Source organism: Caloenas nicobarica, chromosome 2 (genome assembly GCF_036013445.1).
Source record: "Caloenas nicobarica isolate bCalNic1 chromosome 2, bCalNic1.hap1, whole genome shotgun sequence".
In the NCBI taxonomy this organism is placed as follows: Eukaryota; Metazoa; Chordata; class Aves; order Columbiformes; family Columbidae; genus Caloenas; species Caloenas nicobarica.
The window spans coordinates 139,914,699-140,058,877 of NC_088246.1; the positions used below are offsets into that span (position 1 = coordinate 139,914,699).

The following is a 144,179-nucleotide window of genomic DNA, read 5'->3' on the forward strand; positions in this document are numbered from 1 at the left end:
AAACACCCTGTATTTAGGCAGGGTCTCATAATAATACTGTTGCTTTGAAATGCTAGGTATATCTCAGCTCAGCAGTGCAAAATATTTTAAAGAAACCTTATTACACACATACTGATACAATCTTTTAACAGTATTTTGTTCAATCGACAAGAAAAAAATCTAATATCCCAATATTATTAGAAGCATAGATCTGCACCAGCCATGCTCCAAGCTCCAGCTCAGTATGCAGAATTCTGCACAATCAGGATTTTCTAAGATCTGAAAACAGAATTTTCTCTCTTCAAATTTTGATATCATAAGGAAGGCAAGAGATTTTAAAAATGTACTAGATTTTGCTCTTCCTTGCACAAGTGAAAATCTAGAGTAACTTGAACTGAACTTCATCATCCAGGACTTTCAGAGCAGCTGGGAGCAGAATGTACCTAGTTCTGCATGTTGCTTTGTATCATCATGTAAGAGTCGGTCTGAAGAACAGTATTTGCCTGAACATTGCCATCAGGGACTTGGAGAACAGATGGCCTGATAGAAAGAATTGGACAATGACTTGGAGAGAGGCCTGAAGAAAGGAATTGTGTTGTGCAGGTCTCTCCAACCCGGGGGCTACAGGTGACAATGGCTGCTGTATGGATTCCACCTGCTGCCTGAGCCAAACTTGCCCCCACGTCCTAAAAGGAATTGTGCTACGAAGGCCTCTCCGACCTGGGGACAATAACTGCTGTCCAGAAGATGGATTTTCACCTGTTGTCTGAGCCAGACTTGCCCCCCACCTCCTCCCTGTAAGAAAGGCCAACGAAGAAGAGCATGCGCAGAGGCTCGCCGAGGGTCTTGAGGTCACCCAAGGGACTGGTAAGAGACCCCTGAACCGAGGCGACGCAGGCGCAGACGGGCCCTGGCAAGCGAAGCGAGGACTCTTTGGGCCTGCGCAGTTAAGCCCGGATTGTGCAACAAAGGCGGAGATTGGCCTCAATCTATGGGAGCGAGGAGGGATGAAGAAGCATAAAAGACGATTTCCGACGGGACACCGTTGAGATCTCCCCACCAAAGGATCCCAGATCATGACGGAGGACCGGCAGGACTTTTCTCACGGGACCTTAGACCAGAGGGACGCCTTTGAGACTCGTTCGGTGGTAATCAGCCCTCTTTCCTCCTTTTTCCTTTTGCCTTTCCTTTTCTCTCCATCTCTATCGCGTGCCGCTTTATGGGAAAATTAATAAAGTAACACTGATTGAATTATAACCCCTTGGCATTTTTGGTTGCCTTAATTTTGCGCTTCGAGATCAAGGTAAACAAACCATCACGAGTCCATCACCGAATGGATCATGACACACCACTGAAGAACTTTCAGCAATTTTGCACTTGTCTGTTTTGCAAAAATGTATTTTTCTCTTCTTGTTTACAAAAGAAATTTAAATAACACCATTGTTGAAGTTTCTTTGCCCATTTAGATGCAAGCATTATCACTGATGGTATCCACACTCCACCAGAAGTAAGATGTTTGGTCAAGAATAGAGGAACAAAAAGAAGATTGCTGGGAACTAAAAACTCAGCTTCTTCCCCTGGTGTGAGAACTACAAAGCTCTCCAACTGTGATTAATGAGAGGTCTGGGCTGGAGCCTGTAGTGATGACAACAGGTTAGTGAATAACGAGGGAATGAGCTTATGAAGTAGAAAAGTAATTCTTCCAGTGCATTTCTCAAACTGCACACACCACACCTAATAAACAGCTAATCTATTTTAAGTGAGAATACTTCAGGAGGTACTGCCTTTCTAATCACAAGGATGCCAAGTATCTTCACAATATCTTAGGATCCTGAGTTGCTCACCATCATTACACTTTCATTATGAGATTTAACTTTCCTCTGTCACACCAAGCAGTCTTCTGAATTTATTTACATTTTTCACTTTGCATCACTTGCCATTCTCAATAATTCAGTCCTCAAAGTCCAACTAGCAGGCTGTGGCTCAGGTCTACTCCATGGGTTTTTTCCATCCAACCTGCTATATCTTTCCTTAGACAAGATAGGGATGGAGGTTCAGGCAGCAAATACAGTTCAAACAGCCAGAAATCTCACCCTGCAACTGCCGGAAAATGATAGAGAGTGTTAGAGTGTAAAAGTATTTACCTTTTCCATCTCTGTGTTTCCTACTGGGTCATGTAAGGTTTGGGAGGCAGAAGATTTCTGTGGTGTCTAGACTGTGCTAAAGCATGGTGATAGCCAAAGAGAGAGATTTGTGTACAGAAACAGATCCATAACCTCCTATTTCCCTTAGTGGCTTTCGATAGTGACATCTTATCATACACTTATTTGTAGCAAAGAAATAAATATAAATTATTTCCCTTTTTGGCTGCATTCGCATTAGCCATTGCAGTTGCTTTCTACTTTGGACAAGCGAGTCACTAACTTGAATTGTTTGGTCTGCTTGCCTATGGACTTCGATTGAAAAATGGTAGCTCAAAGAGGAGACTAAGTTCTGATTTTCGGAACAGAATTCTGAAATAAACCAAGATTTGAATGTGACCTGTGGGTTGTTTTTTATTTTATTGTATTTAAATAACACCCTATTGCAATACCATTCAATCATATTGACTCAGAATTGCCACCTTTCCTTCCCTTTGTCTTTTCCTAACCCTCAGCCACAATGACCCCACATTCCACCTGATGTCCTAATAAAATACAACTCTGTCATTCCAAATGTATTTCCCATTCCAAGCAGATGCTTCTAGTTTCAGTGATCTTACTAATAAAGAGTCTGGCATCTGCATAAAACTGGCTATAAAACATTTTCCTCCTTGTTTTCCTTTTAGTCACAGGTAGCATTTGGAAAAGCTGGACAATCCTAACAGATTTTGATAGTCAAATACCCCTCCCATGTCGCTGCTTGAATACTGATCTCTTTAAATTCTTACATACATCTTCTCTATCTATTCTGCACTTAAGCAAAGTCAGCAGTGCTTCCCAACAATCACACCATAATGCATCCCATTACCTTCATCAAAACCTTGCCTTTCTGTAAATTTTGGAAGTCTCTGAAGCCCTTCAAAAAGCCATATTGACATTTCATTTGGTTCATTTTGCAGGAAAAATGCTAGACCCACATCTTGGATTGTTCATGCTCCTTTCCCTTTAATTTTTTTTTTCTTCCTGTTTTAATTTCTGCCTCCTTTTCTGCTCTCTAAGTCAAATCATACAACGAGATTCAGATTATGTAAGCAGTCAAATAGATCACACCCATATCACCTTTATTTTGTGAGGCAAAATGTTTATTTGTATAAAAGTACCCAGCCACTTGCTCCCATCACGCGTCTGTTACATGACTTTTATCAGCACTCATCAAGTGCACCAGAACCACCGTCTAAACCCTGTACCGACTGCAACAGCTAATAAAAAAAATCACTGCGGTCACCCGTTTGATGTTTGGGCTCAGGCAACAAAAAAGGGTAAATTTTACACTGCATTTGTGGAAGGCAGGATCTGTTAATTTGCACTTGTTCTGATCTACGATGCTGAAATCTCCCACTCCTAGAGCTGGATTGGTGACACTGCAGGTTTGGTTTTTTGGGGGTTTTTTGGGATGTTTTTTTTTTGTTTGGTTGGTTGGGGTTTTTCTTTAAAGTTATGCAGTGTTTAGCTTCATTCTTTTAACTGTTGGTCACTGACACCCTTCCAATTATTAGCCTCTCCTGCAACACTGTGCCACTCAGTAAGCTGTCTCTCCTCCCAGTTTTATACTTACCAACACAATTTTCAGCCCATCCTCATCATACATTTATCTCTCCAAGATAATCTGCTTCTCTCTCCAATCCAGCTGTGAAATTTAATTTTCTAACAGTACTCACAGAAAAAAAAAATAGCAGCAACCTTTATAATCTTAAATATTTTTCAATATGTACAATAGCTTGTGGCACATCAGTTCCAGCTGCAGCGTGCAGATGCCTAGACCACTCACTTTCCAGTTAAACGATACACTTTTTCATCCCTGGCTTGCTTATTTTCTTTCTCACTTTTGTGATGCCTCACTTCTGGTATAGAGGCGTCTTATGTATTTTTATAACTCTTACAGAAATAACCTTTGTGCAGTTGCCAAGCCTGTTTTTCAAAATCATCCTAATCTGCAATTGATATATGTTCGTTTTCACAGCAAATCTTAGTCGCTCAAAAATGGTTTCAAGTACCCAGCTTCAGAATTACAATTTAAAAAAAAACCCTATCATGTGTCTTTTTTTCCACACCATTACCTGAAACTCTGCGAGTTTAAAATTACATTGAATCTACTCATACTCAATATCATACAAGTACCTTTATGCTTTTCCTGGGTTCCTATTTGAAGAAAAAAATCTACAGTGGCACAATTTATTAACCTCAGTTTACTGATTCAGCAATAGCAGTGAGGGTTCAGATTCTTACTTACTGCTTTAAAATAAATTAATAGATTTACTCTCAGTTACACCACTTTAACACAAATCACAAAGCCTGACCTGATGTAGCATCTCAGGAGAATCTATAACACAAAAAAATCAAAATATGAGCTGGCTTTCCTCCAAGAAGGAAGCTAAATGCCAAAAGAATAGGCAAAATTACCAGCATTAACATGTTTATAGCTTTTTATACTCTCAGCTGTGCCCAGGATCTGCTGGGTGTAGCTAAGGAAAAGCTGCAGCACAGAAATCAGCTTTGACCCCCTGACTCTGGATCTATTTCTACCTCGCTCTCAGTTCCATTTCTATTAAAAAACCCTTGGTACCACTCCGATTTTACATTCGCTGGCCTAAGACCTAAGGGAACATCTGCTAATCAAGGGCAACCCCAGCAGAGCAGAGCCTCCCCATTCACGGAGCCCCTGTGATCCTGGGCGAAGGGGAAGGTTGGCCTGAAATCAAATATGCTGATCCTGCTCCTCTAACATTAACGCCATCCCAGGTGAGGGCCACTTTCTGTGCTGCAAGGTGTTTAACTCAGGCAGATGCTGGAAGCGAAGAACTCAGGGTAGAAGCTCGACTGTTCCAGATCCTCAGCAGAGGAGGCTGCATGTCTCTACAGCACAGCCACTGCTGGCCATCACAGCAAGCCACACTACACTTACTTAAAATTATGTAAGTAAAACCATTTATTCTTTTGTTTTAGTTAGTTCTTTATCATGATGGAAAAAATGACTATTGTACTTACATTCTCTTTTACTCAAAAACTGTGTTCACAATTTCCGAAAACATGTTTTTACTTCATCCTCACACAGAAAGTTTACTCATAATGTAATAAAGCAAGCAGACACTTTTGAAGACTCTGTAAGGGTTTGAAAAATGAAACATTAAAACCATCTCAAGTTTGAACAGGGATAATCTCTGAATTTAAAATTCCTAGTTATACCATTAGATAACTTAAGACCATTCAAGACCTATTATCACCTACTGTGAAGGCAACAGAAAAACTGGCTTTCAGGTTTAAAGCAAAACCATCAAATTCAGATAGAAAAGCACTGCCCAGTGAGAGGGGCACAGCCTTCCTCTACAGTGTGGGCAAAGGCAGAGAAGAGTTCCCCACAGTAGTCTGTAAATATACCTTTAATCACAGACATCATGATGGCAATAAGGCTCGAGAAGTTAAACCAGTCTGTCTGCCAGCCAGTCCTTCCTTGCTCCTGGACATGCCAGCAGGAGTCCTAATGAGACAATTCTGGTTAGCATAAACCTGTGCAGGAAATTACATAAGGTGATCTAATGTTTCATGGCTGGGTGACTATAATAACTTTCCGTCATCCAGAATCTGGATTTGAACAGACCTCCAAAGTTTTCTTTACTCCTTAATTCTCTAAGTCACCTACTCCCCTAGCCGATTTTAACACGGTGTGTACTTTCACCACCTAAATTCAGGTTAAATCCTATTATATTCAGTGGAAATAAATACGGTCTTCAAGAGAGTGATTTCTGAGCAATAAGGTTTGATTTATATCAGTTTACAGAAATAAGCATTTAGGCTTTGAATGCTATATTCCAAGCCTAAATTGTAAGTATTCAACAAAAGCTCTAACAAAAGGTAGACTACCTTGGTACGCTGTGTTGTTACAGAGTGAAGTAGGTGGGGAAATTCTGTGTCAATTAAAGGCAATAAACTCCCCCTGCAGTGCACACAGCCTTTCACTCAGTGAGCTTAGAAACAGTCCATGGTTAGAAAGTTGTCCAGCCCCAAAATCTGAAAACCAGGGTTTGGGACAGGCACAGAAGCCACATACCTGTTATGACTGCATGCAGTTCAATAAAATTGCAGGAGAACACAGCTTTGTAAAAATTTTTCCAGAGAATAACAGAAAATTCTTACAAGTGATTCAAAGTGTTTTCATGCTTGGATGGTATAAATTTAAAGTAATTCCACTGGAATTCATGGAGCTCCGGGGCTGTAAAATCTGTATCAGTGATCCAATTTGTTCATTTTTTTGGCATATCTACCAAGTTTACTTTACATATCTGACTAGACTTCTAGGTGTAATTTAACCAAGAGAATAAGCATTATTTGAATTTGTAGGCATTTTGTAGGCATTTGTAGGCAATTTGAATTATTGCATGTCCTGGGAAATACTTCTGGCAGGTGCACTTTCATCTGAAGCAGATTTAGCTGTGGCATCATTGCTATGATTGTTGGCACCTGGCTCTTTGTTGTATAACAATCTAGTAAGAGTTATGGCAAAAGAGAGAAACGGTTTTGGAGCAGATAACATGCATTAGACTCTGGGTATGTGTAAACCAAACATATCCAGCTGCATTCTAGGTGTTATAGAGTTATATATACCCACTGGAAATGTACCACAGTTCTGGAAGAAGTTCAAGAATCTCTGAACTTATATAAACCACAGAAGCCTTGTTTAATAACCAAAGTGGGGAAAAAAAGGGTTAGGATATCAGTAATTTTTTGTTGTTGTTCTTATATAACAAGGCCTTTTTTAAGCAATGAAACTGAACTTTCACTATGAAAGCTCTAAATTACCTTTCAAAGACGAAACTTGCAGAAAATCCATGCTGGAACAATCCTGGGAAAAAATTGGTCTAAAAGGCAAAACAGAGAGTTAATGAGTTAAAGAAAGAGAAAAATACATATTAATGGATATATCAAATATATTTGAGAAGGGACATAACCCCAAGAGTAAATCAGAGTCCGTGATAGCAGACAGAAAACAATTAAATACAAGAGAGAGTAATAATTCATTTGTGCATCCAATAAGTAAACAAGCACTTTATTGGTGTAAACTGTCCATTCCCAGCACATCAATTGAAACGAATGCATTCTATGCTGAAAACTTGCGCCACTTTCAACATCCTCTTCATTTCACAAAAGTTAGTAGAGCTGATGCAGCTCAGATTCTGATATGACTTACTCTGGTTTGACTTTGTATTTTTCCACAAACTCAGGTGGTTTTGAGAGCAGAATCAGCCCTTGTTGCTAAAGCGGTAAATCACACCTGACATAGAGACAGACTAATTTCACAAAAGACAGATTAATTTCACAAGATACATCCACAACTATGCAAAGCCAAGTACTGTTTTGTAGCAGATCTCACCAATCTCTTACCCAAACATCTTGGGAGTCTTGGGGGCCTGGCAACAGTCACCTGCAAGGTCCCATGGGGATTCAGCTCCTTTAATTTCAAAGTTCACTGCTTTTTCCTTCTGGACACCTTTCAGCTTTCTTCCCAGTCCTTTCTTGGAGGCTGACTTCAGCAGTTGCTTTTACTTTCTCAGCTGTTACATTAGTTTCTATATCTTTCTAAGGACATTTTCACCAGATTTCCTGTTTTGTTCTCTGTGTCACATAACAGCACATGCCACTACCTATGCTTGACTTTGCAAGAAAAAATTGCTCAAGAAAAGGTTATTATCCTAACTATAGCCCATGATAACTACCGCCTGTTTGTCATACCTTATTTGAAGGCCCTCTTGTAATAAATGAGACCATTATCGATGTCAAGGCCTGGCATCGCACATGTCTGTACCATTTAAGGCTTACTGGGTGGTGGCCAGTAATGGAGCCAATACTTCTTGGTGGCCAAGAGAGAGGCTTTGTCTTTGACTAAGACAGGAGGCACCTATCCAGTCTTGGTCCACGTAACAGGCTGTCACTCTGGTGCTTTGCTTGCTTCAACCAGTAACGAGTCATTTTTATATCAGTAGACACGTTATTAGCATTATTAGCACTATTAGTACTGTTAGAAGGACCACAATGAGATCCTACAATTATACATTTGACATTCCAGCAGCTGTGGGTGACCACCCAAATAAAACCCCACTGGTGACACTCTTCCTTCTTTCAATTCATCCTAGTATCTGCCACTGTGATATACAAATATCAAGGCCATTCTGGCTACTTCCATAGCATTTCTAATAGTTATTGAAAATTTTCATGTTCTAATATTTCTTTTACGTGAGATAATTTTGTATCAGTTGCATTTGGGGTTATATTTTGATACTGGGTACAGTATTTAATGAGTAATCAACTAGAAAACACAGGTGGTTTATAGAAAAAATTATGACATCCAATAACAGCTACACTGGAGTCGGTAAACATAGTTTGATTGGAAATGTCATTAATTAAATCATATTCACACATTATTCTGAAACACACATATCCTTTTCATACATAAGCTAATGCTGTTTTCTTATACTTTTGCAGAGCGATCTCAAAATGACATACCAGGCAATCACTTAACTGAGGACTTGATCCTGGATAAAAGTGGATAGTTTCCACCAGTCTGTACTTGCCAGTCTTTATCCACAACTAAATCCAACACAGTCCTTCTGATCTCAGTGGGAAGGACTCTGTCTTCATCTCAGTGCATCTGCTGCAAGTGCCATATGCAACAAGGAACAAAGGAGATTAAAAAAAAAAAAAATTCTAATACTTTCAGTAACATTTGATCTTTTCACTTGTCTTGTTTTGTTTTGATTTCCAGACAGGCAACATATCTCCTACTAACCACAGTTCCAGTACTATAGCTTGGCCGTTGTTCAGCTAGGAGGCCTCAGAGGTCTTGTACAACACTGCAGCCTCCAGCTAATTGGCAAGGTCTCCAGCATTCATGCTCCTGGCTTGCCTCAGTTCCTCGGTTCCTGCTCTTCTCAGTGCCGTGGCCAGCAAGTAGGATCAGCCAGGCTTCATACATGAAGCAGGTGTGCAGCCAAGTCACCTATGCTGTGTCTAGGGTAGACAGAAAACATGTGTCATGTAGCCCGAGTGCTGTACGTTGGACAAGTTTAAGCTTTTTTAAAAATTTTACTTTCATATTTCCAATATTTTTTCATGCGGGTTTCATACCTTGGCCAATCTGTACCACTATTTATTTGTCTTTTATTTAAATATGTGCTGGACTCTGACTCCTTTGTCAGTGTCTTTTCAACTGGGAACTATTACCTTTTCCTCTAAACTTCTCACAGATGTGTAAGTTTAGTTGGGTGCATCCTATACTCAGTGCTATTCATCCACCAGCAATCAAAGGAAACCCTGAAACCACAAATTTGAAAGTACTTGTGCTCAAACGCTGCCAGAGATGTTGTGAGGTTTATAATTTTTTCAGTCCCAGTCAGGCTCCATTTTCATTTTTTTGCAAAATAAAAGTGTAATCCTCAGCTTCATTAAAATATTTTCCATGCATTTAAATTTGAAAAATGGAACACTTTTTTCCTAACCTTTCTGCCCCTTCTCACTTTTAGCTGGTAGGGCTGGCCTACTTGATATTTCTAAGTGGTCCCATCCTCTGAAATATCAGCATGTGTGTTTTTCCTTTGGCTCTCTGTTACTTAGTCTCCAACATTTCATTCTACCAGGTGCAACAAGCATGCTACTTTATCCATCTTTTGAACATTTGCTTCTAATGTATGCCTGGCTACCTGGTGGTGTCTAGCTGACACTGTCTCTAACATGCCTTGAATCCATCTGTCTGTTGGACCATATGGTTGTAATTCATTTGGCAGCCACGCTCCTAATCGCAAATGGAGCATCCTCAAGTCTCTTCTGTTCCAGAAGATGCAGCAGTTCCTCATTCCACCATTAGGATTATTGGGAGAATCATTTCTCAGGCTTTCCCTTGCTGCTTTACAGCCTCTCTCAGAGCTATCCTCAGCGTTCAGCAGTCCTCCCTTGGGGATGTCCAGCAATGTAAAGCCTTTGTGCAAACCCGAATGCCAGATGCAATCATTTATAATTTTTCCTGTGACATACAGAGCCAAGTCATAGCCAGTTTCTGTCTGAGAAACATCTGTCTTATCGGCACCTGAGCAGCTGTGCTGGCTCTCCTGCTGTAAGCTGGAAATACTTCTGTCAATTGGTGAAACTATCACAAGTTTGGAATAAGAAGGGTCCATTTCATAACCTGTCTCGTAGTTCAGAAATCCTCTTTTATTTTTTTTTATACAAGTTTATTACTTTTGTATGTGGACTGCTGGTCATGTAAGTTAATACTCTTTCTAACACACATCTCTACATCTTCTCTTAGACCATCATGCACCACTCTGTAATGTCTGGGCTTTGTTGATTCCTGAATTTCCCTGTGGATGAGCTTATGCTATCAACCTGATTTGTGTGTGTTCAGGCACTGTCCAGCTTTTATATGTCTATAGACTTGTAACACCCTATTACTTTCCACCTTAAATTTTCCCCTTCTTCCTAAATCAGAGAGGGCTATATCTTGTGCTTGCAATACTATCTTGTCTGTCCTTCTTACTTGAGATGAGGGATCAGGCTGTCTCTTAAAGACTTTTTGGCCTTGCATGCTGAAGCTAAAGGAGGTGTACTCTCTGCTGACTGCATGGCCTTTTCCAGCAGGCCAGGAGCCAGTTCCTCACTACACAATCTGAAACAGGATCGTCACCATGGCTGATCCACCAATGTGTCTTTTAATGCTGCCACTTGTCAGCCTGAGCACGAAGTGACAGCAACTCACCCTTAATCATTTTGCTGGTACTTACACTCACCATCATATGCCCCACCTGAGGTGTTCCCCCTCCATAGTGATCTGGCCCACCTATAAACCAACTAATGTACCCTCTGCTTTTTTTAGCTCTGTCACTTTAATGGTGCCATCCAAAAAGCATGGTTTCTGCAGTTTTGATTTGGGTAGGAAGCACTGACAGTCTTCCATTGCTTTTGCCTCATCCATTACCAAGTCAAAGACAGAAACAGATTCAGAGACAGATCCTGACCTCCTGTTACAACCTCTATGCTCAGTAGAGACAGAGACCACTTGGTTAGCCCAGGGTTTGATGCATGACCCTTTTAGCTTTTCCTGAAAACAGATGCATCACCAGGTATGCCACAGCTATGCCTCCTGATATGCCATAGGTCACCAGATGGGAGGGATACACATTCGAAGCATGAATTGCTAATTTCCAGTTATTTCCAATCTCTTTTATAGTAATGTATGAGATAACTGCTCCTATTTCAAAACAAACTTATCTTAGCACTTGCACCTTCCTTACATTCACAGAAGGAAATTGTGATCCTTCAAACCTCTAGTTCTGGAAGGTTATCTTGCACAGTTCACTCAAGCTTCAAGCCCACCCAGAAATGCCCAATCCATTGTCAAAGTGATAAATGTGGGTAGTGGGCAGTCAACAGCTGAGATTAAAATGTCCATCCTTTAACAGAGAAGCTTTACTGAAACATACACAACTATGCAGAGCCAAGCGGTAATACATACCTTCTGTTAATAAAATCTCACCAGTCTGTTGGCCAGATGTCCTGTGAGTCTTGAGAATCTAGAGATGGTCTACAGCAGAGATCATGCAGATTCAACTCCTTTAAGTTCAAAGCATTCACAAATTCTCTGTTCTGGTCACCTTTTCTATTTTTTTTTCCCAGTTCTTTGTTTAAAGCTGATAATGCCTCTGCTTACCTCAGTGTCACTTTTCCTCCCTCAGCTGTTGCATTCCTTTCTTTATCTTTCCAAAGAGGCTTTTTTTGGCTTTCCTTATCTCCTCTTTTGCTTAGGGAGTCTTAGATAATGCAATGGTAACAGCTACTCTTCTTCATTAGGAGAGAGGGAGGAAGGTTCAACCATAAATTATGTGAGCTGTTGCTTATGCCGGCTATAGGCTACTTGGCCTACAGCCTAATGACATAAAATGAATTCTAGACTAATTTAAGTTTAACTTTTAATTGTTTGAATCTAGTCACACTAACTCATCACTAATAATTCTTTGCTTCATCAGAATTTCGATAGACATCAATAGCTTTTAAAATCCAATCAAATTGTGACTATATATTCTGTTTATCTGTTTTTCTGTCAAAGTATTTAAAGGATTCCTACTCTACAGATGCAAGATTTTCCTTTACATAAGTGTCATTCATGTTCTGTCATATGATATCATCTGGATGCTCTATAACTATTTCTAGCTAGCATTTCATCCAGTTCATCTAATGCAAGTTTTATTGACTTTCCCAGGCTCATTCCAGCGCAGGGCCACAAAGATGATTAAGGGAGTGGAGCATCTCTCTTATGAGGAAAGGCTGAGGGAGCTGGGTCTCTTTAGCTTGGAGAAGAGGAGACTGAGGGGTGACCTCATCAATGTTTATAAATACATAAAGGGTGGGTGTCACGAGGATGGAGCCAGGCTCTTCTCGGTGACAACCAACAGTAAGACAAGGGGCAATGGGTTCAAGCTGGAACACAGGAGGTTCCACTTAAATTTGAGAAGAAACTTCTTCTCAGTGAGGGTGAGGGAACACTGGAACAGGCTGCACAGGGAGGTTGTGGAGTCTCCTTCTCTGGAGACATTCAAAACCCGCCTGGACGCCTCCTGTGTAACCTCATCTGGGTGTTCCTGCTCCAGCAGGGGGATTGGACTAGATGATCTTTTGAGGTCCCTTCCAATCCCTAACATTCTGTGATTCTGTGATTCTGTGATCCCCAAATTTGCTACTATGCTCTTCCTTTGTGTGGTGGTTCTAGTCAGTGACAGATTCGATGTGAGCCACGTGTCAGTGCTGGAAGCTTTAACCAATACCCTCATTACCGGGTGTCTTCACAAATCCTGGGTGTTCTCTCACACAGTCCTAAAGTTTTTTAACCTCTTCCTTTGAAATATTGTTCCCTGACAGTATTCCATCTTTATTTGACATGAGTAAGATGAATGCAGTGAACTAACTCCCTGACATCTTCTGAAGGGAGGATCTATACAAAAAATTATTCCATTTTTTGGCAGCCTGTTTATCTGTCATAACCATTTGTTTAACTCTTCAAAAGCTGGTAAAAAACATCACCTCCTTTATAGGTTTGTTGTTCCTCATATACTTAAAGGTTTCTCGTTGCTTGTGCTAATGCCTCGTTAGAGTGATTCACCATATATCATTTAAATAGGGGGGGAAAAGTAAGTCTTTAATTAGTATGTGATCTAGACAACACAAGGAAACAATTCAAATATGTAAACACATGTTCAAAAACATGGAGAACAAGAACATGACTAAGAACAGCAGGCACAGATTTACCACAGGCAAATTCTGCCTGACTAACCTGATAGCTTTGTATGATGAAATGACTGGTAGAGTGGGTAAGGAGAAAGCAGTAGAATATTAATAATTTATACACTGACTTTAGCAAGATCTTCATCATGGTTTTCTGTGGTCAAATTGGTGAGATATGGGCTGGATAAGTGGGTGACAAGGAGAACAGAAAATTGGCCTTACTGCCAGGTTCAATGGGCTGTGATCAGTGGCACAACACCCAACCAGCAGCTGCTTACTAGTGGCATCCCTCTGGGATTAATAGCGGAGCAAATACTGTTTGATGTGTTTATTAAAGACCTAGAAGACACTCTCAGTAACTTCACAGATGAGATCAAACTGAGTGGAGCGGCTGATGTGCTGCCGGTAGAGCTGCTATGCAAAGAGAATTGGACAGGTTTGAGAAAAGGGCTGGAAGGAATCTTAGGAAGTTCAAAGAAGCCAAATGCCAAGTCTTCCAATGGAGACGAAACAATCTCATGCAGCAGTACAAGCTAAGAAAAACTGGAAAAAAAGCAGCTTTGTCAAAAAGGACCTAGGTATCTTGATGGGCAGTATATTGAACACCATGAGCAGCACAGTCTTGCAGCAAAGACCGACACCTGCCACTCTGTTCTAACACGAGTGTATGCAGGAGGTTGAATCAAGTGATTTTTCCTCTCTTTGGCACTAGTGAGATCACATCTGAAGGACTAAGTTCCTTAGGGGTTCCCAATAAAAGAAAAAAATTGACATTCTGCAGGAAGACCAGTGAAGGGCCATTGATATAGTCACACCTGGAGCACAAGATTTAAACAGAGAGCATAAGAAACCTGGCTTTTTTCTACCTAGAGAAAAGAAGGCTCAGTGAGGCATCTTACTGCCATCTTCAGCTACCTAATGGGAGGGAACAGAGGTGAATGGTGATGCAACCAGAGGCAACAAACACAAGGTGGAACACACAAAACTCCCATTAAAGATTAAGAAAACCTTTTCCACTACAAGGGCAGGTAAATACTGGATCAGGTTATCCCAAGAAGTTGTGGATCCTCCAACTCTGGAGTTGTTCAAAACTTGACTTGATGTGATCCTGAGTAACTTGATCTATTTGGACCTCCTTCAAACTTTCAAGCCCACCTCCATCTGTAAGTATTATACATCCACCTTGGTAAGTCCCAGACTGTTTCCACTTTCTCTCAGATCTTCCTTTACAGTCCAAAACTCCCAAATGACTCCCATTCCCGTAACACGAAATCTTTTGCAATGGCAGCTGTATTAGAAAGGAACTGGAAGTCTGAGATGCTGCACCCCATTAATAAGATTCGACACCCCATTAATAAGATTCAAAAGCTTCTGAGAAGCAGGTGACTTCTCTGAGTCAGAAACTGAGTGCTTCTCAGCAGCTGTTTGTTATATATAGTCCCTATATATACTGTACCTAAGCTAAAAATGGCTCAGGTATGTCTTTCTCCAAAGCAATCTTATTTCCTAGCTGATATTTATGCCCAGCCTGCATCCTCTCCCATTGCCATTGATGGGTAGCATGAGGGTAGTGGGATAGTGACACAATTTTAGGAGTTCTCCTTCCCACAGTTCAGATCTCATTCAGATCTCCTCTGGTCTTTTGAAATTTTCCTCTCAGGCAACCCAGCATGATTTCCGAGTTACTCTGGATTTCCACTTTGGCAAATGAGAACAACACTGACTCTTGTATTACATCCATTCTCCCTCTGTTTTTACCGTCACTTTTGAAAGGAGAGAGAGAGATACCAGGTAGCTCAAATTGTTTACACAGTTGTTATTTTTCCTCCCAGAAAAAAGTTATATTAATACAAATCCTGTTAATCCAGATACAATTCTTAAAGGAAAAAAAAATATTTCCCATTTGTACTCACACTTACACATTGTCCATAAGGAAAAAAATAGCTTTCCACTTCCTCAATAGTCCCTTTAAAGTTGGCATTACAATTAGCAAATCAATTCTCTCCTGACATGAAGAATGGATAGAATCTATCCAAATAGAGTAAACAAGTAGCTTTCTCTGCAGTGAAGCTAATAACCTCCTACTGATGTATATATCTCAAGGGGGAAACCTTACATGGGGATTCTTCGATGTCTTTTAAGAACAGTAGCCTTCCCTTTGGTCAGGTCCCTAAAAGCACTTCTTTCCTCTACAAGGATTTCTATTTTTTTACAGAAGGTATAAGAACACAGTGACCATAAGGCTTCTATCCCTTTATTAAATTTGGTAGAAATTGGTCACTAGATTGAAAAATTAATTGGGCAGACAAGCATTGTGACACTAAGGCACATGTATTTATACACACACATGTATATGCCTGTTACCACGTCTCATTTTCTTAAGCAAGTAAAATAAAAATACCTTCACAGAAACATACACAAAAAAGTCCAGTGAATAATACTCATCCTCAGTGCTTTCATTAGAGAAGATTATTTTCAACAAAACAATAATTTAGATGTGATTATTAACATTTCATACAAGCAGACTACCCACCGCCTACTAACAGCAACAGCACACAACTATGTTATAAAACTCCAGGAAACAACAAGAAGAAAAGCAAGGTAAATCTCCACCTTTTATTTATGTTATTTGTACTCTTCCAATTATGAAAATCCATTTAAGGGATGACGATCCCTGCAGGATTACAAAGGGTCTGTGTCAGCACTTCCAGCTGCTCCTGCCCTTCCTAACAAACACACACAGTCATTCCTCTGAATTCTCAACTCAGCACTCATTGCAATCACCCCCCCTTCAGCTCCCCATCTAGCTGGAGAGGACTCCAGGCAGTAACATCCTCCTCTGACCCCATGACCTAGGACAATATGGGACAGGCCACGACACCACCTGTGCCTGCTATCAAACTCATCCTTCTAGCTGTACCTGTGAGGCAAGCATTAAAAATAGTTGGCAACAGTGACAGCTCTAAGTCAAAAATTCATGGGAGGCTCTTTAAATTTGCTCTGCTGTGTTTTCATTCAGTAATTTCCAACCTTTCCAGAGTCTGTGCAAATAAGCAGCCCATCAGCAAGTTTGCTGATCATACCAGGCTGGCAGGAAGGGTTGAGGCACCAAAAGGCTGTGCTGCCATTCAGTGACAGCTGGACAGGCTGGAGGACTGGGCAGAGAAGAACCTGATGAAATTGAACATGGGCAAGTGTATGGTCCTGCACCAGTACAGGTTAGGGGCAGACCTGCTGGAAAGCAGCACTGCAGAGAAGGACTTGAGAGTTCTGGTGGACAACAGGCTGACCATGAACCAGCACTGTGCCCGTGTGGCCAAGAAGGCCAATGGTACCTGGGGTGCATTAGAAAGTATGTGACCAGCAGGTTGAGGGAGGTTATCCTCCCCCTCTACTCTGCCCTGGTGAGGCCACCTCTGGAGTACTGCGTCCAGTTCTGGGCTCCCCAGTTTAAGGAGGACAAGGAATTACTGTAGGGAGTCCAGCAAAGGGCTATGAAGATGATTAGTAGTCTGAAGCATCTTTCTTATGAGGAAAAACTGAGAGAGCTGGGTCTGTTCAGCCTGGAGAAGAGAGGGCTGAGAGGGGATCTCATCAATGTTTATAAATATCTCAAGAGTGGGTGTGAAGAGGATGGGACCAGACTCTTTTCAGTGGTGCCTAACGACAAGATGAGGGCCAACAGGCACAGACTGAAACATAAGAGGTTTCATCTGAATATGAGGAGAAACTTCTTTACTTTGAGGGTGCCAGGGCACTGGGACAGGCTGCCCAAAGAGGTTGTGGAGTCTCCTCCGAAGACGTTCAAAACCCACCTGGATGCATTCCCATGCAATCTACTCTGGGTGAACCTGCTTTAGCAGGTGGGTTGGACTAGATGATCTCCAGAGGTCCCTTCCAACCCCAACCATTCTGTGATTTCTGTGATCATGTCCAGCCACTGCCACATCTTCCCCGCTGCCTGCTCACCAACCTGACCTTTTTGCTGCTCGTACCTTTGGACAATCCACATCAGTCAACGGAGACTGTGGGTGGTGACATCCATACAAACCAGACCTAGTGCTGGCACCGGGCTGAAAAGTTGCCCAATGTGTGTAAAATGAAAAAAGGTGAGGGTCTTGAGGCACATTTCAGCAGTAAAACTTAAACCGATGTAAAAATTGATACAGGGGAATCACTGCAAATGTGTGCTGCGAAAGCTGTCATATCCATTTAAACCTAGCTTGCATCTTCTTTGTTTGTACCGATATCTACAAATCCTACCCAAAATTTAGTCAATCTGAAAGTATATTTGCAAATAGATTTCCACAGATTATGTAACAATGTGATTTAAAACTGGCTTGGTTAAACTCATGTAGGTTTTGAGGCTAGAACAGGCATAAATTGCTAGTATGATCTTTCCAACTGCCAGGGTAGAAAAATTATATATTCTAAAGAATACTAATCATCTAAAAGAATTCTAAAATTATTCTAAGTGGAAATTATCATCTCTCTGGGAGATGAAAGTTATAGAGGAAAGCTTCATTAAAATGCATAATTAGGTACAGGAAATACAAAAGACTGATCATAAAGCAGCACAAACTAAAGCCCTGAACTACTGAAGGTATTCCTGAAGGATTATCCCAAAGTCTTAAAAAGGTGATTTGTATTTGATCAAGAGATTTTAAACCAGCAAAGAAAATGAGTCAAAATTTAGGCTGCCGTTATGCCAATGGGAGCTTGGTAATTTAAGTGTTATAAGAACTTTGTTCTACATTTATAATATACAGTGAAATTTGCACATTGGCACTCAGGCTGAAAGCAGTACATATGCAACTTGAACTTATATTTATCTGCTTTCCTATAATTTCATAGCATGAAGGGTGTTCTTCCTCCAGCCTTCCCTCAATCCAACAGCTCCCTCCTACTCTAGTCAACACTTAAAGATCAATTCCATTATTTTTCCTTTGAGAAGTCTAGGGCAAGAGAGGTAACGAAAAGACACTGCACTGCTGTATCTGTACCTCAGAGCATGCCCATGTTGCCATGTTACTGTCCTTCTCTCTCTTCTCGTGCATTCCCTGTTCTCTAGCATTCTAGCATTTAATGGGCATTTATGTCATTGTGAATGCAGCTCTTAGGACAAGGATATGTTCTTGTTCTGTAAGGTGCCTGCAATATCCTAGATACTTACGAAATATGAAAGATAATATTGTACAGCCATATCTGGCCACTTTATTTTAAATCCTTATCACCTGTGGCCAACAGTGTAAGTTTGGAAATTTAGCAGGGCACTTAGTGAGTAGAGGAATTGATTAGAAATTAATTAGACTGACACACAACATAACACTTTGTTTGTCGGCCAATTAAAGTAAGTCTAGTTATCAGTTAAGCTGTTTACAAATCTGTAACTTCACTCTGAGTTTAACTGAAAACATCTTTTACCATCAGGCTAAGACAAAGCCTGCTGAAGTTAATTTGGACAACAGCAATACAGAAGAGAGACTGCAATTAAAAGAGCAGATATCAGTTCCCAGGCTAAATGAAATACTGGAAAGATACTTGGGACAGGCTACTCATAACAGATTAGTATTTATTTCCATCTGCAGTTTTTTCCTACTAGAATAACAGTGGTGCAGTTAAACAGACCATGGTCTATAGACATTTCAGCCCATCTTGTAGATTTTTCCGCTGGTAATATCACTGTCTTTTGCATTTTGTGGGTTTTAGAAGAGTTTCTATAAAACATTTATTTGACTAGTTTGACCTTATTCATTTCAACTCTCAGATTAACTTCTCCACGACATTTCAGTAAGGAAAGGCTTATTTTTGAGCAGCTAAAGGTGAAGTTGTTGTTGTTGTCTGCATCACAGAAGTCATTGAGTATCTCCTAGAGTCCCCAGTACTGCGTGGAGAGCAATATGGTTCAGCTCCTACCCCAGGTGATCCATAAGGTACTCTTTCCTTGAGGTTGTGGAGCAGATGCCAGGAGCCAGGAGGCTCTGCACATATCCACAGGAAGCTTGCTGAAACAAGAAGGTGAGAACTGGGTGATTAAACCGTAGTTTTAAACACTTTTACAGGACTATCTGGCAAAGCCTCCACACTCCTACATCTCCATCAACCGAAAAGGAACTGATCTGAGCTTATCTTTCTTTCTCTGTAACACAGACCTCAAAAAACATTCAGAGTTCAGCAAGTGACATCGTTTTCTCTGTGCAACTTCGGTAACACAGCAGCTTTTTACTTCTCCTGGGCTACATCTACATATCCTACTCCAAAGCAGGCTTCTTTAAGTGGCATTTTGCCGTCAGCTTCTGACAGTCCCACTCACCCCAGCTGGGGCTGAGGTCACAACCAGGCAGGACCACAGCAGCATCAGGCAGGCAGGCGGTGGCCGCGGCACTGGAGCTATGCTCATAAAATGTTGCAGTGTCCCTGCCACAGCCTGCAAACCCTCACAAAGTGCACCCACATCTGCACCAAGGTCTGAAAGTACATGCTTGGATGTTACGGGACTGCCCCTTCGCAGTGCGTTACATTGGATAGAGAGACGCTGTATTTGATTTAAATATTGTTTCCTTGTCCTCAGCCTAGAAATGCTCACTATCTCTTTTGTTTAATATTCTGTCTTAATGAGACTATTTCTATTTTACACATTTCATCCTGCTGCAGAGTTGTCCTTTTCTTTTACATACACATATTAGGTCTAATTTGCAAGTATATATAAAAATTCCTTGGGGATGAAAATCAGTCTTATCTTAAACTACACAGTACACTCCACATATAACATTTTTCTAAGAATTGGTGTGTACTTCCCTACCTATCATTTATTAATAGGCTTATCATCTGTATTCATCTTTAAACTCCACCAATTAACAGAATCAAGCTTGGAAACATTGTGGGTACAGCTTTCATAATGTGCAAAATCTGATAAGCAATTCATTTTACACTGAGGAATTTAACCCAATACCAAAGAGATTGTAGGAACAGATTTGTTGCAAAGACTTAAAATAAATTGATTTGGTTGGATGAGACAACTTTCACAGGCATTCACTTAAACACTAAACTTCCCTAGCTGCACAGAGTTAACAAATGTGGCACAAAGCTCTTCAACTCCCACACAAGCTGACTCACACAAGATAACAAAACTATTAGTTCTTGAAAGAACTCTATATTTTTCTTTATTGTTCCAATGACTTCCCCAGTTCTGAGGGGCACAATTTCAGAAGTGTACACTATGGAGAAAGTGATGTTAGGAGATGGATGGGTGACCAGGTTATAAATCAAGGAAAAGAGTTGTGGTGACAAGTGGTTTATGTCACCACCCCAGCTGCAAAATTCATCTGAAACTCAGTAATTTATCCAGCTGTATCCATTATTTTTCCCACTAGCTAGCAGCCCATTCCAAAGCAAGCACAATCATTGCCGTTCAGCTCCTTCTTTTTGCTGCATCCCTCTCATCTCATCTTCCTTTTTTTGTTGCTGTCATTTCAAAACTTGTGCCACACATCCTCAGTTAATTTGCCCACACTAGTCATTCGTGGGTCCAAATGTTATTTTCTGTGACTCATGTGTTTTCTTTTAATACTTTTTATCTCAGTTGCTCCACAGTGAAAGACTTATTTTTTTCTGCTGGATCAGTATGGATCTGTCAAACACAAATCCTGAAGTTCATGATTTGTAAATGTCCAATTTAGATTAGATATGTCTTTGTCTTAATTTTTATTTGTTCCTCTTTTTATTGTTATTCTCAATGGGAGTGCCTACAGTTATTTCTAGGAACATTATTTCTTTGCTTTGTGAAATACATCTGAATGTACCGTTACTAAAAGCAGCAACTTGCAAAGCATGAATGCAGCCTTGTGTTTTCCTTCTGTATTGTCTGATGTGGGTTCAGAGATAAGTAACAAGACAAAACCAACAAAATCCCTGGGTGTTCTCATCTTTTAGGCTGTGCCAAGCTGGGGCACCTCGGAGCACTTCCACCCTCCTTGGGCTGGAATATGAACTCCGGAAATTTGGACTTGGGCAAAGAACAGGCACACACAGCAGCTCCTTCACCCTGACATCCCTTGTTTTCCCTGGGGTGAAAGCCAGAAGACATGAGTCAGATCTACCCATGACCTGAACCTCCAGGGGACTACGACTGCAGAGGTGCTGCTGTGCCACATGCACCAATTTGTTTACACACAGCATCAGAAAAATAAACCAAATTATTGAACTGTATGAGATGGATTAAGTCTTGTAGAGGTTGCTCAATGAGAAAGTCAGGAATGCCAAATAGCAGTCCAGAACAAAAATGCTTATAAGAGAAAACCTGCTCTTTTCATTTCATGAAAGGAAGGACAAAAAACTGCTCAAGTAGAGGTTTGTGGAAAATCAACAGAGAGAGGACTGGAAAGGGGGATCCACAAAAGAGCTGAGCAGAGCAACCCAGGTGGCACCTGATGAGAAAGAAGCAGGTGCAGAAATCCCCTCATGTGTGAGTCAGGTACAGAAAGAGTTGGTGCTATGTCTGAAAGGTGAAAAGAAGGAAAGGATGGAAGAAAGAGATGGAGTTTGTATTGAGATTACACTTGAACTGAGAACGTAATACGAATTACTCAAGGCTGGATGTGTTTATGGGGAAATTGCGGAAGGGGAGGGAGGGTATGCAGCAGGTTTTTGGATCCATCCTGTCATCAAAAATGGGAATTCTTGGATCAGCCTTGACGAGGCTGAAGAGCAACAAACAAAACTCTGTGCTGATCTGTACATTGATATGTAGAAATAAGATTAACTGCAACTACCACTTGATCTATTGATTAGATGCCACCAGATGATGAACTGCGAGTTAGTGGCAAGCTATTACCCAATTCAGTGTAGGAGCAGTGGAGTAAATCAATACATAGCAGATATGTGACTTCTTTTGCCGGTTTGGGGGGAAGGAAAACCTGCAAGTTGCTACATTCTTTTAGGTATGTACAATACAGACATGCACCTTAGGAACTGCATTTTGCTCTCAGATTTCAGAGGACAATGAAATGTTTTTTCTCTGCTGACTTCAGTGGGCTGACTGGACCATCATTATAACAGCCTTAATCCCAGAAGTATCAGCAGCTTCATTGTTCAAGCTACACAATGGATTTCTGCCTGAGAGGTAAAAAGCGGAAAGTCTGTACAGAAGATGCAGATAACACCTGGAACTTTTCCATTGCTGGAACAGCCATCTTAAGTCGACTGTGGAAGTCTCATTAAAATTCTGGAGCATGTGGCTCTCATCCTGTCCCTTATGCAGAGATTAGACCTTGCTGCCTTTTAACTTAATGAATTTTGACAATGTTTATGACAGTATTTCTATAAGATGGAATAAGATTACTTTTTTTTTCAATTGTCACTTTGAATATTTGGGGAGTTATAGCACTCTCATGTTGAAAACCCAGATTGAAGAATCAGCTATATCAGTGACCAGATGTCATATACTTCAGTGCTGGGAATAAGTATGACCTTATTGTCTCTCCAGATTTAAAAACTCATTGAGATGACAAATATGAAAAGGAAGACATCAGCTCAAAATACTATGGCTTCAAAATAACATATTTAATTGCAATAAACAATGGAAAAACATGCACGTAATGCAGCAAGGCCAGTGAAGGGCCATCAATATGGTCAGGGGCTGGAGAACAAGTTGTATGAGGAAAGGATGAGAAACCCGATTTTGTTCTACATGAAAAAGAGAACCTCAGTGGGGCATCTTACTGTTAATACTATCTTCAGCTGCCTGAAGGAGGAGCATAGAGAAGATGGAGCCATTCTCTTCTCAGAGGTGAATGGTGATACAACCGGAGGCAAGAAACACAAGCTGGAATACACAGTATTCCCATTAAAGATTAGGAAAACCTCTTCCACTACAAGGGCGGTCGAACACTGGACCAGGTTGCCCTGAGAGGTTATGGGTCCCCCATCTTTGGAGTTGTTCAAAATTTGACTGGATGTCACTGAGTAATCTGATCTAATTGGACCTGATGTTCACGAGTTTGTCTAATCTATTTTTAATCTGCTGATACTGTCTCCACAGACTTCTGTAGCAAGTAAATCCAGCAGTTTCCTGTCTTCGAAGTAAAAAAAAGTATAGTTTCTTCTGTTTTAAACCAGCCTCCTATTGGCCTCACCAAGCTCCCTGTATTTCTAATACTGAGGAATCTGCTAAAAAGCAGTTCTACATTCAGCTTATCCAACATCTCCAGTTTCCTAAAGCTTAATCATACTCCTGCAGCTTTCTTACCTCTGTCTGAAGAATCACAGAACATCAAGAATCTCAGTCTTCATAATTTCTCCTCATAAGGCAACTACTCCATCCTCTTAATCATCTTAGTTCTCATCTTTATACCTTCTCCATTCTGTCCTTGATATTCAGAGATCAGAATGGCATTCAGAACCCAAGATGTGGGATGCTACAAAGTATTATCTAGTGATAAAATAACATCCCTCGACTTATTCTGAAAACTCTTTCTGGTGATTTCCAATATTCTGTCAGCTATTTTTGCTGATGCACATCAATCCAATAAAAAAATAAAATTATTTAGTTTAGTCATTAAACAAAAAACTATTAATCCCATTGTGCTATGTATTAGTCTTCTGAGCTACACTGTGATCTTATTGATTTATGTCAGCCTCAGTCTTGATACCATCAAATAGTGTCATGTTTTGAATAATTTTACAAGTTCTTCATGACAATGAACACATCTTCCTTTATTGTGAAGTGTCCATGATAATCTTGAGCATCCTTCAGGTCTGATATAGCAGGAAGCAGAATAGCAGGTAAGTATGAAGTGTGAATTACTGCACTTTGGAGCTAATAATAAGAATTTTTGTTACCAGTTAGTTTACTAATAACAGAAGGAGAGAAAAAAAGGACTTTTTTTAAACTGATAATACGGTTGATACTAATCAAAGGTGCCAACCCTGGAGGTGATTTTGTTTTGACAAACTATGCTATTTAGGATTAATCGGATAATGCAAAAAGAGGATTGGCACTACTGACAATGGCAAACCCTGATTTGGAATGCTATGCATCAGCTCAGTATCTGTTTTCACAAAAACTGGAAAAGATGCTGGGATGGTCTAAAAGAACAATTGAGAAAGGAAAGAAAAGAGTCAAAGAGCTCAGATTATTAACCCAACAAAACAAAGTCTCAGCTGAAATATTATTACTCTCTAGGGATATAAAAGGGGCAACATCAGAGCTGGAAAGAGCTACATAAATCAAAGCAAAACATCAACACAAATGGCCACGAATAGATTTACATCAGAAACTGAAGACCAGAACCAGAAGAAAGGGGGCAGTGGGTTGCTACAAGAAGATTTAATGTGCAGTGACTTTTTAAAAATTTTCCTCTCTCTTCAAGATCGTGTAGATTTGCTTGAACAGTTCCTGGGAGGAACCACCTTCCCCAGCCAGAGACAGCCTGGCACCTTGACCCATTTCTCTGTCATAGGCAAGTTTAACAACCAAACAGAAGTTTCTGCTGGGCGTACTGGCCTCATGAAGAGGCCTCAGCAAACATTAGATGTCTAAAATTCCAGAAACTAGATAGTGTGGAAAAACGATAATCTCCCATGAAAGATTACAAGAAAGAACAAAAGGCTTGAAACAAGATAAATATGTTCAGTTTACGGACTATGGATTTGGTCAATCTGCCAGGCCACTGCTGTTTGTATCTGCCCTGAACTTGCTCCTCCCTCCCTCTCTAAAAGTGATGCTGTGGTAGAGGAATTCTGTTCAGCAACAGACCTGTTTTGTCTCAGCTAGAGAACTTTGTTTATCTGCCTTCAAATAGCTGTTGAGAGATTTCAGAGAGGAGGCATGCACACACATGTGCAGAGAACCAGTTTTGAGAAATATCCTCCTGTGAAAGGACAGGAGTGCTAAGCCTGCCCACCGTGGGGAGAGACTCTGACATCTGCTCACAGATACTGACAACCAGGACGTCATGAAAGAGAAGGACTCTCATTCAGTGGGATGACTTAAGTTCTTCCTTCCAAGCAGAAAATTAGATGGTGAACTGCAAAAAGTGATTTCTCAGGAAGATGAGAGGCCATTTATAGAGGAAGAATCAAGGATCTAGTTGTAGCAGTTATCAAACTAGAGACTCGATACATACCAAAAACAAAGGTGAAGTTCTGCTTTCACTTTAATTATTTTCATATTGTCTGCAAAGTTCATTTTTCACTCAAATATTTCACACGTCAAGTACGGAGAGGAGCACAAAGTTTGCACTATCCCTCTCCTCATGCCGCGGAGCTCATTCTGGAAAAAAAGGAGGGCCTTTAAACGTAAATTTTGTTCCTTACAGCTCCTGATGATTTTACAACTAGTAACACTCTGGAGCTTCTAAGAGAAACCAGTAGCTTGTTTGATTCATTTTGCTATTCTATTTCAGTAGCTCTCCTTTTTGTCAGAAGTTGTTGCAGCAAAATTATTCCCACTGCAAAACTGCGTCAAAACTTTTTCAGCCCTCTGTCTGTGCTTTTTAGTACCTACAGCAGTCCTAAGAAAAACATGGGGAGGCAAATATCCACCTAGCATATCAGTTAAAGCCTACAAAGTGGGGACATAACAAGATCAATCCACTTTGGATAGCCGCATCTTCAAATTTTTGTTTATTCAGTATTGCTCCATTCATCCACTTCGATAAAAGATTTCAGAGAATACAACAAATCATGATTATACATCAATTAAGTGCTTAAATTGACTCTTTCCTCATGGCCTGAGCAGGAAATTATGATCACTCTACTAAGAAATTTCAGAAAAATCCTGCTAATTGAGAAATAGAACCTTTTTGGTTTTTTTTTTTAAGAATGTGAAGAGTATCCTGTGAATCAGATAATTCTGCCTCTTGGCAACCTTTCAAAAGTTACCAAAATCAGGCAGAAAGTCAAAGTGTTATGAACTAGATGAGTGCAAGCCCTCCCAGGGAAGGAAGAAAAAAGCTTGAGGACACATGTACGTGCCCTACAGGGAAGCTTTCAGATCAAGACTCCTTCTGACTCATTTCTGGTGTCAGCTCGGTGTAAGTTAATGATCCCTTTGATTTTTCAATAGAAGCCAAAATTCCTCTCAACAGATTACTAAAGCTGTGCATAGCATAATATTAACCACATAATGGCCTGATTCTGCCACTAGTAGCAACCAGGCTTGCTGCTCTGCCTGCATCTCATAAAAGCCATGGAAGTTCCCTGCAAATGTAAAAGTCTGCTATGAAGACTGCATGCCATAGGATCTGGGTGCCTTAGTAGGATCACTGATCGCCGAGGCAGCCAAGCTCACCTGTGGGGTCTCTAGTCGTACCTTCCTGCTGCTGCAAAACTGTGACCGACACTAGTCATACACCAGAAACTCCATGAAGAACAAAACCTCACCTTTCAGTTTCAAAGTTCTCCTTCACTCCGTCGCCTTCAAAAGAATCCTCAGCAGTTGGATCTATTTTCCTGACTGCTTTCAGCTGTAGTTTCAGCCACCAGCCTCCTTTCGCTAGCCAGCACGCCTCCTCTGCACTGCACTCGGCCGATGCAAAGCTGGCCGGCTGCCCGCTAGGTCTTGCCTTCAATCTGTGCCAGCCCAGACAACTTGGAACTACTGAGGTTCAAATTCACAGGCAAGCCTCAGCTCTGACACGACACGTACGCACAAAGCCAGTGTTCAGCAGATGCAAAAATCTCAGGCCTAGCTGGGGACCTCAAAGGAGCCAAGAGGACCCCCCACAAGCTGCTGGAGACAGATCTCCTGCTGCACTCCCCGGCCAGCTGGGGCTGCAGCCCTGTGCCGTCAGCCTTGAAAAGCAAAGCCCACGGGAGGCATCTCAACGATCCTTCTCAGAAATTTGATGGCTGACTGGATCCAGAGCAGAAGAAAAAAGGGGTATCAGGTGACTCCTTGGCAGAAGGACAGCTGGTGGGACCCCATGAGAAGTTTCCCAGCCTTGCACAGAACGTGGCTGACCAAGAAGCAAGGTGCATTCTGGAGCCCTCCAGTGCCTCCAGACCTCTACACCCAACCAAGACCTTTCAACCTCTCTTGCCCGCCCAAGCTTCTTGCTCCTTTACAGCCAAACTCACCAGCACCTCATCGCGTTTTCTTGGTGGTCACTGAAGTTACTTTCCATCCACAAAGACAAACATAAGTAAGTGGCCACATAGCTGCAATTTGAAAATAAAATGTAACTCCCTCAAAACAAACTAAGTATACTGATGAAACAGGCAGTTAGTTTAATTCAAAACCTGAGTGAAAATACCAAGCTCCTACTCAAGAGAGCACCAGGTTGGCAGAAGAAAAAATCCTGTCTAGCTCCATTTTCTTTAGCAGACAAGTAGACCCCGTGCATCAAGTATCATTTATTATAATTTAATTATTCAAAGAAATGCCCTCTCTACTTTTATTTGGTGCTACCCCAATAAAAGTTATTGAATTCTTTAAAAAATGAAAATGAAGAAGTTGTGAGCTGAGATGGTCAAAAAAAGAAACAGTATTATCTCATTTAAAAAAATAAGAAACAACGCTTTATTTTAAATAACATTTTATAAAATTATTTTTTATTTTCAGCATATCATGCACTTTCCTGTAAAGTATGCATTCTTGTTACTATCAAATATGAAGTTAAATTAACACAAGCGTCAATTTATTATTTAAATGATACTCAACAGCTGTAATATAGTTCACTCTCTTTTGCTTTTCTGATCAATTCTTAGAACTCCTTACATATACAACCAAAATTAACTTAATTGAAGCTCAGCTTTAGCAGAATCATTCTTTAGCAGATTTATGTAAACTGTCCAATTATGTTTGCATTAGGAACAGATCCTCCTGCTGCCATTCTAGAGATAAGAAGGGACTTTGTGACTCCCAAAACAAGCACAAACACTCAGCTGAATCTCTCAGAACCCACCACATTTCCAACCATGCTCATAATTTACTAAAATATCAGCATTTTTTTCAAAATCGCTTTCCATTTTTTCCCTCTTTTTCCATAAAGTGTGGTTTGCATACAAATGCCTATGGCAAAAATTGTCACACTTTTTGCTGTAATTCACATTGAATTAACAAATTATGTCTTAAGCTTCAGCATACACAAAACCAAACTGTTTTAATTTTAAAAGTGTATCCATAGAAATATTTTGGAATATTTTGAAAGAAATATAAGTAATAAAATGTCACTGGAAATACCTCTGTGTTTTCCTTATTTTCATTTTCCTGGAAGAATATAAAATTGCAGTTGTACAGTTCGTACCTAACAGCAATTTATATGAGATAAAAAACATTTTAAGTTTCTTTCAACTGCGCAATATAGAATTAAGCACCTTGTGGGGACATGCTGCATTTTTTCTTCGTCTTTAAGGCTGACAAAATTAAAACCCCCTTGTAATTCTTAAACTCTTTGACAGATGCAATGTAGTATATCAAAACTTAAATTACACAAGCTCAAGAATAAATAATAATGTAGCTATCACATGTATTCATGTATTATGTAGTACAAGAACTAAACAATTAGTTGAAAACAAATAACTTTCCAATTTTCCATTAATCTGTACACACTTTACTTCAGCATTATCTGTTACAAATGATACACTATCACGATGACGCATTATCAAAGTTCAAAGTTTGGGTGTAAATCTCTTAGAGCTGGAGACACTACTAAGGGGGTATTATTAACATCTTGAAAATAATCATGCATATGGTGAATGATTCTGCTTTAAACTGTGTAGTTAAAAACAGTTATGGGGAACATTTTGGTATATCCATGATTTGAGTCTAAAATAAAAACACGCCCACTTCAAAAGTCTTTGTTTTCTCAATTGAAAAAAGGACCAAATATACTCTTAAAATACTAAATATCTGCTGTACCAAGATTTATCATTTTAGCTAAGATACTCTTATAAAACAACAAATTTGTCATCTATATCACACAAGCTCTGCAGGTGACTGTAAGGACTATTGTGCATTTTTTGTTGACTCTCAAGCAATAACCTTGCCATTTTATTTTTATAGCCCTTGAAAAACTTCCATGCAATTCATTTGAAGCCACGCTCAAACTTTTAAGACCAGTTTTTGCCTCACATCTGCCAGTCAGCCCGCTACGATTAACTGAGAAACTTCTGCAGAAGCTACAGCAGGCCTGCAGTGACACGCTCCATTTCCGTCTTCGCTGAACCAAGCGGCTCATTTCTCCTTTCCCGCTAGAAGGTGCCGAGGGTTGAGCATTCGGCACCAGGGCGAGAAGGGGACGCAACCAGTGCTCCCTGGCTGGTGGCTTTGCAGCCAGGGTGACAAATGCTCTGGGAAGAGCATGACCTCGAGAAGGCCAGGCCCAGCCAAAACAGCCCTTGGTACCACATTTTGAAGCCTCGGGGCAAGCACTAGCTGAACCTCTGCAGTAAACGCATCTTGTCTGTATTCATACAGCCATTAGCACAACTTTACAGGGGTATTCTTCTTGAGTGACAGTTCCCTACCTAAGTTTAAAAAAGCATAGAGGCCAGGGCTAATACCATTTTTTAAAGGGCAAAGATGAACAATCATTTGTCTTTTTTGTGTGAACTTTATTGCAAACTTAGCTAGAAACACAAGGAAAATTATTTTCAGGGTATGGCATTTTCTTCTTAGCTTTGAGTTCAGTTTTTGTCAAAAGATTTTGGTTCTTTGGACTGCCTTGATCACTGAAAACAAGGTTTAAGCAACAGTTCCAGTGTTTAGTGCTGCTTTTTAAAGGCTTGTTGAGTCAGATTCTACCTTGCTCATATAACAAACCAGAGTCTGTTAAAGTAAGGAACCTGTAGAAAAAGATAGTGTAGCATTACTTCTTCATTTGATAGTAGCACCTCTAGCAGAACTTGAAATGAAACCTTGTAGACTGTATAAAATAAAGTTATTTTTAATGTAATTAAGAAAAAATATCTATTTTAATAAGTTTCTTTTTGAATTGGGAGTTATTTTTTTTAAGTTTCATATGCGTGTGTGCATGAAACTCCAGCATGTACACATGGATAGTTTGTGCATCATGGACAAAGTGGAATGAGTTTATCACAGTTCATGTTATAGTACAGCAAGACTGCCTCCACATGTGCTCTGTGTGAGATATTGGATGATTTTTTTAGGAAACTCAAAGCAGTCGCAAAGGCTGATTTGACTTATTTCACTCCTGTCAATCTGAGGAGGGTTGGTTTGTTTTTTATTGGCTTGTGAAAATGACCAGTTTTATTAAAGTAGAAGAACCGACTTCCTGCTCGTTTTCAGTTTTATGCAATAAACTGGGAACCGATCATAACCATTTCTCTGTAGGAAACTGAAGCTATCTCCCATCCAAAGAAAGGAGCCTGTTGCAGGGACCTCCAAGCGAGCTGCCCTGCGCAGAAAGCGCATGTGTGCAGGGACACCAGGTCACATCCATCGGCCGCCACCGCCAGCGCACACCTCCCGGGCCGGCTCTCGGAGCCAGCGCGGAGCTCCGCACCGCCGGCTGCACTTGCAGCTCAAAGGCAGCACACGGCAAAGCTGTCGCTTGTGCCCACGGCACAGTTCTGCCCTGATATAGCCATAAACTGGGAAGGTATTGACAGCTCTGAACTTTTCCCTTGGTTATCTCAGTCCTTAACTTCCCAATTGCTTTGCATTTGAGCTCGTGCCTGTCAAGCTGGCTTAGTCATCATCTCCTGTATCAAAATGAAAGCATGGCTAGTTTAAAAAGGCTGACAACAAAATCCTGTAAACTGAATGAAAGAAAGCAAAACAAAACAAAACAAAACAAAACAACAACAACAAAAGAAAAAAAAAGGAAAAAAAAAACGCTCTACCTCAGCATGATCGTGTCTCTATAGCTTGAGAAAGAAAAAAGTTACAGCAACTCCCAGATTCTTAAAGTATCCTCATTGATTCATGTTGAAGTCATTGCTGAAATGTGAATAAAAGTTTGAGTCTGTTTACTGAGATCTATTCAAAACTTTACCGATAGCTTAACAAATAATCACTATGAAAAACTCAGCTGGGTGGCGGCAGACATCCTAAAAGGTATCTTCTTAATATGGGAAGAGTTCACAGAGCTGCCACAGGGCAGCATATTCACCCTTAAATACACCAAATGTGGTTCCTGCAGGGAGAACGATGAGAAAAGCACCAGCACAGGCACTGACTCTGCTGGTGCTGCCCCACTAAGAGAAGGGCAGATACAGAAATTTATTTTTGTTAGCAGTCCATTATGATTCGACTAGCACAAGGAACTTATTTGTTGAATTATCTTAAAATCAACACATTTCAAAGTAGAACCACACTTTAAACACGGGAAATGTTATTTGTTGTATATGTATTATGTTATTAAGCGTAATTATAGTTGAAAGCCACAGAACCACATTCAGTGCTACTGCAAGACTATAGAACATTTCTGTGGCCAACACAATAAAATACCATATGCTGAAGACATCAGCAGCCAAGAAGTAATACATTTAGTAGCCTACACTACAGCACGCTGTGGGCCAGTATCTGTGCAAGTATTTCAGAAAAAAGTAACAAATAATTATTCCTAGAAACAACTCCACCACTGCAAACATCATCATTTCTAGATATGCAGACCGCCAAAAACTAAACATAAAACTTGGAGAAGAACAAAAGCTCTCTTTCGACGAGCGCACATTTCTACAGTATTTCTCTGCTTAAGGCACCTCCAAGATATATCCAGCTAAAGTATTTCACTGCTCGACTTTTTCTAGAAGCCTTGCTGTGATTTTTTCAGGCACTAAGTCACACAGAATATTCTATGTTCCCTTTGTACACTTCAGAAGTAGACAACAAAAGCTTCCCTCCCTCCCCCTAACGTTATGTTTTATTCATAACTATTGAAAAGAAAAATTGAAACTATGGTGAGAATCACTCTTTAGACTTTACTTGAAAATTGAATCAGAACTGTAAATGGTTACAGACACAGACACCGAGTACCAGAACTGAAAACAGAGCAAGAACTGATGCGGACCTGGAAAAGGCAGTTCCAGCACAATTTTTAACAATGCAATTAAAATGAGATCTGGTTGGCAGCAGGGTTGCCACTGGAATTATTCACTGGTGAAAGGGGTAAGGGCTATCTCCGAACAAAGAAAATACCTGTAGGCTTCCTTAGACTCCAGAAGAGCCACGGTTTACAGCATGCATCCTTCTCCCAGCAGCTCAGGACCCCAAGCACTTTGAAAAGAACAAACTCCTCCAGGAAAGGCCACCATTGGCAAGGGTTCCATGAACGTGACCCATGGTGGCTCTCCCTCAACCAGAAGCATCCAACCTGGTGCTCTGGGATGCTCCTCAGCTAAAAGAGTTTCTCAGTCTGTTTTGGAACAATCCAATTCCTTGACCCACAGAGCACTGAAGTCATGACAGTCAGAGCCTGATTCTTTCATACTGACTGTTATTTCTTATACTCTGATAATTGGTAAAAATGCCCTCTAGGCCAGAGGATATACAAGCCGTGTTCCCAGACAACAATGCAGATTTGCATTATCAGAATGTACCAAACTGTGGCTGTTCTCAGTCTTCTACGTTCATAGGTAGCCATGAGGAATAAATCATACCTTATAGAAGCTGCACAGTCTCATCAGCTTGTATCTGCAGCCAGATTGTTCCCTGGGTATGTGCAGCACAAAACTTAAGTTCTTCCCAAACGAAGGGCCAAAGAGATAAAGAAGTTGCCATCTGACCAGCTCCCATTCCTCTAGCTCTGCACAAATTCAAATAATGTAATTTTGAGAAGAAATTGTGGGGGTTTTCTATGAGAAAAGGAAGTCTAACTGAAAGTATCACAGAGGCTACAAAGCCAAAACAACTTCTATAGAGACAGACCACTGACCAAGAAAAATATTAATGTAATGGCTATGAGATGTTTAGGCAATTTATCACCATTTTTGTTACACTACTGGTATAAGCTTACATGTGAATATAGCAGTGCTATGGTAAGGAGGGTTGTAGAAAAACCTATGCATAAATAAAAGTAAATTACATTTAAAATAAAACTTTTACTTACCATCTTTCTGTCTTTTGATTGCATTAAGCAACGCTTGTGAATTTTTCAGTAGGTTTTTTTTTTTCCAAAAAAGGGGGCACCCCCCACTATTCTCTATTGTGTGGGCAGAGAAAAAAAATCATTCACATTCCTTTAAATACCACAAAACAAAACAGATTAAAAAACCCTAATGAGCTAATATTTGGACAAATACTATTACAATTATGTCATGTATTTTTTAATATCAGATGAATCGCAGTCTCAGAATGTTAATAAAAACCATAACGTTTGCATTCATAGTTCACTCTGTTTAAAACAATGACTGATAACTGAAGTCCAATATATTTTACACACGCTACTGATCCACTAAAAAAGTGGGGGGTGGGAAGACAGCAAGGAAAGCAAAAGGGGCCTGATTCTATTCCCATCAAAGAAAACTGGAAGTTTGCCATTAACTACAAAATGCTGGATTGTGCCTTTGGTTTGCTGGCAGAACTGTATCTGAATTTCGTAATTTCTGTCATGGCTAAAACACAGTCACTTGCTGCCCTCTAGAAGCAGACTGATGCATATACTTTGGTCTTCCCCACTACAGGCTTGTTCTTAGCTGTAATTTTTTAAATGTATATAACAAAAATGCAGAGCAATATCAAAGGACTGGAGAGATGTGATGAACTACAAATTTTTAAGTGTTCTCTGAATTCACAGTCATTTGATAACATGCCTGATTATTCTGGTGGAAATGTGGAATGCTGTCCTGGGATTATCAGAGTTAACTTCCAAGAAGAAATACACTCAGATTATTTCTTTACTCTGTTTAATAAAACTGAGGATCATGACTGCATTTTTTAAAGCACAACCCTCACCACACTGATACAGGCCACAGTGAGGAATGAGAGATTTATCAGATTATGCTGAAAAATATCACAAAATAAGTCAGCAAGTTTCAATTATGTGCAATGTTTTAATAGTTAAATAAGTTTAAGAAGTGCTGGGAAGTGTCTGGTTTCCACCAAATCTCTGATGACCTGGAAATGGCTAATGAAATGTCCTTTAAATTTAAAAAAGACAACCTTTTAACCTTAGCTGCAAGCAGAAGTCAAAGAATCCAGGTGTGAAAGCAATGAATAAGATTCAAATTTCATCTATCGTTCAATTATCATTGCATAATCAATTAGATGAGTATACAGTTTTCTTTGGTAATTTCTTTTTCAATTTCACTACCATCACAAGTGGATTTTATGGGTGAAATATTCAAAAGTAGAAATATTATTCTAGTCCCATTCCAAAAACAGCCAAATGCCTTTTATTTAGATCTCACACCATGCTCATTACTACATTATGTCCCCCAAAGTGTCTCCCAGACCAAGGAGGATGGGCTTGCAACTTTAAACCTGAAGTTAGGCAGTCATGAGAATCAAATTGCACGAGATAGTTGTGCTATATATCATTTTAGAGACAGATAGAGACCTCCAAATTAAGATTTTGGTTGGTGAAATATATTGCTGATATCTCATTTAAATGTCAACATTAGGTAAAGAAGCTGTTTACATCTCTCAATAAACATTAAATTATTAGTAATGCTAAGAACTCAAGAACTCATTTCAAGTACACCCTCCTCCTAACCAGATCAATGCTACTTTTGCTTCTAATTAACTCATCAAAAATCAAAGCTTGTTTTAAACTGAGGTATAAAGCAAGGTCAAGACCAAGGGTCCAACAGTTTAAACAAGATTTCAGTGAATAAAACATAGTTACTCAGTCTTCCAAATAACAGGACAAATATAGAGCTTAATCACTTTACTTTGATTATTTGAGTCAACTGCAAGGTCAGTAAATGTGTATACTCCCACACTAAAATACAAGCAGAAGGTGGGTCATGCACATGTCAAGCCCTGAGCATACCAATCAAGACTAGCATAAGGTTAACTATTCTAAATACCCTTAAAGAATGCCAGGCCAGGAACTCAGAAAGTTTTCCCAGCTTGCTGGCTGTGGAGCTTCAGCTAAATAAAGCAAGGAGTGGATGCCACCAAGTGGTAGCTGTTGTCATTTACCAGTATCTTCAGCATGACCTCACTTCAGGCTGCCACTTCAGCTGCAGAAAATATTGCTGGTACAGCAGTTTGTTGGGAACAGAATATTATTATACTATTATGAAAAGTGGAAAGCAATTCGCTAGAGATAAAATTTGATTCCTACTGCTAATGACAGAACTGTCACGGACTTAAACAAAACCAATATCAACTTCCTTTTGAAGCCTTACAAAATACCTACAATTGTCTGAGAGCAAATCCAAGGTTGCCTGAAAGACCAGATCTGCAGTTTATGTGGACAGCAAACCTTCAAGAGGGCTCCTGGTGCACCTGGAGGTTGCAGACCTCTAACCGATTATTTGAGTGTATCTACACTGCTAAATGTTACAGGGCCATGAGACAAAACCAAGTATTGCTTAATTGTTTTATCATTCCCCTGCTCTTGGTGCTTCCAAATTGTTCTCTCTCAGACAAAGTACAGGCACGGTGCTGGGAACAATTTACTCCACAGAATGATCACAAAAGTCAGTTGGTTGAAACTGCACCAGGTTTGCCATGTCCGCTTTGTGATTGACTCCCTCCATTCTCTACCATCCTCCAGCATTATTGCAGCAAATTTTGACCCTCAAATCTCTCATGAACCACATCCCAGGACATATATAGACTCAGTTCCATGCTATAAGATCACTCAGGAGGGCTATCTCATGCCTTTGCGCAATTTCAGCCACAGTAGCACCGCAAGAGACCCAGAGGAAACACCCAGGCACACAGTATGGACGCAGCCAGCCTACTCCACTACCAGTACTGAGCTGGTAATTACAAGTGCATAAGACAACATCTGCCACTTGGTGTTGGGGTCTCTGGGAAGCAGCTGCTTATAGGAAAAGCAATTTAGAAACATGTCCTGTCTACAATCACATTCTTGAAGAGCAGCGTAGAATCCTGCCATGACCACCAGTATGAATCTGGCATCAAAGACATGAAAAAACTTCCACTGAAGATACCGCACCTGGTAAATGTTGCAGACACCTGGTCAAAACACATGAGGACCATCCATCTCACCACTCTTCCAATCTCACTTCAGTTGTGAAGGATCTAGGAGAAATTCCCTGTCTGATGAATGAGGCAACAAAGAACTCTCTGCTCTCTGATTTGCTTCTCAAGTACCAAAGTGACTTGCCACTAGTTTTGTATTTTAATAAATATTAAATTGAAAATGTTTCATTCTGACTTGTTTGTTCTTGTTGACTCACACTCATTTCAATAATAAAATGTCCAGAAAACAACAATTTACTAATTGAAATTATGTGCTATGTTAATAATACAAGTGTCTATTTAATTAATGTGTGTATTATCACAGTTATCTGAAAGCAAAAGGCAGATTAGACTGCTTCTGGCACTAGCCTGAGGGGAATGGCAAAACAGCCTGGCTTCACTGCCTACCTTCGTCAATGACAGCCCCAGAAAGCCGAGCGGGCTGCTTCAGCGCTACTGCCACTGAAGGAACAAGGAACGGTGCTGCAGAACAAGTAGCAGGTCCACTCTCCAAGGCTTCTTTTGCTCACCGTCTATACCCTAATTCCAAATAAATCTTTTGCTTCTTACTAAACATCCCCATGGAGGGGTGCAATAACAGTCTTCTTCCAAGAGTCCCCTCTGCCCTGTGCCTACCCAGCTCAGGAACCTTGAGCAGCCTTCAGTAAAGCACTCTGACAGCCTCATTTAGGATTTCTACAGTGCTACCAACAATAACTGGAGCACCATTTGTTTACACTAATGAATCTGAACATTCGGAATCATCTAGACCGCAGATCCAGAACACAGATGTTTTCCAACATCTGCCCTGGGATATGAATTAGTACTCACTACACGTAACTGAGATCATGGTCTGCATCACAACAAATGTGATTACCTTAAACAGAGTATTAAACATCATAAAACAGTGTCGAGACAGAACATCTTCATCTGTCAATATCTGAGCAGTAGGTCGTAATGATAAACCAGAAACAATGTGGACTGGGGAAACTCAAGCATATAGGGTCCTACTACATAAATGAGAATCTTGGAAAAATAAGTCTGAAAGTGTACATCCTATGAAAAAGTGACAGTAAGAATGAGACAAAACCTTTATTTCTGACAGATCACTGAAAACAAGAGACATTTAAAACACTTGTATAGCAGCATGTTCCAGACATATTTTGCATTTCACCCTTGAACTCAGTTTGCATAAAGAGAAATGGAGGAGCAGAAACACCCAAAGGTTATCAAGGAAGCAAAGAAAAGAACTCCTCTTAGTTTATAAAAAATTTAACACCATAAAGGAGTGAGGGCCTGTACTGAACAAGATCAAAGATCCCGCTAGCCCAGCATCCTACCTCTGACAATGGCCAAAGTTCTTTCAAAGAAATGAGAACACAACAGGCAAATGCATAAATCATCAAGAGGCTTCTACGCTCTAAATAATATTGACAAAATGAATGACAGAAGGCTATATCAGCCTACGGGTATTAGCCTGAGGTAACGATGTTTTACTGTGTTTTCTAATTATGTTGTCAATTTTTTCTCTAACAAACTAACTGATTTTTAATTAAGATATCCAGAACTTGGTACTGGAGACTTGTGCATCAGGGAAGGACGGTTCCCGTAGCCTGCCTCTTGCTCTTGGGAAAGCACAGAGCCAGGAATAAGAGCCCGTCTAGTTCCTGCATTAAGTAAGGGAACTGCAGACCCAAAGAAGTGAAATAGCAGAAAGACGGGAACTGTCGCAGCAGACGAAAACGCTTTAAATTATTAAATCTCAAACAGCAATCCCCAATCCACTATGAGCTAAACTCATGTGCTAAAATTGATGTTGTTTAACATCCAAGGTCCACAGTGATCGCCTTTCTATACATATAATAGGATTTGATAGCATAGGTGGGCATGAAAATGCAAAATTATATTAAAAAAAAAGTTTAAATATTGTGAAAAATATTCTAAAGTTACAAAACACACTAGGAGAAAAGTCACACGAACATATAGGTAGCTCATAAATTACATACAGAGAGTTAATCACGTAAACTGTAGTGTACACATGAACCTCTAGAGCTGTATGGATCAGTTTCTAATTACTAAAGCATATAAGTTAACATCAGTTAAATTAAATGAAAGTGACTGAAATTCTGTTGGTATTTTACACATTGATCTAGGACAAACTCACTGACAAAATGTGAAATTCCAACCCAGAAAAATGGTTCTACCTTACCAATGACTCAAGTGTTCCCTAAATATTACAGAAGAAATTCTGTCCCCATTCATGTTCTTGAAGTTTCCACAGACATTCATACCCTCTTTTTGCTACCCAGCAATAAGAGGCGAGTTCATTTAAGTCAGGAGGACTTTGTTGCCTATGCTCTGGAAGAATATTGGAAAACACTGTCAATTGGATATTTCAGAGCTTTCTTATCTTCAGAATTTGTCATTTATAAGATGTCATCATCTTTAGTATGTTATTCGGGAAACTTACTTAGAGGTAATGAGCAGGAAATTTGGCATTACTTTCAACATCATTCTCCATAATTATTTCTAAATCATAGTACAAAAATATTTTTCCACTCCATGATTTATGCAGCTCGTGCTCTTGTGCACTCTCTGATGACTCAAAATTTCAACAGGCACTCATGACAATTTTTCAACTTTCTGTGCGCAGCTGGAGCTGGTGGGCCAGACATTCCAGGACTATCCGCAGCATCATGTTAAGAACTATTAAGTCATGTGGAAAATCAGCACATACAAATTAAGGTTTTTTAATGTCTATGCCAAGTCCTGTACTTCAGGACTGAAGGAGGTCTAGTTTGCAATAGCTGAAGATGAGCTGTAATTCCTTTTTTTGTGTCTTGTTCCAGTGACAACAACTTTGATTTTAATTACAAGTAAGTTTTCCTTATTTTTAAAGTCTTTTACTCTCTCATTAAGTGTCAGTCTCTGTTTCTCATTGGCCCATAATTTGAAGCAAATAACTTTGTACTTCTTCTTACAATGTTTATACAGCACCTCATTCTGCTGTTCATTAAGAATTTCTGGGTGTTCTGGTACTTGCTTTGCTTGAGCTTGCCTGGATGATCAAGTCTAAACATGCTCTAAGGAGCAGAATAGGTGTTTTCAACTTTCAGAGCTCTTAAGGCTACAGAAATAGGCTATAATTTGTGCGCCAGAGGTCCTGCTGGAGTATAGGGCCTCCTGAAGAGACACGACCACTGCAGGAGACCAGGAGATTATCCAAAGAACATGTCAAGGGCAATAATTTGTTATTAAGCACTTAAGAGCAGGATACTATGCAAGCACAAAAACAGTGAAAAAAACACATGGAGCAGGATAAGTCTTGCTCTGGTATGTAAATTGTTTGCATATAGGATAAAGCGCTTAGACTTAATTGGAGCTAGGTAGAGGAATCGGGACTAAAGTGGAATGGTACGTCTCAGAAAGTGTGCAAGGTAAACAATATGCAGACAGTATGAACCAGACAGTTGAAGGGGAACTTGGGAGATTTTTTGGAGGAAAAAAATTCAAAATAAAAAATCCATCCAGAGACGGATCGCATTGCACTCGATGACAAGCAGCGTGACATGGTAGAAAGACGGGTGGTAGAGCTGTAATTCAGTGGCAGTTGTGTGTAATGAATAAGATTTAAGATTGATAAATTCACATCTTGCTCCAGTGTGAGGAATTACAGAATTGCACATTAATGACAGTGGTGTCATTATTACTAGGTCATTTAACTGATTTATTAGATTATTAATTATGGGCTGATTTAACAATAAACATCACAGCCTCTCATCTCAAGCCTGCAGGCCAAAGAAGTTAAGGCCTTCAGGTAACTGTGGTCCTCTCACCCCTACAGCCTCTGTCTGAAGGACATTTTGGGATTAGATGTATTACTCTGCTGCGTTCTTAGGGGCTGCAAACCTCTGGCATGAGTTTTACCATTTCACAAACTTTCTTTCAGGAAAAAATGGCACCACTGCGTTTTAGCTTATTTGGTGCAAACCGCTAATCAGATCTAAATAGAACCTCATTATTGGAAGAGTAGTTGGCTTTACATGAATTAAAGCTTCAGCTTAAGCGATCTAAATAATCTACTTTTAACAGAAAAAAAAAAAATGAAAGGTTAACAACCACATCTTAACTAAATCAGTTTATACCCACATGTTCAGACAGGCCTATAAAATCTTCCCATGCATGCTGACACTTGTCTAAGTACTCAGCTTTTGTGCATTTTTTAGTATTTGAGTATTTTAGTATTTAGTTTGTACGGGGCGCGGCAGAGCTCTGCCCTCCCTCCTCCCGAGCCTCTTCTGTGTTCGCCCTGCACAACCCCTGCTGGGGCTGACCCCACAGCCTTGTTCTGGCGCTGAGGCAGGGTGATACCCACACGGTCCCAATGCATTGTCCTTACAGAGAGGGAATTTGGGATTTTTTAAAGTGTTTTTGTTTGTTTGTTTGTTTCCTGTTTTTCAAAGACCTTTCCTGGTGCCCCACGGGATTTTCCCCCACGGCTGCCCAACCCCAGCACTGTCCCTCAGCAGCCGCCGCCCGCTGGGCTGCTTCGCCTGGTACTTTCTCACTTGCCAAGCCCGGACGTGCAAGAAAACCAGTATTCATCAAAAAAAAATTCTGATTTTTTTTGTTTTGTTATGTTTTGTTTTGTTTTAATGAGACAGGCTTGACCCTTCCTGCCTTCTGTCCTGTCAGGAGGATGGAGCCAGGCTCTTCTCGGTGGCAACCAACGATAGGACAAGGGGCAATGGGTGCAAACTGGAACACAGGAGGTTCCACTTAAATTTGAGAAGAAACTTCTTCTCAGTGAGGGTGACAGAGCACTGGAACAGGCTGCCCAGGGAGGTTGTGGAGTCTCCTTCTCTGGAGACATTCAAAACCCGCCTGGACGCCTCCTGTGTAACCTCGTCTGGGTGTTCCTGCTCTGGCGGGGGGATTGGACTGGATGATCTTTGGAGGTCCCTTCCAACCCCTGACATTCTGTGACTCTGCTCCTGAGCCAGTGCGGGACTTCTCCTGAGGCAGCCAGCTCGGAAACAGGACGGCTCAGCCCCTGCCCTCCGGCGGGCTCGGGCCCTGACCACCCTCCGGCCGCCGAAGGGCACACGGGCGTCCCCAGGGGCCCGCCAGCCCCACAGCCCGTCACGAAGCCGCCCGCCCGCCCCCAGGTCTGCGGGGCGGGGCGCGGGGCGGGCGGTGTCCATGGAAACCGGGCGCACGCGGAGCACCGCCCTCCTTCCCGCCGGGCCGCCGCCGCCGCCGCCATGATGCTGCTGGGCCGCGGGCTGGACGCCAGGTAACGGGGCGGTGAAGGGCGGAGGAGGCGCCGGGCTGCCGCCGCTTCGTCGCTTGTTGCGGGTCCCTGCCCGTCCCCGAAGGGCTGCTCCGGGGGGCTGGCGGGGCGGGGGCTGGCTGCGTGGCCTGGCCTCGCCGGGCAGAGCCGGGAGGCCGTGTTCCAGTCAGGGTACCCGGGGAGTGGCGTGGGGGTCTGGGGCGGTGCGGGCCCGGTCCCCCGTATGGCAGCTGAGCGCCCTAGGGGTGCGGGATCCGCCTCTTTTCCTCCGGTAAAGGCCGCAAAACTTTTCTAGTTTAACGGGCTGTGCAGAGGCGAAGTAAAGACTTGGCGATTTAATTGGGCCTCTCAGTGATAATTTTGTGGCTGCCTCTAAGCGGTCACAAATAATTAGGAGAGGAGAAAATAAAACCTCTTCACACCCCCACCTAAGGAAATGTAGCGTTTCATGTCCCAAAATTAAATATTCATTGTATGGGAGTACTGTGAGATCAAAATTGTAAAGTGGGTGAGGAAACGTGCCTAAGGCTTCCCCCTGGGAGAGGAACACTTTCTGACATGAAGGCCTTACAACAAAATAGGAAAGATGTACCTTTTTTGGAGATTTTACCACATAGTATTAATTTTGAAAAACAACTGGGCTGCACCAAAAGAAGTGTGACCAGCGGGTCGAGGGAGGTGATTCTGCACCTCTGCTCTGCTCTTGTTCAGCTCCGGGGCCCCCAACATAAGAAAGATATGGACCTGTTGGAGAGGGGCCAGAGGAGGCCACCAAGGTGATCAGGGGGCTGGAACAGCTCTGCTGTGAGGACAGGCTGAGAGAGCTGGGGTTGTTCAGCCTGGAGAAGAGAAGGCTCCGGGAGCAGCCTTCCAGTACTTAAAGGGGATCTACAAGAAAGCTGGAGACTTTTGACAAAGGCATGTAGTGATAGGACAAGGGGTAATGGCTTTAAACCGAAAGAGGGTAGATTTAGATTAGATATAAGGAAGAAATTCTTCACCATGAGGGTGGCGAGACACTGGAACGGGCTGCCCAAAGAAGCTATGGATGCCCCATCCCTGGAAGTGTTCAAGGCCAGGCTGGACGGGGCTTTGAGCAACCTGGTCTAGTAGAAGGTGTCCCTGCCCATGGCAGGGGGGCTTGGGACTAGATGATCTTTAAGGTCCCTTCCAACCCAAACCATTCTATGATTCTGACACTTAATGAGACTCTTACTTTCCCACTCACTGAGTGAAACCTTTCCTATTCAAATGGTTTGATGCTCAAGCATGCCCTGGAAGACTGAACAACTTATTTGGAATGTTTTTTCTTTGAACAAAATCTCTTTTGAACAGTCTTCTAGACTGCTTGCCATGAAGCAACACAACTGGGATTTTGCCAGTAGAAGATCTTTGTCCTGAAATATTTTTCCTGAAGAGTTCTTGAAGAAAGGTGTTCTTCATTTGAATTGACTGCATTGTTGTTTAGTCTTAAAGTATTAAATTTCTTCTTTTTTTTTTCTGATTTTCATGTGTTACGATATTAAGTCAATATTTAAATATTGGTCAGCATTTGGAATTGGGATAGCTTAAGGATATGAAGGAAGTTTTCATTTCTGTCCCTCACCAAGACAGTGGTATGAGTGAGTTCTCTTGCTGAGAATTCCAGCACTTCGCATGAATCACCTCATGTAGACCATGGAGACTTCTTAGGACCCAGTATCTGGCAGTTACTATTAGTTAAATTATCCTGTAGTTGATTCAGTCAGATCAACAACAACTGACATGAATTCATTGACACTGATTTGGTTTCATAGTGTTAATATCACTGAAGCGTAACTAAAGCAAAACCATCAAATTATGCAGGAACAGGAAAGCAAAATATCAAGTGATATATATTAATTAAAATTCAGAATGACTTATCTAGATCATTAATAATGAAACATACAGGCATTTGGTTCAAATAAAAAATTAATTAAAGTAATATGATTTTTAAAAATAATTTCTTGCTGTGATGAATGTCCTTTCTTCATGTTTTAAGGTTTCACCTCTGTACTTGTGTCCATTCACTTTTCTTCTCTAATTCTCAGGGATATTTATCTTCTCTAGTGCTGACCAGGAGCAGTTTGGTATCTGTTCACAATTTAAAGAACATTTAATACCTTCACAGATTTGCCCTGCCTATTTTCTCCAACCGTTAACTTGTCCATTGAGATTGCAGAGTCCTGCAGGAAGCTCTATGACCCGGTCTTGTTTGAGACTGGCAGGTGTTACTATGTTAGTAATTAATACCAGCAGTAATAGTGAGCTTTTGCTTAACCACAGGAGGAAAACTTCCAAGCCAATTTTTGTGATTTGGGTTTTCCTCTACTGAATCTTTATTTTTAAGCATAAATCCTGCTCTTTTTTTTGTTTTTCATTAATAAATAAGCACGTTACCTCAGACTGTTAAAACATTATCTTTTTACAAATAGATGTCTGTTTTGCACTGAAGTGAGATGTCCAAGTAATGTATAAATTATTAATAGTAAAATTATATAGATTTTCTTCTGTATATGTTGTAAACACTTGTCCTGTTCTTATTTTCCACTTATTTGTCTTTGCTATCCAGGGACAATCAGACTAGACAAATACAAGATGCTGTTTCAAATGTGGAAAAACATTTTGGTGAATTGTGCCAAATATTTGCTGGATATGTACGTAAAACTGCCAGACTACGAGACAAAGCAGATCTTCTAGTGAATGAAATATATGCATATGCAGCCACAGAGACACCAAACTTAAAAGTTGGACTGAAAAACTTTGCAGATGAATTTTCCAGACTTCAGGATTATCGCCAGGCAGAGGTACAAAATTAAAGCTGTACATGTTGTGTTTGCCATCTGAACTTTTCAATTACTTCTCTGTGATTAAAAGGGAAAAGATACACTCAGCAATCACAAGAGCAACATAGGAGAAAACACTTTAAAATATATTAGTGGCAGAGCAGGGTAGGCTGTCAAAGCATTTGTCATTTACTCTGCTGTGGTAGCTTTAGTGAAAATTCTGATTAGTCCTGTTGAAGTCAGTGAAACTATCCATATCAGCACTCACAATTTGAGACAGCAAATCTTTTGTTGGCCTTAGAATTTAGATTATGATTTATGGTTAATAAAGTGGTTTTTTAGTTTTGTGACTTCAGTTGTCTAGCAGCAGCTGAGGTAAAATAATTTTCCTTTTGCCGAGTCTGTTACCAGAAGAAGTATGGAACAGAATACTAACTGGAATCTGTCACTGGGCACTGACAGCTTCTCTGAGTTGCTCTCAGGGACCAGTGTAGTTTTTGTGAGTCTGTAGTTCAATACTTGAAGTACAAACTTGATTTGGACCACATGTGTGAATTATAGTCACATTTCTGCTAGATCAGTGAGAGTGTAAAGAAAAGTGTTTATGCCACTTATGTGCAGGGGCAGTCAAACTGTAACTTATGATCCAGAATTACGAATGCTGAGATTTAAGAAAAAATAAATTCATTCACGTGTATTCAAACTAGTTTTTGGAGTACATATATTTCAGTATATGGAGCACATATCTTTCAGTAGGGCTCAGAATATTTCCATTTATAGTTTTGAAAAGCTAAGAACCATTGTAATTTTAAAAAGAGACTGAAGTAGTTGACATTCTTGATGTTTTCAGATAAGACTTTTTTTAAGAAAAAAACAGCATTGCAAGTCATCTTTCTATATTAACGAAGTAGAAAAAGAAAACCCTTTAATGAAGTTAATCTATGAGGTATCTAGTCCACTAAGAAGAAAGTTTGAAAAACAAGAAATACACATGGATCTTTAACAAAGTCTTTAGGGCCAGATTTTTAAGAAATAATAAGAAATCCAAGGGTGTGGATAGTGCGAATTTTTTATTTTATTTTTTTCCCATAAACTCTTAAGCACCTGGTTCCAGCTGAGCCACACATAGGTTCTTATGCTTCAATTGATGTAATAGCAATTTATCCCTCTGCTAATAGGGTAAGTTTATATTATGGTCAAAGGTGTATGTGAAGTGAGACTACATGATCTGTCAGTTTTCACCTTTAAACTATGAATCTGTAATATCAAGGTACCTATGTAACAACTTGAGTTTTGCTTCTTTCGATTTTTAAGTCTGACATTTGGCCTACATCCACCTACCGTGCCTGACTCCAAACCAGTGCTGTCCCACCACTGCCCTTTGAAGGAGAAAAGGTGGAAGAAGCAAAGGAAAAGAAAAGCTTTTAGCCTTTAAATCAAGTTCTTCTTTGCTCATTAAATCCAAATATATAATCTCAGCTTTATATCTTTTGGGCATCAGCTTATTTAATAGTTATATATATTGACAATGAGGGCAACAGAAAATTAGCTTATAAGGGTTATCAATTTCTGCTCTCCAGCTGGAGTGCTAAATACATAAACACTGAGGTGTGAGGTACTTTCACAACATGTGGAAGGGTAAGCAAGCAAGACGGGCAGGTTATTTGGTATGTCCTTAATCATATGCTTCATTTAGAGCCTTACTGCCCTGTTCTATCTATTCTATTGGTAGTATAAGTGAAATTGTTTGATGGTGCACTGTTAGAGTGTAGTAAAGGAGAAATATTTGCTCGGTTAGCATAGATTTTGCCTGACTGGTGACTGCCAGTTTAGAGGGGAGTGTATGCACCTGCAGTGTATGTAGAGGTGTGTACCTTGTCCTAATTTGGACATAACAGTGATGGGCCGGATGACTCACTGGCTTATGCTGTGGCCACTCAGGCAGCATTGTCAATTTTAACAAGCAGACAGGTTTTATCCTATTGCCTGTCTGACCATATGTAGCTGTTTTTCTAACTAGGAGAGCTGAAACAAAAATTTAGATGCACTCAATCTGTGAGAGCATTCATGCATTTTACACAACCTGTTGTTAGTATTTTTAATATTTTCAGTATTATGATGCTGTTTCCATTATTTTAAACAAGTGTTGCATTTCATACAGTATATTTGATAGCAAAGATGGCTTAGTCCGTAATCTATCAACAACTGTAAAGCAAATACATTGAGCTTTAGATAGAAGGCTACAGATCTCCAAGATGCAGTTTTTGATATGTTTAGTACTCAGTTGTTAGAATCTCCGTGTTTTATTTATCCTGATGTATTACCAATGAAGAAAAAGGAATTCCACTAGAAATCAGCTTGAGCTCTTCAAAACACGAGTGATTTTCTGGTTAATTTAATTGACTCTGTTTTTTGCAATGATTTTTAAACGTCCATCCCACTATATTTTCAGCATATATGGACTAAATTCCTAATAAGATAAGTCACTAGTAAATGAATTGTTGCCTATTTCTGCACACCATAGACGTGGATGATTTTAGTGACCTTATGATTTCTTTTGTAGGTTGACAGGCTTGAAGCTAAGGTTGTTGAACCTCTGAAAAGTTATGGGACCATAGTGAAACTTAAAAGGGTAGGTTGAACATCTGTTTTCTCACAAGGTACCATTTGGTGTTCTGGTCACACAGGGGAAAACTTCTGCTTTACAGGGGAGAGTGGTTTTGCTTAATCATATTGCAATAATCAGTCTAACTAAATTATATAGTAATGCATCTGAATTGAAGCTATATATATGTTGCAGGAAAAAGCTTTGATGTGAAGACAAGGATATTCAGACTCTTGGAGCACAAGCAAATGCTAAAAAAACACATTGTGGATAGCATTAAACTTCCTGAATAGTGCAAATTCATGAAGTTTTTCTTCATAAATAATGTCATTCTTGTTATTATTACTACTATTGTTATTGTTGTTGTTATTCAGAGTTTCAAAAGGTGAATTACATGTCATGCATTTGGCTCTTAAGTCATCTATATGCTGCCTTTAACAGCTTTTCTAACTTAGAATTGTGTTCTACATTGAAATTCGTAATGTAGAAGACATTTTTTGAAGCTGCTGAATAGGTAGTGGCCTGAATCCCTCTCCATTCTGCAGTCATCAGGATGACCTGAAGATACACAAAAAAATGAGGTCTCTTCGTTCACTATATTCTGGAAACAGTGTATATAGGTGTTTGAAATATTCCCACAAAGTATCTGTAAATTTATTTTCTCCAGGAGGGATAAGCTCGAGCAAGTAAATTTTAACAAGCAAATACTAGTTTGTAGGATGAAAGTAGTTCTTCATAATACTTGGATATTACATAGAAGATACCTGCATCCTGTAAATTCAATCTGTAATTTATCTATATATCTGCATCATAATCTCTATAAATCAAAAGGTAAAATGATGATATTTTACTTACAAAAATCTTACAGTGTATTCATTGTGGTTAATTTGAGCACATTGTGGCATTGCATCTCAAACTAGCATTTTTCATATGTTCTCCTATCTTTTCAATACGGTGAAGAATCGAGTACAGTGCTTGGAACTTACTGCACAGCTATCTCACTTGGTTGTTAGTGAAACAATTCAGAAGGAAATGCCTCCTGCAGTTCAGTGTGATAGTCCTTAGCAGAGTTGTAGACGACAGAGCCTGTATCCTGGAATTTGGTATCTTAACAGACTCTGAAACACAGTTCGTGAGACCTAGAACTGAGTATTGTATAGGTGGACTGAGTATTGAGAGTGGACGAAAAGTTTCATGTGGGCGTTGCAACAGCGTTGCTGAGACACAAAGCACTACAGCAGTGCTTGGGGCTTCAGAAGCATTGAATGTGCTGCTTTGAGGTGCATGGCCACTGACAGCGAGTAAATGCTGAGAACAGAAGCAACTGGAGCCAGGTCATCCCTTGCAACAGTGAATGGCATTTCCTGTTGTCTTTGCCTTTCAGAATGCCAGAAAGCATTACATGTTTATCTGAGCTACAGTGAGAGGTACAAGAGCATTGTTAAACTATAGACGTGATTAACTATTTTATCAACATGCCTTTGAACCAACAGAGACTTCCCTAAAGATGTAGGCCATTAAATTATTTCTTTCCCCCTGCCCATTCCCATAAACCTTGGTTAAAACTTCAACTGTCTGATCCTCAGTTATCATCTCTAAACACTGGGACATTTTTAGTGAAAAAGGAAATTTTGTCACTCCTGTAAAACCAGCACAGGGTGCTAGTTGTAGGAGCACCTTACCTGTAACTACATTAGCTGATTAAGTAAAACCAGGGTGAATATGTCATTATAGTACTTTTTATAATGGGGACATTCTCACTGGTACTTATTGGATCTGTTTCAGGGTGTACACAAACTAGTTAGTGTTGTATCTAAAAAGAACTGTTGCTATTTCTGTGGGGTAAGACATCAATGTCCTGTGATAGTAAATGTTTTAAAGAGACCCAGTTCCATCAGAATCGTGTTGTCCTTTAACTGCTAATGCAATACAATTTTTCATTCACATGTCCTGGTTTACTATGCTGAGTAGCTCTGTGGGCCAGGATTTGGCAGCTTCAGTAGATGCTACTATAGTATTCTTGTCCTGTAATTCAGCTTAAATATAGGATTTTAGGATTTCTTTCTGTTTCATTGTATAAATCTTCACTTTTCTGCTTTTTGGCAACTCTGTTCCTAGTTCCTTTTCTTCATATAAAACAGGACATCATAAAACCAAGGTGATCCACGTGCAGAAGAAAGGATTGGTTTGCTTTAATAACTTCAGTGACTAAAGAAGGTAACAGTACAGTGATGAGTATCTGCCAGCTCATTGTCTGGTAGATGGACTGTAGCTGTACTTCTGTATGGTTTGAAATTAGATGGCTGGCCAGGGTTCTTACATGTGACTTGAATTCATAGTTTAAAGCCAGTGGGACTATGAATAATGTTAGATTCTCTGTACCTGTCCTTTATCTCACTGGCTGTTACATTCCATTCCATTTCTTCTTGGGTGTAATTAAAGCGTATTTTCCAAAAACATATAAAATCTTGGTCTGAAGACACTGGAGGGGAATGTATGATTGCTTGTGGTAGTTAATGGTTAGTTGACGTTTGTGGTGGTTTGTTTTAAAGAAAGACTTTACCTAATCTTGTTGTATGTTCCACTGAGATTGAAGAGCTCTGTGATGCTCTGTTTTTTTCTGGATTAATGTATTTAGATGCTAGGAAAACCAATTTTTCATTCTTTTCATTTAGCTGATAATGTAGACCTTAATTCTTTCACCATAATGACATTTTCCCCAGCTTTTGAGTATTTTTAAATGTTTTTTCTGCACCCTTTTCAGTTTTTCAACATCCTAGACAAAATATGTATGTAACTGCGCCCTGTCATTGTACACCCAAAACTTGTCTATAACTTCACCGCTATAGCCACAGTAGCACCAAATCTTTGTCAGAGAAGTATGTTTGATGGCTGTTGTTGCTACAGGGAACAGAGGTAGAGGAGGGAACAGTGCAGTCCCTGTAGGTATTTCCATAGTCACTATGTGCTAGAAAGAAAATACTGAATTTTATAATGGTAATTCTAGTGGTTACCTTAGCATTCTCAAGTATACTTTGCATGAAAGTCAAAAACGTTCTAGCCACAGCGTTAAATCTGACTGACTGTTTTAAACAGGCCAAGAAAGTCAGTGCTGTTAACAGGGCCCAGTCATTAAATAACACTAAACATGCAGCTGTGACCATTAGATACAAAACTGCTTTGTTCTATGGCAAAAAGAAATGTTTTTCTTTTCTCTTTCTCTACCTTTAATTTAAAATTTAAAATGTAAATCAATATTTTTTTTCTATTATTGCTCTTCTTGCATCAGCATGGTTTTCATAAAGGAGATAGTCCCTTCCAGCAGTCTTTCAGATGGCCGTAAAGGTGGTGTAAATTCCCTTTTGAAAGAACAGCAGCAAATTAGTTCTGATGGGCTAAAGATGCATGAGTTTTTATTATCAGAAACCAGCTCTGTATCCCAAAAGATGAAGACAAATGACAGTCACATCCACAAGACATACAAACAGTCAGTAAGGATAGAAACAAGGAAGGAACTGTGTGTTTTGATCCTGACCTCATATACAGACTCATTATTGAAGAAACACAGCACTCTGAAACTTGGCACGCTTGTGCTTGTCAGTGACAAGTGGTCACAGGATCACAGAACTTTCTGGAAAAGACACATTCTTGGTTGCATGTCTTTCTGTGTGGATGTTACAATTCTGAAATCTGGGGAAGGAGCACAGACAGCGTCCTGAGATTATAGTTTTTAATAGCTGGTATTTTTAGGGGAAATGATGGTTTGAAATGCACGCCCTGCTCCCACCTCAGATTTTGTTAGACTGATTCCTTTGGGCTGCATTTCCACTTGTTCTGAGGTACTGCTTCTTTAAATTGGAGCCATCAAAATGAATGTCCTTTCCCATACCAGGGTCAATGGAGTGATAAATATCTGACTGACAATTTTAGATTCCATTTATGCCAAACTATTTGCAAAACACAGTTTTATAGCATGAACAAGAATTTCAGAGTGGTATGTTGTCCTGGTTTTGGCTGGGATAGAGTTAATTTTCTTCTTAGTAGCTGGTACAGTGCTGTGTTTTGGATTTTGTATGAAAATAATATTGATAACACGCTGATGTTTTAGTTGTTGTTAAGCAGTCAAGGACTTTCCAGCTTCTCACACAGTACCAGGTGCACAAGAAGCTGGGAGGGGGCACAGCTGGGGCAGCTGACCCAAACTGGCCAAAGGGATATTCCACACCACCTGATGTCATGCTCACTATATATTTTGGGGGAAGCTGGCCAGGGAAACAGCTACTCAAGAACTGGCCAGATACTGGCTGATGGGTGGTGAGCAATTGCATTGTGCATCACTTTTAAAATATATTCTTTTATTGTTATTTTTCCTGTTATTATTTTCCCTTTCTTTCCTATTAAACTGTCTTTATCTTAACACTCAAGGTTTACATTTTTTCTGGTTCTCTCCCCCATCCCACTGTGGGGGTGGAGTGAGTGAACAGCTGTGGGTGGTGTTTAGTTGCCAGTTGGGTTAAACCACAGCATATGTAAACATTCTTAAATTGTCTCAGATCTTCCTTGAAGTACATCCTACTTCTCCTTTGTAAATGAGGAGCAAAAACATTTATCAACAGTTTCTGCCTTTTCTAGATAAATAAGTTTCATCTTTGCCACCTACATCATTACTAGGATGTATTTTGTTCCAACACCTTACTAACTGCATATGTAAATATGCAGTTTAACCTTCTCAGCCACGGATTTTCTGTAACACCTTAAGCTCTGTGTAGCAGTTTCACATTCCTCATAACTTCTGATTGTTATTGACTGCTACCTGTTTTCGGTTTTTTCTTACTGATTTATTTCATGCCACTTTTTATTTCTAAATGCCACCTTTATTCCATTGCTGACCCTGGAATGGGCCTGTCTTTTACTGATTTAGGGATCTCAGGTTTTGACTGTCTACTGTACTTTTCATGAAAAGCTGTAAATACATTTTTCTGGTTTTCCCCACATTTTAAATTATAGTGTGTGCTACAGAAGGTTGTGCAGGGTGCTAAACTCTCTTGTTCCCATTTGACTTCTGTTTCAGGGGATCATTTAACAGGATAAGATCAGTAAAATCTGGTTTTGTTTAAAACAGAAGTTTTGTTCATGTTTTCTAGGCAATGCATGTATGAAAAGTTCATTTTGTGTTATCCTAGCTCTATTTCAAACATGTCTAAAACATTTTATTTCCAGGATGATCTTAAAGCTACTTTAACAGCAAAGAACCGAGAAGCCAAGCAATTATCTCAACTGGAAAAGACACGTCAGCGGAATCCATCAGATCGACACATTATTGTATCCTGTATTTCTAGTGGTTTTAAGAAATACTTAAAAAATGTCTCAGGAATTAAACTATTGTGTTTAGAAAGTAATAAGAGAAGACTGCTCTTTAGAGGGATTGTTTCCTGTGTTGATGTCGAATATTTCTTAAACTTTAGGATGAATTCCAGTTTAAAATAGCTGCTTTGTTACTCACTGTCTTTTTGATTGAAAGGAAATTATGAAGTATTTGATATGTTTATGCAAGAGAGATAGATTGCATGTAGGAATTTGGAGGTTTTCGAAAATAAGTGTGATCAGGCAACTCCTTTTTTACTTCCAGGAATTTTTTGGTTTATTGTTTTTCTCCCTGACATTTTGGTTGTTTTGCTTCCTTGTACCTTGATGGGGTATGAGTTTCCTCCAGCTGTGAGGTGAAGTGTGAAAGGAAGTGTTGTTATTCTGTTAGTAGAATATTCAACCAGACTCCTCTTCCTTTCAGAAGACCAGTGACCTTCCCTAGTATACTGTTCTGTATCACAGAGAGAAAAATTAAACCTCCACAGAATTTCGGTTAAAATCTCATTGAAGTTTCAAATTCAGAAGCAATCAGAATCTAGGAAATGCCGAATCAAAGGGGATCAAGGCAATCCTACTTCAGTCCCTTTATGCCTGTGTATTATGATACAGCATTTAAGTTCATGATGATGCGCTGGGTTTTTTTCCCTTGCACTCCAGCATTGGACTTGGGATGAAGCAGCCCTATTCTTCATGTGGATTACATCAACTTCATTTCAGATATTAGGATCTTTCTAGTGACTGGTGCATGGGACTGCAGAAAGCAAAAATTATTCTGACAGTCAAATGCCACCCAGGAGAATTACCTTTTACTTTTGTCTCTGCCAAAGAATTCCCATGTAAAACTAATCAAATCAGTTAAAGTGATGACTAATTAGAGTTCCTCATGTAATGAAGATACTCAGATGTCAGCCGTAGGGTTAGAACTTGAGCTGTAATGCAGAGTTCTCTTGCATTAGAATTAAGAGAGTAAATGAGAACAGTAAGGTATTCTCCCCAAAGGCAGGCTGGTGCCAGTTTTCTCCCTCTTGCGCTAATTCCCAGTTGATTTCATGGGTATATGGCTGGCATCTAGCTTGTTTCTTCTTGTCTCTTTGCTAAGCTATTCCCAAATATCCTTCTGTGGGTTTGCCTCTTGTAACACCTGTGTTTTCTGTACTTAAGACTTTGCTTGGAGAGTTACAATAAATCTCAGTACAGTCTGGTTTTGCATATGGCCAAAGGCAACAAATGCTACATATTTGCATTTTAACATGATCAACACAAAATACATAAAAAGTATTGGGAGATGGACTATGTTCATTTGCTTTTGAGAATGTATGCATGTCAGCTTTTAGGTCAGAGAGAGGCTTCACCAGGTTAGTTAGCGTAGCTGTTGGGCTCCAGCAGTGGTTCTCTTATTCGTGAGCAATGGTGATGTTTCAGCAGCTAACAGCTTTGGCCACAGACAGCAACAGACCTGTACTCACTCCCAGATTTTCAAGTCCATCTTATAAAATGTGGGAGTAGTACAGCTTTAAAAGAAAACCTTACCAGCTTTTTTTTTTTTTAAATATAAAAATGCCTTTTTTTTTCCTTTTTTTTTAAATTTTAATAAATAAATAACCAAACCCTCAGCCCAAGACAAACAGCTGTCCTGAAATTTTTTGGCCTGGATACTTGAATTCTAGCAAAACTATAACAAACTGTAAGTAATGTCTTACAGCAGGAAGCTTCAGACAACATAATAGCACCCTGCAAGCATACAGAAGTTTTGAAATATCTAAAGTAAATACTCCACAATGTATTAAAAGTAGAAGTGAAAACATTTATGAACATTGATTGTTATTTTGCCGTTTTTTTCCTTTACTAATATTTCCAGTCACAGGTGAGTGTTCCAGAAGAGAAAATACCAAACTGCTGTTGTGCAAACTATGCAGGTCCTGCAAGTGTAGACATTTCACTCTACAACAAACAACATTCCTTTCCCAAAGCATCTGCGCACAAAATCTGGCCAGTCTATTTAAGATGGATCGAGAAGATACATTTGATTATCATAGAAATAACATGCTGTATTTGTATGTGTAATGGCTGCTTATGTATAACAGTGGCCTTCATTTACAGAAAGTGACTGATTGTGATAATTGAGAATACACAAAATGTCTTTTCTTACTCTGTTTCTCTCTGTTTTGGGCAAAGTCAAGACAGGGAGGTGAACATGCGACCTTATGTACTGCTAAAGATCATGAGCAATTTTGTTTGCTCAGTAATGGCAGAATTATGTCTATGACTTCAAACCATTTTTGTAAGGAGATTGTTTGAAACTGATAATCCTGTAATATAAGGTTACCAGATTTTAATCAAAGAAAAAGAAGTAACAGAGCATGCCTTATGCCTTAGGGTTCCATATATGTAAAACACTAAAAACTAGATCATGGCAACTGGGCCTGTGGTGTTTATTTCCATTTTTGGAAAAAAAAAAAGTTCCTCTCATGTTGCAGTGTTGTAGAAATGGAAGAATCCTACGTCTTGATCGTAAGATAATATTACTTGTTCCATATACCATTTCCAAATCCCAGGACAGAATAGATTCCTGATGATACTCACTGACAAAGCCTGTAAGTAAATACTGGCCAAATATCATAGACTAGCCAAGACAGTAATGTATGGAAAATAAAATAAGTTTAGACACAAATTTTGCAGGCTTCAAGTGCAAGCTCTTACATCTTTACATCATTATTTTGTAATACTACACAGTTCTCAGACTTGACTTAACCAGAATTTCTTCAATATCTTTATTTAAATGGTAGTGTGCATTTTTATACAGTACATAGCTGTATCTAATTAAAATACATATCTAAAATGCTTTTTGTAGTAACAAAATAAGAAAACCTCTGTATTTATGCAGTAAAGATTGGTTGGTGTGTCCCCTTCCCTGTGCCCTGCTCAAGGTGTTTTTTATAAAGTATTTTAATAATATAAAAATATTTAAAATATTAAATACCTGAAATGCTTTTGGATCTAAAAATTATGTTAACTCTAGCCTGCTGATGAAGCTGCTGCTCTGTTGTCTATTTAAATAATTTATAAAAACTTACTAAGATGAGGTTCAGCATTTGACACTGGAAGAGATTCATTCTAGACCCAACACGTTGATCTGCACTTGACAGTAAAGGGTCGTTCTTTCCACTCATCCACAACTCTGGCCTGTGCACTCCAGCCCACCAGCTTAAAAAAACACTTAACTTTTATGAGGGGTAAACCCTTGTGCTGGGTTAATTCCCTGAACCTAGTCACTGTGTCATCAGCGGAGCATCAGGGCCAGCTCAGTGGAATAAGCAGATGATTATTACAGAAAATGGATTAGGGCAGCAGGACTTCCCTGACTGGCTGCAGGTAGTAGTTTTTCATGTTTCAGATCAAAGTCACAGTGGTATAGAAGGCATCTTTATTTGTTTATTAAGCTACAAACAAATTTACAAATACAGTAATACAGATGTGCAGTGTTTTGAAAACCCAGACTGAAATGTTTTCATGGCAATTACAGCAAATATCTTTGTATCAAATACGGGACTAATTTCACCTCTGTGTTACTTTACCAGGCTGAAAGTGAATTGCAGAGAGCTTCGCTGGATGCAACTCGAACAACTCGGCAATTGGAGGAAACCATTGATAATTTTGAGAAACAGAAAATCAAGGACATAAAAGTATGTGTTCTCATACTTAAGTATATGACATCACATTTCATCTTGCATAATAAAATTACTATAGTTACTCTTTGGCAAGATTAGCAACATTTAGTATTAACTTAGGCCTACATAAATATACATCTTGTGGTACTAATGTGTATTTAATAATCCAAATATCATGAACTTTGCAGTTAAAAAATCAGTTCATTATTCTTACAGTTTTATTGAATTCAGAATTATCCTGTATCTGATTAATGTCTGCACCTTCCAATAGTTCCTATATTCTGCTTCACTGGTAGCTGCATGTCAGTGGAACAATATATGTGGATTAATATCAGCAAAATTAACAAAAATAGTGATAAGAATATATTTATCCATGCTGAAATTTGTGTATGTTACTGCAGTTAAAAGTTCTACTGATGCAGAAAGCATGAAATGTTCAGTGACTGCAAGTATTCAAAGCTTTAATTTCTTCCTTAATGTCAAATATTAAGTGGCTTAAGTCCCAAAGACTATGCTCTTTCACTGTAGTGAGAAACACTTGCATTATGTGATCTCAAATTTAATTATAAAATTGTTGAAGTGAGATACTTTTTTATTGCAAAAAAAAGACAAACTACATAGGGAAGAATGAAAGATACTTGAAAAACCCAACCAAACCAACCAGCACTTGATGTTAGAGTAGTATGAAAGAGATTGCGTGAGTTCTGAAGATGTCATCATTAAGTGTCTTTTCATATACAAATAATATTACATAAAATATATAATTATCTGTAAATTATAGATATGTATAGAATTTACAGATAATTTATCCCCAGTTAAAAAATATTGCTATTAATAAAGCAAAAATCTACTGACTACATCTCGCAAATACCTATCAGAGAATATCAAGTGAGTTTCAGCATGACATTTTATTTATTCCTAATGAGCCTCCTCTCTGCTTTTCAAGCATTTACATAGAATTTAGTATGAAATGACAACTGCGTAAGTGACAGCCCAGCCAGCATTTATATTTGATTTCTAAAATTCAGGTCTGAGTACTTAAAAGTACTTGGTATCGTGCAGTTAATCGTATCATATAAATACCATGTACAGAATTTAGTAATTTCTTGTATTTCAAGTGGAAATGTACTTTATTGTATTAAGAAAACTTTTGTTTTCATTTGCTTTTAGAACATATTTTCTGAATTTATAACTATTGAAATGTTATTCCATGGGAAAGCTTTAGAGATATATACTGCTGCCTACCAAAATATCCAGAATATTGATGAAAATGAAGATTTAGAGGTAAGAGTGATTAAGATTTGCTTTTCAGTTTACTTACTACAGAAAAACAGTTTTCACAGTTTGCGGCTATACATATCCAGGCAGAAAATGCAACATATGTTTCAGGTTCCCAAAACAAATATCTTCTTGTGTACCAAGCCCTTTTTTGCACTTTTCCAGCAAGAGCATGCAGGTTTATAAACTCAGGGATTTTAAAAACTGAGAACAACTGCAGTGACAATCTAGTCTTTCCCACTAAATACAGATAAGAGCCTTTTCCTAAATTAACTCTCTCATAGTTCCTAAAGAAAACCTCTGCAGTGAATCTTGTGCAAGGATGCACAGTAAGAGAGAATGTTACACTGCTGTGATAAGATGTTCTAAAGATTCATTACTTCATTAAAAATCTCTCTCTTCGTTCTACTCTGAGTTTTTGTTTGCTTGTTTTCATATTTCAGTCATTGTTTTTTTATTAAGACTGTTCTAGAATTAAGAGACATTTGTTATCAAATTGCTTTTTTTGCCTTGTGACACTTACAGCTTCAAGTCACCCTTTCTCTTCCCTTTGAGTTGCAGTCTCTCTTTCCCAAGACATGTTTTTCAGTCCTTGATTCATTCTTGCAGTTCTTCTGGATGTTTGGCCTTTAAACTTACTGCCATTGAAATGTATGTTGTGTATGAGTTCAACTTGTCAAGAAAGTTGGATCATTTTCAGTCTTTTTTTGTAAATCTTATCAGTCCTAATTTTATTTTTTCCATGGCAAAGCTCAGGACCAAGGATGGCAGTATTCAGTCAGCACAAGACACATAAAACCATGATTCTTCAGTGACAGTCACATTTCAGACTACTTGGTATTTTTACTTCATCTAAATGACGCCATAGCAGTTTTGTACAATTCTAGTTTCACAATTAAAACATCATGTGGCAGCAACTAAAAAATACCCTTTAAGCAAATATTTTACCTTTCACGACCAAATTTCTGATTTCATTTTAAATTTCCTGCTAATTGGACAATATTTACTTTCCATAAATATATTGACTGACCATAATTCTACCATCTTCCTTGACTTTATTAATAAAGTCTTGCACAAATAGCTTGATTATTTTTAGTATCAGGTTGTTCGTCGTCTTATAATTTACTCTTTTTGGCTATTGGAAATAACTTTTAAATATAATGGATATTATAGTCTCCACTGTATTCTAAGGATTTTCCCAATTTTTTATTGAGCTGCACATCTCCAGAATGTTTCAGATGAAATTTCTCTGATGCAGCTGTGACTGGCAGCAAGGATTTGCTTGTGAAGGGGCTAAGAGTTCATCTCGCCAAAAAACAGAGAGCCTGAAGGGAGTTGCTGGGGTTCATATCTCTAGGCTAGCCTGAAACACAGCTACATATGTTGGTGGGAAACCATTGCAGTTTTCCACTTGCAAATCCCCTCAGATCTCTGAAGAATGTTTACTTTGACCACATAAGTGTGTTGATATGTCTCAGGTTGAGCAAGGATGTTGTTTCAGCTAAAAGTGGTCAATGGCACCCAAGTCACAACTTTCTTCCTTTGAACAGGTTTTTCGGAGCTCACTTTATCCACCAGACTATCAAACTCGCTTAGACATAGTTCGTGCAAATTCGAAGTCCCCCCTGCAAAGAACTGGCTCCTTAAAATCTTCATTGAGGACAATACAGGTAAGAAAAATTAAATGCTAGGTCACTGCATTACAAGAATGTGTTAAGTAGAGCCTTTGCTAATGTACATAGATCCACTATCTTTACTCAGTTCAGGACAGTTACAAAGGTTGAGACTTCTAAGGGCATAAAGATCATATTAAGATTTTAATAATGCAGCTTCTAAATATAATTTTCATTTGAGGATGTCATGGTTTAACCCCAGCTGGCAACTAAGCACTATGCAGCCACTTGCTCACTCCACCCCAGTGGGATGGGGGAGAGAATCTGAAGGGTGAAAGTGAGAAAACTCGTGGGTTGAGATGAAGGCAGTTTAGGTAAAGCAAAAGCCGCACACACAAGCAAAGCAAAACAAGGGATTCATTCACCACTTCCCATGGGCAGCCAGGTGTTCAGGAAAGCTGGGCTCCATCAAAGCTGGGCTCCATCACACATCACAGTTACCTGGGATGGCAAATGTCAGCACTCCAAACATCGCCTCCTTCCTCCTCCTTCCCCCAGTTTTATAAACTGAGCATGATGTCATATGATGTGGAATATCCCCGTGGTCAGCTGGGGTCAGCTGTCCCAGCTGTGCCCCCTCCCATCTCCTTGTGCACTGCCAGCCCACTCACTGGTGGGGTAGTGTGAGGAGTAGAAAAGGCCTTGACTCTGTGCAAGCCCTGCTCAGCAGTAACTAAAACATCCCTGTGTTATGAACACTGTTTTCATCACAAATCCAAAACATGGCCCCATATCAGCTACTGTGGAGAAAATTAACTCTATTGTAGCCAAAACCAGCACAGAGGAAACAACAATATCAGCAGGCAAGGAAAAGGATGATAATAAATGAAACAGATGGAGAAAGTGCCATTACCTTGTGCAAAAATCTTTGACATGTTTGCAGCAATAAACTTGCAGACATTGCAAAATGGCTAATTTTTATTTTTTTTATTGAAGCCTTAATCCTGTAAGATGACTCTTACCAGTGTTTCAGTTAAAGATGAAGATGGCCAAATTTAAATGTATTCATCCCACTTTTCTTCTTTGGATAGAATCATGCATTGATATTGTCTAATACTAGGAAAGTTTTCTTGACTTCATATACACCATTACCCCTTCTCTGCTTTCAACACAGAAAGGATCAGTTATTACAGTTGTTATTCTGTTGTTGAAAGTTTAAGTTGTGCCATCTGAAAAAATAAAATAACCCAGTGATTCAGTGCATGAAGACCACCCTTGACTTTGAATAAGTTGCCTGTCTTCTCTATCAAACAAGGAACTTTCACGTTCAGGCTACTTCAGAAAATGTTTACCCATTCATTTCTTTTGAAGACCAGAGGAAACTGTAAAAATCTGTTGCCATCTTCCTTGAGAACTGCCTACAGTGCTGTAAAACTGTATCGAGGGTATAAAAGCATCTGTAATTACTGTGGGGTACCACAGATATCTATGTTTTGGACTCTCTGAGAAAAACAAACAAAAAACCCCCAACCCTGAATGGATGTGCACTGTGATCTCTCTCAGAGATGGAGTGGAACTCCATTTCTACTAACTTGCAAGTTTACCTTATTCTTCTCCTAGACTTCTCTTTTAGCTATAACTTCAGATGTTCATGTTCTCATAACCTCTCACTGGAATATTTGAAAAGAACAGGAATGTATCTAGAGCTAGAGGGAACTGCAGTATATTTCAATATAATGTCATCTTACTGGGCTATGCAGTGTATCTGCAGAGGAGGATCACATGGCAGAAAAAAGGGGTGAAACACCTTACTAATGCAGTCACTGCACGGCAGTAAAGAGGCAGGCATCCTGTTCTGCACACCCCCCACACTGCCTTTCCTGATTCTGCACATAGTGTGATGCATCAGGATCAGTACCCTGAATTGCACCAAGGGCTCTAATCTCTGGAACCCACCAAACATCTCACTAGCAAAAAAAGCTGCATTCAGAAAAATCTTCAGGTGACTTGTTTTACCTTTCTGTGGATCTTTCACTCCGAAAGTTTTCACAAGTTTGGTTTATGCTACATAATAATTTACTGACCATAATGCAGTACTCTGGAATTTTCAGTTTAACGCAGTATAAATAATACGGGAAGCAGTTCGCAGAATCACACAGACTATGGGCGTGGGGGGCAGAAACACTAACCTGTAGGGTGGGGTGTGGGGTGGAAAGTCACTGCATACCAGATGGGATAAACTGTGCTAGCAACACTAGACTTGTCTTTCAGAGGATTTAGCACATACCATCCTTAAATTTATTTCTGGTTCTGTGGAGTACCTTTCTGTATTTTCATATTAAAAATGTGAAGTACTTCCTGAGCTTGATTAATTTTTTCACAAAGAGCTACTTCCTTTTAAAGTTCTGGTGCCTTAACACTGATGTCATATCACTTTGTCAAGCAACATTATAATTTAAGTGTGTCCTGCCACTCCTGGAGTGAGTATTCTGGAAGAAGCACGATACACTAAATTATCGAAAGCACGAATTTGCAAAGACCACTGATATTTTTGTGTCCATCTTAATGCTTCTGTCCCTCAACTGTTTTCCTCCTTGACTTTCACAGTTGTTTTCAACTCCCACTCAGACTAGCTGAAGCAATTGAGATTCTAGTTTCTCCATCCTACCTGCCAGACTTCATTTAGCAGACTGTACTATAAAACCACGAGGAAAGGAGTAATGGGCAATCTTATTAGAAAGAATTAATGTCCCAGGCTGCACTGACAGTACAACATCTTGCGTTTTTTTTTTTCATTTCTGTGCAATTAATATGATCCAGAGAAAAAACTTCTATGCACTGGGAAAGCAGTTTTTCATAGGATGGCTCCCCACTATGAGAAAAACCTCTTCAGGGATTCAGGGCTTTTTTTAAACATTATTGCAGACACTTAGTTTTACTCAAGTTCTGGAAAGGCTATTTAAGTTTTCACATCAATCCTTTGTAAATCGCTTCATTTTGCACTTGGCAATTTATCTTCAGCATTTCATTTTACGGATTCAGGTCGGTATGTTATATTTTAGACAGAACTCTAGTATAACTTAACTACATAAGTTTTATCCACATGCATTCAATATAGCCAACTGTTTTGCACCTGTCCCCTAAGACAGCAAACTATCTTCTTAACCATGGTTGAAAATGTCTGCATCCAAGTGTTCCAACACTGCCCGTGTGTAAGACATGGGGAGAAAACAACCACATGCTTCCTGTAGTAGCACATGCAGTGAACCATGCAGCTCAACAGCTTAAGCAAGGACCATCATCACCCATATGCAAACTTAAAAGAATTCATTTTCACATAGTTGTTTATGATGAACAACAAATTATCAGATTCCGTTAATTTTTTCCAATTATTTTTTCAGCATTAAATAATTTAAAAAAAATATGAAGTACTGTTATGTTCTAGCTTTATGGCAAAACAACATGGATTTAAACTGTCTAATTTCCTTTCTCACTGTCCTTACTCTGATCCAGTTTGGTTCTTAGGTTCTTACCACCACCTCACTGCCACAAGTGATAATATTTAATTTACTATGTAGTTAATTACAGCATGGTCAGAGGTACTTCAGTAGTGAGCAGAAAAAAGCCTTAAAGCCAAAATAGCACCTCTTATTTCAGGAAAGGGGAAGTTTTTATTCATAAGATTGAAGTTCTACTTAAGAATTTCAGATGCTCGTGCCTAGAAAAAAAACTTGGAAAATTAGTCTATCCATTGAAATGAAGCTACCTTAACAGGCTCAATCTGCAGCACTCCTTAATCCCCAATTACAAATCAGTGTCATTGTCATTTTCTTCTTTCACGGAATGAAAGATTGCTTTTCAGGCATTTAGACTCAAGTTAACCCAGCTTCATCCAATGATTAACTCCATTTTCTGTTATGTTCAGATATTTGTAAGCAAGCGTTCGCTTCAAGCTAAATTATGTACTTTGTGAGCATCAACAAAACTAAGGATTTTTCTGCTTTCATTACTTCAATGATTGCAGTTTGCTTTATGCGCACACAAAAAACTTTTATTGCATACACAGCTCTATGAATTCTGAAATCTCAGAAGTCAATTTAATAACCAGCATTTAAGGACTTTTAAAATAGGGGGTTGTTTAAAAAAAGGGGGGGGGGCAAGTTTTGTCTTCAATACTGAGTTTTATTATATCACTGCATGTGAGAAAACTCAGAAAATATAACCAAAATTAGAGCTACAGATGCCCTTAGAGAACTGCTGAACCTAATATCATTTTTCAAAAGCATTCCAGATGACTTGGATAACTATCTTTGAGTTTAATGTTCCTTTTCTTATATAGGAAAAAAAAAATACATATATTCTACTTCAAATTGTAAATGTTTCATCTTCTGTGAAGAATTTTTCTTCAATAGCGATTAGATTGAGGACTCATTAGAAAAAAGTATAGATGGCAGAATCTGTCAGATGAGATGAAAGCTTGGCATCTGGCACTTGTTTTTAACATTTGATGAACAAAAGAGGCATTCAGTATCATTCTGAAGGGTAAGCACTGATAGGGAGGGAAAGAAGTTCATATATGAATCGAGACTCTTCTAGTAAAGTTCTCAGGACTACAGGGATTTTTTTTTTTAGCTTTTAAAAATAATTACTGTATGTATATTCCATGCCATATATCTTTCTGTTGGCATTGTGCACGTTACTAGAAGTCAAAGGGTTAAGGAATAAAGAACTTCCTCCCTACCCTTCAACAAAATGCCTACAAGTGCTTAAACTGAAATGCCAAGGGGAATTGTTTTTCTTTTGGGAGAACAAACAGTTGATTTGCTTTCATTGGATTTTTGTTTTATCAGATTTCCAGCAGTACACTAAGAAAAGATGAAGAAGAAGAGGAGGAAGATGAAGATGAGGAAGAGGAGGAGGAGGAGGAGTTAGATGCTGCTAAGGAAGTGAGATAACAAAACTGTTTTAATAGGCTTTTTTTTTGTTGTTTGGGGAAAAAAACCCTTTCCCTTTACAGAAAAGCTTTTGTGTGTTAATAAAAAACTTCACTGAGGCTGTATTTTTAAAATTCCAACAGCAGTGAGAATTGGCACTAATACAGTGGAGTGCCAGAAATAAACAACCAGTTCCAAAGAATGGAACAGAATCTGCTGAAAATGGACAATTTCAGTAGCTAGAAAATGAAATACTTAAATAGAATCCTGTATTATATTTGCATAGATGTTATATTGCAGTCATGTCTGCTTAAACTTACATGATGACCAGTGTCCAAAAACTATACTAACCTGACAAGCGGTTATGAACATAAGGGTTTGCTTGTTACTTTGCCAATACATTACCTTATTCTCTAGCTACACACCTCTTGGATTTAATAAGTCCTCTAGCTATACTTGTCATAATTGGTTTTATACATCCTAAAGTAACTGTAGTACTCAAGAAACTGATTACAGCAACAATCCTGTTAAATTTCGTTACCCACCCTGGATGGCAGAAGGCAGGGTGAGGTGTATTGTTTTCTCATTGTTTTCCTCAGGCTTGACTACAATGACTTTTGATTTCTTTAGCCATATAGAATGAACATGAACAAATACGGACCTAGTCCAGTATCTACTCTTAATGCTGCTTTGCTTTTAAATAAAAGTGCCTTCATAATAAAACTAGTTGATATTTTATATAGCTTACATTTATTATATTAATTGACATGCTATATAGAGAGTTTCATGTGTTTAGCTGGTTGATTCAGTTACCAATTCCATCAGACATACAAGAAATTACGCATTTTGGTGTAATTTCTTATCCTGTTTGAGATGGTGGTTATGCACATTCATTTCTGCATGGCATACAATTGTCTGCCAGAAAGTTGCTACCATAGTTTATCTCCAGCTTTAGTATCTGCTAAACGTAGAAAGAACACATATATAAATCTAGAATTTAAACTTGTAACTGGGAAAACAATCAAGTTATAACCAAATATTAATTCAGTTAAGGAAATAAACCACACAGTGCATTTTTAATATTGATACTGCCTTTGTCCACTGAGGCAAAATATTCAATGTGTACCTGTTTCAACAGGTGAAAAAACAGGTTCTGCCAAAAATTAATGTGATGAAAATATAAGTGAAACTGTCACAATATAGGGTTGTTTTACAAACCAGAATTACATACTATTGACATTGAACTACTGTTGGCAAGGAGTAGAATACTAATGACCAAAATTTTAAAAGTATCTAGGTAACTAATTCCCCTCTATTTCAGGGAGTAGGGCACTTCAATAAATATTTGTATCACATCAGAATTACAATGATCACCACTTTACCATTTCATATTCAGTGAAGTCATGTAATCCAAAACAGATGGTTAACTTATGACTACACCAGGTTTTCATATAATACAGATATATGCAAGTAGCAATTATTTCTGCACTATGCCTTGAAAAAGGAATTCTGAATAAAAAAAGGAAGCAGTGCTTAGTTTAATTCCCACTAAAAGATTAGTAGCTAGGATACAGAAAGAGAATTTTTTTGTATCCTCAGCAACTTCAAATTCCTTCTCCTCTTGTACTTCACAAAAAAAGTCGACTTTAGGAATTACAAAAATAGAAAAATACGGTGTTGGGCAACTCCGTTCTGCATATATGTCATAAGTTTGCATGTTGGACAGAAATTGTGTGACCTCAAAACTATAGATGAAAAAGTCACCAATTTATGTATTTTAAAACCAGAAGAATTCAGGATGTAGCTGCAGAATTAAATATTACCTACAGACACTTTTGCAAAGATTTTTGTCATGGCATCAAGTGCTGACAGTATTCCATTTGTTCATATATATTTTGACCACTGCCATGTAGATGATGCAGGCTTGTATCCATTCTTGCTAAGGGTATTTTGCCACTCCACTGAACATGCTGGCCCATTCCTTTAGGACTAAGGATATTTTTTTTGTACTCATCAGATTCTCATATGTTATGGCTTTCTTGAGTGTCTCAAGCTTCTTCTGTACATGAACACTACTGCTAGTTTTTGATGAGAGAGACTGTTCTCTTTTAACTCATAACTTTTGGATTATGGTAGCAAAAGCAACTTCAGAGTAAGCCTAACTAAGGAAACTAGCTATATTCTTTATCAGCATCACAAACTGCAGCATTTCCTTTGTTATTCTTTTATTATGTGGATGGTACTTGAAAAGGAAGAGCAATAATTCAAGCCATGTAATCAGAGACTCTCTCTGATGTTTCCTGAAAGTACAGTGCGTCCAAACCATTAAATATCTAATTCTGAAACCCTTATTATCAGGGAATGCTGTCACCACACCATGCACCTGTACTACCTACTCAGGCAGAATCAGAATATCTATATATGCACATACACATCCCAATTGGGAAAAAAACAAAACAAAACAAAACAAAAACACACAAACAAATACACACTTTTTGGCCTATCAATCAGACAAGAGTAGCCTAGTCATAAACTCTAATCTGTCTTTAAATTAAAGACAAACCAGCTATAAGGCAAACAAAAAACATTTTGAAATGCCTTAATTATGACCTGTGCCATTATAAACTCTTTTTTTATGCATTCACTAGGGGTAAAAAAAAAGACATTCCCCATCTCCAAAATTAATGGTACCTTATCAGCAATTACGCAAACTTTCTTGATAATAGATAATGCTTTTCCTAAAAGATAATCTCACACTTAACCAGCAAAATCCCTGCTAGATTCCCCTATCCTTCCAGCCTCCAAATCCTTTTTTTGATTACAAGGATTCATATGTGTGTACCAGCACTACTTGAGAAGCATGGTAAAAAGTTTACCAATTTATATAAGAACTTCAAACAAATCATCTAAAGCTGATTAACTGGAAAAGTTACTCACATTCACATTTACACAACAGCCAGAATTAGTAAAGATGTTAGCTTACAAAAATAACCACAATGAAGTTTTCACCATGATTAGGTCACACGAGTTCATGTTCAGGATTCTTTTAACACAACTTTATTTTCCCTGCAAGTTTCTGTCTCCTTAATCTCTTTTATAACAACTGTGAAATGAAAGCACTGATTTTTTGTGGATTTTTAAAATTTTAATTCCATTTAAATTCAGAGGGGGGTTCAGAACAGTACATTCTGAAACCAGTTCCTACGAGACAGCAAAAGAAGATATGTAAGTGTTCAGAATTTGAAAATTTGGCCACATTCAAGGTTTTTTTCCCTCAGAGGAATTTACATATACAGACTTGGCATTATCATTTTCATTCAAAATGCTTTTTTCCTAGCACTTAGAGAACAAATAATATACAGAAGAAGTGAAGCTACACTGGCCACTTAAAGATTATAGAACAAAAAAAAAAAAAAAGAAAAACAAAACACAATACCACCCTTGATTTAGTTTGCTTCTACTTAAAAGAGTTTATATGGAAGTTGAGTAACGATGATGACTTGACCACAGGTGAGGGTGATCAGTCACTGGAACAGGCTGCCCAGAAAGGCTGTGGAGTCTCTCAAGATATTCCAAATCCAACAGACAAGGCCATGAACTTTTTGTAGTTGACGCTTTGAGAAGGGAGTTGGATTAGAAACCTCCAGGTCCCTTCCAACCCCAACTACTCTATGAATCTATGGTGTTTTGGTATTGCCTGCACAAAGGTTAAAATAAGTTTTCATCACCAAGTTGCAACTCTGTTGTCTTAGTTTGAGGGGACTAAGACTTCATAAAATTCTTTAGTACTTCGAGTACTGTCTTGTACAGTTGCAGTGTCAACAGTGGTACAAAGTCCTTATCCACACAACCACTTTCCTACTAAGCCTGAATGTTGAAGATGCACTTTGTCCTCAGAGGCCAGCCTTTATTACTTCCTAACATTTAAATATCCTGGTACCAAACCAATCATTCTAAATACTGACATAAACATTTATTTTCTTACAAAAGAAAATAACATAGTTGGTTGTCAGCTTAGTTGCCGGTGACAGATGTTAGTTAAAACTAATTAGAGATTGACCTGGAATGCCTCCAGACATCATTAGCAAGTTAACATTCATATTACAAGCATGTGGAGATAAAACAAAGACCACTCTGAATACCCAGGCTGAAGACAGAATTCTTGATCTAATTCCAAGGTTTGTTTTCTGCCTTAAGGTACTACAGTGAGTGAGGCAAACAAAAAAACCTATCTGACTGATTAATACAGATTTTGCAGTCTTTGTAACTATATGTATTCATTGCTGTGTTTAATAAGTTCACTCTTACCATAGGAAGCAGCCAGCATCATTCTTGCCAAGACCCATGTATGCTGAGCTTAACAGTTGAGATCATTAACTGTACAGTTTTAAAATATAAAGACACATTTAATGGCAATTTATTTTTTATTAAAAAAAGTTGCAAAGCCAGCTAATGTGAACAGGAAGCTCTTTTTTCTTCTTTTAATAGGAATGCCTGCAACCACATGAAATCAAACAAAACCTGAACAGTTTACACCAAAACCAGTCATTTTTAATTTTATTAAGCTAACCTCAGCAAGAAGCATCATCTACTAATGCAGTAGCACTGAAGTTCTTCTATTTAAACCGTTTCTGTGGTCAATCAACCAGCGCTTACATTTTTATTTGATGCAAAGTCATGAGACATGGAATTAAAGCAAACTAAAAAAACCCCGAAGTATTACAACTCCATGCCTTTATGCCTCCATGTAAGACATTCGATGTCCTCTACAATTTCTGGGCTCTTCTCTGCCACAAGAAGTGGGCACAATGCAGTCTTATATCTCAACCATACAGATATTTCGACCAAAAGCTAAAAAACCGAACTAGATATTATTTACAACCGTTGATGGAAACAGTTTCTTCTGCATCTTCCAGTAACTTTTAAAAAAGTGAAAATAACTGTCAATACTGTCAAATCTAGAATGTCTTATTCTAGACCATCTTTTCCTCCTTTACAGCAAGCTCAACTTAACTTTCCGTGGACCAATTGGCCTATCATTCAGTTCATTAATAGCCGCCATAGCTTCCTCATAGTTTGTCATAGCAACGATGGCATCACCCGAAGGTAATCCTTGTTTGTTGTACTGTACACAAACTGACTCTGGTATGACTCTGTAGCCATAGAAAAAATCCAGAATCTCATTAGGAGTAGCTTTAAAAGGTAAATTTTTCAATCGAATAGGAACACCATGTTCAGAACCACCACTGAAATTTGGATCCGGCATAAATCTTCCTTCAGGAAAACTTCCCATTTTATTATTCCCAAACTCCATTCTGCCAAAAGGTTCACCGTCACCACCCAAATCCACGAGGGCTGGTGGACCTCTAAAATCCTCAGGAGGGCACATGAAGTCCTCAGGGGGGTGTCTAAATTCAGGATGCCTAAAGTTCCCAGGGGGACCAAATGAATGCATGCGTGGCCCTTGTGGTGGCCCGGGTGGTGAACCAACTGGACGGGAAAGCTCATCTCTGTCATAGGGATGTGAATGACTCCGCATGTCATTTGGTGCAGACAATGGTACAGTTACACCAAACTTCTCCATCTGATCTTCAGATATAAGTCTTATTAATACCTCCATTCCCAAGAATCTTCGACGATTTAAATTTTCTGCTTTCATGGCTTGTTCTTCAGATTTAAATTTCACTAATGCTTCTCCCAGCCCAACTCCTTTGTCATCACAGAGCAAGTAAATATCATCTTCGTCAATATCAAATCTCGCAAAGAACTTTTGCACTTCAATTTTGGACACATCAAACGGAAAATTCCTCACATAAACACATGTCTTAGGGCCAGAATGACCTTCCCGGTAACTTTTTTCTGGTATGGCCTGTCCAGGATGATCTCTGTCCTGTGATCTTCTCCTCTCACAAGAATCAATTATTTTCAACATTGACTTTTTTGAAATTGGAAAAATATAAACGGGACGATTGAGCAGAACCTTTCTATGACATTCCAAAGCAGCCTGATAATCTCTCTCACTCCTTAACAGGACAAAAGCATCTCTAGTCCTCCTCTGATGCTTATCTGTTAGAAGCTTGATTTGTTTGCTGCATATGTCCAGATCAGGAAAAAAATCTCTCAAATCTCTCTTCTCCACATTAGTAGACAGATTTCTTAAGTGTATGTAATATTCCTGGGTGGGAGGTGAACGAGAACGTGTTCTTTGTCTCCTTGGTGATCTTGAATGAGAATGTTTCCTTGAATGCATATAGCCTGAACTTCTTGGAGAGTGGTCTTCACACAAAAAGTGATCCACCTCATTTGGCATGTCCACCGTCCCACCATATTCAATCCATCGTTCCTCTGTAGATGGGCTTATTTCTATAAACCTCTGACCCATGTATTGTCTATGACGCTGAAGTCCTTCTAAGGCATCACCAGGCGTAGCAAATTTTACCAAGCAATCACCATTGCTTAAACCATTGCGATGCTTTATCAGAATCACTCCATCCACGTGTATCCCAGAAAAGAAGGCACGTACTTCATCTTCTGTTGCAGAGTAAGGTATACCACGTAGATATAAATAAAGATCATCTGGGTTAAATGGATGAGAACCCTTTCTTGATGGATAGCTTGATTTAGGCATACCCATATCACCATGTCTTGTGCCATTGGTATGGAATCCAGCCTCTGGATGATTTGGTGGACCATAATCAGGTTTACTCATTCCTTTTGGAAAAACCGGGACTACATGTGGAAAGTCTCCAACACCCGATGCACCAGAACCATTAGTACCTGTTCTTCTAGAGCCAGACATCATTTCTCGTCCCCCACGGCCAAATTGTCTCCGGCTCATTTCTATGGTATTCTGCATTTCTGCCTTGCTGCTGAGAAAGAGCTCTATGCGCGAGTCCTTGATAAACCCTCCTGAACAGCTCATGGCACGCCGTGCATCTTCATCTGTTGCAAATATAATAAAAGCCTCCCCAATCTCTCCTCCAATAATATGCACACCTCCATCAGGAATATTCAATCCCAAGAAGAAACGACGAATATCTGCAGGACCCGCAACAACAGGAAGCCCCTGTAAACGGATGACTACAGCCATGCTGAGCTCAACCCACAGCAAAAATCACCTGCAGACAAAAAGGTACACATGATAGCACGTGTTTAGTACTCAGCTATTACAGTATCTTAACACTTTAGAAGCTAGAGCCTTTTTAATCAATGTCCTTGTCTCAATCAAGAGAAGGTACCAAAAAACCCACAAGTTCACAAGAACAAGATTAAAACAAGATTCACTGAAAGTTGATTAGTCAAAACAGTTAGCTACTCCACCAGCACACGTGCACAAGTCTATCAATAATACCTATCCTAAGGGCAACAAAATCCACCTCAGTCGCTCCTCACCATCCATGGTGCCTGAAGAACACCCAAAGTCTTTCATGGCATAGTTATTGTATGCCAGAGATCTCTGCCCAGTCCTCAGGAACAAAAAAAAAAAAAAAATCCTGTTTACTTTTGAACAGGACACAGAGAAGAGAAAATGAAAAAGGATAACTACGTCACTGGAAAATGAAGTAATTCACACACAGTGATGACTTCACTGTTTTGACAAGCTGCTCTACCCAGTGATCAGTTCTGTTCAATAATGTATGTTTTCTCAGCGTTCAAAAATGTTGTCTTTTTCATGTAGTCAGAGTATTATCTGCAGCAGCCACGTGCACTCAGGAGAGCAAATCCTAGTTCCCGGCCACAAGTCTCTGAGAAAAAAAGGCTGTGCATGATCTTGTCACAATACTCAGTGAGAAGTGTTAAGCTTTTGGCAGCTTACCTGTTTCTGCTTTGGAGACCTGATAAATTCTGTAAAATCAACTTAACTGTGGAAAGAAAACGAAACATAATTAATGGCTGATATCTGTATTTTTCTTTACATACTGCACTACACTGCTGCAGCTCATCCATAGCAGTGGCTAATATTAAAGCCAAGCATGTAATGACCCCACACTTTGGGATACTATGATGAACTCCTTCCATGTGCCATGATGCTATGCACTGCATTCTTGTGTTCCCATTTTAGAAGCAAAAGAACTTCAAAATGTAAGCTGTCTTCTCCAAACGCGGAAAACACGGTGAGATTACTTGGTCATCAGTTGTGCCACAGTGAACTGTTGAAATGAAACAGACTGACAGTAAATCGAGGGAAAAACTCTCAATTCTTTTGAGTCCTTGAAAGATGCGTAAGTCCATCTCAAGATTACAGGATGTGTCCATTCTTCTGAAATCCACCTGCTTTCAAAGTTCACACCAAGAGTATGCTACTCACCAGTCCAGCACTGCACTTAGTGTACACAATGAAGACATGCAAATGAAAGAGCAAAACTATCCAACAAGGAGAAACTTCAGGGAGTGCTTCAATTTACAAAGCAAACTTTAATATTTTCCCTATACATTGGCTCCCTTTCAAACATAAGAAGAATCACTTTAATAAACTGACTTGAACATATCCTGATTTTCAACACCAACATCACACAACATATTACACAGTACTCTCAGAACAAACAAGCTTCTGTAGCAAATCACTACATCCCTTTAAAAAAAAAAATACAAGAGCCCAATGCTCCAGTGACAAGAGTTGGAGAATATCCCTTCTGCAAACCCCTTGTTCAGTAACATAAAGCACTCAAGCCTGATGCCAAGTTATCTGTCAATCACAGTAACTATCACTCCACCTGAGCTTAGCGAAACAAGAGCAAAACCCAAACTCTGTAACTAACAGCTTCTACATCACTTCCACACCAGCACTTTGTAGACACAACAAACCAAAACCAACAGCCTGTTTAATAACTGCACTGAAGATCATCAGCTCTCTATTTTTCTGGTGGGTTGACCTCAGCCAGCAATCACTCCTCATCCCCACCTGTGGGATGAGGAAGAAAAGATGAAGAACAAAGTCAATAAACTTGTGGGTCAAGATGAAGACAGTTCCATCAGCGAAGGAAAGATAAAAAAGTGGAACAACGGAAATCACAGGCTGAACGATGCCCAGCCTGCCTCCGAACAACCACTTCGGAAGGCAATAAAAAATCTCTCCCAAAAAAACCAAAACGATCAAACAAAAACCTTCTTCCTCTGCCTCAGGTTTTGTTGCTGAGCATGATATTACACGGCATGGAATATCCCTTTGGTCAGTTTGGGTCAACTGTCCCGGCTGTGTCCCCTCCAAGCTTCTTGCCTGCTCCCAGTGTACTTCCTGGGGTGGCAGAGTAGGGGAAAAAAGAGAAAGCCTTGATACTGTGCAAGCACTGTTCAGCCAGAGCCAAAACACTGATGTGTTGTCAACATACTTTTAGCCACAAATCCAAAACACAGAACCGTATGAGCTGCTATGAAGAACGTTAACTCCATCCCAGACAGACCCAGTACACTTTTTAACATATCTTCTCAATGGATGTGACGGCAATGCCAAAAAGCAAGGAGAATTCAGGGGCGGAATTTTCTTATAGGACGTTCACGTCTTGAAAAATTAAATCCCTTGCCCTGCTACTTCATGATGTATTTAATCTGTAGTAATTCCGAATTCCACAACTCTGCATTCTTACCCCAATTTTTAAACAACGTTCAGAACAGATCTCAATATTTCTTCAATGATAAACAGCAAGTTCTCCACAATGAACCATGGATACAACACACTACCTTCAGGGGTGCAAACTAGACGCAGTGATTCCAGCTCATAATGTGATATTTAAGAAGTCCATAAACAGAAATGCAATTTCACATAATTAACTTCTACTGACAATCAAGCATTGGTAGAAGTGTAGACAAGCCATCCAACAATTCAAGTGAATGACCAAAAAGAGTGACTTTGGGATGGAAATGCCACACAAAACTAAGACTGAGTCGTTAAGCAAGCAAGGACTTCAGAGAACAAGGATTTAGAAAACAGATTGACAACTTCATGCCACAAACTTAAAAGCACATAAGTGTGCACACCATTTTAAGAAATTTTGTATGTGAACTGAGTTAACTATAAGACAGTGCTATACCTATACTTCCACAGCCTCACCAAATTGCAAACACCATTAAAACTTCACTAAAAAAAAAAGCCGACTTAAAAACGCTGTAGGAAACAAAGCCTGCACTAGACTAGTATTTTTAACACATCTTTAACAGATTATTCTGCACGCAGTGAGTATGCAAACTAGAAATAACACCACAGAAATACCCCAAGTATAACAGAACAATATGACAATAACCGGTGGATCAGAGCACGATTACTTATTCTAATCCTCTTCAAAATAAGCCTTAATTAGCAGCTGCAGTAAGCTGTTGCTAATGAGTTTTCTCATCGCTGAAGATGCGAGTGAGCTGTGTGTGCAGCCGGGCCCGCGGCACGGCCGGCCTGACCGCTGCGAACTGGCTGGAGCACGCCCGTGAGGCGGCCCCGCCGGCGGCGCCGCTCGAGGCCCGGCCGCACCGGCCCCTGCACGACCCCGCAGGGCCGCGGGCGGCGAATCGGGGAAACGGGCGTGAGGTGGACACCACCCCGCGCCACTGGCGCTCCGGCCCGCCGGAGGCCACTTGTGCTCCTGCCCCGCGGAGAAGCCCGGCCTCCCCACAGCAGCGGGACAGGGCTGAAGGGCGGCACCGGGGAGGGAAAGGCAGCCAGGCGGCACGGAAGGCCGCGGCCCGGGGAAGCGCCGCGCCGAGAAGCGGCTCACGGCGGGAACCCCGCGCCCTTGGCTACACGCAGCGCCCCGGGAACCCGGGCGCTCTCCCTCGCGCCATCCACCCACCGGACACGCCGCTAGAACAGGTTCCGCGCCGAGCCCCGCTCCCTGCAGCTCCCGGCACAGCACCGCCAAAATGGCGCTCTTCGGGGCTCCCCACAGCGCTGCGCGGAGAGGCCGCACTGCGCCTGCGCGACCCCCTCGCCTTCGCCCCTGCGGCCACGAGTCCTTCCGGCCCTCGCTCGCCCCGCGCCGGGCCGCGCGCGACCCCGCGCGCGCACACTACAGGCGCGCGGCGCCGCGGCCCGCCACCAGCAGGCGAGGCGGCAAACACCACTGTCCTAACGCTCCCGCCTGCGCATGCGCAGTCTGAGACCTGTGCCAACGCGCGCGCGCGGACGAGGCGGGCGCCGGCAGAGCCGAAAGCAGTTGCGCTGCAGCTAGCGCGCATGCGCCCTGGGGCCCGCGGCGGCCCTGGTGGCACCCGCGTTAAACCAAGGTTTCTATAGGGGACAGAGTCGCTTAGCGTGCCGTTACTTTGGCGTGTGAAACCTTGTCTTCAGTCTCTCGTTCCCATTAGCCCCGGTGCCTGCCCAGCTGAGGACCTGAGGCGGGGAGAAGGGCCCGGTGCGTCCCGGTGCTGACAGGCCTGAGCCTGTGGGTGCCTCAGGAGGGGGGGGCGGGTTGCACCCGCGGCTTCTCTGCCAGTGGCGACAGACGCGATTTCTAACTCGGGGCTGGCTGGAGTCTGGTTTTGGGGGGGAACGGCGGTCAGGGATGGAGGGAGGGGAGGAAGAAAGGTGTGAAGCTGCATACAGGGAAGACGAGAGGCACAGCTTGGGTTGCATAGGTGAGGTAGTTACATTATCCTAGTGTTTATCCCACTTGCTTTTTTATGTGTTTTATGTATTCTCCCCTGTATTTCTAGTCTTATTGTGTACTTGTGTGCTCAATTTTTGATAGCCAAGAATCTGTATTGTTTATGGCAGATTCACCTAGTGATTCAATCTGTAAAAACTTGTTGAACTTAACAAATTTGATGAGGATTTAAGCATTTGGTGAGGTAAGCACGTAGGCTTCCAAGCAATGGTAATGAAAAGAAGCAATTAGCACAAAGGGACAGTGAGGAATAATTAAAATCTAGGTCATTAAGTGCCCTGCAAAGTTTTGGTAATGTTGGAAGGAACGTGGGCAAGAGCAGCCTGGCCGGTGAAAAAGGGGGTGCGTGTCTGCACATCCACTCCTTAGGCATTTGGTATGTTCGTCCTGTTACCAGTTGTCTCTCAGAGGGAGATAACACATGTATATCGCATTTGTATTATACATTGTGTAACAGTTTTAGAATGAGGTACAGAGGTAGAAGGTACAGAAGGTGCAAACTAGACCTCTGTCTTTTCGTCATTGTTTCTTCAAAGAATCACAGAATGTTAGGGATTGGAAGGGACCTCAAAAGATCATCTAGTCCAATCCTCCTGTCGGAGCAGGAACACCCAGATGAGGTTACACAGAAGGCGTCCAGGCGGGTTTTGAATGTCTCCAGAGAAGGAGACTCCACAACCTCCCTGGGCGGCCTGTTCCAGTGCTCCATCACCCTCACTGAGAAGAAGTTTCTTCTCATATTTAAGTGGAACCTTCTGTGTTCCAGTTTGAACCCGTTGCCCCTTGTCCTATCATTGGTTGTCACTGAGAAGAGCCTGGCTCCATCCTCATGACACTCACCCTTTATATATTTATAAACATTACTGAGGTCACCCCTCAGCCTTCTCCAAGCTAAAGAGACCCACCTCCCTCAGCCTTTCCTCATAAGGGAGATGCTCCACTCCCTTAATCATCTTCAGCTCCACGTTCTAAACCACGCCAAACAAAACCCTCTGAACTTCGCTTCTCCGTTTTCAGCTACCCATCCCTGCTGGAGTTTCCCGAGCCTTCTCCTGGCCCCTTTGTAGCCAAGACACTAAATCTTCCCCCGGGCCTGCGCCCCCCGCTCTCTGTCCCCGAACGCTTCGCCTCCTGGGACGGGCCCCTCGCGCTTGCCGTACGAGAGGCGATTGACCAATGGAGATGTGCCGTAGGAGGCCGCAGGTCGCCATGGCGACGCCGGGGCGCTGGGCCGCCGCTGTCCTGCTCCTGGCGGTGGCTGCGGCGCCGCCGCCCGCCCGCGGCTTCTCCCTCCCGCTGCAGCGGCCCGGCGACTGCGGGGACGCCGGCTACTTCGACATCTCCCGCCTGGCCTGCGAGCCTTGCGGCGCCCACCAGCGACAGAGAGCCGGCGGTGAGCGACACGGCCCTGCGGCGCGGGGGGAGGCGGGGCGGCCCGGGGCCGTGCGGGGCCGGCGGGGCTCGGGTAGCTCCGCGCTGAAGTCCGCGCTCCCTGCAGAGGGAGGTGCAAAATCTGAGCTCAGGTTTTGGCGGTCAAACAGCTTTCCTCAGGGGCAAGCCTGAAAAGGCAGCGAAAAGGGCCGGCATCCCGCAAAGACATAATTTACCACAGCACAAGTGTGATACCTGTGTCTGAGATACATCCCAGAGGAACGTCTGTAGACCTTTTTTTTTTTTTTTTTTAGTCATCTGTCCTCAGGCATCTGTATGATTATAGATATTCACATTTTCATCAATAAGATTTCACAGGGCCTTGAATTTCTCTTCTCGAACTCTTCCATAATGTGAAACCCCTTGTCAAAACTTGAATGGCTGAGATATTGGGTGTCTGCGATCTTCAGGCCATGCACATGCTAATCCAAATTGCACACGCAAACTAGGAGCATACACAACACACCGTGACAGTATTAAATGAAAAATACAGATGGTAATTCACTTTCTTTAGGAGTTAAGATGGCGTTATAGTGTCCATCTTTTATAAATACACAGTCCAAAAGAAGTGGGAGTTCCATGTTGTGTGTACGGAAACAAACTGGAGACTAAGACCCAACAGCACCTCTATAGGCTTGTCACCTCCTCCTCCACCATCATGGTATCTTAAAAGAGTAACCCTGTAGTTTACTTGCAGAAAAAATGCACTGTAATAGTTTTCAGACCTCCTGATAATGTGGATGTCTAGATACACAACTCCCTGTTAGGCTTGAATCTCCCTCTACCTCAAGAGCTTCAGGGAGAGAGAAATTCCAGAGGGGGGTAAAGGATTTAATTTTTTCTGACTGGAGCAGTGTAGGTAGTTGCCACCCAGTCTGCTGTTTGCATCTTGTCTGAATTCTGAATTCCGCCTGGGATTGCACAAGTCTGCCCATGCACTCCATGACTAAATCATCACTGTGGATTCTGCTTTCAAACAACAGGTCTAAAAATTTAGGTATCATCACAGTGAATGTCGCAACTCAAATCTCTTCATTGATCTAATCCTGTTGGGCTTTTTCTTCTTTATATTAAGTATGAATGGTTGATGATTTTTACTAATGTTGTTTCTGTAAAACTGGTCTCATGAGGATGTACTTTGAGGTTATAAAGCTTTTCACAGAATTTTGCATGCACAGTCCAACAAGCTTAAATAATAATAACTCCAGTTTATTAGTACATAAAATCAAGTTGGGTTTGTAGTATGTGTTTAAAAATACAGAGAGAGGTCCATGATAGCGAGACTGAAAATGTTTATGAAAAATACAGTTGTTGAGCACTAGCAGATGTGCACTATGATGTGCCATGAAAGTAGTGTTTAATTTCATACTAAAAGTTACCTATGTTCTGTTACTTACTGAAAACCATTCAGTATAAAGCTTGATCCCCATGCACATTTTTAAAAGCTTTGAGTTTAAAATAGCTTTACAAACTACGGTTATATTTTGAAAAACCTTTGCACATAAACGTGTTTTGTTTTTAAGACCGCCTTCCTATTCAAAGGATAAAAACCGTACACAAACCTATGGTGTTATAGAGAGGATGGGCTAGGAATGGCAGTGTGGCAAGATTTAGAGGGAGAGATTATATCTGTTATTAGATCAACTGATATAGTTTAGTTTAAAACAAACTCACAAAAACACAAGCTCTGGGTTCTTGTTTCGCACTCCCCCTCCCCCACTATATAAGTCAGCCCAGCAATATTTTCCTAAAACATCTTTGTACAAACTGTAACATGAACGTTTTTTTAAAAGCAAGGTGATTTTCTTACACATCTCACTTGGGTGCTTTATTTGTCTATCTAATAATCTATATTGATCTCTTGAGAACAATAGCAGTTTTTCGTAGTATTCTGTGGAAAAAAACAACAACACAGTTTTATCTAGATTAAAAGTGCACGTGCATTTTTTTTTTCAGGTAGTTCATGTGAATGTCAGCCAGGATACAGGATGGTTTCTGGTAATGGTGGGTCTTCCGTTATTTGTGAAAAATGCCCAGCAAATATGGTAAGTGTTGAACTTTTAATACTTTGTAATAATAATAATAATAATAATTTTAAACGATTTTAAACTGTTTTGAAATTTGCTCCTCAGTGCAAGTTCTTTTTTGTTAATTTAAAATTATTTTGCATAATAGCCTTTGCTTGTAAATTTTTAAGACCATGCTTATAGGTAGTAATTTTTTTTCTCTTCAGAAGCATTATTACTATTATTTTGGAGGCATTTTTTCATTATAAGTTTGATCCCACAGCCAAAGGAAGAATATTTTAAATGTTTCATTTCCTTCCACTGCTTTTCTTTTCTCCTTTGTGGTATGTTAGCCTTGCCTGGAGACCACTGTTTTATAGAATGCAAAAGATGCTTGTCAGCTCATAGGTTTCTCATTCGATTATTTATATAAATGCTATTGTTGTAATTTTTAGGCTGTATCTTTGTAGTCCCTGATACTTTATATTTTTACTTCAAAATGAGCTGCTGCTATTTTGTTACTTTAATTATATATATCTTTGCAGTTTGGTCAATTCTTTCTACGTTTCTTGACAAACTAAGCTATAATTTTGGGTCATATTCACAGCATTGAGCCAGAAGCACCAGGCTTAACCAGCTTTTTCCCACTATAGTAAAAATATTTTTTCTCCAGCAAAAACAACTTTTCAGAGTGAGCGCCTTCCTGAATACTTCTTTCTCTCCAATAGCTGTAGAACAACTCTCACGAGACCAGCTTAGTTTCATAAGTTAGGTGTTTAACGGCTAATGGGTAATATAAGTAATTTCTCTCTTCTTTCTGTCTTCTTGCTATGTTAGACAAGGACACTGACAAGTATCCATTGGTGTTTTGATCATTCGGCTGTTTCTTTCTCTTTCCTATAATGGTGGCATTAGTTTTTCATCCTGTGGCAAAGCTTATGCAACAATAAAGTGATGATAGTGGAGAAGGGAATAATGTCAGTGTCACCTGAGGATGAGCAGTTATCTTCATTTTCCTCATTGGTTTTGATCTGTAGTGCAGCTACTTCATAGTATAAAATAAGAAAGGATGTGAACTGTTTGGGTACGTGCAAAATTCCATGCAGTTATATAAGCTGCTTGACTTAAGACTCCTCCACTTCCATTACTTCTGTATACTTATGTGCAAATATGTCTACTTATGCATTGTTTATTGTTTTTTTTCCCCACTATAGAACCTCTATATCTTTTTTGAAACCTTCCACTTTTAATCAACTCTTGTCTTCACTAAAGGATGCTAGCTAAAGGGTTCAGAAAAAGCTTAAGAACACTTTTTTTAGTCTATGTCTGCACAGGAATTACTTTTGCCAGATTGTTTACCCTTTTTTGTCCATAAAAGCTTCATGAACGTTGTCAGTGTTGTATCTGAATACCTTTTCTACTAAATAACATCTGGATCAGGCATTGTTCACAGATACTGGGTGATGTCTACACTTTTGAAAATTATTATAGTTTTACCTTTTATTTTAGAGTGGAGTTACTCAAGATGGGTGGAATTGTATTATTTGCCCTAAAGGCCTAACTTCAGAAGGAAAATGTAAATGCCTCAGTAATGAAATATTAGGTAAGAAGTCTATATATCTATGTATTAGGTAAGAAATCTGTCTTACATATTTGAGTTTATTGACATGCTCTTCTGTTAAATAGGAAATTTAAGATATGTTTACATATATAATGTAAAGATTCAACATTCCTCTTGATCTTAAACCTTGTTCCTGAAAGACGAGATAAATCTGTACCATTGTTCATTACAATAAGAACTATTATGCAAACATTTCAAAATCAATACTGGTGTATCAGTTCCTTTAAGCTGGTTGATGCTGGGTGGAGGCATTCAAATTGGGATAAAACCAATGTCAATATAGACTAAGAAAAAGCATAAAGATGTTTTGAAGGATATAATGCATAAGTCCTTCACGGTACAGGAATTATACATATATGAGTAGGTGGAACATAATAGCCTGAGCAAGCCAAGCAAACTACTGTGCATCAATCTTGGTGGCTGTCGTGCTTCTCTGAGACACACACCTGTATCTGTGATTTCCTGTGACATGGGTGTGCTTCCCTATATCTGTGCCTCTTGCCTGATGCTCTCTTACAGTTACAGATGAATTTCAGTAGGCACAGAAAGTGAATTATAATGTTAACTTCAGCATCTGTGTTAACTATATTTCTGCTTATATTGCATGGTAAAAAACTAAGGGCAAAGTATAATTTTCATCAAGGGTGTAAAACAGAAAAGCTCCTGGAAGCTCTAGTTTTCCTTATTTTCAAAGAAACATGATGGAAAAGATTTTCCATGTGCCTGTAATTCTTTGAATAGGTGTTACTAATGTCCTCTTTGGTTACATTTCAAATAGAGTATACTGGAGAATCACTGTTTTCCAGGTCATTACTTTAAAATTTTCCTAAGAATCTGTAAAAGAGTGGATACCAAATCATCTCCCTTCAACTCTAAGAGAGTTACAAAATACATTCTGAGACTTTATGGTAAAATATTGAGAGCAAAACTGATTCTGTAATGTGCAGAAAGAACATTAGTATTGTAATTCTTTTGATTCTCTTTGTTGGTTTTTAGGGTTTTTTGTGATAATTGGACTTGAAATCTCTTGCCAAATGATTTAATTGCTGGAAAATGCAGCTTTGAAACTTTGAATTTGTGGCATTTGCATTAATCATTTCAGATGAAAATCAAAAATATTTTTTTCCAGTAGTTTGTAAACTTGATGATTTAAGTTTTAGCTTTGGAAGGAAGCTTTGGTTTGAAATTTAGTTCAGAATAAATAACAAAGGAACACCAAAAATGGATGTGAAATATCCCATTTCTCATTAAAACTCAACTGCATGTGCATAGCTCTGAACAGTTCACATTTACATGTATTTATTTATAGTGGATGTTATTTGCAAGTTGTGCTCTTGATTTTTTTTTTAAATAAAATCTTTGCATTTATTTTAGATTGCATAGACACTATTTTTCCACGCTTTTCTTAACCCATGTGGCATACTGTGCATCATGCAATTTTATCACAGTTGTTTTTGTTTTCCACTTAGTGGAAAGGAGTGTCGACGGCATTTTGCTGGATGAAGCGTTATGCATTCACTGTAATGGAAGCGAGCAATCGTTCTCTGCCTCAGATTCATCAGGAAATAGGTTAGTGTTCCTTTCCTTTTGTGATGATAAATTTGAACGTGCCATGCCCTGTTTAAATGGAACATTCTTGAGTCTGTATCTTTGGGATGACAGTTTTAAAAGCAGTGAATTAGAAATCGTCAACCAACCCCAAATCAAACTCAATATGTTTTATGTTCACTGAATGGCCAGTGGCTTGGTTTGTTTGTTTGTCTTTAGTGAGGCTACAAGAGGGACTTGGAATTTAAAGCAGAAACATAATTCTTATTTTGATAATCAATTATTTAATTTCTACTTCACTGACAGTAGGTACAAATCGGTAATGTCTTTTGGATTTCAGTTCGAACTAGTGAAGATGCTTATGGTGTTATCAGGCATACTATGAAATCAGCTTTCACTAGGTACTAAATCTCAGACTTAACTACATTTTAAGTGCATTCTTCATCTTTGTGATCCATAGGTGTGTAAGATGTGAACAAACATTCATCAATGTAACGAAGTCTTGTGACTGCAGCAGTCCAAACATTTTAGTAAGTAGAAGAATGCTTATTGTATTGGAGCTCAGAAAAAGAAAAGTTATGCTGACAAATGTATAGATTTCCATAATTATTTTATCTCTGGGTGTTTTGTTGTGGTGGGTTTTTTGTTTGTTTGGGTTTTGTTGGTTGGTTGTTTGGGGTTTGTTGTTGTTATGTTTTTGTTTTTTTCAGACTGGAGGACTGTGTTTCAGTGCTAGTGAAAACTTACCCCCAAAGGGAGTTGCAACTGTTCGTTTTGGACAGCTAGTAAGTGTGTTTATTCTAAAACATTTTCAAGCTATCTTGTTAATTACTTTCAGTAAGTCTTTTAAATTCTGTTCCTGAAAAAAAAAAGGTGGTGGTTTGTTATTGATCATGGTGATTGCAAGGCAATTTGCATTAAGATAGAGTGTAGACATGTAGACCCAATAAGCATTGTTCTAATGGAATATGTTTAAGAAAATTAATGCCCTCTTCAAAACTGAAAAAGGGAAGTAATTTACATGCATTTAGTATCAAAACAAGCAGTATGTGGTCTACCGTTTTAATTGTGGGTATTTAAAACACAAACTTGTATCACAAAAACATGCTGAAGAGTCAATGAGAGCCTCTGGGCTTTTAAAATTTATTTTAATTTTTAGTACATAAAATTGCTGTTCATATGAAATATTTGAAAGAAGACATAAAGACTGAAAAGACATTTTTAGTTGTCAGATGGTTAGAACTGACAGAAGAAAAACAACACCTCTACAATTTGAGATGGTGTATGGAATTGTTGATTTCAATGAATTGGCTAATGATTGAAAATACGTTTTATTGAGAAGAATGAAGGCATTTTCATTGTTTTAGCTAATGAACCAGTATTAGTTGTGACATCTGCTCAAGTTAGTGCCATTTTACACGTAGTTCTGAATTCAGGAAATGTGGCCGATAAATGTAATTTGTCCTTAAATGAATTAAAGGCTACTGCTTGAAAGAAAGCAAAAAACATTCTTCAGCTTTCCTGACAGCTAATATTGGTCTTGCTTTTTGAAAATGCATTCTTCTAAATAATATTTTATTGCAAGCATGTCTTTTCAGTTGTTTACAGCATGTACAGAAACTTCGTCTGGTTCAAATGTGAGTAGTTATGAAAGGCATGTTATGAAATAATTAATTTGGCAAATTTGGTCCTGAGTTAAATTTGCCACCCAGTCAACACCTTACCCTTGAATTTGTTAGTACTTCCGTAGTGCAGTAAAAAAATCTCCTTTGTCACAGAATACATGTTCAAAACTTCAATATTTCTGCTCTTGTTCTGAATATTTTGTCTAATTTAGTGAAGTGAAACGTTATTGCATTATGGTTGTGTTTTGAACTGAGCTGGTTTGATTTAGACATTTACAAAGGACAGAAAGCTCTTAGAAAAAAATAAGGAGCATCTTTTAGCTGACATAGTTTTCCAGGCTGTTACATTATAGATAAATTGTTCTGAACAAAAACAGTGAAGCAGTTCCTTATTTACAGGGTATAACACTGACATCGACGTGGTTTCTGAAAAATCTGCAATCCTCAGCTTCTGCCTGCTGGGTGAGTTTCATTAATGTTTGGGGCTTGTTTTTTTAGAGAGAAGTGATACTCTGTGTAAAAGCACGGCACTTTGGTTTTTGGAAGTTAGCTTGCTTATTTTTAAATAATCTTGTTTTGAGATGACAGTAGATAAGGAAGAAATATATATACATAATATTTAGAAAGGATAGTGAGAGCTAGTCAATGTTAGTTCAAGTCTCCAGGGTCAGAACTTTCACAAGGTGAATGGTGGTAAACAAAAAATCCTGCAATAGTCAGTAGGTATGTGAACTGTTATTGAGCATATCCATTAAGGGATCACTCAGAAAATTAACTGCTTGCATAATCAGTATTGATTGGCAGCTGGTCTTTAGCTCTTATTTGGCTTTCAGGTAATCACTTTGTTTTGTGATGGAGAAGGATAACTGTACAACCATCCTATTTAGCTTTGCTTTGATTTATATATTCAAGTGCTAGTTACTATTATATTGGTCTGGGTGGCAGAAACCATGGGTGGAAGAGTGCCTGCACCAACAGAATCATACACACTTGTGAAGCGAATATGCTTCGGCCTCCTTTTACCGACTCTCTTATCACACGTCCTCATTTCCCTTCCATATTCCTTTCCTCAAAATCAGATTTTAACTTCTCAGGCCCTACCTTTTCTCCCAATCTGTCAGGACCCAAAGGGCTACCCTGGCTACAGGTGTATAAAGATCACAACAGTGAGTTCACAGGATTCCGTAATATACAAGCACATGGATTCTTTTACTTCCTACATTTCTTTGTTATAGATAACTAAGAATTGCTACTAGTAAAATAAGTATGCTTATGATTAATAAAGCAAGTGTATGTGTATTCCAATGGTGATAGCAATCAATAGTAGCAACAGGCATATATTTCAATATTAGAAGTTACTACAAAATTATCACTAGTAAAGCAGCACATATGCTTATGGACAATTACCTATATGCGTGCCTATGTAGATACATATTATTCAAAATAGTACCAGTACAGTGCTCACCAAGCCACTCCCAAGACTGGGGCCTCAAAATCAATGATGGACAAAGTCTCAGTTCAAAGATGATCCATGTCGCAGACTCTAGAGTCAGCCTGGCGTCCCGAGCAATGGTCCAATAATTTTCCTAGAAGAGCTCATAGTAAAGTTTGTGCAGGGGAGTTTTCTGTGTGCATGTGTGAGAGAGACAGACAGGGACAGATTCACTTTCCATTTTAGGTAAAAAATAAGTCATTTTTATATCACAGAGACATAAGGGGGCATAGGACAGCACCACCTGGAGCAACCAATAGATGATGAGGTTTTATATTCTCTCAGACCAGTTTTTATTTTGCCAGATTTTTTCTGCTCTTTCAGCTAGAACAGCAAATAACAGTTGCTGATTTGTACTTTCTTAGAATGTTTCCCTCTTTTCCAGGCTATTTTTCACCTTTCCAGGTGATAAGGTGCTGTTACAGCTCCTTGGTTTTGTGCTTATTGATGGTATCTCAGGATGTCTCTGGTGTTTAGGTACGCAGCTGAAATTCTCAAGAAAGTTTCTGATTCCCAGGCTGGCAGCTCCCTGGCTGGTAGGCATTCTCTCTGGCAGTATTTCACCAGCCTTCTGTTCAGTATTTTCCCAGAGTACCTTTGTGGCCGCTCCTGTCACCGTCTCATACACACAGGTCTGAGATGTATTCTCCTACTTATCCCATTCTTTTTTACAAACTGAAACTATGCGCATCACTTACATCAGTTTATCCTGTTTGCCTGCCTCAGCCTGCTCAGCTCTTCGGAGGTGCTGCCTGAGTGTAACGTGCAACTGTGCATCTGACCCACGCAAAGGCAATAGGTGTTGGCAAGTTCATACTAGTGCAGTGATCACTGCACACAGACGCCAGGCATCGCTTCTGGCTATCGCATGGCAGTGGTTTGTTTACCGAAACTGAACAATGGTATAAATACAACGTAGTTTAGGAACAGTAGAATAAAGTACTAAAACTGAAAAGAAGGTATTTATGACACATGTGACTATAGTTGTCAGTCTTAGCTCTTTGATGGAGTCATCTTTGTCATACTGCCTAAGTGGTGTTAAATATTTTGATTCTTACTTCATTTTCTAAATGCAGATTTTGACATTTCTGTCACATCATACCATCTAGCTGATGCAACTAAAATAATCTGAAAAAGTAAGAGCATTGGTTTCATGCTACCATCTGCAGACCTATGAAAATATGGAACCTGAATAACTGGAAGAAAATATTAGGTATTGAAAAAATGAGATCACTTTCAACTAAAAATGTGGCTTTAGGAGTGGCTTATTAAAGACAGCATGAATTTTATGACTGCCTTGCCAAAAGGAGGGGTAAATAAATACTTTTCTGTGTTCTTGTATTTCTCCACTGCAGTTATACTCCAATCTAACAGCATGCCAAGCTCTTGGAAATATGTGTGTGATGAATATGAACTCACTGAGTTCTTCAAGTACTGATGCCTGTGGTTTATTTCAGTATATTTATATCAATACAGCAAGGCTAGGCATTGTTCATTCAATATCCTTCTGGTAAGTTACCTTTTCCATAACTTCAGTCTTTAATAGTGTTTTATGGAAATTATTATTCTAAATGTTCTTTGATGCAAAACATTATGTTTCTTTAGAGAAAACATTGTAATTGTTTTCAGGAGGCATAATCTTCCATGGCTATATTATGGTGATCAACCAGGATTAGCATCCCAAGTGCTTGAGGCAAATCATTTCCCTACGACCTTCAGTTTTAAAGGAACAGATAAGGTAGGTGTTGGGTAGCAGACATGGGGAAACATATGTTAGGAAGAGGACATAATCACATAAAGAGGTTTAGATTCTTTGCACACATGGCTCCACTAAGGATAATTTTTAGACGGTTAGTGTAACAAAACTGAGTGTGACGTCTTATGGAAGAGGAAGGTGATATTTATGTAAAAGATCTCTAGGTAAGATGATTTTACTGACTTACACTCACTTGGTCACATATTTATTTTGCTTATGTTCTCATACCCACATTCTCATAAGGCTAAGATGTGTTTGCCTGAGTGTTCTGACTGGGCTCAATTGTGTGTGACACAGGGAACAAGGAGTGCCGGCTATTAAGTCCTCATTATGTCCCCAAGGTTCTTCTGGACTGGCAGTGATGAACTAGTAATTAGACAAATCTTTTATAGCCCTTAGGAATTAATAGTTGTTTTGGCATTGTCCTTTGCTTCAGAGTCTTGTTCCTTTCATTTTCCATAAACTGGAGGCAGATTTGGTCTTTGTCTCTTCCCGTTGTTTGAAATATATACATCCTTTTGTCAGTTTTCCTGGTGAGCTAATTGGAAATAGGTATGTGTGATGTTGTTCTTCTGCCAAGGTACATGATCTTTTACTGACAAGTTGTCTGTGTCATGATTTTATCAGAACCAATTTCTCAGCTTTATTCCTGGGGATAGTGTTCTTCATTACTGCTATGTGATGTTTCCTTCTGTTGCGTCTGGTGCTTACACACACATTTCATAGAATCACAGAATCACACCTTTTTCAAAAGTAAACTACCAAAACTAAGATAAAAAACATTAAATCAAAGGGAAAAAATTAAACATTATGCTGAAAACTTTAGGGAAGCATCAAACAATGACACAGCAGTCCCTAAAATGTGTATACCACTTTCTGGCAGTTTCATTGTTCCTTTATGTTTTTTCATCGTTAGGATGTAAAGCTGCAATTTATTGCAGCCTCATTTGATGCAGCAGGAAACTTTCTCAAGTGGCAAAATTTGGAAGGAGGCATCTTACAGGTACATTTGATTTTAGTTGTCTTTTGTTGATACGCTGACATTCTGATTACCTTTAGCCAAATTAAGATAAAAGCCAAGAGCTTTTTTTTTTTGGTTACTACAGTAGTGACAGTTCATAACATAACCATAGAGCTAGATTAGGGAAAATAACCCTTGATTCTTTCTCACGATGATCTCTAGAAAATCAAACGTATAAATTCAGCAACATTGCCTTCACCCATTGGACCGATATAAAATTGGAATATTGGAAAGCTCTGAAAAGCAGTGCTAGTCATTTAGAACCGACTGTCTCTTTCTTCCATTCAGCATACAGTTACCCATGTATATAATTTATTATTAGCCCTCTTTTTTTTAGCAAGAAAAGTATATTCTTTAGCTCTCAGTCCACATAGAAAATTCTGGAAGTATGTCCCTGTTGGGTGTTGTCACCTGCTTTCACACATTATGAGAATGCCAAGCAAATCAGTGATTATGCCACTGTGAAGAGAGATAGGAAAACTGATCTACCACCGTATTTTCTTTTGATCTCCTGGGATTTTTTGTTTATTTATTTTGGGTTTAATATAAAATATACTCTTTGGCCAGCATCTGCCTGGCTTTTTCATAACAAAAAGTTATAAAAACTTGCCAGGAGACTTTACAAGGAATTAGGGAATACTGGCTGGAGGATTCACAATACCCTTGGACGCTCTATCCTTGGACACTCTGCCCTCAGATTTCAGTGGCGCACACATTCTGCTCCAGCAGTAGCATGCTGTATAGGGTGTGAAAAATGCAAAGAAGCAGCAAGTGGACAGTGCAATAGTAATTAGCCTCAGAGTTAGCAGAAACTGGCAGCTACAAAATGTGTTACAGAGCAGAATTTGTTTAGTGGTCAGTAGTGATCTAGGCGCTCTCAGCAATTCTCTAGGTTGGCAACAATAGCAAGAACAATGGGGAATTGTCTCATTTTCTACGCTCTTGGTGTCACTCTTGGAGCACATCACTTCAAATCCTACAATATCTACAGAAGAGCAGCTGACACTCAGGATATAGAGTGACTGCTCTTTCTTTTGTTGTTGTCTCAGGATAAAGTCTTACATCTGCCTCTCAAATTTTAAGGAAAACTAGTGTCTGAGAAAATGGCATACTAACACTGTGCATAGAAAATGAGATATTCTGACATAGATTTTCAGGTTTATTTGACACATTAATTTCCTAGAATGCAGAGCTTTTAGTAGCTATAAAAAGTAAATGGGAAAGGAGCAGCTTTTCCTGTTCAGAGCCTCTTTTAATGTAATAGATTCTGTGTGATAGGACATAATGGTGCTAAAGCAACCTCAATGCATAATTGTAGCAATTCCCAGAATTTCAGTTGCACACTAATAGAATTGTGTTTTATGTAAATTTAGACTTAATTTTCATTTGGAGAAAATGTCTGTGCCCTCCACCTAAGTGCCATGATCACTTAGTTGGGATTTCGCCCATTTTTCTGAGTGCTGCTTAGAATGACTTGTTCTTTGCAGAAAATGTGAAACTTCTGTTGAAAAAGGAAAAAAAGTAATGTTATTTGCCATGATAACTTTCATCATCTGAGAATGCTTACTTAAGGGAAAGGGGGAAATATGAATGTGGAGTTCATTTCTTATGGGATTCTTGGATTTAGCACAAGCTACTGATAAAGGTAGCACGGTGCATTGAACATTCTGTCCTCAAAAAGATCGTTTTTGACTGGTTGGATGCTGCTATACACAGATTTCAGCTTCAGTGAACTGCAAAATCCTATGCAATAAGGTAAAACAGAAGTTTAGGAACACCAATATTAATACAATAAATAATCACGTTTACTCTTCAAAATCAATCCCTCTCTTCTTAAAAAATACAACAAAATATCTTCTGTGAGAACCGTGAATACATAAAAAGCTTTGGGTACCTATGAATATTTCATGTGAGAAAAAGATACCTTTGAATTAACCTAATTATAATTATGTTTTGTTCAGCTTTGTTCTGATACCCAAACTAGACTGAATGCAGCTTATACATTTGGAACAACTTACCAACAAAGTGTAAGTAAGAGATAAAATGGTATTCTAAATTTTGAGTTAAGTTGCTTTTTATGTCATTAGTAATTCAGTGTGTATTGAAGAACTTACAGAGTTTAGCCATAAGGTGCAAAATGGACTTTTTTCTTGAGAAACTGTTGCTTATTTTAATTTATTTATTGTTGAGTGAAATAAAATTTTGATGAATCTTTGTTAAGTATTTTTATTATTCGATATCATTTAATGTTGTTTAATTCATATTTCAGAATGGAAACTTATTTTCTATTTAGGATCATTGCACTTGTCGAATATAGTTATTCTTTTTTGTGCTTTTTCAAATCTCTTGTATTTGATTTATTGAGTATGTAGAGCCTGCTCTTGATTATTAACAACAGTTAATATTACTGGGTTTAAATACAAACACCAATAAATATTAACTTACTGAGTATTTTTAATGTAATTATTTTCATGGATTGTATGGATCACTTTTTTTTTTCCCTACAGCTTTGGAGGAAAGATGGTAGATATGTTATACAAGTATTTAAAGATGGCATGGTTGTTCACATACACAAAACACTACCTACTTTCACATTTAATTTCTTCACACAATCACAGAATGACTGAGGTTGGCAGGGACCTCTGAAGGTCATCTTATCCAACCCTCTGCTCAAGCAGGGCCACCTAGAGCTGGTTGCCCAGGACTGTGTCCAGGCAGCTTTTGAATATGTCCAAGGAGGGAGACTCCACAACCTTTCTGTGGCAGTGCTTGGTCACCCTCACAGTGAAAAAGTGTTTCCTGATTCTCAGAGGGTTTCAGTGTGTGCCCGTTGCCTCTGGTCCTGTCACTGGGCACCACTGAAAAGAGCCTGGCTTTGTCTTGTACACCCTTCCTTCAGCTACGTGTACACATTGATAAGATCCCCCCTGAGCCTTCTCATCTCCAGGCAAAACAGTCCCAGCTCTCTCAGCTTGTCCTCACAGGAGAGATGCTCCAGTCCCTTCGTCATCTCAGTGGCCTGTGCTGCACTATATCAAGTATCTCTATTTCTGTTTTGTACTGGTGAGCCCAGAACTGGACACTGAACTCCATGACTTCAGCGTTTGTGTTTCTTGACTTTAGTGTTTATGCTGTTTCAAATTTTATCCCTGGGAAATTTGCTGGGATATTTTTTTCCTAATCTGTTGAAAAATGTTAGCAGAGCTTCATTTCCCACATCAGTCGTTCTGGTCAATTGCAATAATTTCCAAGAGGTTTGTATAAAAACCTTAGTACTTGGTAGTTGCTTGCAAATAGGCAGAATGCTTTGTCTTTTGCGAAGAAGTGGGACAGATTCCACAATAATTTTGTAGGAGAAGAATCCACAACTTGATAAAATCATTAAATGGCTAAAGTGATCTTTTTATTTTAACATTTCTTTTCTTGTAGTGCAAAATTTCAGTTTCCAAGATTTTATTGGATTTTGCTAATCCAATCTTTTATGACCTGTTCCTTGAATATAATGGTGACAATGGACAACAATATCTTTGGGCTGTGCCAGTTTTAAACTTGAATCTTCAATACAGTGAAATGTTTGTTAATCAAGGTAAGACTGTCATAGTAACATTTCTGTGAATTTAAATAATGTGAATGACTTCAAATGGAAAGCATTTGTATTAATTACTGTTCCTGAGTTATTTTTAAAGATACCACAACACACCATAACTTGTTTCTGTTTTAAGACTTTAATATTTGTGAGCAAGTTCTGCTAGCGTTAACTGCAAGCTTTGGTTGCAGACACCAGCCCAATCAATAATATGCACCAATAAAGCAGTCTGATTTAATTATGTCTTTAAGTTGAAAATAAGTATTCTTACTCTGAATACAGTTATATGTACCATACAGTTATATGTGTCATTTCTAGTAGATTTCATTGGTTTTTTGTGTTGACTTAGTTTTTTTTAAATTATGTGGCTGTCATGTTTTTTCAAAGGCAATAATATGAACAACTGGCTTTTGACTCGTCGATTTTTTTTGGTGGATGCGCTAAGCGGAAAAGAGAATGACTTGGGAAAACTACCAAGAGTAATTCGAATTGCTAGCAAAATAACAATAAGGTGATTAATTGCATGTGATATATAGTGCATAGAAAGTAAAGCAAATTTTGTGCAATCTGCATTTTATTGTCTTAAAATAAAGTTGGTTTATTATGTTGTTTCTAGTATGTCCTGTACTGCTTTTTCGATTGTATACTTGGAAATAGCAAGAGTTTCCACAGGTTGTTCTGATGAGTGAGTCAGAATACGTGATGTTGACTTGTGGCGGTTAAAACTACTGTGATTACTTTCCAGTTAAAATGGATTAGGTTGTGTATGCCTAATGCAAGTTAGCAGGCATTCAGTCACCTTGTGGAGGCAGGTGTCATCCAGAAAGACCTAAAAACTCTGCTAATTCTTTTTCAATGTGTATGTTGCTGACTATACAAGGATGCTATTTCATGCTCTCTATTCTTTTTTTGCAGTATTTTTGCAAACTGTTACCTATTCTGCTATACAATGCAAAATAGACTTGTAGTCATGTAACTGCAATTGTGAGACTACCTGTTAGGGTCGTTACTGATGGTTAATCTCAGCTGGAATATGTTTTGGAAGAACCCTTGTTTCTCCTCCTTTATGTAATGTGACTTTGACATGACTGTCTGAAAATTGAGATATCCCATTTCCTTCAGCTCTTCTTCTCAGCTTATTAGTTAAAAAGATTCCTGAGTAGCACTGAGTACTGATCCATACAAGTAATCATCCTGAATATTATTTTAATGTACTAACTCCATTCGCTGAGAATTACATATTACATTATTTCAAAAAATAAGGATTAGCTTATGTATCTTAGGAGAGCCCCCTCCTACCTTGGAAAAAAAGGATAATGGCAGAAATACAAAATAGAGAAAAGGTCACTCTATAATGTTTTGAGAAAAGTTACTTTTTGGAATTGACTTTAATTGCAACTATCATAATGTAAGCAGTAGGTAAATATTGATTCAGGTATTTTCTTACAGTTTCCCAGCTTTTTCTTTTTATATATTTGTGTACATGCCTTTGTATGCTCTGGTTGCTTTTAAAATGTGAATTGCCATGTCATGGGGTTTGAAACTCACATTTTATTGATCAGGTTGTTCTGTTCATTTAGTATTTTCTTATTAGTACATGTTTCAATCAATATTTTCCAAGCGATTCATCCATTTTTTTTGTATTAAAAGTGATACTGTCTGTATTTCTGCAGAATTCGCCTGTTATCCCATACTCAGAGAGGAACTATCTACCCTCCTCTAATTACTGTTGCTTACACAGATGTGCTTGTCCAAAACCCTGAAACCCAGAGTGTGATGGTGAGATCTTTGTGCTGTCTTAATTGAACTGATTTCTTAATCATGCTTTTAGTTCTGTTGGAATTCCAGTTGAGTGAACATGTGTGGGAGAGTTGTAAAAATCTAATAAGCACTTTCTAGTTCTGCTCAGTTTTGAAGTGGCAAGTTTTCACTAAAAGCTAAAGCTTTTAAAACAAAGCAGTTAGAAGTATTTTCTTTTTAATTTATCTTGCACCTCTTTTAACTTAAAAGACTTAGAATTTTACAATAGGTTGTATAATGCTAAGTTAGGCTACAGTTCAAATAAAATTATATGCACATAAAATAACACGAAAAGTACTCTATGCAATGCACTAAAATCAGCAATTTATGCAAGAAATGGAATATTTTTATTTAAAGCAATGCATTTAAGAGGAGGCTGTTATTACACTGAATTTTCAGGTCACCTGTAGTTTAAGTTAAAATCTTGGTAATGTATCTAAAACACCCTTTAGTGTTTTGTCTGCTGTGTATTATTTTATAGCACATCTCTAAGAGTTAAAGTAAAATAATCCAAAAATCCTTAGCCAGAGGGGTTGGGGACCAATTTGGAGGATATTCTGAAAGCCACCACGTTCTGCTGTAGCAGGTGCAGAAGGGGCATTTCCTACTTGCCCCTTTGCCTGCCATGATGCAACAGCTCACAGGCCCTTTTCCAGTTCCTTTTTTATTTGTTAGATCACATTGCTCTAAAATTGAAAATGTTGATCTTAATATAGTAGAATCACCATTCCGTTATTAAAAAAATATAACATTAACATTTTCTGTTTATCTACCTTCAACAGTTCAGGCTTCCAGTACAGATAGACAACTAGCCGGAAATTTCTGGTGCTAGAACCATTCCTTGCATTCCATATTGGCTGCATGAAAGGAGAGACAGGGAGTTAAGAGAGACAGAAAAATTAGTCACACTTCTTCCCTGCCTAAATGATGTCTTTATTTAACCACAGAAGCAGGACTTTTTTAGAAAATAATTCATTCAAGTGGTGATGGCAGGAACAATTGCTTTTATTTTCTCTGTTTCTGTTATACTATTTCACCTTTACATCTACATCTGATCTACTTAGGCGTTGTAAATTTTGGATGTCTTGTTGCATTTAACATATTTTATGCAAAACCTTCTTTAAAGTAAAAAGGATACATTGAATTTCATTCAAAGTTCTATAAACACAGAGCTTCTAGTAACTAAGCATATTCAGACATAAATCCAAGTGTGGTGATAGAAGGAGCTCTGACAGGAACAAATATTTTAGAAAGCAAAGGCAGGGGTGAGGGAGGATTAGCTTTGGGGAGGGTTTGTACTTTTTTTTTAAACCAAATTAAAATACTATTTATTATCATACTTGTGTTAACTTCAGCCTTGGTGTGACAAAGACTCAGACCAGAATGTTATAAAACCAAGACAAAGTTTTTCTTTTCCTTGTACAAATCTTTCAGACCAAAGTCAAAATGAGTCTTAGGTTAGACAGGAATTTAAGCTAAAGGGAGCAATTTTGATGCTGCCTGACAATTTTTATTTCATTCAAGCTGTAAAAAAAATTTGGTGTCTCAGCTATGTAAGAGCTCACTTCTTGATTTTGCATATTGGTATCGTTACATTAAAGTTACTTGTAATCAACACTGATAAAAGGGAAAGTATCAAACCTTTGGGGTCTTCTTTCAGAAGGAAAAAAATTATGCACATTTGAAAGGATTGTGATTAGGTCCAACTGCTAAATTGCAGGTAGCAGGCATCCATCTCCGGCATTACTGTCAGTAGAATCTGCACCAAGTGTAGCAGAGCACGTGTTAGTGCCAGGTCTGCACTGGAGCACACCAGGTCAGATGTATACAGTAAAAGAAGATATATGCTGTAGTTGTGTAGTAGCCCACCAAAAAAGTGTATAAAACTACCGCTGTCTGTAATAGTTGTAGCATTTCAGAATTTCTATCCATATTTACATTTTGTATCTCAATATTCAGGTTTCCTTCTCAATCAGTTATGAGATGGATCAGTCAGAGGCTCAGGTTCAGACTGATGTAAGTTGTGTTGTCTTTTAATTTGTCGGTATAATGATTTACTTCTATTTTGTGTTTTTTAAAAAATATGTGCAAGTAATTTTTTGTTCTCTTCAGATCACGCTGGGTGTGTTGGGTGGGCTTGCAGTGTTGTGGTCCCTTCTCAAGACTGCAGGCTGGAAGAGGCGCACAGGAAGCTCTATAATTGACTTGCAGGTATGAACAGCTGGTAACATAAAAAGGGACACAACTTCCTCTCTTGAGGGAGACCTTTGCTGTAATATAACTATTCTGTTTCTTAAGGTAACTGAAAAAATTTCTAGCCTAGTGCATAGAACTGTGACCTGGAGTTTGGTTCTCTTGAGGATTCTGATGTTGTTATTTAGGAAATACTTTTGCTAAAAGTAAAGGTATTTACAGAGCTATTCTGATCAGTTGAGTGGCCTTAGTTTTCAGATTAATTCTTTTTGGAACAAAGACTAGCATGTAGGAGTTTCAGATGCTGAATATACCATAAAGATATATGACCATACTAGAAAAATGTTGTTCAAGGGTAATTTTCAGTGCTAGAGTTTCCTGTAGTATGAGCTGCATAACATTTATATGAATGTACATATGCATTACTTAATTGGTTTCACAGATCTCTACAGTGTGTTTTTATAATTGCAGACAGTTTTCAAGTTCTTACTGTTTTACGCTGGAGACCTTGCCAACGTTTTCTTTGTCATCACGGTGGGCACAGGGATTTATTGGCTTGTGTTCTTCAAAGTAAGTGTTTTTCCAGACTTGGGTGTTATGAAAACCTGTTAATATTGCATCCATTTTTACACAAAAATTCATTTTCTTTTTTCCTTTTTTTATTTTTATTTTTGCCTTTCTGGTCAGACTATTGAGGCAAGTTCTATGTCATATTTCATTTTGTGTGCTTAAATTTTTGTGTTCACCTCTTTCTTCTCCTTAGGATTCATTGTGCTTGCAGTCTGCTTAATAGTCGCTTAAAATATTTTAAAAATTCAAAATGATTACACATTAAATATTGCTATTTTTCTGCAAAACGTTGTTCATGTTTATGCACTTAGTATGTTGTTACATATGCTGTCCATATTGTTTCAATGTAACTTCTCAATTACAGGCTCAGCAGTTTGTCTCTGTCCTTTTACCACTTCCATCTCAAGAAGAATATTTTGTTACATACATAGCATGTGCCTTCAGTTTAAAGGTAAATATTTTTTCCTCTGGCATTAAAGACATTACAACATATGCTTCTGCATATTTTCAGTAGGCTTGTTTTTAAACATTTTGTATAGTTCATTTAGTTTATAGATGTAAACAATTATTCTAAGAATTAAATCAGTTTTCCATAGACATTTATTTTGTGGTGACTTTATAGGGAAATAAATGTCTAAGAAAGATGATCTATGGAAAATTATTCTTTCAAGGATTAAGATGTAAAGAAACCCAAATAAAATAACACCATATCGAGAAAGCAAGTGCTTTCTTTTAAAGCAGAGTATAAGTGCTGTCAGTTCCTGATTAAAAAGAAGACATTAAAATAATTATGTTCAAGCATACTTCTAGAATTCGAATATCAATATTCTGTCTTCATGGGACATACAAGTATTTTATTAATTTTGGGTATTATATTGAATTGGAATTCATAATACAGATTAATATGTTATGGGAAACTACTTAGTCATTTTTTTATAAATTTGTTACTTTGATGTATTTTCTTTACTATTTTGCATGTCGTCACATGATTTACCATTACTCCAAGCTTTTATGTTAAAAAAAAGAAAAAATCAAAAGTTGGTAACAAAGTTGCAGTCTCAGGTAGAATCAAGTATATCCGTTGTTATGTTTAATGAATGACGTGAAATTACTGTTTCTTCATCATTGACTGTATGCTGTTGCTATCCTTACTGTTTATATTTCTCCTTTTTCTTTCTTAGGCTCTGCAATTCTTACAATTGCTGGTTTCACAACTTACTGTAGATATTTTCTTCATTGACTGGGAAAGACCTAAGGGCAAAGTTCTTAAAGCAGTCGAAGGTAACTCAAACTGTGCTTGTGTGTATAAACAGGTTTGTTTAAATTAATACTCTCAAGCATTAAATTTCAGAGCTTAATTATATGTATTCGTTTTAGGTGAAGGTGTTATTAAAAGTGCTGCGGCACCTGTGAGCATATGGAGGACATATTTTATAGCAAATGAATGGAATGAAATTCAGACAGTGAGGAAGATAAATCACCTCTTTCAAGTGCTTGCAGTTCTTTTTTTCCTGGAGGTATTATTACTAAAATTATTATTATTATTATTATTATTATTGACTTTTTATGATTCACAACCAGAGCGTAACATAAGGGTCTGGTTTTTGTTTCTTGCTTTCTCTGTGGTAATAGTGGATGACCTTCAAGTTCATTTGAAAACATGTAACTTAGTAAAATAATTATTTAAACATTTTTTAGTTTGTTTGTATGTATGTATGTTTGGGTCATTGCAATATTTCATTAAGGAAGGCTTAAAAAAAACCAAACAACCACAAACAACCCTTAATTACCTTAGAGAACTTTGTTAGTTCTGTTTGTTTTTTTTAAGCTGGGCGTTACCTTAAATGGCTTGAGAGACTAATAAATCTGCGTACACACTCAATTATTTGTTTGCCTGCTGACTCCCTCTTGCCACAGTCTACAGCTTTATTTCTAGTTTCATATTTATTCGAAATGAGTTTCCTTCCTGCTAATTTGCTGTAGTGACCTTTTATAAAGCAGGAAATGAAATGTGCCAGTTCTGTTCCTGATGGCATAACACAAGGCAGTATGCCTTCAGTTACGGTTTAAGGAGACGTGAGAACTTGTGCTTTTGCTTTTCGAAACATTTTGGTTTGTTTCTTGGTAAGTACTTTTATTTTGGGAAGTATTCTTAAAGCATGTAGCATATAGTTGTTTATATGAGGGTTTTTTACATATTAATACTTTTATTCATTTTTATGTTTCTGGTTTTAAATTTCCTATTTTTCTTTCAAATTAAATACAGAAAAAAAACCACAAACAAACAAACAAATCACACCAAAATAAAACAAAAAACCCCTTTTCTCATTCACTACATCAGTATTTTTGCTGTTGGTAAATACAGGCCAGGAACAACAACTGTGCCATGTTCCAAGGAAGGAATGGGAGAAAAAAGAGCAAGTATTCCCACAACTAACTAATTTGCTCAGGTTACTCTTCATAGGCTCCTGGTATTACTAGAAGAGAGAGGCTACTCTTAGTAAAGGGTGATTAACATCTTGCTCTATGACTCCTGCTATGAATTTCCCTCTGAAAAATCATTTTCTTGCCACTAATAGTGGAGGAAGTCATGAAAGGTACCTAAATAGGTTAAAATTGGTGTTTGTGAAAACCTCAGCTGATCTTTATAACTTTTATTGTCATGCTGGAGATTGGAATGTAGTTTTCCTAGAAGTGTAATGCTCAGGGTAGGTACAGCAATTAGCTCCTTCCTACAGAGAGGAACTTCCGTATTGCTCAAAACCTGCCTTCTTGACTTACCAGTTTTGATGAAGTGACTGTTCAGTTCTCATTAATCATGGTGACGGGCTCTACAGTTGTAGAAAACAAGTCAGGAAAGGCAGTAGTTGGAGGAAGTTGGAGAGTGTGGCAGAAGGAGTCTCTCAGGCCTCATGGCTGGCACTGCAGCAGCCCCGGGTTGGCTACATGTCACCGTGGCAGTGTTGGCTCCATGGCACTTTGGCCACAAAACTGAGCTTTCCACTATTGTCCTGGGTCTGGCTGGGATAGAGTTAATTTTCTCTGCAGTAGCCCATAGGATGCCACATTTTGGATTTGTGGCCGAAAAAAGGCTGATAACACACCGATGGTTTTGCTATGGCTGAACAGCGCTTGCAGAGCATCAAGGATGATCTCCAGAGGTCCCTTCCAGCCCTAACTATTCCGTGATTCCGTGAGGGGGCTGGGGTGCACAAGAAGCTGTGAGGAGAACACAACCAGGAGAGCTGACCCCTGCTGACCAAAGTGCTATTCCATACCATGTACCATCATGCTCAGCAATGACAATGGAGGGGAGGGATTATTCTGGTGACTGGCTGGGCATCGATCTGCCTCTGGGAGGTAGTAATTGCCTTTGCATCTCATGTCATGTTGTTTGGTTGGTTGGTTGGTTTGTTTGTTTTTCACCACCTTCCCTTTTCTTGGCTTATTAAACTGTCTTTATCTTGACCAAAAAGTTTTCTCACTTTTGTTCTTCCTGTTCCCCATCCTGCTGTGGTGAGGGTTAACCCACCACAAATATGTTGGTGGTGCAGCTTCAGTTCTGAATTATTTTCACAAAATTCTCACCTCTTTGGTGTTTCAAGACATAGCGTTTCTCTCATCTTCTTTATTTCGGAATTTTTTTTAGATTGTTTGCTTAAAATATATTCAGCCATAAAGACAATAGAGGTAAATATATTTCTGTTCAAAAAAACAACAAAAAAAATCTGTTTCTTACAGTCACAAAACAAGTAAAAAAATTAACATTGGAATATATAGGACCAAAAAGCTGAAATTTGGCAGAAATAATCTCTCTCTGCAGTCTAACAGTAGAATCTTTGGAGTTTTTCAGTAAAAATCAATGTTGACCTGTCGTGAGATTTAGCTGCATGTGTTCTGAATTTGTGTCAACACATGCATACAGATTAATGATTTTAATTATATTTCCTGTTAATAACACTGGATCACACAAGTGGGCTCTATCATAGAGAACATGCTAATATTCCCAGGTCCATTTTTCCCATTTTTTTCATCATCCTGTTATGATGGAAACAACAGGGTAATAATTAATACTATTTATTGCCTCATGTTGTTACATTGACATTTTTATCTCTTCAGGTGGTGGGATTTTCAAACCTGGCTTTAATGGATTCTTCTTCCAGTCTTACGAGAAGCAGCGACAGTTACATCGCTCCTTGGAGCCGCATTTTAAGATTTGGTGTGTCTGCGGCACTCTGGCTAGCCATTGCCTTGTTACAGGTATGTGAAACATGTGAGATACTGAATTATCATTTTCAGGCCAGTTCTTGGAAGCTAGAACATATCACCAGGCCATCCGTACCACGTCTCATAGCATTGGGTAGATTAGTAACTGTTTTATGTGATCTAGACTTTTAGCTACTTTAGCATGGGACACCTTTAGAGCTCAAAATTAATCTTCTAAGCTATGAGACATCTTACTTAGTAGTCAGAATTTTAATCCTCCCAAAGGTGTTAATTTATGCAACTACTTTGTTTTAAACAATTTTGAAGCATCTCCAAGTTCAAAATGAAAAGCAGGTTATTGCTACAACTTTACTTCTTAGAGGAAGGATGTCAATCCCTTTTCATAGTCCAATGCGATGGTGACCACTCCAGAAGTCTGTAATTTGTGGGTGTTAAACTGTGAAGCTAATTGCTTAATAAAGTCAAATCGGATGAACTAATAAAAGAAAATTTGGTTGATTTCTTTCAGATTGTATTTTTTTCTGTGTTTTATGAAAGATTTGTTGAAGATAAGATAAGCCAGTTTGTTGATTTGTGTTGCATGAGCAATGTAAGTATTTCTTTGTCTAATCTGTACAGCAGTAATTTTAATAAAATAACACAGAAGATAGTTTTAAGAATATGAAATAACATTTATTCTTTTAATTTAATCAGAGATTACTAGCTAACAGCCAGTTTTTTTGAGCTCATTTTATTGGTGCAATCTGCAAGATTTCAGTTAAACTTTAATTGCAAAAAGAGTCTGTAACTATAGGTATCAATATGTCCTTTTAGACATGTGATTTTTAGGTTGTTTTTGAAGTTAAATTGGTTACATATGCTCATACAGGTTCTAGTATAGGTTGGGGAATGACCTGTTGGAGGGCAGTGTAGGGGAAAGGGACCTGGGGGTCCTGGTGGACAGCAGGATGACCATGAGCCAGCACTGTGCCCTTGTGGCCAGGAAGGCCAATGGCATCCTGGGGTGTATTAGAAGGGGGATGGTTAGTAGGTCAAGAGAGGTTCTCCTCCCCCTCTACTCTGCCCTGGTGAGACCGCATCTGGAATATTGTGTCTAGTTCTGGGCCCCCCAGTTCAAGAAGGATAGGGAACTGCTGGAGAGAGTCCAGCGCAGGGCAACAAAGATGATGAAGGGAGTGGAGCATCTCCCTTATGAGGAAAGGCTGAGGGAGCTGGGTCTCTTTAGCTTGGAGAAGAGGAGACTGAGGGGTGACCTCATCAATGTTTATAAATATGTAAAGGGTGAGTGTCACGAGGATGGAGCCAGGCTCTTCTCAGTGACAACCAACAGTAAGACAAGGGGTAATGGATTCAAGCTGGAACACAAGAGGTTCCACTTAAATTTGAGAAGAAACTTCTTCTCAGTGAGGGTGACGGAACACTGGAACAGGCTGCCCGGGGAGGTTGTGGAGTCTCCTTCTCTGGAGACATTCAAAACCCGCCTGGACGCCTCCTGTGTAACCTCATCTGGGTGTTCCTGCTCTGGCAGGGGGATTGGACTAGATGATCTTTTGAGGTCCCTTCCAATCCCTAACATTCTGTGATTCTGTGATACAGAATTAAAAAGTAACAAATTATGACAGAAATTAGGTGCAGAACCCTTCACTGCCATTCTGTCTACTGGTTTGCATTTTAGTACTTTTGTATTACAGCCACGGCTGTCTTGGTTTTATTTAATATGTTTATGTTCAGTTTCTGCTCCTGTCTTGTGGTTGTCCCTCAACCACTGAACTCCATGGTTGTCCCCCTTGGACAGTTATCACCTTTTTCATGCATTTTCACTTACGTCTGAACTAATTCGCTTTCCCTAGTTCAAATATGGGTCTTGTAGCTTTGTACTGCAAGAATTCCTTTTTAACCAAAGAAGAGTGCAGTCAGAACAGGTTGGACCAGCTCATTTGTCCAGAACTTCTTAAAAATACAGAGATTAATCCTTTTTATCGGCCTTTTCAGCCTTGATTATTCCTCTTCCATGAAACACCCATGTAGAGCACGGGTTGTAGAGAGAGTTAATTTGGGGTTGTATGTGATATATAAGCATTGTAACATACCAAATTAAATTCTATTAAATACAGTCTCCTAGGAGCTCAACTAGAGTCATGCATATATATTATGTATCACAGAAATAACTTTTGAATCAAAATAAAAGCTAATAACTTTGCTTTAATTTTTTGGCTCTGTGAAATTAAGTACTGATCATTGCTGTCGACAAACTAAACTTGAAGCTGGTTTGTGCTTCTAGTTAAACATGGATAGGATTAATCAGTTAAGAGTTATCAAATTTTTTTTCCTGCCATATTTATTTTGGTACCTGCCTACTTTGTATTTGTAGAAGGGCTGGTTGTGCTGATCTCTACTGTCAGTTGAAAAGTTCAGAAATAAAATTATAATGTTTAATTAAAGTATTCTTTTCCCTCATCTCTTTTAGATTTCAGTGTTTCTCTTGTCACACAGCTGCTTTGGTTATTATATCCACGGTCGCTCTGTGCATGGACATGCAGATACCAATATGGAAGAAATGAATATGAACCTAAAGAGAGAAGCAGTAAGTAAAAGTAGTAATGTTTATACCTGCTCTAATTATTTATTTTATTAAAAAACTTTGCATTGTGGACCTGCACTTGTACATTACTTGCGTTCAGTGGTGGACTTGGCAGTGTTAGGTTACCAGTTGGACTCGATGATCTTAAAGGTCTTTTTCAACCTAAACGATTCTATGATTCTGTGATTACTTTGCACCAAGTTGTAACACTTAAAAGATACTGGCTGTTTGTGTGCAAATATATGACTGAGTAGTGCTTTTACCTAGTTCTTCATCTTTCTTCTTCACTATTTCTTCTTCTCTGTTTCTTCTTCATTTCATAAATATAAAATTCCTGTTTTTCTAAAAAGTTTTTTCGTGCATTTAAGAACCTTCTTTTTGATATTGAAGCTTTTCATAAGCTCATGACCACATTCAAAAAGGTGCATACCAAGAAGCTTTCAAAAATAGACGAGTCTCAAAAATTCCTCATACAGAGACATTTACTCTTCGAAAAAATTATTTTATTTCATCTCTTCTTCTTTGGTGATAAACCTATTCTTTACAGAAGTTAATTTGAATAAGTATTTTTCTAGTTTGTTTTATCTTTGTGTCCTGGTTTAATGGTGACACTTTGCTGCAAAATCAGGCAAATGTAAAATATCTCATACAAGTTTGGAGTACTTTGCATTAAATTTCATGATATTTTGCATCTTTGTAGGGATAAGTAGGAAGAAAGTAACTTAGACAAAGGATATTGCTATTTCAATGATAAGTGGACAGAAAAAAAACATATCCCTGTGAAAATTAAATCTCAGACATTGAAATATGGAGGAATCTTTTTAATAATATTTTTGACTTATGTGTTCCTATATTTTTTTTCCTAATTGCTTATTTTAATATATTTTTTGAAAAAAGCAGATGTTTTCCCTATAGAGTTGTCAAATTTTCTATTTTATTGGGTTTTTTGAGATTTATTAAATGTGACCTGAAAAACATATGGAAAAAGTCAGGAATCCAAAGCACAAAAAGAGCAGGACACATATAGAATAAATTATAAACATAAAAATGGCTTCAGAATGAATGTCAAAAGATGTATTGGAAAGTAGTGAACTGAACACAGGTGGGAAGAGGAATATGACTTTGTGACAGCAGGGGTCAGGATTTCATGTTCTAAGAAAACCTTGCTAAAATAGAACCAAGGCTGTAGTGGATTCAAATGTTTAGAGATATTAAGTACTATGAGTACATGAAAGAGAGGAAATTAAAAGCTTTTTACTTTCTTGGGTCTATGAATGACATTAATAATGTTAATCTCCAATTGCTTTAATTGTATAGGAAAATCTATGTAGTCAGAGAGGTTTGTTGCCGAATACAGATGGCCAGACATTTCAGATTTCCATTTCAAGAAAAATGCGACTGCACTATGACAGGATTCATGAAACCCTAACAAGAGTAAGTAAGATATTTGTATTCTGTAAATGTCATTTAAAATATGTAATTTTTCTGCTGAAGTCATGGTCATGTTATATTTCAGAAACGTGGTCCTGCAAGGCTTTTGGACTCCTCTGCAAATACTTTTGAACAAAGCACAAGGGCATACAACACAATGAACAAATTTCTCGGTTCCTTTATTGATCACGTATGTATATTGACATTACTATATTAAGGAAAATATGATTATAGTAAGTAGAGGCTAAAAATTGTAAATCTGAAAGACTGTAAATTCTCTTTAACCATATGTGTTTGAAGACTTGTTGTTAAAGACTGTATAGCAACTGGAACAGTCCTTCATTCAAAAAAAATACTGAGTACTGTCCAACAGTGCAGCCTGCTCTTAAAAATGACAAATTCTTTTTTGTTATCTACTTATTTTTGTCGTGGAGTAGACCGGTGCTTTTTTTCATTCATAAAGGTCTTAGGTGGCTCTACTTCACTTTGTAACAAGTACTTTTTCTTCGAAATTATAAAACAAGAAGTTTTGGTTTTCCTTTTCTTATAGGTTCACAAAGAAATGGATTATATTGTTAAAGATAAGTTGCTGCTTGAGCGGATTCTTGGCATGGAGTTCATGGAACCAATAGAGAAAAGTATTTTTTACAATGGTAAAAAAATTTGCGACTTGGTATTTGTACTATTATAAGTATGTAGGTTTCTGTGTAGATTTCTTTCCCAAGGGTTAGCAGTCTAAACTGGACTTTACAGCAGGAGAGGTCACTAAACGACCAGTTGTAAGGGAGGTATTTAAGAGATGTTCTTCAGGTTACAGACATCTTATTTAGAATTTGTCGCTCAACTGCCGTGTTTTTTCTTTTAGGTAACTGAAAGGACACCATGTAGAGATGTGCACTCTCTAGATCAGATATCTACTTTGTAAATGGAAAGAAGGACCCGCAATATTTAAATAGCTCCCTGTTACTTTTTTTTTACTATATAGAACTAAATCTCTTAAGAAACAACCAAAAGTACAAAAGATAATTTCTTTACAGAGGATATTGATCACAGTGAGGACGTTTTAGTGGCAATGTAATATAAGCTGTGAACTTAGGCCTGGTACCAATCTGCTTCCTCAGTCCCTGAGCTGTACAGAATCCATCAAAAATTATCTTTGAAAACCTTAGTTCCAACCCTGATTCTTCCCCTAACCATAAGTATGGCCATCACCTGCATGAACACTAGACATTAACTAGTGATCCAAGATGATGCAAACCCTCATTTTGAGTCCCTCAAGTACTTGGCTCTCCAGCTTTGCTGTTCAAAAACTCTAAACCTTATCAGAACCATAACCCAATCCATAGATGTTACCAGATGACCATTACACGTGTCATTATTCTTATGTAATAGCAATCCGCCAATTACATCACTGAGCTTTGCAGAACTTTCCCTGCTCTCTGACACTGCAGCTGCAAAAGCTGAATCCTAATCCGAATTGTAAACCTTACTAGTAATCAGGAATGCAGCACATGCTTTCAAACTAGCCATGGTTGTAGGCTGATATTTTTGTTCAGTCCGGATGTCTGAGCTACACCTAATTCATTAAAGGCCTAGGCTCTCCTCCTCTGTCATGGTGGAGCACTATCTTTACTAATAGATGTTGCCAGGTAACCTCTATCTGCCTTAAAAGTATAACTAGGACTTTCTTCAGCCTCAGTCTGTGATTCCACACCTTGCAATATCAGCCATTCCAAAACCCTGTTCTAAACCCCAGGTTTACTCAGCTGTAGATGTTGCCAGGTATGCAATGTTGGAGTTAGAATTGAGCAAGCATGATGTGTTGTCTCCAAATTGTGCAGTATTCAACAAAGGTTTGGTCTTTTTGACTGCCATCATTTCCAAGTTCATAATCAGAAGGATGGGCGTAAATATACTGCTTGATGGTTTACACTGCCATGGCTCCCAGAAGTTTAGATACAAATCAGAATTTCTTGGAAGTAGGACATACACAAGTTGTAATGAAAATATGCTGTTTCAAATAAAACTTGCATTAGACATGTAGTAGGAAGAGGGAAAATAACCTGTTTTCTGTAATTGTTTATTTTAAATGTTCTTTTCTCTTTTGAAAGTCATGCTTTTTGATAAAATGAAGAAGTGGATAAGTGGTCTAGACTACTTTGGCTATGAAGAAGGTATTTTAAGCTTAAAAGACCCGTTCCTGGGAAACTATTAACCAAAGGAACAAAGATGATGTTAAGTTGTAAAGCTACTTCTAAGTAAACCTTTAAGCATGTGTTTTTATTATTTTGTTTAGGGCCACAGCTTACACTGGCTAAATATGTCAGTGATGAGGAAGTTACATCTGCGTCTTGTTCAGAGCAGCCTTTCTTAAACAATCTGATCAAGATTTTGGGAGTGAATAAAGTTGCGTGTGGCACGTGGGCTTTTCCTATTGTGTTTGTCAGTATTAAGCCATTTTATAAGTGAAAAAGTTTGTATCACTTTGCTTCGATAGAATGCCGTAAGTGGCTCTTGCTCTGACTTTCCTTTTTCTTACCAGCTTACTCAGCACAAACTGACACAAACTTGCATGTCACAGAAATAATCATTTTTCAAAAATTCTTTTCTTTCTGTAGATGAAGGACACTCTTTCAGTGATGTTCTCTATTATGGCAATGAGACAACGCTGCTCATCTTCGATATCCTGTTTTTCTCTGTTGTGGATCTGGCTTCTCAAAGTTTTATTTTAGCCGCTATTCTAACATACTTGCAACAAGAGGTAAATTTTAATATAAGAACAAAGTAATATTTAAAAAACATGGGTTAGTATGGAAGTTTATTTAGTTAAGTAGAAAATTAAAGCAGTAGGTTAGCAGTATGTGGTGACAGAAGATTGCACTGAGAGCTTATAAAATACTTCTTTGACTTTTTTGTCAAATAGGCTTCTGAGAAATTAATTTTATTCACATGCCCGTCATGAATAAAGAGGCTACAAATAACTTTCAATACAAAACACAAGTGACTATTAAAACTAATCACACATAGTTATATCATATTTCAGGTTGGAAAGATATAAAAAATGCTGAACAAAGTTAAGCACCTAATTTACTCGTTATTATGATTTAAAGATAGTATGAAGTTATTATTTTATATTAAGTACTGAAACATACTGTTTTAAGTATTTCTTCTTTAATGCATATTTTCTAAAATGTTCTTAGATATTTAGGTTTATTCGTAATACACTTGGGCAGAAGAATTTGGCATCCAAAACCTTGGTGGATGAAAGATTTCTCATTTAATTAAGAAGATGAAAAACTTTGTTGAGAAGTTAATAAGGGAATTTATGTCCACGATCAAAGCATCTCCGATATGCAGATTAGTTGTAGTGCACTTTTCAATAATAATGATGTCATGGTTTTGAAATGTATCATTTTTATATTGTGTGCTATTAAACTTTATGTATTTACAAATATTTGTTTTAATTTGTGAACACTAAGCCATAGGCCTTTAAAAGGAAAAGTACATGAAAATAAGACAGAAGTAAACTTACTGTTGTTATTATTAGAATAAGATAAAAGATAAGGACCACTCACTTTGAGGCAAAAATTTGAGCATTCTGGTTGGCAGGAGAGGTTGTCAACTCTTAAATTTTCTGAAAATCACTTAAATCCCTTTTTTTCTGTAATTTATTTTGAGCTATATATTTAGCAGACATATTTCCAGTTTTACATAGCACAGAATTTGTTCTGGATTAAGTTAATATTTCAAGAGGGCTTTTTAAAAATCACTTATTTACAGTGACTCCAACTTGAAATGTTAACTTTTCTTTAGTATTTCATAGTATTGTACAGTTGTGTCTCTTCTCTTGGTCTTTATCATTGTTTCTCTTGGATGTGGACTGCACATGACAAAGGTTCCTGGTGTTTGAAATACAGTAGTGTTACAACAATGCAGAAAAACAGGCAGAGGAGAGGTTAGAGGTATTTGGGGTTTGTTCCTGATCTTCTGTCATCTGATGCAAGATGCCCAGGGAAATAGAGTAATTCTTCTGTGCTGTTTCCACACAAGTGAAATAGAAGTAATTGTTCTTATCTGTTTAGAAGTGTTTTCACAGGTGCCTATATATGCTCATGTACCTCTGTCTCTAATTTTCTAGCTTTATTATCTTTAGGAACAACACAGAGACTATAATCATTTTACTGTCATATTTTTGGAATTTAGATGAGTTAATAATTATTAGATGAGTTAATAATTATTCAAGTGCCACTTATTAAGTGTTAAGGGAGAATAGGAATGGCCTTCAAAACACCTCAAAGTGAGGTGTCTACCTCCCTCTGTAAAGTCTCCCTAGTTTTTTAAAATGCTGTTTTTCAGTAAATGATTAAACATGAATGGTGTTTGCTGTTTTTGTAACTGTTACTTGTCTTTAGATGATTCAACAAGGGACTTTCACCAGCAAAAACACCATAAAAATGTAAGTCGAGGTTACCATGCTTGTTCCAAAACAGAGACTGAGGGCAGGATTAGTTGGACCTAGCAGATTTTCAATGCCAACATGCTTATCTGAGTTGAAGCAGCATTGTGTTTCAGGTGGTTCTTGGCTTCATAAAGAGGAACATGTTTTCACATTGATATCACATCATATCATGATATTAAACTTATGGACATAAATCTCAGGGACATTATTGCTCTGGTGCATTTGCTTTTGGCCTTGCAAAACCTTTGTATTAATAGCTTGCTAGTCTAATATAGTTGTTGTTAACTGGTAGAATGTGTGTATGCCAGTAAAGCTGTGACAAAGTAGGTAACTGAAGAGCTGATTTTCTGTGGAACATCCATTTATTAGTGTGCAGTTTAGCATGAATATTTCCATGTCATGCTTTCCTTACTTTTGTCTGCTTCTGTGCATAATTCTTAGTTTGTTGGTGTACATTATGCCTCAAAAAAGGTGGGAACACAAAATTTCCAACAGAGTGAAATGGCCGCTATAAATAAAATAAAGGTTGTTGCCTTTATAGTGAATGTAGTAATTAAAGGGTCCATTAGGGCCTGGATCTGCTAAAACAGCCAAAAATCATGTTGTGAGGTTTCTGTCATAATTCCTGTCAGTGATCTACTGAGTGCCAAAACTGTAAATGAAGCCAAGGAGCAATCTGAAAAATGGTCTGCACTAGGACGTTTGCAAGGCAAAGTTAGACTCACATGATGCCCGTGTATTTCTTTGGTCAATATCTTTGCACAGCTTAACTAAACTGAACTTTCCAGATCTTGCAAGTCCTACTGAAATGTCAGTGTACAAGAGGAAATACAATCTTTCTCATGTGACTATATTTGTTCAAGATGACTGATGTAACTATTAATAAAAGGGTGTAGAAAGTTGCTGTGGTCCATAAGTGAGCAATTAGACTACGGATGACCCTAAGACAGGTCTTTTCTTACTGACACTTTGCAGCAATATGACTGTATATCATTGTCAATGGTAACAGGCACAAGCTTTTCTCTGTGCAGATTCTCATGATGTGTCCATAATCATGAAGTTATTCTAGGGACCAGAACCACATTTCAGACATACCTCATCCAGAATGGCCCCATTTTTGTCCGACTTCAGTCAAAATAAGTAAAAAGTAGTAACCAGACATGGGTAAACTAGCGTGTTGCAGAATGTCTGCAAGCAAAATGAAGATGTGGTTGTGTCATCTGTAGACATCACTGTGTAGTTTTAATTTAGTTAGTCCCAGTACCAGCAGAGGTGGAAACATTTCAGCACGGGCCTGTCACTCTGGACCCTGCTCTCAATGCTTTGGGTAACCAGGTACACCTTTCCGTGCAAAAATCGTGCTTGAGTTTGCTTTAGATATGCCTTTAATTATCTGCTGCTCAGAAGGGCATGTGAAAGCTTTAATGACCTTGCAATTTGCGAGAACTACTGCTAAATGCAACTCTTGTTACAGATAAATGATAGGTTAATCTAAAAATGTCCTGTCAAAACAGTTCAGTTGCTTGTCCTCCTCTTTCTCCACAGTGCACACACTACTCTGTTGTGTTTTATTTTTCCAAGTCATTTATCTAAAATGTTAATATAGCTAACACATGTGCTCTACGTGATTTAGGAAATAATTACAGGAATCAAAAGCTCCAGGAATTCATAGAAGCTTTTCCTCATTCTTGCTGTCCAGTGAACACCTGAAACGGGTTGAGTGCGCTTTGTTCTCCTATTGCTTGATGTTTGTTCAAGAAATAGCTCCTATGATTTTGTTTTCAAATTAATGTTTTTCCTTTTTAAAACTAATATGCAGCTACAATGTGTCATTCACATTATGAATGTCTTTCAAGTTTCTAAATGTTTTATTTTAAAATCACACGGCATTTCAAATTCTCATGTCTATCCCTCTGAGCAATAAAAATATTTTCAAGGACTGGAGGAATTTTTTTGTATTTGTTAAATCAGTTGGCCTAAGCCTACAACACACTTTTCCTTCCATGTATGTGAGGTTTCAGAGTCGCACAGGAAGCTGCTGCTGGCTCTGCAGCCCACAGCAGCTCTGTCAGGACAAGTGCAAGGAAGGGATTTTGCAGTCAGTGTGGCAGTGGGGGGTACAGGTTTGTACAGCCACGACTCATGGAATTCGATGGTTGCTTTTTGCCGAGTGTCTTAGGAGTTAGATACTAAAACAGTTAATTCCACAAATAATTATAACTCATATGCAGACAAGGGACACTAATTTCAATAATATGTTTGAAAATCCCAGGTTTCATTTACTAGCGAGGACTTGAGTGATTTGGATTTCACTACAGCATTCATTGTAATGGCAGGGGCAGGTGTGCCGTGGAAGTAAATTGTACCAGAGTTGGGAAGTGCAACTGGTGGGATGCTCAAAACTTCACCCCACCCATCAGATGCTGCAGTGTAAGCAGCACGGCGATGCCACCCAAGCCAAGCTTGTGGGCTTTTCTGTGTGTTTTCAGTCTGAAAGGGAGTATACAAGCAGTAGGTAACTAGGAAAGGGTGACATTGTGTTACGTTCCTGCAACAATCACGAGTGAGCTGGGGTGGTGGAAGGAGGTAACTATCAAACATCTCAAAACCAGTCTCTTTCAACACCTGCTTTCCCCTATGTCTCTTCTTGTCTCTAGCCAGGATCTCGGTATCACATGCTTTTCTTCTGCATCTTTTCACCGTTTCACGGTGCTACTCCGCTGTCCCTCTCTCCTGTGCCTCAAGCCAGGGCCTCCAGGTGGTACCAACCCCAGCCTCCTACTTGGCACCACCATCCTGCCCGGGGGCTCTGCTGGGGTTGCTGCTGCCCGTCCCTGCGTCCCTGGCCACATGAGGGACACGCAGCCTGGCTGGCCCGAGGCTGAGGGGAGGTGGCCTTTGGAGGAGGTTCCTGCCAAGCTGGCTGGCAATGAACTGCGTGCCAAGGTGTGCCTCAGGGTAGCAGCACAGCTCCTTCGGTGAGAATGAAAATCCAAACATAGCGTTATAAATCAGTTTAAAGGCATGAACTCCCGACTTCTGTGTATGTCTAAAAGGAAGACAGAATGAAACCAAGACACCTCCAAACAGAGCACTGGCTTCCTCCAGCTTTGCCTCCATTCTTGGCTACATACCATCTCTACCCCAGCACTCCCAGCTTCCTTGTGTGACTCTTACCATGCCACAGCAGACAGAAGATGATACCTGCCACAGCTGGTTTGGCAAAACACCATCCTCACTGGCGCACCACTGGCTGCTAAAGGCGGCATGGCTGTGGGTGTCACCGAACTGCTGCCAGCCTCTGCGGGCAGGAGCCTGCGGGGAGTTCTGCGCTCTGGTGCCCACATGGAGGACCTGGATCCACAGCTCAGGCTGAGGGCTGATCCCCAGGAAACTCCACAAAGATGCATTTGCACCTCTGTAAGATGAACATTTCCATCTTATCCTGGCAGAGCTTCACTGAGTCCTGATGGTCCAGACCCCTGACCACCTGCATCCGTCTCTGATCCAGACGGCTTTGCCAACCTACTGGTGTTACTCAAGACTTGTCACCTCCTTAGTTTTCCTGGGTGACCTCTGTCACAGCAGGAATCGCTGCAAACCTGGCAGCTGGGGAGAGGTGAGGCAGCCCTTGAGGTTAGTTGAGAAATAATCGATATTTGAAGCTCACCTGTGGAATAGCTCTGAGGCTTGAAGTCTCTGCAGACATCCAGAGACAGCACCACATTAGTTGACATTGAGAGTTTCCCTTTAAGTGTTCAGAATTGTTCTTTTTTTGCCTGTGAAATCAGAGCCCACACCAAACAATCTCCTCACAACCTCACAACCTGCAGTGTTTATGGTACGAAAGGCAAAGGCTATATCCAAGCAGAGAGAAGGAAACATATTTGTCATAGCACAGTTATGCCTACAAAATACACAACAATTGAAGAGACAGATCTATATGGTTTCTTTTTGTTTGTTTTGTTTTGTTTTCATAAGTGCCTACTGTTACAGCAGTTAGCAAATTTCCATTTTACAGATCAGTGCATCAGGGTGGCAGAAAAGCTTATTCAGTATGAAGAAACTGAAATTTAAAAAATGACCTGTAACCCCGTGGTCTCCATGACCTTTCCACCCTGGTTTACAACTGCAGGAAAATAATCCCCTCCAAATCATTTGAAAAATAGGTCTCAATTTCTTCCTGAATATGCTGAATGGAGGTATTTGCTTTTGGCTTTGCCTGATCCCTGGGACAAGAATTGTTGCACCCTCCATCCTGAGCAAACAGCTCAGTCTCTCCCAGAGCCGGACCTGATCCCCTTTCCATCAGTACCCTGCTGGGAGCAGCCGAGCTGGGACAAATGGATTTTGCTCCTTCGCGTGCCATGGTTTCCCCTGAGTCCTTTCCACGTGCTGTGGAGCTGCTGTAGCACCGTGGGGACCAGCATCTCCCTCTGTGCCCTCCCAGAGGACAGACCCAGGTGCTGGCTTTGGGGCACAGCCCCAGGCAGCTGCCCCATCTGCCCCAGCCCCTGGCCCTCACCTCCTCATTTCCAGGTTCTCCTGGGCCTGCAGAGAGACACCTCTTCCCCTGCCCCCCAAAAATCTTGGCAAGGGGACACAGGAATTGTGCTGGGATCTTTATGTTCAATAACAGCTGTACTGAAAGCTCCATATTTATCACATTATACTGGAAGGTCGGAGTGGAGATGATGTCAGATGAGGGAACTCTCAGGTGTTTATTACTCCCAAAGGCATACAGTCAGAAATTAGTTTCTCTTTGTTTCACTATAAAAAATTTCCTCCTCATGTCTAGCCTGAATCTCCCCTCCTTTAGTTGAAAACCATCACCCCTTGTCCTGTCATAACACGCCCTTCTAAAAACTCTGTCCCCATCCTTCTTATAGGCCACTTTTAAGTACTGAAAGGCCACAATAAGGTCTCCCTGGAGCCTTCTCTTCTCCAGGCTGAACAACCCCAGCTCTCTCAGCCTGTCCTCACGGCAGAGAAGTTCCAGCCCTCTGATCATCTTTGTGGCCTCCTCTGGCCCCTCTCCAACAGGTCCATGTCTTTCCTGCAGTGAGGGCTCCAGAGCTGGACGCAGGACTCCAGGTGGGATCTCACAAGAGTGGAGCAGAGGGGCAGTTTTGCTTCCTCGCTTCAAATACTGCGAGCAAAACACAGTTTCCTGACCTCTTTTGCTGTTCAGAGCTCACACTGCTCCCCAGGGGTTTATTCTTGACAGTATGAACAAAGGTAGAATGAGGCTTCGATGACACACTTCTTGGAAATAACAATATTCATTGCCCATACTCACCAGATGTCAAGCCAGAAGCGACCATGCGGTAACGGAGCCTCTCTTCCTGGTGCCACCCGGTGCTCTTTGCTCCTCTGACCCTTCTCCATCATTTGTCATCACGGGCAAGGCTGCACCCTCAGCAATCATTACCAGGGAAGGGCTGGGACTCTTAAAGATGCCATTAAGTAGCAGACACATTTAAATATATATAGACATTAGAGGAACAGCAAGGAATTGATCCCCTCTGGCTTTTGTTTCCTGAAGCTTTTAGCTTTCTCAGCTTCCCCTTTCTCTGCAGCACTGCCTGGTTGCAGCTACTTTAACTGGGAGAGCTTGAAACGGGTGCAGCAGGTGAGAGCAGCAGTTAGAGAATTTGGGAAGCACAACACACCTCCCTCCCACAGTCACTGACATGCCACCAGCAGTTATAAAAGCCTCACTGGAAACAACAGTGTATAATTAGAGGAGGTGGATGTTTCCACATTCTGTGCCTGTGTATACGCTGGTGTGCAAAATCCCGGCTGCCTTTCGCACCCTCCCGTCAGTCTGTCAGCTCAGTCGAAGTCTGCAAGGAGAGCAAGCCAGCGCTGCGGTGCCTGCGCTCCAAAACAAACACCCCCAGAAGTCACCCCACAGCTGGGAATGAGCCCCGGCCCCTGACGCCGCCTGTGCGGCGGTGCTGAAATGGGTCTAACCGGGAACGGGGCTTGGAGGGTTGTTGATGAGAAAGGAGCCCTGTCAGGGTTTGCTGCCCCACTGCGAAAGGACGATGCTGGTGGCACCAGGGGAAGAGAGGAAGAGATGGAGCAGCCAGGCCTGGGCAGAGGTGCCCAGGGCAGTGAGGACAGCGGGGCCCAGCCTGGCCCGGCGGCACTGCAGCAAAGCACAGCCCCAGCTCAGCTCCAACAGCTCTTTTGGATGGTTTTTTGGATGGTGCAGGAAATACAAGGCGGATGGTTCTCATGTGCTCCTTCTCTGTAGCCACTTTTCTGCGAGAAGAACCTGCAGTAAATGTGAATGATGAACACACAGTACTGCTATGATCCCTGGCTGCTTGCGATCTCCCCACCTGACGTGCTCCGAGCTGGGCTGAGAATGAGGGACCCGAACCTGATGCAGCAGAGACGCTTGCCCTGTGATGACAGCTTCTCACATGGTTTTGTGTTCAGACCTTACCCAAGAATCACCACACAGATTCCTTTGTCCCAGCAAATATGGCATTTCTTGAGAAAGGTGCCTACAGTCCTGGATGGCGCCGCCTTCAAGCTTCGCCCTGTGTGACAAAGGCTCAGGAGATCCACAGTGAATATATGACTGGGATCTGCAGGTCTGGTTTCTGGAGACTAGACCACTGATACTCCTGTTTGATCCCTGGGCTCCCTTCTGGGTGTATGGCCACATGCTTGGCTACCTGTGCGTGCCCGACCAAGGCAGCCTGATGTGCTTCCCCAGGGAGCTCTGGGGTCTCTGCAGTCGCCCTCAGAGTGAATGAGGGACCCATGGCGAACCACCAACCCTCTCATTTCATAAGCAGTTATAGAACCACAGAATGGTTTGGGTTGGAAGGAACCTTCAGAGACCATCATGTCCAAGCCCCCTGCCATGGGCAGGGACACCTTCTACTATATCGGGTTGCTCAAACCCCCGTCCAACATGACCATGAACACTTCCAGTGATAGGGTATCCACAATTTCTCAGGGCAACCTGTTTCAGTATCTCACACTCTGACTCATGAGTCTGCACTTGGTTTTACTCCTGCATGAGAAAAAATGCTTTTCTGAACAAGTTGCTCCTGCCAAGCTGCTCTCTGCTGAACACCGGTTACGCTGGAGAGCATCTGCTTCAAGAGGAACTTAGACTGAATTTTTCACTCAGGGTGAAACCAGCATAAATTGCATGCACAGAGTGAAAAGGCTTCCGTGATGTGGTAAACAGCAAGAGAAAGTGTGTGTGCGTGTCAGGTGGAGGGGAAGACGGTGTTTCTGTGATCTCTCCTGATAAACAGTGAAACCATCTGGAGCTCCTGCTAAGAAACACGGAAACTCGGCCACCTCTCCATGGGACATCTTAACAGGCCAAATCTCCTTAGTTACAAGCATTCTGAAGCAGAGTTTAAAGAAACATGGATTTATTGGGAGAAGATGTCATTTTAATTTAGGAACAGAAGCAAGTAGAGGGTATGTTCATCCAAATAATGTGACACTGCCCAGCCTGCTGAGCAGGTTTCTCACTGACAAGCCTGAAATTCACCCCTGAGACATCCCCGGACCTGTCTATTCCACTCCAGGTCCATGCCTTCCCCTCAGGACGGGAGGCGGCCCCCCAGGACGTGCCCTCAGGCCAAGCCAAGGCCTCGCTCTGCACGGCTGGCCGTTGCACGATTTTCCCAGGAGAAGTGTCAGAAACCCTGGGGATGGACAGGCACAAAGCCTGATCCCTCTAGACAAACTGCCTGCTGTGACAGAAACGCTCCTTTTCCCTCCCAGGGACTCCCCGGGAGCTGCCCCTCCTCTGCGTCCCGCGGGCTCTCGCTGGGAGCAGCCAGGACCAGGGCCCGGCTCTGCGGGAGCACCCGCGCCAGCAGTGCGGCGGGGAGCAGAGACACCTCCCCGCAGGGCTCACAACAGTGGTTCTGGGTATCCCCGAAGTGCACTTTCCACCCTGGAACCACCTCTGTAAATAAATCTGATGGCTCCTAAAGGGGTGGCCATGCTGGCAGCTTAAAATTAGCTCCCCTGGCCCTTAGTTGTTTGTCACCATTAGCTCAAGAGCCAGTGGGGTCCAGTTACGGTCCTGGCTGCAAGGCATTGCTTAAGGGTTTTAAAGGAATGCTGTAAGCAACCATAAAACTGCCCCAAAGCTCACATCCCTGTCCAAAGTCTGGTGATGCTCCAGCTGTCCATCTCCCTTGCTGCCAAGGACTGATTTTAGCTAAAGGAAAGGGGAAATCGCCATTTCCTTTGGCCAGTGATGCTGGTGCTTGTAAATGCTCTTCTCAAAATAACACACTGAGCACATGCTTAAACCCTATCGGTGGCCTGTTCCCCTTTGCTGCCTAATAGCACAGTTTCCTCCTAAAATATTTATTTTTAGGGTTAATCTCTGAGCAGGGGAAGGTATGCATGCTCCTGATGAGCTATGCTGTTAATCTAACGTAATTTTTCTCTATGCTTACACACACGTAATGAAGGCCGTACTCAAGCCTGGAACAGAAATGTTTCAAACAACCTCTCTCTTGTTTGCTCAGTCCCAGGGCAGTATTGACTTAAGAATATTGTTTTGCCGGTGACCTGTTAGAAAAGTTTAAATTTCTTTCATAACCTGGAGAGAACAGGAGGCCGCCCAGTGAAGCCCTTTCCTGGGGCAGGGGCAGCCGCTGTGCCCATTGACTGTGCTGGGAGGCTGCACCAGTTTGTGCTCGGCAAACCGCAGGGCTCTGGAAAAGCACGAAGCAATGCAGCTGACAATTCCCCTTTTGCATGTGCCTGAGCACACAAGTTTAAATGAGATACAGCTTTAGAGAAGCGATTTTGGAAGGCTGAGCCCGTGCTGGAGCCCTGCTGCAGTCAGGCTGGCTCTTGGCTCAGGGGGCTGCACTCCCAAAACGCGGCGGAGAGCTGGCAGGGGTGACTTCACTGCAGCCAGCATCTTTGGGAGCATGTAAAAAAGCAGGACAAAAGAGACACTTCTGTAAGCTGTGGGGGCCGAGGGAGGAAGGATGTTTTCTGGCACCCCTTCCTCCCTCCAGCTGCTGCTCCCACACCCGCTCAGCCGCCTTCGAAACGGCCCTTTGGCACTGAAGCAGTGCTTTAGGATCCAACCCATCATGCAGCAGCAGCTCTGCTGCCAGGCCGAGCTCTGCTCTGCAGGAAACTCCTCCTCGCTGCCGGAGGAAGAGGAGCCAAGAGGCTTTGTGCTACCAGCCCAGCGCCCAAGGGACAAGGAGCAGTTGTCACACCACTCTTAGACATGTTGCTGGGGACTGCTTGGCTTTCACCCCAAACTCCCCTTCCCTCTGAAGCCCACAAGTCCACCCCTCCTTCTTCTCTAAGGACATTTCCCCACCTTATGCACCTGCCTATCCCAAATACGACATTCCTGCCTACTACCGCGCTACAAGACACCAAGAGTCCCCCTGCCCGCACACCCTGCAGCAGGACAGGTGCCAGCCCTGCAGCCTCTCCCAGGGACAGGGCTGCCACCAGGAGCGGGCACTGCCGGGCAGCTCTGGCAGCCACCATCCTGCGCGGCTACTCCCACGCTTGGCTGCTGACAGAAGTTAGCTTGGACAAAGGCAGGTTTTTCTTGGACAGAAAGTGACAACAGGACCAATTTTGGCCTGGGGAAATTCTGCATCCAGGACTGATATAGGATTTTGTTTTGTCTCCTGGGATAGAGGGGGCTGGGGAAGGAGGGTGAAAACATCTGGGAATACAGGAGAAATGCCTCTTGATGAAGTTTGCTGTTATTTTCCAAAAATGCCTGGGCTGAAGGCTGAAAGCAGTGGTGTGGCAATTTAACTCACATGATGCCACTGCAGCACAAGGAGTTGGGGATGCCTGCCAAGAATGGCAGCTGAAACACTCTGGGCTCCCCAAATACCTTGCAAAATGCTACACCGTGTCTTGGCCATCAAACGTCTGCCAAGTGCTTGGAGACCCCTGGGCCAAGCCCACTGTGTGCAGCCTGCTCTTGCGCAGAGACAAGCTCTGGCCCAAACGTTGCCTCTCCAGGGGCGACCCCAGCACTGCCAGCTGCATTCCAACGCTGAGGCTTCTTCAAAGCGAACAGAACCATGATCTCCTCCGACCACCCGGTCCATCGGCTGCATATCGGACTCTGCCACTGCCGGCTGTCAAGGGGACTATCCTTAGGCAGAAGCCAAAGGAAGAGCCTCCCAGTTCTGCTTGTGAGAATGTCTGTGTTGAACTCCAACCAGGTTTTTAAGTGTCCTGCAAAAGCACAAAATGTGTCTTAAAGGGACTTCAAAACAACATGCATGGAATAGGATCTGATATTAGAGGGACAGAAGTAGACACGAAAGATTACATGGATATATAACTGTGTGGCCAGAGAATAGCAGATTAAAAAATATATCAAACACTGCAAAATATCAGGTTATAAAACTTCCCCTGTCATTAAGTGACCTAAAATGTCCAGTATTTTATTTGCTATCATGAATTTGCTTATGTTTATTTGCTTCAGCCAGGTCCATGCTGTGTCTTTGTCACATCTTATTCTTGTGTCTGCCTCTTTCTTCTGTCCTCCTGTGCTGCCTGTAACTCCAACCCATCATTTCCCTGCTCTCTGTGCCAGCGAGGAGGTTAAACGGACAAAACCGCAGAACTGGTATTTCCAATGGAGAAAGTATGATCCTGGAGCTAATTAAAAACATTCTCCCTGTAATTATCTCAAGTTGATGTTGGTTTTGTAATGTTCGGCCTACAATAATTTCAGTTAAAGCTGTTGTATCATATTGTTATATGTATTATATGCATGTATTGTTGTATGGAACAACATGCAAATATCTCCAGGACCATCAGCTTCTTATCACTGCCATCTATGTCTTATGAGATTTACTCAGAAAGCATGAATTGAGGCAAAATAGCTAGACATTACCAAAACTCCTGTTATTTTAGATCACTTATGATCAGAAATATACTTCCATGAAACAGCGTGTTGCGGCCATACACCCACCCGTATACATATACATTCTATGTTTACACACTCGATCAATTCACTGGTTAAAAACCCATTTTTCGTACCCCTGGCACAGCAAAATGTAAACAGGCAACTTGTTTTGCTGCTCTGCTCCATACATCATTGCCGAGCATCAGCCACAACAGGGTCCAGGAGCTAGCGCTGAGCTGGCAATTTTGCTGATAACGCAGGAGGCAGAGCATCCTGCTCGTGTACAGCCACGGCGCCTCTGCTGACAGAAGTAAAAAGGGGCTTTTCTCATTGCCAATAAACAATATGAAACTGCTCTGGAGATACACGAGCCCCAGTAGCCCCGTTGCATCAAGAGGCAAAGAAGGGGAGGGCCAGGCCCTTCCAGCGGTGGCTGTGGGACACGTGAAGCAGGACCTGCTGCCCGCCACCTCACTCCTCTCCAGTCCTGGACTGGTTTGCAGGCAGCTGGTGGACCCTGGCCAGCTGACAACTGAGCGGGGCCGCGTTCCCCAGGCACAGGAGCCCCAGGCTCGCTGGCCTGGCTGCTGCGGGTCATTGCAGCTCTGCCAGGCTGTAATGGATGTCCCACAGCTGGAGGGAGTTTTTCCATCAGAACGTTAGGTTTTCATCAGAAAATGCTGGTTCACCAAAATCAGCAGGCTTTGAACCAGAAGAGCAGTTTCTAATGAACTTCTGAGAAAAAATAAATGGATTTTTTTTTCAGGAACTTCTTCATTCCTTGCTGATTTCTTGAGTGGCACATGTGCCCTGAACTCCCGCATCTGCTGCTCCAGAGGCTCCTATTCTTTCAGACTTTATATTTTCCAGGGGTAGGCAGCTTGGAAACACCTAGCAGGATCAAGGCTTAGGGTTCCCGTGTCAACACCAAGGGAACGAGGAGCCTGGATGCATTTGAGAGGGCCTGGATAATGCAAAAAGAAATTCCTGAAAAAACAAAACAAAACAAAAAAGTTTACAGGAACAGCAAACCTTAAACACCAACCTAAACCCCAAGATTTCCATTCAGGTTTCATACACATCTACAAATTTACTGAAATTTCATTTTGAAATTGGACATCTGCTTTGTGGTCTGTGAGGGACAAACCCATCACCCTTTCTTCCACCTCTGGGAAAGGAGAATACTCCGGGTTTGTAACTCTCCATCCCTTTCTCTCACTTGCTGCAGGAACTGCAGGTTTTCATGCAGATTTCTTATGGGAAAATGTATTTCCCTCAGTGTTGGCTTCATTGTATTAAGGGCACAAAATTAGTCTTTTTATCCAGGTGCTTCTCTCTCCTGTATTTGATGTTTATAAGAGCTATTAGCTGATGATTTCCAAGGTGTCATAAAACCAGGTGTACGCCAGGGTGAAATTACCTGTATGAGATCCAGATGCAGGGCAGAATAAGAGGCGTGCTGCTTCTGCTGCAGTTATAATGGTCTCTTCTTCTGGGTAAACCTTCTTCCACCACTCAGGGTAAGAGTGGATGTCAAATTGGGCAGCTCTTTTAACACTGCCCGAGGGAGCAAAGGCTCCTCTGCAGAGTCCAGGGTCTTTCCATACAAGGTGACAAGCCCTCAGACCCCATTTCCCCACCAAGACTGAGCTGTTCAGGTGCCACAGCAGCACCGAGCACCCGCAGCTCAGAGAAACCCCATCTCCAGGGCTCACACTAAAGGTGACATTCAGGGGCACTTTGCAGAACTGCAGGTACCTGCCTCTGACAGACGTGCTTCCCAGCCCCTAAAGGGACAAGGCAAACACTTAAAACCTCCCTCTAAAGTGCTTCCATTGCTGTTTCTGCCAACAAGGTTGTAGCATTGTGCATTCAGCAGAAACAGGCAGAAATCCTGGCCGTGTTCAGCGTGGTGCTGGTTTTTGGTCCATCAGAGCCATACGCAGCTCAGACAGCCCTGTTGCCCTCTGTAACCAGCTGGTCACTCAAAAACAGAATAGGCACGAAAAATAAAATGTTCAGAATAGTCTGGGATTCAATAAACGAATATTCAAAAAATAAATAGATGACCTTTGGAGGTCCCTTCCAACCCAAACTGTTCTATGATATACGGACAGACAAATGCTTTGATTGGGGAGCGGCCCATCCTCTTCCTACCCTGATGGACATGGGTTTCCTGAACTCGGAGACACACGGCTGACCAGTCCTTCACCTCTTTCTCATTGTTTCTCTGCTTTTGCTGTGTTTTTTGCTGGAGAGCGAGTTCTGTGTTCAGCTGCTCACATCCAGGTGTCATGAGAGCTGGTCAGCCCCGTGCACAGACACCCAACCCCAGAACGTGCCTCACTTTCCCGACTGACCCCCCAGCTCCAGCGCTGTCTCACTCTTGGCCGCCTCACATCTTCACTACAGGAAAATCTGGGCACTCCTTCCATTGCTTTGGTTTTAATTAAACACATGATTTTAATTCCACTCATTATTTTGAAGAACTTCGATAGCTTTAACTGAGATAAACACGCATTTATTCCTTTAATTTTTTTTTAAATCATATGGCTATTCATCTTCCAATTACTCCATCAAGGCATGGAAAATTACAGATTTCATACGCCCCATGTCTCAGGTGAGGGCTCAATGTTAGTTTGCAGTGGTGGATTAAATACAAAGCAAAGATGAAAGGGTAAATGCAGTCCTATTGTGTTTGATACAGAAGCTGACCCAACTTTCAAGGCATATTTCAGACAGAGCCATGCAAACTGATTTGGAAAACTCAGCTGTAGGCTGAGAGAATTCAGTGCTCACTGCAGCAATGATCTCCCTCTGCCTCTTAACTGAACTTTATCAGAAAAACAGAAACATCCTTAGTATTCCTAGCACAAACCAGGCTTGGGTCCAAAAATATTTTACCTCTGAGTAACTGGGAAAATGAGCTTTTCTACCACACATTCTACTCCAGTGAGTCACCAAGCAGCTCAGCCGCCAGCATAAGGCATCTTGCACTGCGATCCATCAGCAGCAGTGCTCAGCCAAGCATGTGCCATCGCAGTTCACGGGCTGCAAGTAAACTGAAGGTTTATTTCACTATGGGTGAAACGCATATTTCATTATGTCTACTGTGTAGATGTGACATGCATATAATCTCTGAGAGGTGGATTTTAACATTAAAGCCTGGTAAATGCTGGTTTTCCTTCGTATTCTACCAGTGTCGCATTGAATGTCGCGTTCAAAACAAAGCCCTGCTCGTGTCAGTTTGTGGCGGTTTGTCCCAAATGGCCGGTGGATCTCTTCTGTAAGGGACACGCATGCCTTGTTCCTGTCTGGGGAAAACAAACAAACAAACAAACAAAAACAACAACAAAAAACCAAAACAGGGAAATGTTCACAGGCGGAACAGGAGGAAGGCAGGAAGGCTGGAGCAGGCGTTGCTCGCACCGGTGAGCACGGGGCAGACCCAGGTGTGCGGAGCCCTCTCACGCAGGGCAGGATGACCTGGCTCCCGGTCTCCTTTGTGATGACCCAGGAGCCTGAAAAAGCTCCCAAATCATTAGCACCTATTTGTGCGTCATTTTTGACGTGTTAGCAAACAGCTCATGGAGACAAGTTGTTCCGACAGTAAGGCATCTAAAGACATCTAAAGAAGGCATTCGCTTTTCAGTAGATATTATATTAAGTCCCTGGTGATTCCTGCTTAACAGCCACCATCTTAAGACCTGATCCAAATCACACTGAAGTCAATATTAAGACCCTCTGACTCCAGTCACACTGGGATCTTTTTTTTGTCAAAATAAATGCCAGTGTAATGCAGGTATTTACATGTAATACATTCCTTATAAAAGGAAGTCATAGGCTTATCTGTTTACTTTATGGTGTATATTTTTGCAGTAAATTAAAATGCCAAATTAACTTTCAAGGACTAAGCTAAGTTCTGCACAGAAGGTATGCAGACTGGGTGCAGAAAGTACCATGTTGCTCACTCGTTTTGGTGAAAACGAGAGAATGAAAAATGTCCCCCCTCCCACATTTGCTCAAGCATTTTTAAATGAATGACCAAGATCTTTCACATCATGGTTAATTACAGAGATGGAAACGTGTCTTTCACATCAAGAGGAGTGAGATAAGAAACTAGAATTACAACACAATAGAGCTCATTTCTGAACTCAGCTGTAACTATGGCAACCTTCATTCACAGTATTTAACTGAGGGTATAGAAAAATAGTGTGCTCAGAAAGTCAGAATAAATTATCTACATCATTGGCTTACAAACATTTCAAAGACATGAACTTTTACAAAAATTAAACTTTCTGAGAATTCCATATTTGCAGAAATCATTTTACATTATCTCTATATTCCCTATACTTGTTGACTACAGGGACCCATCTTTCCAGAGTGGCCAGGCATTAAGGGAGATACATTTCAAGATGACAGGCAAAGGAAAAAAAAGAGGCGAAATCTGAAATTAAGTAATAACATAAATTCTAATACAATGTCTCGTAACTGTGCAGTTAGTGTCAAAAGCTGGCACCGTCAGCAACAGTTTTTCAGTTTTCCTTGATTGCACAAAAATCAAAAGGTGAAACTGGGACAAATTCTTCTCTCACTTAAATGCTGTATTTCCCTTCCACCTTTGTTGGCGTCAGCAGCCTCAGCTTGCTGTGTTGTCACAGTCCCCAGGGTTCTCCTTACGTGAGCTTGAATAAGGCACTAGTGTGGTATTAACAGAAAACAAAACAGAAGTAATGGATCAATATAGTGACATTTCATCTCCGCGTCCAGCTCCGCTGATGTTCTGGCTGCCAGGGAGGTGCTTCACTCGCCGGCTGCTCCTTGGCACGTGGTGCAGGCCTGTCATTCAGCTCTGCTTCAAACAGCGCTTTTTCCTCTTTTTTTCTGGTGCAGAAAGTGGCTGTAGCTGACAGATGATAAAGGAAGAAAAATAGCAATTTTCAAACACCAAAACCAAACCCTATATACTTGATGTAGCTGCCTGGTTTCAGGCAGCTGGTAAACAAGCTTTCACTTGCTATTCGTTGGTGAACAAAAGAAGTGGAAGAATGCTCCAGATCTTGTATTTATTTCAACATCCACTGTACCAATGCACCATACGGAAGCAACTGCACCACAGCTGTACTTGACAAACCCTTAACCTAAACCTTAGCCACACAAGATTGGTTAGGGGGGCTTGGACACAAGAAAGAAGGAATTTCTAGTTCACAGGGATGGGCAGATTTCTGGCAGGACTCATCACTGATCCGCTTCTATGGTGTAACGGCAAAGCCGAAATGAGATCACGGACATGTGGCTTCCCAACGCCACACTACACCTGATGACTTGGGTTTGGTAGCAAGGCCAAACAGGCCTGGACACGATCACAAAATACGAGTTGGAGTTGGCAAGGCACCTGGCAGAATTACAGCTCTTGCAGATATGCTAAGATCCTGAAAATATGAGGTTCTGGCACTGTGCGCACTGTAAACACGGCCTTGAGGAATGACCCTGGAAAACAGTAAAGCGTGGGGAAAGAATCACTCACACTATAGTCCCCTCTCCTTTAATTAGGTTTTCCTTGCTTTATATACAAAATTCCTGCTCACAAGAGGGTTGGCATTACTGGTTCCAGGCATGCAGGGAGGCACTCGAGACCCACAGGTTTGTCCATTCTCATAGGTCATCCTTAAGTATTTGAAATGACCCTCCTCTTTTTTTTTTTTTAAACTTTGAGGAAGACTTGGCAGCAAAACAACATTTTTAAACATTTCTTCCCTGACATGGCTGGAATATTTGGGCGTGAGCCTTGCTGCAGTAAGCGTTAGAGGCCAAATGCTTGCTGTGCAGCAAGTCCCACGCCTCTGAGCACAAGCTGGGCACGGGGAGAGCACTCCTTGCGCACATGGGAGCCCTAATATATCGCTGTCTGGAAGCAGTTCAGAGTTGTCGACGATGCAGATTTGCTAATCAAAACTCCACGCAGCTGAAGGACACACCACGCTGACCTTTACTACAGCCCTGGGAATGTTGCAGCAGCCTGAGATGACTTTGTAGAGCTGCTCCAGCTGCTCGAGTCTGAACAGACTTTTTGCCAGCCCTGGTGAGGATACTGTGCGTCTTGAACAAAGCACCTTGTTTATATGCACTGTTTAGAGAGGGGGGAGGAATTACCTCTGATTCAACAGGCCTTTCAGATACCCTTTCCAGATTACTACAGTGGTTTCATTCAGTTATGCAGGCTTCAAATTAAAAGTTAATGAAAACCAACAGACTTCTCATTTCTCCTGAGGCACATTTTCTCTCTTATTTAGACAGCTGAGAAAAGTAAGTCAGAAGAAGATTCCTCCTTGTTTCACAAAGGTTTCAGGGACCCTGCAAACTGCCTAGCAGCACATGCCTGCACCAACGCCATTGCTGGCATTTTGAATCAGCCCTGTGCATTTTCCAAGTGCGCATTACAGCCACCGCCCACACGGCAACGCGCATGCAAGTGAAGTAGCATTAGCTCCGACGGGCACCCTTTGTCTTCCCAGGAAATGACTAAATGGTATCCTCAAAAAGCTGACAGTTGAAGAGTAGTAGAAATTACAGACTCATGTTTGGCAGGGAGTCTCGTATTCGCAGCTGTACTGCCTGCCCGCCAGGAGCCATCTGCCTGCAGAACATGCCGTCTTCCAGCGGCTCGACCTGAGATAGTTCAAGAGGATAAGAGCAGTGTTAGAGAAGCGAGCAGACCTTCTCTTTGCGGATTTCTTTTGCTTAGTTTTATAGCTCTCCTCCAGAGGGAAGCGAGCTTTTTGCCAGCTTCCAGGTGATGGCAGATTCAAGCAGTGGTTTCCAGATTAACCTAAGGCATTGATTTTGACTCTGGGTAAGGCATCCCCTCATTATTAACATGCAAGAAACACAAAGACCTTTGAATCTTATATATTTTACCCACTGATACAGGCAAACACAAAACAGAAAGGCTTGAATCTAGGAAAATCACTGGGATTCTTTTTTTGTTAATATCTTTATATGCTTACAGCTTCATAGTCCCTGCTCTCCCTTATTCCAGCTCTCCTTTTATAGCTGTTCCTGTTGATCCTACCAATTATCTTGACTCGTGATGCTGATACTGGTTTTACTGCAATAGACTCAAGTATTATTCTTTATAAAATTCCTTTATTTAAAAAAACACAGACAAAGTTCTTGTTTTTCTGAACACAGCAAAAAGCAGGCAAACAGCAAGAGCCCACCTGTGCTCACATTCAAGCCTTTTCCAGGAAGCACTTTGCCCCAGTGTTCTCTTTTCTTTCAGTGCCATGTCCCTGAAATAATTTTATTGTGCCTTTTGCATTTCTACCCTTCATTTTTTGTGGTGGTTTTTTTTTCTCTTTTATGTGCACATATGTGACAACACAACTCGTGGTTTAATCACTTTCCGTCTGTGTCACTTGCCAGTACACTCTATTACCAGCCTGTATGGGACATGGTATTACTTAATTTTGTGATACTGGTGAAATATTTTGGGAGGTGGATTGTACTGTTTTGGTTTCCAGTAATCAGAGTCACGTAACTACTTCCTCATGCTGAACAAATTTTATGTATTTTTTTCTCATCCCATAACTTCCTCTTACTATTTTCAACAAGAGTTGATGTGATCACAGGCTGATTACATTTTGCTGCATGGAAATGGGAAGGAAATCACAATTGTACATGTGGGATTTTGCAAGTGGCCAAAATGATGTTAAGATAGCTGCACAGGCTGATGGAGAGAACAAAAATCACCCTGGGGTGCGGCTCTGTGTTCCCTCCCTCCTGCTCCCCCTGCCCCACTGCAATGCCCTTCCCTTCTGGCAGAGCTGCCTGCCCAGCTCTGCCTGCTGAGCCCTGCCCCGAGCTGCTCTGGGAAATGATCCAGGCTTAACTGCGCTTTTGGGGTAGTTCAGAGCACTTCGACTTTGAAGTATGGCTGGACAGACCCTTGCGTGGGCGGTGACTTGGAGGGCTTGGGAGAGGACATGAGCAACAAGAAGCAAGAAAGGTCTTCCTATAAGTGAAGGTACAACTGGGTGGCTTCAACCAGACAGGTAACAGCGTATAGAAACATACGGACCTGCCCCAGGGACATCCACAGTTACCTGTCCTTGTGCCTGTCACCTGAATGGCATCGGTATGACTGAGCCAGGTGACACAAGAGTGTGGTGACACAAGTGTGTAGTGACACATCGCAACCCGGTTGTCCGCTGGGTGGAACAAAGCTCTCAAGCACACACTTTGACCACGAATCTAATGTTTTCCATTGAGATAAAAACAGTAAGGGAGATTAATTACTGTGAGCACCAAAAATTAATGAGCATGAAGACTGTGCCTATGATGGCAGTATTTGTGAATGCATTTGTCTTCTGAGGCTGGAGAGTAAATATTTTATTAATTGTCTCATGTGTGAATGCATGATTATATCAGCAACATGTATAAAAGAAAATGGAATATTGTGTGCTACTGCAGTTCACTAAGGAAACAGAAATACTGACTTGGAAGTCACCAAGTCCTTGATAACCAAAGCTGTAATTTAAAACGTAAATGCCTTTCTGAGCTCATCTATTCTAAGCTGGATAAGGCCCAGCATGTTTCAGTTTTTAAATAACTCATTCCCATGACCTTTGCAACTCACCACCTTACACAACGGTGCAAAATAGCCTCATACACATGACTCAGGCTGCCTTAGGTTGCTGAAATTTAAGAAGGCAGCCTACATAACATGATCACAAGCAAAAGGAAAATAAAAGACTGATTATATAACATCCAGCTAAATTGGACAAACCTCTGCAGTTATACAATGCTGCGGGCTGCAGAGATGCATTCGAAGTTCAAAGAAGTTTTAAAGCAACAGCCCGATGTGGTCTGTGTTTAGCCCCAGCATTTAGTATCAATGCTGGTAGAAGAAATAATCCTACCTCTCAAAACGCTACTCTGAAACACTTAGCTTGCAGTCTGGATTGTGTTCCAGGACATTGGAAACACATTGAGTAAATGATCGCAGGGAAAGGTGCCTGGACTGCTAACTTGCAAGCCCAAAGTCATTCCCAGGAAGCATACACTGTGAGCTCCTGACAACAAGCAGAGTACCAGGCACCTTACGCTTGCTGCATATCTTCCTGGTGCCCCCAGGTCATTCTGGAGGCTCCTCAGAGACACAGCCCATCTGTGGGGAAACCTGTGACCTTGCGCCACCTCCCTGGCCTGTGCCACTGGGACAGCATTGATCCGTGCAACTCAATATGCAGGTTATTCGGACTTGCAAGCTAAATCCAGCTCTGTGCTGGAATCCAGAGCCAAGGAAGGCACCCAGCTGCCAATCCAGGATAAAACTAGAGTGGGGATCCCTAAATGACCTTCTAAAAATCTCCCCAGGACTAGAAGGACACCCCTAAAGCAGGCCTGCTGGAAATGGTCACAGTCAGGCCTTCTCTTTTGATTAAAAGCCTGGCACAGGAGCACGGTTTTGTTCTGCTGAGATTGACAGGATCGCTCAGAGCGGGGTGTCTACCTCCAATTCCTGAGCACCATGAACAAATGGTTGGAATACATAGTGTCCCTCCTTCTGCTTGATCCTGTATTACCGTGTAATAACCTAGTGGCTGAAGCTTAGTCCCTGTAACTGGAAAACACTGGTATAATTTTCTCCTTCAGTCCCCACCGCCTGTTGCTCCAGGCGAGCGCTGCCACCGTCGGGCTGTAGGTCAGCTGAGGGCAGGACAATCCCCTGTCCCGCAGTGGGGGCTGCCCCCCGACTCCGCAGGAACCCACCACCCCTGGCACTCAGTAACCTTCTGCTTAGGGCACCTGCCTGGAAGAACAGAATAATTTATTGTACCTAGCCCTAAGACTTCAGATCTTTTAAAATGATTATATTAGCTATATATTGGTTAGACTACTTTCTCAGCTAGCTCCTTTCCAAGCCACCAGGGAAGTATTTTCCTTGTTTTGAGAAGCACACTCTCTAGGGATGGGCAGGCAAACCAGATTGAAAGTAAGAGGATAGAACAAATATATTTTTGGGTTTTTGTTCAAAAATATAAACTAAACATCCAGTATAAAGCAAACAGTAAATGTTTATGTAGGTGGGTTCACTTGAGATAATAACTTTATTTATTAACCAAGGAAAACATTAACCTAACTCATCTTTCTTCCACAGAAAAAAATAACAAATGCTTATATTTTTTAGTCAAACATGAATTTCAAACCCCAAAGAATACAGTTGAGTTTTATTTTTCCAGCATTCAGGCAAGGGTAAACTGCAGGAAAGTAAACAGGAGTGAGAAGGAGGTCACTTTTGTCTGGTATTCTTTCTAAACTTTCTTGTTACAAGTGGAAATGGGACCCAACCTAACACCAGGCCCCAAGACATCTAAGAGACTGATTCACAGTCTGCTCTTGGTTCTGAATCAAAATTTCTATTTTTATCCTCTATAACTACTTTCCACCCCAAAGTACACCCTCACGCTAAGAAGATAACACCAGTACTTCTAGTCTTTGGCACTGGCTGCCCTTCCTCATTGCTGGAGACATTATTGTTCTTTCACATTTGCCTGGCAAGATCTCAACTCAAACCAGCCACTGTTTCTACAGACCATCCATTGCTTTTCCATCTCTTGACTCCAGTGACCTCAAGTCAAGATGAAAGGCTGTATCCAATTACCAGTCTCTGAACAATCTTTAATTTCAGAAGTATCATATCTGACAAAATGAACCCAGGATATCATTGTTCCAGCAGTGTTAGGTAACTAATATTTTGTCTGTTGCAAAGTGTAAGCTATTATCTTTCCGGAAAAATGCAGGCAGATTCCCCTGCCAGCTTTGGTCTCCACTGCTTCCCCTGGAGTCTACTGAATCTTTTCTGTGGCAGCCACCATATCTGCAAATGTAGTTACTTTTCAAAATGACTGTAACAAATTATTTTGAAAAATGCACAAGATGAGCTACAGCTGGAAAAGGGATCAGACACTTCAAAGCCAAATACCCTGAAACTGCTTCCTCATAGCACAGACATTGATAATGTCATAAATATTGCTCTTGAAGGTAGCTAAAAAATTATTTTTCAAAAACATTTCCTTCACGGAGTTGTCAGAATGCTGTATTCCTCAAACTGGATACCAAACCCTGAAAGACTAACTCAGGTGAATGGTGCAAGCTAGTGCACAACTCCTACCAAATGCAAAAAATGCTAAGGAGATTTGAGGAACATAATAGGATGGTGCAAAGAAGTCCCAAGGAGCAAGAGGCAATAGATACAAGATGAGCAAAGAAAATTCGGACTAACTAGAAGGAAAAAATGTTCACAACGGAAGTGGTGAAGCACTGGAACTGAGACCCAGGCAGGCTGGGGCACCTCAGTCCTCAGAAACATCCAAAATGGGACTGGCCAAGGCCTTGAACAACCCGACCTGGCTTTGAACTTGGTCCTGCCTTGAGCAGGGGGTTGGGCTGTGTGACCTCCAGAGGTCCTGTCTGACCTCAGTCACTCTGTGATTCTGGGAAACTGGATCCCAACTGCTGAATGAAGCCAGACACACAGCTTCGTTTCAGAAAGGAACTGAGAGTGAAGGCACAAAAGGCCCCTGGGGAGAACAAAATAAATCAAATTGTCCCTGGGTCCCACAGTGATGGCAAAATACCCACTGAAAGCAATTGTCTCTGTGATTCCCCACTGGCCTCCCCTTTAGAAAGGGCAGGGGAGAGACGAGTTGTATGGCTCAGTCTTGCTGGCTTACTGTAAGGCTGATACTTAAGACACAGTTTTAAAAAATCACCCTTCACAGGGCTCTTTCTAAAACTTCTGAAACATTCAGCACACTGGGGAACCCAGGTGTGTTAAAGGAGGACGGATGCACCACCCACAGCAAACGCTTCCCGCGAGGGCAGCAGGATACATGAATGTGCGACCAAAACCTCCCTTGCAAGCAGACTGACAGCCACGAGCTGTGGCCATCTGCAGGTATTCCAGCCGCTCTGAGCTCTACTCACACATGTATTTTTGCCATGTAACGCTCCTGATTTCTGCTAAAAATAAATTACTGCTCTGTGGAACAGCAGACGTACGTTGCTGTCATTGCTTCTATAATGCTTTCAGGAAACGACAGAAGTTAGTTTAGTCTTGTCCTCTTCTGGTTTATGCAGTACATGGCATGTTTTTCTCCCTTATTTTCACCTTTGTTAGGTTTTTCTTTCTGCTTTCAAAATTGTACAACTCTTTTTTTTTTTTTCCTGCTCCAGGTTGATATGGCAGCATGCCAGGTGGAAGTGTTTGATCTGTGTGCACAATTCTGAGACGGGTTTTATGAGAGACTGTTCTTCTCAGCAGGCACAGGAGCAAAATGGCATTTCTGAAACAATGTGTGCAAAGATATCATAAAAATGTTAAGCAGGCAGGGGATATAAAATCAATTGAAGTATTACCCTGTGTTCCTGAACTGGCTTTCAGTAAAACTGAACCAATAAAATATTTACACGTTAGGCACAAGAACTTATTTAAACTAGAAGGCTATTACAAACACCCAATTTAACATGAAAATTGATTTTGATGATCTGTAATGGAGTTTCTCTGGACATGTGTGTAGAAGGCTCTAGGGTAACTACGGCAGCACTGCAGCTGCAGCGATAAGGCACAGCTGCCTGCTGGTTCTGCAGCGCAGAATTACCCACTGGTGGCAAGAGACGCCACAGACAAGAACTGGTGTCTATTGTTACACTCAGATGATAATCCTTCCCCGCAGGGAAACAGAGACTTCCCACACCTTGAAGCAGTTAATGGTAATCGCTTTTCCATCAGTCCCTGATGTAAAATGTTAAACATGGAACGACAAGTTTTTGTTCATTAAAATTACTTCTGTTCTTTAGAACCAGCGAAAAATGGACTGCTGCTCAAAGGGCACCAAAGGGCCTTGGCAGCAGCAGGGTGAAGAAAAGGAAAACCTAACTTTCCAGGCAGATTGCAACATCCAGCTTCTGGCACACCAGCAAATTCGCATCAGCTTGAGGACCAAAATGTCAGCCAAGTTTTAGTACTTTGTCTTTCATTTGTGGGATTTATATGCAGTTGCTAAGGCCAAATTCTCTTCTTACTCGGTATTTTAAAATTCAAATTCTGACTTTTGTTCAGAGATATGTGGTACCAACAGGATAATGCGAGGCAGGGGCCAAAGCTTCCAATACCAGCTCTAAAAGTAGCTGCCCTCCTAGCCTTAAATCAGGAAGAGAAAGGGATGAATAAAGAAACAGGGAGCTATAACACTAACCTTTCCATTTCACAGCATGTTATGGGAATTGAATTTAATCGTCACAAGATGTTCTAAAGACCAAAAGTGCTAAATGCTAATTATTTTGTGGACTTTTTTCTCAATAGGCAATTCTAGACAGGGACATTCTCTTCAGAACTCAAATATGAATCCACCCTCCAAACCCTGTACTTCCAATCAGAACTAGGAAGTGATCAGTGGTGGCTTCATCCCAATCCATTTCTGTGTATCTACTCATACAACCATCACTGAAACACATCCAGGCACAGGTCTGTTCTCCTGCAGCTTTTACCTTCTGAGGGGGTAAGAAGATGCCTTAATTGTGCTGTCTTAGGTTAGTCTTTAAGAACATTCTAAACCTGGGTGCTTTACAGTCACTCTCGATGCAAGTAGAAAATTATATAAATGGCTGTTGTTACAGCACACTTTGCCAATGTGCTACCGTTAAAAAGGAATTTAAATTATTCATCTTCCATGCCATTTAATGAAGTCTTTAACGTACAATGGTGTCTGTCAAATGTGTTTTAAAAAATTTTATTCTAAAAAAAGCCTCAAAGATGATGATGGTGTACTGTTCTGGATAAACAAATAAATGTCACAAACGTCACCCAGAACACCAATAAATGAACATTTTAACACTTTGTGGTTTCAACTGCTACTGTGGAAGACTTGTATTTTTAAGGATGGCAACACTTTATCTTTCTAGCTGGTTTTTACCTGGAAGGTCACAAGGCAGTACTTTCCATTTTCTTATACCCCTAGTAGACCTCTTAGGTCTTTTAGACACCAAGTGTAGATTTTCCTTTGTTTCCTCTACTGACTTCAGTATACGGTTGTAAACATGATAAAGATGCAAGTATAGTTTTAAAAAAATCTATATTTTGTTACAGCTGCTAAAGGAATGCTAATTGCAACACTCCACAGGCTAGCTGAACATCTGCTGCCAACAACACAGAGCAAAGTGGGCATCCTGGCCACCCTGAAAATAGAAAGGCATGAGAGCACGTGCATCTATAAACAGAGAAAGAGATGATCAAGGAAATCAAAACATTGTTGACTTCATATACTTTCTGTTTTCTAAAATTTGCACGAAAAATAAGGCTGGCTCAAAGTACCTCAAAAGCATATGCAAAATTGAACGTTGCTCTAGAGACGTGGAATAAGGACAGGATTGTATCTAACAGAGGGGAGAGGGAAGGGGAGAGGGAAGGGGAGAGGGAAGGGGAGAGGGAAGGGGAGAGGGAAGGGGAGAGGGAAGGGGAGAGGGAAGGGGAGAGGGAAGGGGAGAGGGAAGGGGAGAGGGAAGGGGAGAGGGAAGGGGAGAGGGAAGGGGAGAGGGAAGGGGAGAGGGAAGGGGAGAGGGAAGGGGAGAGGGAAGGGGAGAGGGAAGGGGAGAGGGAAGGGGAGAGGGAAGGGGAAAGTGCTGCTCCTGCCACACTGGTAGGAACGACAGGTGCTGCTCTTCTGGGGAAGGGCTGTTCCTTCTTGGTAGCCATTGCTCTCAAACCATTCTGTGCTGGAAGCTGCAGCAGCAGCAGCAAACGTGGCTTTCTCAGAAACACAGGACAGAGAGGTCCCTGATTGTCTGCAGCCCAGGGCAGCCTCCCGTGCCTGGAGCAACTCCAGCAAAGACAAAGCACCAGGGAGCAAATGAAAAACAGAAAAACCAAATGTTGCAGTACAGGCTTCAGTGGGCTCTTGCAGAGTTAACATGCTTTGTGACCATTAAAGGCACTTCACAAACATTTCAAGGGGAAAAATAAAATTAAAAACCCACCACATTTCACACTGTTTAAAATTAATCCAGTGTAGAAGTCAATAGGCCCTACATAAGTTTCTAGACATTTTCAGTCCCCTCGGCAGGCAGGAGTTCAGTGACTGACCCCTGACCAAAGGAGCGGGGCGGGCAGCTTGCTGCCAGGGTGAAAAACCGGTGCCGGTCCGGTTTTTATCTGCGAATCACCAGTAACCACCTGTGACACCCGCGTAGCGCTGCGGGAGGAGGCGCCGATGGCCGGGCCGCGGGCGCCGCAGCGCTGCCCGCCTCCGCCGCGCCTCGCCCGGCCGCCGTCCCTCAGGCGTGCGGCGGGGCTCGCCCTCCCACCGGTGGCTCCCACGCGGAGGGGAAGCTCCGGGCAGCTCCCGCGGGGATGCGGCGGGGCTGACGGGCTGTCCCCTCACCCGCGCCGGGCGTGCGTGCCGATCGCGCCACCCCGTTCGCGCCTTCCCGGCCCCGCGCCATGCGCGCGCACCGCGCCCCTCCTCCCCGCCCCGCCCCCGCCGCGCTCCCGAGCCGCCGCCGAGCCTCCGCGTCACGTGCCCTCCTTGCCCTCCCCGGCAGCCAATGGGAGGCGCGCCGCGGGGCCTTTATAAGCAGCGCGGCGGCCGCGGGCGTGAGCTGGTTGCGGCGGCTGTTGGGGGTCCGGGAGCGGCGGGTGGGTGTGCGCGTCTCGGGCCGCTCGGTCTCTCGAGCCGGTTCCCTGTTCCGCCCCGGGAGGGCCGGGCTGAGCCGTCCGGGAAGGGGCCAGGTCTGTGCCCGCGCGGCCCGGCGCGGAGGGGGTCGTGCCGGAGGCGGGCGGCTGGGGAGGGGCGGCCATGTCGGGGCCGCGCGGCGCCTGAGGGAGTAGCGGTCTCCGCCGCGGCGCCGCCCAGCGCTGGCGGGCGGGCCCTGCCCGTGGCGAGCGGGAGCGGCGCCTCGCCCGTGCCGGCGGGGGCTCGGTGCCCTGCGGGTTGGGCGCTGCCGCTGAGCTCCCCGGGCGCGCCGCCGCGGGGCCGGCTCGCTCCCATCGCCGGGCGGGCTGGGTGCGTGTGTGCGTGTCGTCTTCTCTCTGTCGTCCCCCTCCGTGTCGGAGCGCTCCGTCTCTTCTAACAAACTCTCTGCCTTGCTTCTCCCCCGCCCCCCGGGCTTCTGCTTTGTGGATGTTGGCGGCTTCTTGTTGTGACAGGAGAATGTGTGTGTGTCCTGGGCCCAGGCGGATCGGTACGTATCTCGCACCGGTACTCGCTGGAGCGCCGGGTTCGGGGGTCGGATGGGACCCGGGGAAGGGGCTGCCAGGCGGAGGCCCGGCCGGAGGGAAGAATAACGGTTCTGCTGGTGTTGAATGTTTCTTGTTCCTCCTCCCCCGTCTTCGTCCTCGCCAACAGGCTTATCCGTTCAGCTCTGTCAAGTGGCTGAAAGGCACCTGGGATGTCTTTACCTGAAGCCGTTGGTCTCTTTGGTGCAGGTGTTTTGGAGGAACCTGTCTGTGCAGCATCATTTTGCCTTAATAGTGGAGTTATAGTAAGCATTTATTAAAACAAGGGGTAGTATTTTTTCCATGTTATCAGTGTAGTACTACAAAACCCATAAATTGACCATCCGACTCATTATTTGCCATATTATATTTGTAGCCTGAAAAGTGACATTTGTACCCCATTCTGAGCTTGGAGAGGTATTTAATACTGGCTTGATTCTAATCTCTTGACAAATCTTGATTGGATTTTAAAATTTCCACTTAATCTCTTTTCCTTCTCTTCCATTTCTTGATCATCCATAAAGATCTTGAGATCTTAAAAGTAATTATTTAAGGGCTAGTTGAGGTGTCCGGTTATATTTGGGGCATCCATGTTGCGAGGATAAATGGGAAAGACTTAAGATGATTTCACTAAAGATTGGCAAACTTGGAATTTCTCTCCTACTTAATCATCTAGGATTTATTAAATCTGGTATGTGAAACAGACTGGTATCTTAAGCTGACATGGATATACTGTAAATGATACAGGCCATGGTAATTTTGAGACTAACTGCTTGGATTTTGTGTAATATTTGATAAACTAATGATTAAAAATAGCAAAATATCCTCTGGTGGCACTGCAGAGCTGCTATAACAGCAGTAAATTTGTATTTTTGCTTCATCATGGATCAACAGCAAAACTGTCAGAACAGTTGTTGTGGCACCACATATGGATCAGCACTGAATATGAACGCTTAGCATTGATTTAGTTGGAGTCTAACAGGAGACCAGTGTTTAACCTGAGGTGCTGCTGTGGACTAGGCATATCTGAAGAACCTCGAGGTTCCTGGTCTCTAAGCGGAATTTTTGCTTTTAAATGTCTCTTGGAGAAATATGCATAACTGTTACCAAAATAGCTCCTTTGTAATTAGAAGGCAGTAAATAGATTTTTAAAATCTGTATTTGGAGCTAGTTTACTTCCGTCATGCCGTGTGCATGTGAAGCCTGGGCTGGAGAAATACATTTTTCTGGAAAGAAAATGGCTAACATAAATTTAGTCTGTATCTGGAAGTTGAGGCCAATACACTGCTGCTGAGTGTCTCTGTACAGCTGGCTGTGGTCCATAGGACTACAATCAGAGCTTCTCCTGGTAGCTGAACAACAGAAAACTTGCAAGTTCAGTCTTCATAGCTGCCAGTGGGAGACCTGGGAGGGGTCAGTGGACAAGAATTTTGGTCAGTGTAAGTAAAGACTGGCAGTCACTCATTTATGGGGAATGAAGATGTGATGCTAGGAAGCCGGTGGAAGGGTAGGAACATTAATTCTATTTTGCTTTCAGCACTTTGTAATAAACAGGCTCCACTGCTGGTTACTCAAGGAGATCAAGCAAGCTTGGAGGGAAGAATGTGACTTGCTTCCCTCCCTTGCAACACAGAGAATAGTGTGAAGCTTCACAGGTTTCCAGACACAATCTCAGCTGATCTGGGTGATCAGAATCCATGGAAAGCTTGCAGAACAGCGTGGTGACAGAACACTATTCCTCCCGTGTTGCATGATCCTTTAAATTGAATATTGGGGATTACTGTGTGTTTTATATGGGCTGTGTTTCACCTGAAATACTGGTATGCCTGCTTGGTTAGAAATTATAATCAGTTTAGTAATACAGGCACAACACAACAATACACAGTTTTTCAGTAGAATAATTGAATCTGAGATACAGTGGTGCTGACAGAGTAATGCTTATTACTGCAGTAAGCTTTCTATAATTTGTAGTAGTCTTTCCTAGGAAGAAGCTTTTATGATGAAACGTGATCATAAAATATGGAAAGAGAACTGAATTTCCCTTAATTGTGTATGCTTTGCACTAGGCCGCAGTTTTTCCACTATGGAAATGTTTTCTCAAGTATAACATTGTAAAAGACTTCCTGGTACTGAGGCATAGTGAATAAGGTGTTTAAGAGGCACAGTAATGTTGGGGTTGGGTATGTGAATGTGGACAAGGAAGAGTATGCTAGAATAATCTTCGTTCAAAGGAATGAAAAATAAGGGAAGTTTTGAGATCTGGCAAAAAGTAGTAGAATACTTTGCTTGGATACTGAATTTAGTAATTTATTTTAACACTCAGCTAGCTTTAGACTATTGTGCAGAACTCTATTCTAGTCGTGGAATCAAATGCATGTAGCCCTTTAGCTGAGTAGCTTTTAAAGGCAATTTATAATCTTAAAACTTACTGGGGTAGATGAGCTGCTGGTAGGAGATATGTATCTGCATTCTACTTGTATTTTTGTCTGATAAGCTTGAAAATTGCTGCATAGCCTGCTATGCCTTTTTTTGTATATGTACACCATGGTGTCCTACAAGTTTGAAGTTTTGTATGTGAAAGGGGGGAGAAGAAACAAAACCAGCTACTGACTTGTGATTGCCTAAAGAGTATCTGCTGCCTGTGACCTACTGCTTGCTTTTATTGTCTAAGCCATCTTCATCTTGCATACAGTTGTGTATCATCTCAAAGTTGTCTCTTGAGTCTTACTGTTGGATGGCTTATCTCTTCTTCAGCCTTATAGAAAGACAGTTTTCCTCTTTGTGTGCCATGTCTGGTTCTGTCAGCTGAGAAATCGGCAGGAAAACAAATATCCATAACAGTCTCGTAGAAGGTGGCATTACTGTAGAGTGCTCCATGCTAACTGTTGTCTTAAATTCTGTTTGAAGCTGCATTGTCTGTCTGGAAGATGTTTTCACTTTCTGCCTGCTATCCGACTTGGGTATAAGAGCTGAAGTATCTTAAGAATGATTTAGCTTTTTTTGTTATAGCCCAATGTAGTGTCAATAAACAAGAACCTCTTAAAGCCTTTTCTTTCTCAAGATCTGTGAAGCTATGAACTCCATATTGTTAGGGGCTGTAAGTGTCTTGACACAGTTCTGGAGTGGGGGGAAAAAAAAAATCTTAGCTGTCCCTCTAAGCATAGTTGTTCTCTTGTCTTTCAGCAATTCCAGTCCGGAGCTCCAGGCTACCATTGTTGTCTGATGCCATGCCAGCACCAGCTCGTCTGTTTCCATTGATTCGTAACTGTGAGATTAGCAGAATATGCAGTACTGTGTGCTATTGCCACCATAAACATCTGTGTTGTCTGTCATCTCATTTTGCTCACAGTCACTTCAGATGTGCACCTCAGAAGAAATTTGCAGCCCTTTATAGGCCAAAAGAGAACTTTAATCACTTTATTCACGCGAGGGATTACACTTCCACACCACAGAGATTTTACCTCACTCCACCACAGGTCAACAGCATTCTGAAGGCAAATGAATACAGTTTCAAAGTCCCAGAATTTGATGGTAAAAATGTAAGTTCTGTCCTTGGCTTTGATAGCAACCAGTTGCCTGCTAATGCTCCAATAGAAGACCGGAGGAGTGCTGCCACTTGCTTACAGACAAGAGGGATGCTTCTGGGTGTGTTTGATGGCCATGCAGGTTGTGCTTGTGCTCAAGCTGTCAGTGAAAGACTGTTTTACTACATTGCTGTCTCTTTGTTACCTCATGAGACTTTACTTGAAATAGAAAATGCTGTGGAAAGTGGCAGAGCTCTGTTGCCCATTTTGCAGTGGCACAAGCATCCCAATGATTATTTTAGCAAAGAAGCTTCCAAGCTTTACTTCAATAGTCTAAGAACTTACTGGCAGGAGCTCATTGATCTCAACAGCGGAGAGACTACTGATGTGAAAGAAGCTTTAGTTAATGCATTTAAGAGGCTTGATAATGATATTTCTTTGGAAGCTCAAGTAGGAGATCCAAATTCTTTTCTCAACTACCTAGTACTGCGAGTAGCCTTTTCTGGTGCCACAGCCTGTGTGGCTCATGTGGATGGTGTTGACTTGCATGTTGCAAACACAGGTGACAGTAGGGCAGTGCTTGGGGTTCAGGAAGAAGATGGATCTTGGTCTGCAGTTAATCTGTCTTATGACCACAATGCACAAAATGAACATGAAGTGAAACGTGTGAGAATGGAGCATCCAAAGTCTGAAGAAAAAAATGTTGTGAAACAAGACCGTCTCTTGGGTCTCCTGATGCCTTTCAGAGCTTTCGGTGATGTGAAGTTTAAATGGAGTATTGATCTACAGAAGAGAGTAATAGAATCAGGCCCAGATCAGCTGAATGACAATGAATATACAAAGTTTATTCCTCCAAACTATCACACTCCTCCATACCTCACAGCTGAGCCAGAAGTCATACATCACAAGTTACGGCCACAGGATAAGTTTCTGATTTTGGCCACAGATGGGCTGTGGGAGACAATGCACAGGCAAGATGTGGCTAGAATTGTAGGGGAGTACCTCACTGGTGTTCACCATCAGCAGCCAATAGCTGTTGGTGGCTATAAGGTAACTTTGGGACAGATGCATGGTCTCTTAGCAGAAAGAAGAGCAAGAATCTCCTCAGTATTTGAAGATCAGAATGCAGCGACTCACCTGATACGTCATGCAGTGGGTAACAATGAGTTTGGCACTGTGGATCATGATCGACTGTCCAAGATGCTTAGTCTTCCAGAAGAGCTGGCTCGAATGTATAGAGATGACATTACAATTATTGTGGTGCAGTTCAACTCGCATGTTATAGGTGCATGTCAAAATGGGGAACTGTGAATTTAAGATGGTGAACTAGTTACCAAAGTTACAACAATGGCCAGTATGAGCAGCAAATAAAAAAACAACCACCCAACAATAAAACTCAAAAAAACACCTTAGCAAACAAATTGATTGTCTGCTAGATTCAGCATATCTATTGTTCTGCCTTCCCTCAGAGCTCTAAATATATGGGAAGTGCTATTGACCTAATACAAGCTTGAAGAGGATGTCACAGCTTGGGAAAAGAGGTTATTGTAATAACTTTGCACTATTGATTTCATGAATGCTGCTAGAACAATGCTTTGAATTTGGCAGACTTAGATGAGGGGGAGAGGATAAGGCATTTAACCATCAAAGATCTGGCTGTTCAAGAAACAAAGCCAGTTTATAAACATCTGTACATATCTGCACATTATCTTAAAAGATGAGTGAAAAGGAGTATTGTTCAATTCTTACAGGGCTAATTCTTGCAAAACAGGTATGGTTATTTGTGAATATACTGTCTGCTGTTTCTTCTAAGCAGAAGGTCACTTTAACCGAGTAAGTCTTCAGTATAACAAAGTTGTCTTGCTTTCATATAGACAATGTCATTCACGTAAGGGTATTTGTCTAAGTGTTGACTTTCAATGCAGGTCTAAGCCATAATCAGTACCTGAGGTTCTGTTACAGCTTAACCATATTTTATGCATGGTAGCTTCTAAACTAATTGTGCATTAATAGTTTCTCAGCTGTGGGTTTCTGCACAACTTGTAGGGCAATAATACATTATAACATGCAGTAAGATACCAGGTAACTTTCTGGAGGACTTCAGTTTGCAATATGAAGAAACTTCCAGACTTCACAAAGTCAATGTTGTTGGTCAAGATTGTGTTTGCTTTCCTAAAGGTTATGTCCTTCATGGACCCCGTCTGGTGTTACTTGCCTGGTGAATAAATTTTCACCTCAAAAAGCTGAGGAACTCATTGCTAACCTCTTTGGGGCTTTGTAATTTGCACTCATTTTCACTTTGGCTATTTCAAATAGTCACATATTGGATGTCTTGCACTCGAACTCATATTTGTAGGTCAGGTTAAAAACTACAAATTACAAAAAAATTGAGGTATGGCTTGTAAATAGCATTTTAGTTGGGAAACTAACTGGCATGCATGTGTATGTTTAATGGCATTTTCTAGCAACTTCTTTATTAGCAGCTCTGTATTTCTGGACAGCTGGTGTATGCATGTTCTTACAGTCCAGAATGCTATCACAGAGAAATCTCTGAAATTGGTCTCTCTGGCTTGTAATGGTTGAATTGGAACTTAAAAGATTGGCTATAACTTGGGTGCCTAAAGTTGCTGGGCTTGTAACTGTAAAAAGTAGGGACTGATGACTAATTTATTGGTCATCATTGCATCTCTTTTAGGTATGTCCCATTGTTTACAGATTTATTTTAACCTGCACTTAAGTTAAACTTGAATGCTGGCTGAAATTCCAGTCCTTGATGACTGAGAGAACACAGATAACTTGATTCCTGTGCTGTAGAGAACAATGGTAGGTCAGCATATTTCAATTTACCAAGGTGTTTCAGTTAAAATACCTCCCTAGAAAATTAGAGCAATGCTTTAAAAACCTAGCTTGGTTAATTTAGTACTGTGGCATTTTCTACTAAATACAGATATTGCTAATTAATGCTACTGTTACATACAATAACACCTAGTTTGAACAGTGAACCTGTGGTGTAGTAAACATTGGCTACTCAAACTCACAAATGCTATGCGTGCTTAGTGGCCTGCAGCTTTAATATGTGTTTCTTAAATATCAGGATCAATGTTGCTGTGAGGTTAATGGTATCTAAGTTCACATTCAAGATATGCATAACCCTTCTTTATTTGAAGGGAAAAGGGGAACTCTGAAATGCTTAGACAAGTACTGGCTGTTGACATTGCTTCTGTATGTTGTGTTTTGGTGACTGTCATTAGCTAGGTCAATAGACTTTGTTCTCTCATTCAAATACAGTATGTATCTAAGCTGTTGCAGTATATAACTTTCTACTTTTTTTTTTTACTGTTAAAGCTCCATTACATGTATTGACGTATTTAACCTATGATTATTGATATGGATTGGGTATGTGTCATAGCTAGAAGAAAAGAACATTGGTCCCATGGATATAACTTTTATGGAGGAAATGCTGCTTTTTGTAGTAAAGATGCATATGTATGGGGTCAGACACAATATGTATTGCTTGGAGACTTGCTCAGTATGTATGCAGTGAACAGAAGCAGCAAAACTGCCTGCTGAACAGGTGATCTGAACAAACATCTAACAGATTCCAATAAAACAATCAATTATGCAGAAATCCATGTGTGTTGGATTGGTATAGAATGTGATAGCTGTTCTGCTGGGGTTGAAGCTTAGGAATTACTTGAATTTCAAGAATGCGTTCTGTTGTGTAGTCCCTGTTATGAATGGACCAGATGGCCAGACAAAGCAAAGTATAAACGGAAACAGATTGAGAATTGGACTTGAAGTGTTAAATGCCACCGTGCGGCTGGGAGCCCTGCGTCAGGCATGCTGGTGCTGCTGCCCCCCGGCAGCAGAGCTCAGATCTTGCTGTTGGTATCGTTCTGCATGTCCCAGTTCCCAGCATCTCATGATTAACTTTGGGGGCAGTGCTGCAGATAAAGCAGTGTAATTTGAGATCATTAAGCTGTGGGCTGTACCCTATACAGGGCAATACACCATTTTACAAACAAATAAGTATTTTAGATTATGTGGAGAATAAAATGGGGTAAGAATTACTTGATGGTAAACTAATTTGAAACAGCTTCTCTGCCACAGGCAGAGGACACATTCTGTTAGCAGCATCTACCAAACTCGTTGCATTGCAGAAAGTGCTGCTACTTTATCTGTAAGAGGGATGATGTGATTACTTTTCTGAATAAGGATCTCACAGCTGCAAATACCTAGTGCAACACAGAAGGGTGGCTGAATCTTGACAGTCACCACAAGCTGTCAGTTTCACCTTTAAATCTTTGACACATTCATCTAGAACAGTTTTAACAGAACTGTTTAACAGCAATGCTAGATAAGAGAGGAGTGGCAGATCGTCTCTTAGTCTGTGCTTCCACCTTAAGGCTCTGTTAACTCTGTTCCCATGTGTTTAAAATGGTATGTGCATTATAGTTGCTTTT

General features: G+C 40.5%; 4 protein-coding genes across 7 annotated transcripts; 3 read left to right on the forward strand and 1 right to left on the reverse strand.

Moving 5' to 3' along the window:
• Positions 1-41,691: 41,691 nt before the first annotated feature.
• On the forward strand, positions 41,692-68,682 carry CIBAR1 (CBY1 interacting BAR domain containing 1). Its single transcript, XM_065627252.1, is given in 9 exon segments — positions 41,692-41,733; positions 41,736-41,800; positions 44,388-44,622; positions 47,165-47,233; positions 52,427-52,528; positions 56,152-56,256; positions 57,412-57,525; positions 59,070-59,189; positions 63,983-68,682. Coding segments are annotated over 9 exon segments (942 nt in total). The 5' UTR covers positions 41,692-41,706; the 3' UTR covers positions 64,088-68,682.
• On the reverse strand, positions 65,834-74,954 carry RBM12B (RNA binding motif protein 12B). The gene is made up of 3 exons (XM_065627250.1): positions 74,845-74,954; positions 71,883-71,928; positions 65,834-71,184 (listed from the first exon to the last, which is right to left on the reverse strand). Exon 3 carries the CDS (start codon positions 71,154-71,156, stop codon positions 69,060-69,062), a length of 2,097 nt encoding a protein of 698 aa, XP_065483322.1. The 5' UTR covers positions 71,157-71,184; positions 71,883-71,928; positions 74,845-74,954; the 3' UTR covers positions 65,834-69,059.
• Positions 74,955-76,833: 1,879 nt separating this feature from the next.
• TMEM67 (transmembrane protein 67) lies at positions 76,834-108,291 on the forward strand. 2 transcript variants are annotated; one of them, XM_065628032.1, is made up of 28 exons: positions 76,834-77,050; positions 79,045-79,133; positions 80,604-80,697; positions 82,185-82,284; positions 82,724-82,793; positions 82,974-83,048; positions 84,288-84,350; positions 86,736-86,890; positions 87,010-87,118; positions 88,053-88,139; positions 90,119-90,184; positions 91,587-91,743; positions 92,131-92,254; positions 93,417-93,522; positions 95,503-95,559; positions 95,656-95,754; positions 96,208-96,306; positions 96,671-96,757; positions 97,488-97,587; positions 97,684-97,823; positions 100,426-100,566; positions 101,042-101,122; positions 103,001-103,117; positions 104,432-104,548; positions 104,631-104,735; positions 105,096-105,198; positions 107,164-107,306; positions 107,746-108,291. In XM_065628032.1, exons 1-28 carry the CDS (start codon positions 76,834-76,836, stop codon positions 107,824-107,826), a joined length of 2,982 nt encoding a protein of 993 aa, XP_065484104.1. In that variant the 3' UTR covers positions 107,827-108,291. The 2 variants fall into 2 exon arrangements, with proteins under 2 accessions (XP_065484104.1, XP_065484106.1); XM_065628034.1 differs by lacking the exon at positions 105,096-105,198 and having other exon boundaries at positions 76,867-77,050; positions 107,746-107,833.
• A 27,290-nt stretch (positions 108,292-135,581) lies between these two features.
• PDP1 (pyruvate dehydrogenase phosphatase catalytic subunit 1) lies at positions 135,582-143,344 on the forward strand. 3 transcript variants are annotated; one of them, XM_065630161.1, is made up of 2 exons: positions 135,582-135,613; positions 139,376-143,344. In XM_065630161.1, exon 2 carries the CDS (start codon positions 139,420-139,422, stop codon positions 141,025-141,027), a length of 1,608 nt encoding a protein of 535 aa, XP_065486233.1. In that variant the 5' UTR covers positions 135,582-135,613; positions 139,376-139,419; the 3' UTR covers positions 141,028-143,344. The 3 variants fall into 3 exon arrangements, with proteins under 3 accessions (XP_065486233.1, XP_065486232.1, XP_065486234.1); XM_065630160.1 differs by lacking the exon at positions 135,582-135,613 and adding an exon at positions 135,626-135,706; XM_065630162.1 differs by lacking the exon at positions 135,582-135,613 and adding an exon at positions 139,205-139,289.
• Positions 143,345-144,179: the final 835 nt, after the last annotated feature.

What these genes read in the sequence shown, in the direction of transcription:
- RBM12B (XM_065627250.1), bottom strand. Translation starts at nt 71,156, where the DNA reads ATGGCTGTAGTCATCCGTTTACAGGGGCTTCCTGTTGTTGCGGGTCCT.
- TMEM67 (XM_065628032.1), top strand. Translation starts at nt 76,834, where the DNA reads ATGGAGATGTGCCGTAGGAGGCCGCAGGTCGCCATGGCGACGCCGGGG. An exon ending in GCTAGCAAAATAACAATAAG is followed by an intron (nt 92,255 to 93,416) that starts GTGATTAATTGC and finishes GTATTTCTGCAG; the next exon opens with AATTCGCCTGTTATCCCATA. An exon ending in AGGCTCAGGTTCAGACTGAT is followed by an intron (nt 95,560 to 95,655) that starts GTAAGTTGTGTT and finishes TGTTCTCTTCAG; the next exon opens with ATCACGCTGGGTGTGTTGGG.
- PDP1 (XM_065630161.1), top strand. Translation starts at nt 139,420, where the DNA reads ATGCCAGCACCAGCTCGTCTGTTTCCATTGATTCGTAACTGTGAGATT.